The sequence below is a fragment of the Mercenaria mercenaria genome, chromosome 11, assembly GCF_021730395.1.
Source record: "Mercenaria mercenaria strain notata chromosome 11, MADL_Memer_1, whole genome shotgun sequence".
In the NCBI taxonomy this organism is placed as follows: Eukaryota; Metazoa; Mollusca; class Bivalvia; order Venerida; family Veneridae; genus Mercenaria; species Mercenaria mercenaria.
This window is the reverse complement of record NC_069371.1, coordinates 41,310,406-41,440,643: the sequence shown is the minus strand read 5'-3', so window position 1 is coordinate 41,440,643 and position 130,238 is coordinate 41,310,406. Positions and strand designations below refer to the sequence as shown.

At 34.1% G+C, this 130,238-nt stretch overlaps 2 protein-coding genes across 8 annotated transcripts; one reads left to right on the top strand and one right to left on the bottom strand.

Moving 5' to 3' along the window:
* Positions 1-48,177: 48,177 nt before the first annotated feature.
* LOC123532554 (succinate dehydrogenase cytochrome b560 subunit, mitochondrial-like) lies at positions 48,178-57,092 on the top strand. Its single transcript, XM_045314010.2, has 6 exons — positions 48,178-48,282; positions 50,522-50,572; positions 51,221-51,328; positions 52,620-52,681; positions 54,426-54,592; positions 56,535-57,092. The coding sequence occupies exons 1-6, from the start codon at positions 48,266-48,268 to the stop codon at positions 56,637-56,639; spliced, it is 510 nt and encodes a 169-aa protein (XP_045169945.2). The 5' UTR covers positions 48,178-48,265; the 3' UTR covers positions 56,640-57,092.
* A 3,854-nt stretch (positions 57,093-60,946) lies between these two features.
* Positions 60,947-122,551, bottom strand: LOC123531374 (transmembrane protein 198-like). 7 transcript variants are annotated; one of them, XM_053517245.1, is made up of 7 exons: positions 122,496-122,543; positions 117,450-117,521; positions 107,480-107,569; positions 74,483-74,773; positions 68,158-68,721; positions 65,989-66,125; positions 60,947-64,820 (listed from the first exon to the last, which is right to left on the bottom strand). In XM_053517245.1, the coding sequence occupies exons 4-7, from the start codon at positions 74,709-74,711 to the stop codon at positions 64,683-64,685; spliced, it is 1,068 nt and encodes a 355-aa protein (XP_053373220.1). In that variant the 5' UTR covers positions 74,712-74,773; positions 107,480-107,569; positions 117,450-117,521; positions 122,496-122,543; the 3' UTR covers positions 60,947-64,682. The 7 variants fall into 7 exon arrangements, with proteins under 7 accessions (XP_053373220.1, XP_045168182.2, XP_053373222.1 ...); XM_045312247.2 differs by lacking the exon at positions 107,480-107,569 and having other exon boundaries at positions 122,496-122,551; XM_053517247.1 differs by lacking the exons at positions 107,480-107,569; positions 117,450-117,521 and having other exon boundaries at positions 122,496-122,516.
* Positions 122,552-130,238: the final 7,687 nt, after the last annotated feature.

Here is a 130,238-nt window from a genome sequence, read left to right as displayed (position 1 = left end):
ATTATAGGACATTATATTTATCATAACTTTCTTTTAATCTTAACAATGGAAGATCAATCATATGTTAATCAAAGCGATATATTTCATTTTCTTATTTTTGCTAAATTCATATGGCAGGTCCGTGCTTGAGTCCTTATCATCATGAAATATCTCAACTCGATGAAGCATGACTTTATTTTTTTTCTTTAGATTGTACAGAATATCATTTAAATAAACTGACATGTGATAATGTGATATGAACTGAAAAATAACTACTAATATTATACGTTGTGTAATATGTATAATCATGGCAATATTTCATTATTGACATTTATAAAATATACCATATGTATTAAAAATAGACTACATCAGGCCAATGCAGATGCAATGAGTCTTCTTTTTTTCAAAGAAAACGCCGTTAATTATTGAAAACCGAACTACATGTGCACCTGCTCTTTCAAAAATGTTTTTTCCCCCCATCCTTGCTTTAATCAAAGAAAAAAGAAGTATTTACCTAAGAATTTTTTATTGAAAAATATTGTTCTTTTTCTAAACTCATAAACAGAATATCATACTGTAAAACCATTCTCACTTTTTAAATAGTGTAAAAGGATAGAACCACCCCTATAAACGACTGTACTCCACCTCTTCCTGTTGCGACCTATCAAAGCAAACAACTCATAGGCCGAAGGTTAGAAATCGTCTTCAAATCAATTATTTTGCTTTACACGGTGTGTATATTTAAGTTTTACGTTAAACCTTAGCCTGCTGGTGGCAAGTAATTCTGCCTTTGCAACCAGTGCAGATCAAGATCAGCCTGCACATCCGTGCAGTCTGATCATAGTCTGCACTGTTTGCCATTCAGTCAGTATCTTTTTGGTAAGCACCCATTTTAACAGTTAATGGTACTGTCCAAATTGAAAGATGGACAAGTTCATTATAGAAATTTAGCAGGGTAAGGGTTAAGTTTAACATAAATATGTGTATGTGGTGATATAACAGATGAAACAGATAAGTAATGTTAACAGAATGCTGACAAAATGTTGACTGATCGGCCATATTTTTATATGTTGAATGTATCCAGGCACCACGACGGTCAAAATACTTTTTCATTTGTATGTAATCAAAAGTATGATTATAATAGTATTCAAAGAGAAACGCTTCATGTCTCACTTCCTCTACCCTTTTTTCTATTTTCCTGTCTTTCTTTTTAAGTTTAAGAATTATTTCAGCTAAATCATCAACTCGTTTTGTTGTAGCAACTTCAGAAGCAGATAAATTGTCAACAACACCTTTTGTTCTAGCTAATTGTGTTTCTTGTTTTAAGAAAACATTTTTACTTTTGTAATTTCTTCAGCATTAGTGGTAATTTCTTCAACATTAGCGGTTATTGCTTTAGTATTAGCAGTAATTACTTGGGTATTAGCAGTGATTGATTCTCCTTGTTTATCTGATATTTTAACTACAGAGTCCGAATCATTTATTATTTTTTTAATTTGATCATTAATTATCTTAATTGCTTCTTCTTGTTTAGCTGATATTTCAACTACAGAGTCCAAATCATTTGTTATTTTTTTAATTTGATCATTAAATTCATTAATATCTTCTTGTAATTTTTTTGTAATATTACTTAATTCTGCATATTTTAAATTGTGACGGTTGTCAACAATACTAATCCAATTTCGAATTTGTTTTTTAAAGTCATCTATTTTAGAATTAATTTCTTTTTTAAAGTCATCTAATGCTGTGTCATGATCATCACCTCTTTGTGAAGCTGCCTTTTCCAATTCAGATTTATATTCTGCAAATTTATTTGAAAATAATTCTAATAAATCTTTATGCTTATTTTCAGTTTCAGTATTTAGTTTATTTATTTCTGTTCTGATTTCTAACTGATACATATTTTGTAACTTTTTCTCAGCTTCAATAATCTTGTCTTTTAGTTCTTCATGTTTAATCATACTATCTTTTAATTCTTGAACTTGAGTGAATAAAATGTTTAAATTAACTCGAAATACTTCTTTTATGTTGTCATCTGTCAAATCAGATTTCTCTTCAAGTTCTTTAATAGAATCAACCATAGCTTTCATTTCTTCTTCAATTTTACCTTGTAATTGATTAATTAATAATGAATTCTTTTTAAAATCTTTTGTTAATTCTTCAATATTCTTTACTTCTTCTTCTAGTGTTTGTTTTATACTTTTGATGTCTTCAAGTTTATAGTCATCTATTACACTTTGAATTTTTTTATACACAAACCGTCTTGGAACTGCATCGTTGGGTTTATCTGGATTTCCTAGGTTGATTATTTCATTACCTCCCATATCTAATGCTCTATTCATTGTGTTATCAAGTTCCTTATTTCTGTGAAGATACGATTCCGTTTCCTTTTTAAGCTTTTTGAATTGCTTTTTAGTAGCATAATCACTTAAATCAATATCAAATTTAACTTTACTTATACTGTCAGGTTGATTAATTTGTTTTACATCATTAAAAACTCCCATTATATAATTATTATATATTACCAGTAAAGTTTTTTCTTAAAAACTTCCTTGGTTTGTCAATATATAAGAAATCATATTTTTGATTTGTTGCATTAGCAAAAGTATCACGATCTATATTTTGTTCATTACAAATCCTATCATTTTCCATTTTACCTGGACTTTCAAATAAAATATAATGTGAACAGTTAATTCGAATATCCTTTGGTGTTTTATAGTAAGACTGACTTAAATAAATAACACAACAGTTTTTGTGGCGTCCTTGAATAAAGTATTTTGTTATTTCATTTTGAACTTTTTTATCTTCACATACAAAATCATCAAATATTACTACTTTTTGTTTTTCTGATTCAAGATTCTCACAAGGTTCAATTTGGTCGGGATCAGCTGAATATTCAAGCATTTCATTTGGATCTAATTTAATCTTTTTTGCAATTTGATTTAAGTTGTTAATTAAATCTTGGTATTTAGATTGTTCTAAGTTTTTAGCATACAAGTATAATTTATCATAATATATAAGAGGTTTTCGAAGTATATGTATTAATGTATTTGTTTTTCCAGATCCAGAAGATCCACATATTAACATTCTAAAACATGAATCTGGCATAAAAGGATAAAATTGTTTAAAGTTATTGAATTTATCATTTTTTGTATCATAATTTGGAATTTCCATTTATATAATATTACATTATTTTACAATATCTTACATTATCTTACATTATTTTACATTATTTTACATTATCTTACATTATTATATAAATGCAATCAAAACTTAATGAAATGATAATAAGAAAAAAAATAGTCTTAGAGAAGAAATAATGAGAGAAAAAATAAGAAAAGCTACAAATCGGGATATGTATACTGAAATTTATAAGCCAATTACTGAAAAAATAGAAAGTCAAAAAGAACAATTATCAAGTCAGTTAAAAGCATTACCTGGAATAAAACAACAATTAGCGTTATTAGGTGATGAAATGAAAGACATACAAACATACCAGGGTGTACCACAGCTATTCCAAGAACCACCATTACAACCATTACCACAACCATTCCGAGAACCAACACGATTATTACCGCCGGAAGATACTATGGGTTTGGAAGAACTATTCCGAGAACCAACACGATTACAACCATTAAAAGAAGGTGAGTATGATAAAACTGAAGAATCAGAAGAATTTCCTGAAATTGTTTGGACAAGGCCGAAAGCAAAGGAAATACCTATAGTAGATTTAGATGCTGATTTGGATAGTAATGTTTTAAAAGAATATAAATATTACAAACCGTCTAAAATATTTGACTTTTTTACTGCAGATGAATCTGATCCAGATAAAATAGATAAAGACTATATTGAAGATACAATAGATAGTGTTAATACGAATATCAAAAAATTAAATGGTTCAATATCTAGCAAATCAAAATCAAAAAATCCATATAAAAAAGAAAGAGCAAAAGAATTAAAACATGATCAAGATGAACTCATAAAGTACAAAAAACGGTTGATATATACTTCTAAGTTAACTCCTACATTTAGACAAGATGGACAAGGAATAAGATATCATAACCCATATAAAGTTTCACCAAATGGACAATATGGTAATTTAATTATTAACTTAAATAAACTTTATGGCCAAAATAAGTTAATTGCTAAGGATAGAATAACTGGAAAAGAAGTCATTAACACTAAAGTTGATGATGATTTAATTGATTTGATTAATAAAAGATATAACAATAAGAAAAAGCATTCAATTCATTCAATAAAAATATTTAAAGAATTAACAGAAAAGTCAGGATTACCTATCAATAAAAGATCTATGAAATTTAAAAAAGTAATTAGGGGACAAGGTTATGACGTTTGTCCATGTAATCCAAAAGAATTGGTTAATGACTTGGAGTTAATTTGTGGTTCAATTAATGCTGGAAATAATAATGAAGAACTAAAAAATGAAGGTATTAGAATAATTGATGAACTATTAAAAATGAATTCTCTTTTACCAGAACAACATGAAAAGTTATATAAAAATTATTTTTCTTGAATATATAAATGGAACAAAAAATAGTATTAAGTTCTGAAACAGTTAAAGATAATAAAAATACTCCGAGTGATTTTACAATTAGATTTAGTCGTTCTTTAATTTTAGATAAAAATAAAACTTATGTTGTCGGTTTGGATAGTATTAACACTATGACTTATTCTTGGCATAATATTAGTGATGAATATGACAATAAAAGAATTCGTTATCATAATGGTAAAGAATGGAAAGATATTATATTTACAAATGGTTCTTACAGTTACACAGATATTAATAATTATATTAGGGAAACATTAATAAGTAATGATGATTATGAATTTGATAAATCAGAAATTGCTCCAATAAGTTTGGAATTTGATTTAAGTAGTTTTAAGATTTTGATTTCAATTACAGATAATTTTAAGTTGGATTTGGAAATATCAAATTTTCATACATTGCTTGGATTTGAGAAAAAAAATTGGAAAATACTGAATGGGGAACTAAAACACCAAATATAACTAACTCTGTGGATACAATTTACATTCATTGCGATCTTATTGATAATTCACTTGTTGATGGTAATTTCAGTGATATTATCTATGCTTTAAGTACTGCAGATTTAACAAGAGCTTATCCATTTACAAAAGAACCACAAAGAGATGGATATTCTGAAATTAATAAATATATTATAAATTCAATTAGAATATATATTACAGATGTATTTGGTAGAATAATTAATTTTAATGAGGTTGAAACAAGTTTTACACTAATTTTAAAAGAAATTAATTAAAACTAAAGTTTTAAAACTTTAATTAAAACTTTTATTAAATTTTAGTTTTATATAATGTACAAGAAAGTTTATGATAAAAATAAAGGAATATTTATTTATGTTGATGCTCACACGGGAAAAGAAATCATACACGGGACAGGTATCTTTGACACTTTAACGAAATTAATTCAATCCTCAATTAGCACAGCTGGAAAAAAAGCTTTGGAAACAGCAGGAAAAGCAGCACTTGAAAGTGGAACAAAAAAGGTTGGAACAGAAGTTGGAAATTTAGCTGCAGCAAAGCTTGTTGAAAAACATAAAAAGAAACCTGCTCCGGCAGTTGGTAATTTAATTGCTAAGGAATTACAAGAAAAGAATAACAGTAAAAATAATAAGGAGGAAAATATTAATATAAGATTAAACAGATTATTGTCAGGATCTGGGACTTTAGCTCGTGCTGGAACTTCAGCTCAACAAAAACGTATTAACAGATTAATTTATAAAAACTAAAGTTTTAACTTTAATAAAAAATAAAATAAAAACTAAAATAAAAACTAGAATAAAAAAATAAAATAATATATAATATATACATGTTTAGAACAAAAGAATATTGTGAAAGATATGAATTAACTCCTATTCAATTAGATACAGCTTTAATATCTGTTTTGGGAAATAATGTTAAGCAACAAAAAAACGGATATCACTTTACAATTAATGATAGAAGTTCATATTTTGATTGGTTTAATGGTTATTTGAAGTAAGTTTTAAAGTAAATAAGCTTGCTAATGGTAATAATTATGCTGATGGAGATCAAATTGCTCTAATTAATAATGCAGCTTCTTTAAAATTGATCAATTAGTGGTTAAACAAAATGGAAAAATTGTTTATGATTGTAATAATTTATACAAAGTAATAAATGTAAAGAATCTGGTTGAATTGTCTGAGGATTATGCAAAATCAACTGGAACAAATGAGTTTATTTATTTAGATACTACTGATACTGCTGCTGTTGCTGATAATTCAGGTTTTAAATTTAGAAAGGAATTAATCGAAGGTGGTAATGAGGTAAATGCTAAGATTCCATTAAATAATTATTCATTTTTTCAGGGTTTAGAAACTAATATTTTACCTCCAAGTCAAATTCAAATAACACTGCAGCTGACAGATGATGATGAATTAATTTTTAGAGCTAATGCTGCTGATCCTGGTAGAGTAATTGTAACAAAATTAATTCTATGGGTTCCACGTTTGGTTTTTAATGAATTTGGGTTTGATCTAATTGCTACTGAAAGATTTAAAAAAGCAAGATGGTCATACCTTCGGGAAATGATAACACAATCAACTGATACACGACAGACGAACATAACTTTTAGAATAACAGCTGGTGTAACAAAACCACAACATGTATTTGTTTATTTACAACGACCTGACAAAAGTAATGCACAAAGACAGAATCCACATTTATTAGATACATTTAAAGTTGATGCAGCAGATGATAATGTTTGTACTTTGAGCTCTTGTCGTCTTGAAGTTGGTAATGGTGTTTTTTATCCAGAAACAGAATACACAAGTATATCAAGAATATATGATGATGTAATTAATTATTATTATAAACAAAATAATAAGACTACTGGAAGTCTCTTAAATAGATTTAATTTTCAAAGTTTGTTTGGATTTGTTCATTTTAACTTGGAATATAAAAAGGAAGTAACTACAGAAGATCCTAAGCATATTACATTAACAGCTAAATTAAATGTTCGGCCGGCAGCACATGTCCGTGTTTATGCAATTGTATTGTATGAGGAAACAGTTGAAATAAATACTATTGGAAATGAACTTGTTATTGTTTAAATAAAATAAATATAAATTATATATAATGTCATCAAATTATATTGAATATAAAGTTAACCTTACAGATGGACAAAAGAAAAATTTAGCACAAGCTTATAATAATAAAATTCCACATACTTTTAGATTAAAACATGAACAATTACGTGGAAACTTCCCTTTACTTTTAACAAAAACACAAATTAATCAAATTAAAAAAGCTGTTGCAAATAAGAAGGGATTAGAAATTACAATTTCAAAGAAACAAATGTCCAGTCAAGGTCAAAATGGTGGATTTTTAGGAGCTTTGGCTGGTTTGTTAGGAAAAACAATTCTTCCAATGGCAGCAAAAATAGCTCCAAAAATATTAGCCCCTCTAGGCATTGGCGCTTTGTCTGGACTGGCCAGTACTGGTGTTAGTAAAATACTTGGAAATGGTATGATTTCAGTAGCTAATGATAAGAGAAATATGATATCACCATATCTTACACCTAATCAAAGAAAGCAATTAGTAGGATCTGGAGTGATTAAATTAACACAAAAACAAAAACAAGACGGTGGCTTTTTAGGTATGTTGGCTGCTAATCTAGGAATACCTTTGATTACATCTTTGTTGAGTGGAAAAGGATTACAGATTGATTCTCAGAGAAGACCTTACAGACGAATTCCTATAGTAAAAAAAAAATAAAATTTATAAACAAACCAATATCTAACTTTGAAATTGAACAATGGGTAAAACAATTAAAAATTAAAAACTTTAGGGGTGTATTTAGTAGAAATAATTTACTAAAATTAAAAGAAATGGTTGAATGTGGAATTATAAATTTGGACGACTCTGTTGGTCCTGGAACACATTGGGTCTGTTACTTAAATAATATGTATTTCGATCCATTTGGACTTCCTCCGCCGAAAGAAGTAATTAAGTATATACCAAATGTAAAATACAACAATGTTCAATATCAAGACAAAACAAGTATGCTTTGTGGATATTATTGTTTATTTTTCATTAAAATGTTACAAGATAAAGTACCGTTGTATGATTTATTGTATAAAATACTAAAAATTCATAATCAAAGAGTAAATGAACAAACTATTATAAATTATTTTAATAAAAAAGGACATTTATTTAACTGGAATAATTAATATAATGGGAATATTCAATAATATAAATGAAAAAGTAAATAAAATAGAAAAACAAATAATAAGAAAACCTCCATTGTTTTTAACATGTTATACTCAAGATACTGATGGTGGATTATTTCAATGGAAAACTGTAAATGCTAGTCCTGGTTTAGTTCAAAAAGGTAATAATGTAACAATTAATTTTAATTGCATTTTAATTATTCTTGTTGATGCAATTAAATTAGATAAAGGAGAAGCTAAATTACAATTAAAAAATAAAGAAAATGTAATTCTTCAAAGTTACGATGTAAAAAATAACAGAAAAAATGAATCTATTTCTATTAATTATGCTAATAAATTTAAAATAAATGATGTTATTTATATTAATTCTTTAAACGTTAAAAATATTCAGTTAACAATTTATGGTTCTATAATTTAATAAAAACTTTAATAAAAACTTTAATAAAAACTTTAATAAAAACTTTAATTAATTTAAGAATAAGCTAATGTATCAATACCATTATCAAGAATATATCTTTTATCATCATAACATGATAAAGATGTTTTATTTATAACATAACTGGAAAGATTGTGTTTATTAGAACGAATAACTTTAAAGGTGTGATTAATCTGGGTTGAATTAAACAAAGTATCTTTGTAATTTTTATGAACTATTGTTTTCTTAACAACAAGTTTTTTAATTCCTTTACATTTTTTAACATTAACTTCGTTTTCTAATAAATATGAATACATTTTACTTCTTAATCCGACAAATTCAACAATTACTACACCGGCAGCTTCATCTTTAAATTTTCCAATTACTTTTTTATTATTATCAAAATAAAATTTTGAGTTGTTATCGTAATCACTATTATCAAATAAATCTTTGTCCTTATAAAAGTCTTTATATGCATCTTTGGTTTTTATTTCATAACATAATGAATCAGTGTCAGTAAACAATAATTTACAATTACCCTCGTACTTTTCTTTAATGTAATTATAATGAAAATCATACATTAAATATTTTGATAAATCTAGAATGCACATTCCAACATAACAAGGTCTGTTTAATAACAAACTTTCTTTTATTCTATGAATACCAAAAAGGTTAGAGTTAAACATCGTTGAACTAACAAATGAAGGTTTGGCTATGTATTTTAATAAAATATTTTCATCATGTGTTAATTTAATATTAACCCTCTTACGTAAATTCTCCATCGTCTTACCGAATACAGAATTGTTCATTAACTTAAAAAAGTCCTTTTCAAATGAATTTTTTGCTTTAGATCTTTTTTGAGTATTAAAATCAATATACTTTTTTAACCAAGGACTTTCGTCAAAAGTTAATACTTTATGTATTTTTGTTACTTTTAACCCTAATTGTGTATATAGTTCAAGATTTTTATAATGAACTACATAATTTTGTTTTTTCATTAAAGTTGGAACCAACTTCTTTACATTACTTTTTCCTATTTCAAATTCTGTTTTATAATTTTTACTATAATCAGAAAGCCATTGATCTGGTATTTTAATTTTTTCAGGAGCTAAAGGATAATCATTATGGGTTTTATGTAATTCTTTTGGATATTCAAGATCACATTCAACTATAAAGTTAGTTTTACCTTTTGCAATTAATTTCTTAAATTGTTTTTCGGATATAAATTTAAAGTTTCCAGAGGGCAAAGGTTGACACATAGCCCAACCGTAAAGATTATTGGCGTCAAGGTACATAATGTATTTGCTTTCTTCTTTTGAATTATAATCTTTCATATATTTATTGTTTGCTTTACTGTATCTGTTTGAAATATAACTTATTCCTCCTCTCAGTCCTTTTTCAATAAAAAGATACATATCAATATCAGTTATTAAATCTAACTTAATTCCAGTCATTTTTAACATTGCATCCCAAGCTAACCCAGGACTACTAAAATAATGACAAGGATCTAATTTGTAGTACTCTAAACATAGTTTTCTAAAATTTTCAAATACATCAGCTAAAAGTAATACGTCAGTTTTTAAATATAGATCATGATATTCTCCCAGTGTTTTTATTTTAAATTTTTTCCAAATATTTTTAGCATGTTCGTATTCATTATCAGAAATATTAGTTTCATTTAAAATTGAATAAAACTCTTCTTTAGAAGGTAATTCTGTTTCTTTAAATTTTTTAAATGAATCCATGTAATCATATGGATAAACACCTTTTGTCTTTAATAAATTAATGTTTTCACAATCAAATTCTTGAGATAAGTATTTAAATTCTGGAATATTTTTTACTAAGTTATCCAATGATTGAGACATAAATTGAAATGAATCAATAAAGACCAAGTCAGAAATCATAAATGCCATATATCTTTCCATATTGTTAGGAATAACATTAATTTCTTTTTTGAATTTCCCTATTTGTTGCATAATAAAATGACCGTCATAACCTCTTAAATTATGAAAAATAACAGGAATTTTATGTGTTAGTTTAAAATTAATATTACATTCTGAGTGAGCACTTCCTCTGAATTTTCCTGTTATATGACAATGGTCACGGACAGGATTTTCATTTTCCTCATATTCTTTTTCACAAATATGACAAAACTTTTGTTTTTTAAATTCGGTTGAATCATTTTTAGACATTCTTAGTTCTTTGTTAAAATGTTCTTTAAATATTTCTTTACAATATTCCTCTTCCTCAAGCATTTTTTCAATAAACTTATAAACTGCATTAGGACCTCTATAAATCTGGGTTGGTTTTAGTATATTTATCGTCCTAACAACAAACAACTTTATAGCCGTAACCACAATCTATATGATTTTGATATGGTTCAGTAAATGAAGATTCAGTTGATGGTAAAGCAGTTAAAACTTTTTTAGTTATTGATTCAAAATCAGCATAAATTACAAAAGGTACTGCTAAACCTTTATGATAATTTTTAAATTGTACTTTACTTCCCTCTTTTGGCATTTTTACGCCTTGGATACCATTAATAGCTAAACAATTTGGAATATGTTCATTTAATATTCTTTCTTGTGAAAAATTCTGTAGACATGATTTACAAAAATGTTTTTTTTTCTTTATGTTTGGTTTTTTGAAACATTAATCTATTAAAGTCTTTTATCCAAACATAATGTTGGACTACAGTTCTTGAGGGCTTACAGTCATCGTCAGTTATTTTATCATTTATTTTATCATTTATTTTATCATTTATTTTATCATTAGTAATTAGCAACATGTCACAGTGTTCTTCGTATTGATATTTTGATATGTACAATGGATAAATACTATTTTCTTCATATCCAAATATATTAAATGATATTTCATTTAAAACTTCTATTTTAGGTATTTGATTTAATGTAACAGGAAATTTAATTCCAGTATAATCAAGATCGTTTATATGTTTTTTATATTTTGAAATATTTTGAGGATTTTTTCAACAGGAAATTTGTAAGCTAAATGACACCATCTAAAACATTCGTTATCATCATTCTTTATATTTATTAATCCTTTCATTGAATTTTGTAATGGTTTTGGTAATTCTAAATAACTTGAAGCAGCCAATGGATTATACTTATATCTATTTATATAATGAGCATCAACTGACTCTATTCTCCAGCCACTTCCTTCAGAAATCCAATTACCAATTCTATTTATTATTTCATCAAAAGCTTGATGTAAAGTTTTTTTTATTTCATTTGTGTTAATAATTTCTAAAGCCTTTGATTGAAAATAAGCTGATTTATATATTGTATCAGTTTTATCCATTTTTGCAAAAGTTATTTTTAAAACAACGTTTATTTTTATACCTTTTAAAGTTTTAAGTTCAGATTTAAGTATTTCATAAGAGTCGTTTATAGTTAAATATAATTGATTCTTTGGATCTTGTCTATATGTAATTTTAATTTCAAATTTCTTATAATATTGTTTTGTAGATCTCTCGATTTCCATCTATATATTATATTTAGAAAAAAAAATCACTAAGGAAAAAAGGATTAAAAAAATAATTAAAAAAATAATTAAAAAAATAATAAAATAAATAAAGTTTTAAATTATCTTTAAGAAGAATTAAAATATTTAAATTTATATCTTTTTCCGCTGGTTTTTGATATTCCACTTTTAACTTGGTTTTTTCCTTTGCAGCACATTGTTATTAACCCTGAATTAATATTAAGGTCTTTGGATGCTGCATAAGTGCTTTTATATGTTTTTTCTTCATTAGTGTCACAATCGGTTGCAATAACTTTTTTAGGATTGTTTCGAATATTATTTGGTCTGGGACAATCACATAATCTTTCAGCATTTTCTTCTTCAGTTAATAGACAACCGCAGTTCCATTCAAATAAATTTTTTTTTAAAAGATAAGGATCTATAACATTTTGTAATTTATCAATGACATGATTTTTATATTCATCGCTAACTATTTGATTTAACCGATATTTAATAACATTTCTTCTTTTAAGAACTTTTTTATATGAATTTTTGTCTGGATTCATTATTTCTCCTAAAGTGCTAGATAATTTTGGTATAATCATTCTATCTACCTTTCTATTAACCATCTATATAATATACTTATAGAAAAAAAATCTCTAAAAACGCATGTAAAATTTAATACAGCTCTTCTTCTTTTTTACTTTTATATCCGTTAAGTTTAAATTCCTTCATGTGCATTTCAAGAGGTGTTGAATAATTTTTTTCTTTCTGCATTTCTAATAGTATTGTAAAAATATCCTGAATAACTTTATTTGGATCTTCTTTATTTACTTTTCCAATCCGTGCTTTTGTTATAAGTTGTTTTATTTTGTGATGATGTGATTTTAAAATAAATTTCTTGTCGTCAAGTTTTAGTCTGTTAGTAAATATGGTAATTACTGATGGAACAGCGCCAGCAACTGCTACAAATATAGGAATAGCTGGAACAAGTACTAATGCAGCTGAACAACCAAAAATACCTGCTGTATTATATAATCCAGTATTTACTCTCCCACAAAATTTTTAACTTTTTCTGTAAGCAGCAGCTAGTTTAGTTAAGTGAATAATTAATTGATCTATTGTTTCTATTCCATTATTATTAGAAATTAGATTTTTATTGCTCATTTATATAATTAAACTTTTTATTTCTAAATTAAATTTGTTCAAGATCGCTAAATGGTACCCAACTATTAAATTTTCACTATAACCTTTCCATTTTACTAAAGCTTGTTTTTTCTTATAGTCTCGTCTAATAACTTTTTCAATTCTAAAAACTTCTTGTGTATAGGTAAAAGTTCTTGTTCATAAAATGAACCTTGAATTATTTCATCATTTAAATCTTTAATATGTATGTTCTGGGATTTGTATTATTAATTTTATAAATTATAAATATTTCCTCTGTCCAGTTTGGTGTATATCCTTTTTCAAAATGTCTTTTAAGTTTGCTTAAACGAACTCGATCACCAATTTTAAATTTGCTTTGCTCTTTGATATCTTTAAATCACCATATAAATTAAAGTAAACAGTACCTTTATTTAAGTTTTTACTGGCTTCGGTTGGTGTCATTTTTATACTAGAATGTTTTGTTTTGTTATATTTATCAACCATATCCTGCAAATTATTTAAATAAGTATAAGTATTATTTGCTGTAAAATATTTCCACATTATTCTTTTTAAACTTCTATTAAATCTTTCTATTACTACAGCCTTTCCTTCATTAAATGTATGGTACATATTAATCTTATTTTTATTCAAAAATGATTCAAACTTTTTATTATAAAATTCTTTTCCTTCGTCTATCCATAAATTTACTGGTAATCGTCCTTCAGAAATTATTTTTTCAAATGCTTCAGTAACAAATTCTCCGGTTTTATTCTTTAATGGAATAACCCAAGCATATTTACTAAATATATCAATAACAGTTAACAAGTACTTTACTCCTTTATTATATTTTGAAAAAGCTTGCATGTCAACTAAATCAGCTGACCAAGTATCATCAATATCATTAACTATCACTCTTCGTTTCCTAAATTTTCTTTTAATTGGTTTGTGTAATTCTTCTGCTAATTCATCGCTCCAGCGGTAGCTCAGAGTTACCGGCTCTGCAGTGATTTCGGGGGTATACTCTACCCCCTTTTCCCGTTTTTTTGACTTTTGTTTTTGTCCCAACCCAAGTGTGTATTTCGTTTTAATTATAGGTTTCACAACTAAATGTTTTTGCAATCTTTTCTCCAAATGTTTTTGATTTAGTTTTATTTAAATTGGAAAGCATTTGTTTATCACATGTACCCTTTTTTACATCACTGTTATAGCAAAAATCATGGTCCATACATACTGCATCCAGTTCATTGACAGGGGGTCCATTATCTAGGGGATTTCCTGGCCCACAATAATTATATCCTGGAAGTGTTAAACCTTTCTTAGGTAATAAAGGTAACATTGCTTTGTGAATATCTAAATTACCCCCTGTACTTTTAACAAACTTTGATTTCATTTTTCCACAAGATGAACAAGTAGCCCTTATCATTTTTCTCCCATTTTTTGTTGTAATATAATGAGGATTTATATTATCAGTAAATCTTCTTTCTTTCAAACAATATATTTTATTCTGTAAACTCATCTTTATCAAATGTATTTAAAATTATCTAAAAATTATTTAAAGACTAATAATGTAGTTATTAATTGAAAATAAGATCAAATAAGTTACATTTTATCAATAAAAATAATCTGCCAAAGTTTTGCCAAGTTGGCAGACATTGTCACATTGCTGCCACTTGGCAGAAAAATGGCAGGCTTTTGATTGGTTGAATTTGTGTTTGTCAACGTTCTGCCAAAAGTTTGTCAAGTTGGCAGACATTGTCACATTGCTGCCACTTGGCAGGATTTTGGCAAATATTTGGCGGAAGTGTTTAATCATATTTTACTATAGGTTTTAACAATAATTTGTTAAAATTTGTTTTAAATTTGTTTTAAATTGTCCGGCATTGGATTTTTTAGAATAGGGTCAAGGGGTCAGGGGGGTCAAAATCGGGCTCGCACCCCCATATATATAACTACTTTTAATAAAATAAAACATATCAAACAGGTTGCATAAAAACAAATAACAAAACTTCAATATGAAATATTAACAATCAACACCTTACTTTATAAATATTTCAATTAAAAATTACGCTATTAATAATACACGTCTGATCGTAAAACTCTATATGTAATAAAGCAAATGTGAAACTAAAAGAAACAAATACAAACGTACCTTAAATGTAAAATGAACTCTGTGCGACCTTACATGAAGTTATCCAAATAAGCAGATGGAAAGCAGTAATGTAACCATGAGCTGGAATACCTTACCATTGATAGATTAATATACATGTAATTCAAATGGGCAGTGTGAATGGAGGCAGGCTAAATTAGAACTGCTTGATCATTGATAATTCATCCGCGATGTCCATGAATCAAACGTCATTGTGTAGCGCATGAACATTTTTAATGTGATACGGGATACAATAAAGATTCTATAATTTTTAGAATTACAGTTCTAAGCCCCTCACCCCAAAGTTGTTCGTGCAACGTCCATTATTTCAATGGTACACACTTTTTTAGGAGTTATTTGTTCAAAAGTCGATGTTAATATTGTTGACTGGTGGATCTATTTTGAGCAGCAACGCAGCTTTTCTCGCATACCAGAGGTCTACCAAAGTTCGAAGTTTTGGTAATACTTCGAACCTATGAAGGATGAGAACGGTCAGAATCAAACGATAAATTACGAGAGGTGCCGTTGGGATAATTAATGAAAAGGTAAGTCGGTTTTATCGGACATTTGGAAATAGGGATTTAGAGTAACAAACTCCGGTAGTATTTCGAATAATCTAGTGTTATTTTGTCCTATAGCGACAATTACACTTTTTTGGTTTGGGCCAGAGTTTGATGCTAAGTATTAGAAACCTCATATTAGAAGCTTAACAATATTGAAAATGTGCCGAAACCGATGTTATGGTGGGAAGACTTTAAAGCTTAAAACACCTTACCATCAGGATCCGTCAGCTCTACAACTGCAGAACTATCTGTCAGCATATCCACATTTTGAACGTCTATACCCAAGTTTTCATCGTCTTCTAAATATAACGTTAAACTATCTTCCCCAATGTCTGGTGGCAAATTTTGTAAAAGTATTTTGGCAGTTCCAATGACTTCATCTAGAGAATAGAGGAGACTGAGACATCATATACGGAAAACTTTATCAGATCTTGAAGGTTTACAATTGTCTGTAGAATACATACATGTATTTTATTTCGTAATGGTTCAGGTATAGATCCACGGTGTGCCGTATTGTCAAACAATACAGGAAATCGAAGACCAAAGATCTATTTTCATCAATAGAAATAATTTAGCTTTTCTGAAGAAAAATACCTATCATTAGCATTCTTACTGACTGGTCAAAGGCGTCATAAAAGTTATACATCACGGTAAAAAATAAAAGGCTGCAATGAAAATATACACGTATTTCCCAGTCATTATAAATAATTTACATGCTGGTAATAATAATCGACTGGCTGGAATGATCTTGATATGATATGTCCTATTGCTTTATTGATTTTAAACATGTAATGAAATTATTCAAAAGCTGTATAAGTCATTACTGACATTATGTGAGTTCGTTTTCTTTGTTCATCTTCATGTAAGACAAAGCAAATTACAAAGCATGGGTACATGTAAGGACAACGAACATTTTCACTCTATTTGTGATTGTGTAACTTAAAACTATACCAATCTTGTTTTGACATGTTTGTATATCGGTCAAAGGGATTCTTCTTCATACATTATTTTCATCACTCTATTAGCTCAAAGGTTTCTCTGTGTAAGTCACTACCCATTCACAACTTTATTCAATAATCAGTATGGAACGATACAGAAATTTTTCAGTGATTTTAATATCACAAAATTTAAGACAAATTAATATTTAACACAATTAAATTTTCATATACGTCATTTGAGTCATCTGTTTTGATATATTGTCAAAGTATTTTGCTGACCAAAAGAAAAGTTATGACAAGTAGGTATTGTTTAATAAAGCTAACATCACTCCCCTTCCTTTAACAATATTCTTTTATCGTTGTGTTTGTTTTAAATCGAATTCAACGTTTTCATTTTCAAAGTCAATGTTTCAGTATCTGCTTTCAAGTCAAATAATAGCTGTACCTAGCTGTACCCAGACAAATTTAGGCCTCATTTTATATCGCTTTATAAATGAGGCTCTGAATTTATATTGAGATGTTACTATCCTTCAATAAACTACGGTACTGTTAAAAGTTTCAACAAGAAGACAATCACAAAGAAAAAACTAAACAAGATCTGTTAGTACTGTTTTCAATGTCAAGCTTATCTTGATGTTTAACTTTATAAGTGCTCCTTATATTGATTGTAAACTATTTTAGTAATATGGTCACTGTGACCTTAAGCTTTGACATTCTGATTTCCAAAACAATAGGAACAGACAAAACAGACAGTCCTCATATGATGTTTGGCAGGCTGAGCAATTAGTCAAAGTACTCTTTTACTGTTGAGTTTGGAAACAATTATTATTTTGCCTCAATACAAATGTGACTAAATGGGTCCGTTGAATATGGAAAATTATTCTATTAAGACAGTATGCTGATAAAGTGTTCTTTAATTATTGATAAGAAACCGTTTTTAGTCTCGAGCTCAATGTGACATTGGCCTTTGACGTAATGACCCCTAACATAATACGGATATTTTACTGACCACGATCAATCACCCGTTGAATGTTTAGGACAGCAGGTCAATGAGTTATATAGTCACTGAGCAAAACTATTTTCATTCTCAATAAATTCTATGAGAAGAAACTCAGGAAGCAAAGATTGCAACCAAGCAAAATAATACATGCAGCCGACTTGGTTTGATTAAGTCTACTTATGAGAGTTAATGCAATATGTAATACCCTTCACGTCCCCTAAGCGGAATTCTATTACCTAAATATTGAAAAGACTCCACGATCCCAAAGGACCAGAAAATGTACAGCCTGTATATAATATATTGTCAAAAATGTTCAAGGAGGACCGCCCTCGATCTCAATTGTCTCCAATACTGCAGACGAGTTGTGTGTACATTTCAAAACTGTTATGTTCAGATTCTATTTATGAAATAACTTAAATTACACGATTTGTTCTTTCAGAATTTCAAACATTTTCTCAAGATTGGCCCTTGTAACCCTATCTTAACATATGCCACAAATCCATTTGCATTTTATAGTTGAAGACAAAATGTTCAAATTAATTGTTGACTTGTAAAATCGTAGTTTGTACCTAGGCAGATATATGCAACACTCATAACGTAATCGTACAGATTCTGAACAAGCAAGTGCAGTTTTACTACAACTTTTATTCTGATTTCATGTTTACTTAGTTAAATACAAAACGGAACAAGAGTTCACAGTGATCTTGGCGGCCACCATTGAGCCATTTTTGAATGTTCCAAATTTCAAGACTAGTCCAAGGTCAAAATCAAGGTCAAATTTCATTTCGGTACACAACACTGTACATGTGGTCCAAATTTGAAAGCTGTAGCTTGAGAAATGTGAAAGTAGGTCACTAGATCAATTTCAAGGTCAAAGTTCATTTCGGTACACAGAACTATGCATGTGCTTCAAATTTGGAGGCTGTAGCTTGAGAAATGTGAAAGTAGGTACTAGGTAAAAATCAATGTCAAATTTCAATTCAGAACACAAAAATATGCATGTGGTCCATGTTTGAAGCCTGTGAAAGTAGGCCACTAGGTCAATTTCAAGATTATCATTTCGGTACACAAAACTATGCATGTGGTCCAAATTTGAAGGTTGTAGCTTGAGGAAAATGTGAAAGTAGGTCACTAGGTCAATGTCAAGATCAAAGTTTGTTTCGGTACACAAACCTATGCATGTGGTCCAAATTTGAAGGTTGTAGCTACAGAAATGTGAAAGTAGATCACTAGGTCAAGACCAAGGTCAACTCATGTCAAGGTTCATCTTGCCACTCAAAACTATACATGTGGTCCAAATTTGAAAGTTGTAGGTCATGGACATGAAGATGCTAAAGGTTTTACCCTATATAAGTCTATATGAACCATGTGAGGGGGATAATTTTAGCAAACTTGGTAGAGAACCACTAGATGATGTCACATACAAAATATCAAAGCCTTGTGGTTTTGGACAAGAGTTTTTTTAACGGTTTCCCTATATAAGTCTATATAAATCATGTGACCCCCGGGGCGGGGCCATATTTGACCCCAGAGAAATAATTTGGACAATCTCGGCAGATGACCACTAGATGATGCTACATACCAAATATCAAAGCCCTAGGCCCTGTGGTTTTGGACAAGATTTTCAAAGCTTTTCCCTATATTAATATATGTGAATTATGAAAATAAACAAAGGGCCATAACTCACTCAAAAATTGTTGAACCAGTCTGATTTTCAGGGTGACACAACTAGGGTATCAATACATCATTCTGACAAAGTTTGGTCATCCCCCAGTAGTTTCTGATGCGATAACGAGAATTTTTTAACGGACGGACGGACGGACGGACGGACCACGGACACAGAGTGATTTGAATACCCAACCATCTGATGATGGTGGGCTAAAAATGATTACAAATCTAAGGCCACAAACTTTTATAGCACATATATCTTAGGAGCCTCACAATTAGATCTCGTCCAACGAACTTACAGTAAACATCTTTAATTGACATTTAAGTTATAATTTCCTTCTACTTTGGTGGCATTTCGGATATTACACATCACGTATTAGTTAGAATATTGATTAGATAGACATCATATATATCACGTCTGAATTAACATATTACTAAAGTTATAAATTATTAATTTAAACGTACGTGATAAAGCTTGGGAAATATAAGACACATGTTAATAGGGACCGTGATTTAGCACTCATTTAACATCTGTTGTTTACAACTTTGCAAATAGAATTCGTGACCTGGCAAATTGGTTACATGTATAACTTTAAGACAAAATTGAAATGGAATATATATATATGTAATGCATGTATACGATTTGAATGGACATCATAAATAAGTAAAATAAATTACAAAACAAAAATTCATAAGTATGCAGATGCGTAACAGATCCCGGTACTTATGCACAATACTGCATATATTAGCCAATGATGGGTTGTAACTTACAGTAAACGGTACAAAAACACTGTCACTGTTTTCACTCTGGATTAGCGCATCAGTCTGTGACATTGATGAAAACTTACTCAAAGCATTGTCAACAATAACAGCGAGATAGTTTCTGTCAATAAAATATTGCCGTAATTCAGGCAAACTATTTTCGAATTGTTTATCGTTAGAAATAATACTTCTATATCTTTTAGCCTGGCTAAATGGTTTTCCACGCTTACATGAGTAAGTGACGAAGAAATTCTAAGTATTGATGAACACTCGTGTCCTTCACAAAAATGTCTGTGACAATATTTGATGAATTACCTTTTGAAACTTTTACATCTAGGAAGGTATATTTTGAAATTTTCTAGGAGAGACCCCCCCCCCCCCCCCCCCCCTGAACCGATTAAATGATGGGAATGCCCATCAGTAATTCAAGGTTTAGACAAAGATGCAACAGAGGCCACCATTTTATGCCTTTATAATTTAAAATATTTTCTTTCCAGGGGAGACCCCCGAACCTCCTAAAATGATGGGAGTACCGCCGATGACAAAAAGAATGCAACTGAGGCAACCATTTCTCCCCCAGCCACCCACCCCGCCCCTGAAATAATGCGAGTACCCCCTCCCCTAATTCAAAATTCAAATAGAAAAATGCACCAGAGCCCACCATTCCATATCTTTTTCACACAATTTTCCAGGGAGAGGACCACTCTCGACCCATCACTAAAATGATCGGAGTACACCTCACGTACCTCAAATAGGCTATCATTTCATATCTATATTTCAAACACTTCCGTGGGAGAGACCCCCTGACTCTCCTAACACGAGCGAAAGACCCCTCCGGTACCTACCCTTACTCCGCACTGGTGAGGCCTTCGTTCTTAAATGGTGCCCATTGCTCCGTCCCCCTAATCAAATATTTCTGAATCTGGACATGTAAAGTATTATTTAAAAATAGGGGTATAAGTCTTGCACACGGCACACTGTCTAATTATGGCAAATGTTTACAGTGCAAAGTGACTAGAATATCCATCTATGTATAAAACATTATGCCCCCAACCCAATTTAAATGTTTGGCAAATCACCAGTACAAAAAAAAAATTGAGCGCATCAAACAGAACCGAAAATGGAACCACCTACGAATTGACTCTGTAAAGAAAATTGCAGCATAAGAAGTACTTTAAATATCTGTCAACATGAAACGCTTTTACACAACAAAACACGTGATAACTGATAGTACAAAATCCCAGGTTCCTATCGCAAAGGTCAAGATCACAATTAGGGGTCAAAGGTCATTTTAGAGATTGTCCGGGCCATAACTTTGATAAGTAAAGTATGGAATAGTTTTGTCAGATAATTTTCTGCCAGTCAGAACTTTTTCAACTGAGAATGTAAAGATTTTGCCAAATATGTGAATATTTTTTATAATATGAACGAATATATAAAGTTCTACTGGTCAGAACATCTTTAAGCTGTATAGTGATTTTGATAATACACTCAAGTAAGTTCATATAAAGTTCTTCCGGGCAGAACTTAATACAGCATATACTTTATCACCTTGCAAAACTTACTGTGAACCTAGAAAAGGTCTGCCAGGCAGAGCATTTTTAGACTCCCGGATATTATTTTATATTATTCTAAATGGCCTGTGTTGAGTCAGATAATGTTCTACCAGGCAGAACTTGTTAAACCTTATTCATATATTTGTTATAGGGGGAACATTTCAATAGTTATAGCCTTGACATTATCATAATCTATTGACCTGTAGTGCGTATTGGCCTTTAAGGTATTGAACCCCTAACAGTAATGTTTAAAAAAATGCCATGTTTCGAGCTGTGTTGCAAATTTTAAATAACTTTTACCGTGCCGGGTTTTTTTTTGCAAATTTTATATAATTTATGGTGTTTCTTCAGGTAGAGACAAATTTCAATGTGATGGCCACTATCTAAATTGTTTTCAGAGAATTCATTACAGCATTCATTTTGACAAAAGAAACATCAAACTATTGTCAAACAACTATAAAACACAAAATAAAACTGTAAATACCATTTTTCTAGGGTGCCTCAAGTTAACAGATTTAATGAGACAGAATTCTAACTCCAACATTGAAAAAATAGGGTCGAATCCTGTGGGTCTGTCTTGTATTTTGCTCACTTCATTCAAAAACAATCTTGGGGCAGAAGTAAAACCTACCTGCATTTCTTTCACAATATGTAATCTAAAGAAAGAAGGCAAAATAGAGAACTTTTACCGCATGTAACTCAGTATTTTTAAAGATGTCTAACTCTACCCCTCCTGATTCAGACGTAAATTCACTTTGAACAGCAAGAAATCGTTTATAAAATGAAATTTTCCACTTATGTACAAAACATTCATAATAAGTCTTGAAAGACGTAAAAACTTACTAGAAAAAAAGGAAAATATGGGGAAAAAGATTTGTCCCCATGGGGCTTGATCCTACGCCCCCTGAAAAAATTGCAGTCAAAGTAGTTTTATGGAAGGAGTTGAATACTCTTCAAAAAGGAGATTCTCTATTACGGTTCCAATACCTTAGAATGTTCTGCCAGACAGAACGTTTTAGATACAACGGTATTCTTCATTTAATTCATAATTATGACTAGTTGAGTCAGATAAAGTTCTGCCAGGCAGACCTAAAAACACTTTGGGCTTTATATAGTTTTGATGGTAGACTTGTAGATTTTTTTCACTGTTTATATACAACATATCATCATCTGCTACCCTTCAAAATGTATTTCAAAATTATAATCTTTTCACCTGAAGTGCATAAGGAACCTTTATAACATTTATTGTATTTTAGTCTTTACATTATCACAAACTATTGGCATGTAGTGCATAATGTATTTTAAAAAGTTCTGCCAGGCAGAACGTTTTAGATAGATTGACATTCATCTTATAATTTATAATGACTAGTCTCTAGTCAAATAAAGTTCTGCCCAGCAGAACTTTTTAAACCTCAACAGGCTTTATATCATTTTGATAACTGACTAGTTAAGGCAGAACTTTTGATACAAATAAGGGTCTGTTACCTTGCAAAATGTATTGTAAAACGAAAATCTTTTAGCCTGTGGTGTACAGTGAATCTGAACTTTTCACAACTCATTGATATATCCATTGTATCTTATTTCAAAACACTCTAGTTGAGTCAGATAAAGTTCTGCCAGGCAGAACTTTTTGAACCTTATTCATATTTCAGTTATAGGCTTTAAATGATATTGATAATAGACCTAAAAAAGTTCTGCCGGACAGAACGTTTTACAATTCATTGACAGATCCATTAAATCTTATTTTAAAACACTCTCATTGTTTGTTTGTTTGTGTTGGGTTTAACGCCGTTTTCAAACAGTATTTCAGTCATGAAACGGCGGGCAGTTAACCTAAGCAGCGTTCCTGGATTCTGTACCAGTACAAACCTGTTCTCCGCAAGTAACTGCCAACTTCCCCACATAAATCAGAGGTGGAGGACGAATGGTTTCAGACACAATGTCGTTTTCAAATCGTCACGGAGAACATACGCCCCGCCCGAGGATCGAACCGTGATCCGTAGACCAACGCTCTACCTACAGAGCTAAGCGGGCGGGTGACCACTCTCGTTGAGTCAGATAAAGTTCTGCCAGGCAGAACTTTTTGAACCTTATTCATATTTCAGTTATAAGCTGTTTATGATTTTGATAATAAAACTGAAAAAGTACTGCCATGCAGAACGTTTTAAAACTCATTGATAGATCCATTATATCCAATTTAAAACACGCCAGTTCTGCCAGGTAGAACTTTTTGAACCTTATTCATATGTCAGTTATAGGCTATTTTATGATTTTGATAATAAACCTGAAAAAGTTCTGCCGGACAGAACTTTTTACAACTCATTGATAGATTCATTATATCTTATTTTAAAACACTCTAGAACTTTATGAACCTTATACCTATTTCAGTTAAAGGCTTTTTATAATTTTAACATTAGACCTGAAAATGTAAATAAAGTACATGTATTTGAATGAGTATTTTGTGTTTCGTCTTATTTTGTTCTGACCAGTTTGAAAAATAGCCCTCTTTTTATCAATGTAAATTCCCCAAAATGGCTGCTTTAAATGGGATTGATGGGACAATCCCTTTTTATATTGGACTTGGTTATACAATAAAATCACCGTAAATATACAAATCATCGGATGGTACAATACACAACTGACAGTTTAACGGTAATTTTGTATACCGGTTCGAGTTGTAAATTCGGTCAGGTCGTAAATATTCGGCCACCCACTTTAAAGCTTTTTTTCGAGCCAGATGCTCGAGAACGCATCTGTGTCATCCCAAGCACTTGCCTAAGCAATAAAATCGGCAAAAAACAACAAGTTGAGGTGAGTAGAAAAAAAGTTTTCCTTCCCTAAAGTTGTTTAATCTAAATAGCAAATATTTTGTCTCGCGGGTCGCGTGACGTCATTGCACGCGCTCGTTTATGCTGAGGCCCGGCAAGGGTTAATTCAATCTAAACTTAATAACACAAAAAGAACATTTAAAACAAAGAAAATGAATATATTGTCCCTCAACGTCATTGAATTTCAATGTCTACGTTGTTTTTTCACGTTGACGTAATTTCCTTTTGAATTCACCGTTTTGGGGCCGTATCACATTTATACTTTGCCTCGTAACGCGCATATATAAAAAGGTGTTATAATAGCACGTGAGCGAGAGATTCTCTTTACTCTCCTGTTGAAACACCCCCGAAAAGTGACAAGAACAGCAGTTTTATGCTATAATGTGTGATGAACAGTGACGTAAAAACTAAACTACGCCATGCTGGTGTGAGAATGATGACAGGCGCTTTTTAAATCTCTGTTGGCAAATATTTCCCACGAGGTATTGTAGAAAGCAAGTCTACAAGATAGATTAAGCTCCGCCTATGATATCATATTTCTTTATTGTTTCTGTATGTAAGATATATACATATTTCTATAGGGAGACTGTGAGTTTATACTTTGGATGCAACACACATATTAAATATATAAACCATCCTTCGGGTCTTGTTCTGTTTGTGTGTCAATAAGCCATCTCAATAGATCAATACATATATATTACAATGACGATATATATTACAATGGCGACGAGGATGGGATTATTTTAAAACTGAGGATTAAATGAGTTTGTGACAATGGAAAATTTACCTGCGTTTCCCAAATTTGATGTTTACGCTGACGAAAATTCCCTAGGTGTTCGGTGGGACAAATATGTAGATAAATTGGAGAATTTATTTGTTGGGCTAGGTATAAATACAAGAAAAAGGAAAAAGGCACTGTAACTGCACTATGCTGGAGATGATGTATATGACATTTATGATACGTTAAAGACTTACGAACTACTGCAAACCTAGAAAAAACACTCAGTTTGAAATTTTCGAAATCAGGAATATTAAACAGTTGCACGGTGAAACGATTGACCAATATGTGACTAGATTGCGACAAAAAGCTAGAAACTGTGAATTTTCGGACAATGAGTCAGAAATTAAAAGCCAAATCATACAGGGTGTTATTTCGCAAAAAAAATGAGAAAGCGATGTTTGCAAGATTCAGAAAAATCTCTTAATGACTTACTTACAATGATGAGAACAATGGAAATTTCGAAGACTCAAGCAAGAAGTATGTCAAAGGATACTAGTAGTCAGCAGGTAGTGTGTGTAAAAAGCAATCCACATTTTAGTCGGAAATCAAAGGGATTCGTACCACAACTTTCGCAACAACGTTCTAGTTCATACCAAGGTTTACCGCAAGCAGGCTCGTCGTCGGGAAGGCGAATCAGTCCTCAACAAACCAGCAAGAAATGTCGTAACTGTGGAGGAAAATACCCACATATATCACGTTGCCCCGCGCTTGGAGCAGAATGTAATTATTGCCATAAGAAGAACTATTATATATCGGTTTGTAGAAAACGTAAGAAGCAGGTGACATTGATCGAGGATGAACAACCGGATTTAGAAGTTTTAACAGATGAATACGCGACGGATTGCAATTCGGATGAATGTGATGTGCTATTTGGATTTATGTCAGATGGGAAAAAGTGCCAAAAGAAAAGGATAAAATTAAATGGCGTAGATGTGAATGTTTTGATTGGTAGCGGGTCATCAATCAATATTGTTAGTGAAATTGTCCTTGAGAAAATGAAAAAAAAATACCGGAAATCAAGAAAACGACCACGAAAGCGTTCGCATTTGGACAGAAGTCTCCACTGCCATTCCAAGGTAAATGTTCTTTGCTTGTTGAGTCGGGCTCAAAATTCGTGACCAGGGATTTCCATATCGTTACGAGTAATAAAGAATCATTGATTAGTTATGAGCTGTCAGTAGATCTTGGGATTTTACCGCAGAAACAATCTGTTCAAACCAAAGAGGAGTATGAAGGACTTACTGCGGAATACTCGCAAGTTTGGTTTCACTGGGTTAGGATGTCTGAAAGACATAAAAGTTAAGTTTCACATTGATGAAAGTGTTGTGCCTGTAGCTCAGCCTCCTAGGAGAGTGCCATTTCATGTGCGTGAACAAGTTGAGCAGGAACTTAAAAGTTTGGAGGATATGGATGTTATTGAAAAAGTGGAAGGTGTACCAACACCATGGGTGTCGAACCTGGTAGCTGCTCCAAAACCAAATTCACCGGGAGAAGTAAGAGTGTGCATAGATCATCACGTGTAATGACAACGTTTCAGACACATGTTGGAATTTTTCGATATAAACGTTTAAATTTTGGAGTGTCAGCAGCACCGATTCTGTTCCAAAATGAGCTTCGTCAAGCACTTCAGGGTCTGACAGGCGTGTTAAACATTGCTAACGATATCGTATGCTACAGCAAAACGCGTGAAGAACATGATATCAATCTGCGAGCATTACTTCAACGTCTTCAAGAACGGAACCTGACATTGAACAAGAAAAAATGTTCGTTTGGACAATCAAAAATCAAGTTTTATGGGCACATGTTTTCGGAATCGGGAATTTCACCTGATCCTGACAAGGTAGATGCAGTAAAAAACATGGACAGACCAAAATCCGAAATCCGTTCATTTCTTGGTCTCACAAACTATTTGTCTAAGTTCATAGATAATATGGCTATTCAGTCCTAACGGAACCATTACGACGACTTACACATCAGGATGTAAAATTCGAATGGAATGACGATCAGGAAAAATCGTTCACTAAACTAAAAGAGGCATTGACTAGTGACAAAGTCATGACGTATTTTGACCCGAGGAAAGAAACTGAACTCTGGGTAGACGGCAGCCCAGTAGGCTGTTCAGGAATACTTATTCAGAAAGGAAAAATAGTGTCGTATGGAAGCAAAGCTTACAATTCAGTACAAGCGCGCTATTCGCAAACATAGAGAGAAGCTTTAAGTGCTGTTATCATGATTCAGCATTTTCATTTGTACTTATTCGGCAAGCAATTCAAATTGATAACGGATCACGCTGCACTTCAATCAATCTTCAACAATTCTTCAATAAAGAATATACAGTCACCAAGATTAGAACGTTGGCGTTTGAAGTTGTTAACGTATGATTTCCAGACGATTTATAGACCAGGGCTGGTTGTTCGAAACTTTAACCGGCTGTTAAACTAACCGCCTGTTAAATTTTGATTTGAAATACTAGACTTGGTGAGAAACACTAGTATGATGTTTTGATTTTATTGTAAAGAGTTTTTATTGTTCATAATTCTTACCTCATACATTTGTTTTTCAAAACTGACTGAAATGCTGCCGAAAAATAACTCTAAAAGTTCATCAACCGTTAGCTTAATCGCCTGTTAAAGTTTCGAACAACTGGGCCCAGGCAGTCTAATGATCTCAGATTATCTTTCCAGACATCCGCACGCGAGACGCGCGACCAACACAGTAACCGAACAATATATCAGTTTTATTACTGATAACACTTTGCCAGATGCATTGAAGCTATCAGATGTAGCAAAAGCTACTAAATCAGACTGTGTATTAAGTTGTGTCAAGAATGCAATAGAAACAAATGACTGGAAAAAATCAGAAATGCCAATCCGATGAAAGTTTTCGTTTTTATATGAAAATTTTAACAAGAATCAAGAACTTGCAGTTGCATATACCGATGAAGGATATGTGTTGTTACGGGGTACACAGCTTTGTATACCGGAAACTTTGCAAAAACAAACAGTGTTACTTTCGCACGAGGGTCACCAAGGCCAATCAAAGTGCAAAGGATTATCGTTGGTTCCCGCATATGGATAAAATGGTTGAAGAAGCATGCAAATCATGCATTGTCTGCCAAGCTGCATCACCAGGATGTACTCCAGATCCGATCAAACCAACACCTCTGCCACGAGATGTGTTTTCTGAAGTCAGTTGTGACTTCTGTGGACCATTCCCGGACGGGTACCTGTTATTAGTAGTAATATGCGATTATAGTCGTTTTCCAATAGTTGAGAGAGTCAGGTCAACATCCGCAGAAACTGTCATACCGCGTTTGGAATCAATATTTTCGATATTTGGATATCCAGACGTATTGAGAACGGACAATGGACCTCCATTTCAAAGTCGTGCTTTCAGAGAATATGCTGATAAGTCGGGATTCAAGCATAAACGAATTACTCCATTGCACCCACAAGGTAATGCAATAGTCGAGCGATTCATGACACCATTGCAAAAATCAGTCAAAACCGCAATAGCATCAGGTCAAGATTATAAGAGAGCGTTGAATAGATATCTAATGAATTTTCGCAATTCGCCACAATCCTCAACACAAAAAGCTCCTAGTGAATTAATGTACAATCGGAAAGTAAAAACGAAATTACCATCAATGACATTTGAAAAGCAAGACACAGATGTTCGCGACAGGGACAGTCTGTCAAAATCGAAAAACAAAATTTATGCGGACAAAAACAGAAGAGCACAGCCAAGTGCATTGAAAATTAGAGACCATGTGTTACTAAAACGGGAACAACGTAACAAATTTGAGACAGTGTTTGACCCTACACCTGGCATTGTCATTGCTAGGAAAGGTTCGATGCTAACAATCAGGCACAGAGGAAAGGAAATTACACGAGACGTGTCAAAGTTCAGGGTAGTTCAAGGTGGTCATGAGCCGTCGCAGACGAAACCTGCAGATACTGCATTTGCACCACGTCAAAGGTCGCAAAGGAAACGACGACCGCCTAGACGTTTTGTCAATGAATAATTGGATTAATCAGTGACATAATTTTACATGTTTCAGTGCACAGGATTAGTCACTTAAGTGTTGTGTGGGCCATAATAATGCCCTATTTGCTACCATAGCAGTGTAGTCATTTTATATTCGCTTGCTGGAATTATTATTCTTTGGACAAATGATCAGCGTGTGAAAATAGTATGTTACTCTTGGGAATTATTACTTGTTTGTTTCACAATTACATTATAATCAGTTGTTGGGCGGTAGAACTCAAAACCTAATTTATAATTTTGATAAAAATAACAGTTGATTGTACACATTTTAGGGTTTTGAGATAAAACACGAAATTGTTAGATAACAACGGAACATTCCGAGGACTTTCCCAGGATATTTCAATTTACAGTGACATTGTAAAAGTACTTAGCTAAAGCAGATGCTCTATAAACTGATTATGTTGATAACAAGGGTTAATGAACATTGCTGAAAAAAGAGGAGATATTATGATAATAGACTTGCTAACTAGCTTATTTCATTAGAACAGAATTTTCATGTTTTGAGTATATATTTGAACTTTGATTATTTAAAACAATTTATGTATGCTGATTATTGATGAGTTCTAATCTAAAGGTAAAGGAGGATGTAGTAAGCAAGTCTACAAGATAGATTAAGCTCCACCTATGATATCATATTTCTTTATTGTTTCTGTATGTAAGATATATACATATTTCTATAGGGAGAGTGTGAGTTTATACTTTGGATGCAACACACATATTAAATTATATTATTATATTTGTGTGTCAATAAGCCATCTCAATAGATCAATACATATATATTACAATGACGATATAAATTACAGGTATGGTATTGAAAATTGATTGCAGTTTGTTGAAATAGAATAATTTTGGCTGTAGCATCGATTTATTTACAAGAAAATGTTGAAAATGCATCCAACTTTACTGCAGTATATTTAAAAAGTGGCCGAATATTTACAACCTCTAGAAGGTAAAATGTGGAGGCTAAACCTGTCTATTATTTTACGCGCGGTTGTATTGTTTACCATACTGTAAACAGTTGTTAATGATAATAATCAATGTTGTTTGTATCAAAGCACATATTGTAGAAATTTTGTGCAACTCAATTGTAAAACGAAAGAAATATTTATGAAAAGCCGCAAAAAGTGGCCCAATTTACGACTCGAACCAGTATCTGATATTTGCTAATCAAGCTTAATCTGAAACTAAAATAAAAATCACTCTACAGACAACCTCATATGAATATGTTATATGTATTCCCGTAATTCAATGGTTTAAAAGTCCATTTGCTTAATGTAGATCTGCTCACTTGATAAACCGAAAGTAATGGCATAACGTCATTTATCTGGATAAAGTAAAATGAAGCTTAATGTCAAATAACTTAATTTATGAAAACGGGAACGTTACTATCTTACTTTTATAATATCCAAAAACGATTGACTCGTTCAATAATTCCAAACAATTTCTATATCAGCGTGTAATGTGCGGATTTCTTTAATCAAACATCTCAAAAACAAGCACACGGACCTATATTTTTTCTCCATATAACTAGTATAGGTCATGTGCTTATTTATGATAGTGAGAAGTTTTATTAAAAGGTAAAAGGTAAAAGTATATTTCCCGAAAGGAAAGAGCACCCACAAACACAGCCATAGAGTTATACATAGCAAAGTAGGCCCTAAAAAAAGAAGCTGTAACGGAAATATACTGTGGTCGAGTTGCTTCAAAAATCCAACAACAAGTACATTTTAATTATATGCAAAATACATAAATGGGGGAGGGGGATAAGGGGTAGATAAAAGAGTTGGGTGTTGGGGCAAAGTGAAAGAAAAGCAAGAATGAAGCTTTAACAAAGAAATCCACTTTTTCTAAAACGCAATCTCCCTACACCATTAACCACAACAGTGCACACACGCACGTACAAAAGAGATCGCACACACGCACACATGCACGCAAGCACACCCACACAACTAACATACACAGATAAACAAACAGACAAGTAACAAAAAAACAAAGCAATGGGGCACCGCCAAGGACGCACGCACGCACATACACACAAGTAGGAAAGAACGCCACAAAGACGGCCGGTGGCCATAATTATTAACGATACCTCACTCATACCAAAAATAGAGGGGACGCAAATGCAAGGGAGCACAAATGTAAGAGGGAGTGATAATGGGCAATAGGTTGTAGTGGGGAAACAGAGAAAAGAGACGCCAACAAAACAAGACAACACGCGCAACACAAAATAAGTCAGACAGAAAACAAGTTGAAAATAGGGGAACCGCCTTGGAACGGTTAGTAACCTATAAAATGGAAACTGGGGTTTAAACGCGTTCAGGGCATGCCAACCTCGCACTTACCCTATTTTCAACAAGTTAGGTAAGACATTGTAAATAAAATCACTCCGAGAAAGGCTCTAAAATTGAAGAAAAGTTTCTATTCCCGAAAATGTTACAAAAATTGTGATTTTTCTATAGACACCCATTGAAGTCCAAATGTTTTCAAATTGGTCTAGCAAAGAAACGAACACATTACCCTATCATTTTTATTTGCCGAACTTTCTAAGTCTATTCTGAAGATTTGGAAAGTAAGGTTTAATCAAATTCTACGTTGTAGAAACAGTTCTAATCCAAAGGTGCAGAACTACCTTAAGGGAATGCATATCAATGGGTTCAATAAAATTAATTTTCACGAATGGTTATCCTAGCATAATTCAATGTTTAAAAAAATAAAACACAAAATATTTTGAAAACAAATCTTTGACTCACATCAATACATCATTGTAATGATAAAAGTTGCTGTAATCTAATCTACAGTCTGAGACTCGTCGCCTACAATCCCTCCACATTTAGTTATACCTATATACATATATATTGCTTACACTGGTAGTATACAAAGAGATGCAAAGTATTGCATGCATAATCATGGTTCTTGGATGGTTTACAACAAAAATAAAGATATATAACATAGCATACCATGACAGGAGAAGGTAGGTTTAAAAAGTATTTAATTAAGATTGACAAGAATCTTTCTTAATTAAGTATTCATTTCCGTCATGTTGTTAAGCATTTTTCGGGCACATTACCTATGAGTTACATATATTGAAATTACTTTCATCATGTCAGTTATACCTTTTTCGTTTCCATCTGTCTGGCTTTCCGCCATGGCAATATACCTCACTGGGTTATCTTATCTGCAAATATACATTTGTCTGTGAGAGGTTTGTGCGCCATGCTAATTGCCAAATGTTAAATGACAAATAGTTAATGCAAAATGCTACTTGCCAAATGCTGAATGTCAGATATTGACTATCAAACGGTAATTGTCAAACTATAAATGCTTATTGTTAATAGAAAATGCGAAACAGTAATGCATAAAGCTTATTGCTAAGTGCTTATTAAAAAGTCTGAATATATCATTGTATGAATGCACTCTTTAGTCATTGGTCTTTGTTACCTAAATTTGTCTCCTTCAAACATTTTTTTCTAAAAAAATTAATAGTAAAACGTTTTCGGTCCAATGTTCTTACGGTCAGTATAACATGTTATTGTGTTATTGTTTCAGATCAAACTGACACGAGTATCATATGTTTTAAATAATTTAACGTTATATTCTTTGATCGCATTTATTCATAAACTTAAAGAATTTGACGATTACCATTTTATCATTTATCTTTAAACGTTAGCTATTTAGCATATAGGATTAAGCATATAGCATAAAACAGTTGATATGTAGCATTAAATTTAAACATTTCAATTTTTCCAAATCCTAGCAGATTCAGAAACTGTGCGCCATGCTAAGTGCCAAATGCTATATGCCACATAGCTAATACAAAATGCTATTTGCTAAATGCTTAATGTCAAATAGTGACTGCTAAACTGTATTGTAAAATGATAAATGCGCATTGTTAATTTCGAAATGCGAAGTAATAGTTGCCAAATACTTGTTGCCAAATGCTTTTTAGATAAGGATGAAAGCATCTTATAAATAGCCATTGGCCTTTGTTACGTAACCTTGTCTTTGTTAATTTGTCTAAACGTTTTTGGAATAAACAATTTCTTTGATATGTTCCCGTGACCATTAGAACACGTTATTGCTTCAAAACTGTTAATACTCAACGTGTTCAAATAATTAAAAGCTAATAATTAAAAGATACAGACACGGCAGTGTTTACACGAAAATGATTCAATCCGATATAATTATGTGTATAGAATTCATTATGTGTACATTCAAAATGAGAGAACAATAGGAAAACATTGAAAAATAACAATGGGTTAACAATGCATCTCTGTTTGATCAATTAAAACCAGCATTGTATAATTATCATACCCCACGTACATTTCCCGAGCAGATGAAAGCTTTTAATTTTAGCCATGTAACATCACGATGATAACACGTCTAAAACTAAATAAATGACTGTTTATTTTATTTTTTGGTCTTATGTGTTATTTTTAGTTTCTGGACTTAATCTAGATCAAATATGTATATACCTTATTTTATTTGCCGATGATTGTATATTGTTAAGTGATACGCCTGAAGGTTTACAATCTCATCTGGATTTATTGTATGATTATTGTAGACTTTGGAAGCTAACGGTGATATCAATAAAACCAAAATTGTTGTTTTTAAAAAGAGAGGACGATTAACTGTAAATGAAAAATGGAAGTATGCAGGAGAAGATATTGAAATTGTTGGTCAGTTCAATTATCTAGGCTTTGTTGTTTCAAGTAATGGCTCATTCAAGCACGGTATCGAAACTTTGGCTGGCAAGGCTTTGAAAGCTATGAACTCTCTACAGATGTTAACTAGAGGTATGGAAATACCTGTTAATATTAGACTGAATCTATTTGATTCCTATGTTTCATCCATATTGTGTTACTCATGTGAGATATGGGGTTTTACTAATGGAGATAAACTTGAAAGGCTACATAGAAAGTTTCTTAAGAGAATGTTAAATGTGAAAATGTCAACATGTAATGCTGCTGTATATGTTGAAACAGGCAGGTTTCCATTATGTGTAAACTGGAAGATTCGTACGGTGAAATATTGGTTGAAGATAGTAATGAGTGAGAATTGTATTATAAAAAATGTGTATAAGTCATTGTTAACTGACTGTGAAAATGGTAAAAAGAACTGGTTGTATAATGTTAAAATGTTGTTACATGAGATAGGTTTTGCATATGTATGGTTATTTCCTGCATCTGTTAACGTCGGTGTATTTCTGCATGTATTTAAAACAAGATGTGTTGACAATTTCATCACTGAATGTAGAATAAAGATGGACAGCAGTCCTAGTTTGACACTGTTTAGGGAGCTTGAAAATGGATTTGAGCTTGCGCTGTATCTCATGAAAATTAATAATTTTAAACATAGACAAATACTGTCAAAGATAAGAATGTCTTCGCACTGTTTGAACATTGAATATGGAAGGCATAGGAACATTGAGAGGCATAATAGACTGTGTGAACTGTGTGATAAACTAACCATTGAAGACGAGTTTCATTTTGTGTTGGAGTGTGATGCCTTTAAAGACTTGCGTATTAGCTACATACCTCGCTATTATAGACAGAGGCCAAGTATGTTCAAATTCGTGGATTTAATAAAAACGGACAATAAACGTTTACTCCATAACATTGCTCTATACTTATTAAAAGCTTTTCAAAAGAGAAATGACTTACTGAATCGTGAATGAAATAGACACTCTCGTTAAATATTGCTATTATTGTGTTTATTTGTAAAGGTTATTTCATACTTGTACTATTTGTTACCATGCATTGCTAGTATTTACCATTGTTTATGTCTATATGCTGTATTATGCATTCGACTAATAAATTCTCTGTTCTGTTCTGTTCTGTTATTTTTAAAGGTGTAGCACTATCATTTAAATATCAAAAGTTAAGAATCTTTAATAAACTTTATATAAAAATTCTGACTGTTCGAGCTACAGTGTGGGCATGTTAGTGACAGCAAATTATGTATAGTATGTTTGTTGACAAGTGCATTATTGGGCCAAGTCGCACAAGGAATACAGTTGCAAGCTCGTAGCTTGCAGTGCAATTGAAGCTACCAGACACGTGTTTTCATGCTCGTATTCGAATTGGCATACTTTCAACTTGTTTAAGTCCCCTTAAGGATTAATCGTGTAATTCGGTTAAGGTGGGGGCGGGCTTTATGCTTTTTTGTCCGTCTGTCTGACAGTCTGACTTTCCGCAAAAATTGTATCTACCAGTTCATATGAAAAGAGTACTGAAGATATGCGTAGGTAAGTTCTGAGCTTGGACTAAGGGTGAGAATTAGGGTCCAGGAGGGCTACAATTGAGTATTTGAGAATATGGTCATGTCCCGTACCCAGTCTAGTGGTATACTGAGTGGAAAATTAACATATAACATACTTCTGGTATGACTTTTTTATGAGATTAAAAGAGCTGTGTATAAGTGTTTAAAACACATGGCCCTTAAGCGGGAATAAGAGTGACTTTGGGTCTTGACATGGGCTGAATCTCTATATTTTAGAACAATGTCATGCTACATATTGATGAGTAGAATATTTTGAAAATAGTAGGTACTTAAAGTACACTTTTGCTGGTAAGACAAAAAGTTTGGTAACGGTCGAAAGTATCGAGAATTTGCATAATATGACACCGACGGTAAAGGACGCGTCTTGCAGACAAAAAATTAACTCGATCATATAGACATCACCACTTCCTAAAGTCATCAACTTTGTAATATGTACGGTGTTCCGTCAGGGCCAGTGCATGCTCTCTGTAAACGCGAAACGCGCGTCAGTGACAACGGTGACAACACGACAGTACGATTGCGAAGTGCGACAATACGATGGAAGAGCGTGACAGTTAGATGGTGACGGTCCGTCGTACTGTCGCGCTTCACCATCGTACTGTCGCGCTTCGCCATCGCACTGTTGCGCTTCATCATCTTAGTGTCACCATCGTACTGTCGCGCTTCGCCATCTTACTGTCGTGCTTCGCCATCTTACTGTCGCGCTTCACTATCGTAGTCTCACCGTCTTATTGTCGCGCTTCGCCATCTTACTGTCGCGCTTCACCATCGTACTGTCGCGCTTCGCTATCACACTTAAGCGCTTCATCATCGTAGTGTCTCCAAAGTACTGTCGTGCTTCGCCATCATACTGTCCGTTTCACTATCTTTTCTCTGTTTACTTAAGGGCCGATTTTAATTTTAAACTCTGTGTTGCATAGTCTTGACAAGTCTGTCCTATGATCAAATAATTAGAACGCTCTTCGGGACGGGTATTATTTAAATGAATATCACCCGGCAGCTGTTATTTAAACGAATATCACCCTAGTGTTATTCAAATGAACATTTCCCGGCAGAGTTGGTCTAAGGCTATTTACATTGTTTACTTGAGGAATAATAAAATCGAATATCACTCAACCGAGTTGTTATTTATGAACAAAAAAAAACATTGTATTCAAAATTAACCTCTCTGCGGATAAATGATAATGTATTTACATGTAACTAATTGTTTTGTGAGAAAATGTTGTTTAATCAGCTCATATATTTCAAGCCATGAAATGTTAAAAGTATATATTGTCAGCTAAAACTAATAAAAATACACTATTGTATGAATTTTGCTTTTGGGTAAATTTTATGATAAAGTGTTGATTAGGTTTACAATAGAGTTGTTTCTTTCCGCTTACCCAACCGACCTTGTTTCAGATGAAGAAAAGTATCGGATGAAAATGAAGATTTATGTTAAGCACGATTATTAGTAAGTTTATCCAAAGCACGTCCTTCCGTCTGTTTGTTTGTTTTGAGTTTAACGCCGTTTTTCAACAGTATTTCAGTCATGTAACGGCGGGCAGTTAACCTAACCAGTGTTCCTGGATTCTGTACCAGTACAAACCTGTTCTCCGCAAGTAACTGCCAACTTTCCCACATGAATCAGAGGTGGAGGACTAATGATTTCAGACACAGTGTCGTTTATCAAATAGTCACGGAGAACATACGCCCCGCCCGAGGATCGAACTCACCACCCCGCGATCCGTAGACTTACTGCGGCGCTTCGCCATCGCACTGTCCTGTTGTCACCATCGTACTGCCGTGCTTCGCCATCTTACTGTCGCGCTTCGCCATCGTACAGTCGTACATGTACCATCGCGCTTCGCGTTCACAAGGAGCAGGCGCTGGCCCTAACGGAAAACCGTAAATATGTACCTGAGTTTATTCAGCGATTATTCAATGAATGAAATGAAACGTTTACAAACTGTTAGTAAGATACGAAAGAGACTTTTATATTGACAATGTCTAAGATGTTGTTTTGTTTTTTATTCATTTACTTTTTTCTTTTTTTTTTACTTTATTTTCACTTTTTATAGAAATATATGCAGATGCCTGGCTGATCCATTATAAAAGTAAGTGCACAGTGCGTATGACTACAAACAACTATAGGTCACTGTCTTACCCACTATTATTCCCTAACCCCTTCCCTACAAGAAATAAAAGAAATGTTTTGTTTTGAGTTCGTGCAAATAGCAAGAAAGAAACTTACCCAAAGGCGTCAACTTCCGAATAAAAGCAAATTTTCATTTGCATTCCTTTATGTAATTTTAATTTCGTCCACTTCTCTTTCTGGTATACAGAGAAACGTGTATTTTTGAAGCGGACAGATTCTATAAATAAATACAATTCACAGATAAAGCACATTAGCTTCGTTCTGAATTATGATGTTACATATTTCAAAACGACGTAGTTGCATATATTAATAATTTGTCACTTAACATTTATGTATGTCCTGTAATAAATTTATATCAGGTAAAATTAGTCAAACTGATCGCTTTTTTTACAGTAGTGTTTCCATGATCACAAACTTATTACTATCAACTTTCAAATAAGTAAGAACTACCTGGACATGTCTGGCCTAGTTTTTACTCCAGAAGTTCATACTCGTCGGAAAGCGGTAAAACAGAGACAGTATGGATTCGGGACACGAAGACGAAGAGTATATGTCATGTAAGACATTTTTATGTCTGACCATGTTAAATGTTCTTCATTTGTATAAGTCTGTATGATTATAAAGAATACAACGTTTTTCAGTGATCTTCACAGGTGCTTTGACAATATTTCAAATAATATAAAGTGGTTCAATTCTGGTATTTACAGATCATCTTTTAGCAAAGAATGATCTCCGTAGTACCATTGATAAAATATTTTTTGAAATGTGACAATTTCATATAAAAAATTTATGATATGTCTAACCATGTAAATAAGCCAACCTGTTTTACACATAACACAGATCCTGGAATCAATGCATATGTCAGCCGGCAAAACAGAGACAGTATGGAGTCGGGACACGAAGATGAAGAGTTTATGCCATGTAAAACATTTTTATGTCTGACCATGTTTACGTTCTTCAATTGTGACTATAAAGAATACAAAGCTTTTCAATGGTCTTCAAATGTGCTTTGACAATATTTCTGATTTTTTCTTACATATATCACAGTTCACTAGATCTCATACGTGTTCCGTTTTGACAACTTGTGACGGAAAATATTCTCTTCTATTAAGCATGGTCCCTACTTTTCAAATATTTCTAGATAACATTTACGCTGTTCTTCGAGAAAATATAGGTTAAAGCCATTTAAAAGGATCCATTCATTACACTGTCACTATCATACTGTCGCTTTGCCATTGTGCTGTCGCGCTTTGCCATCGCACTGTCGTGTTCCACCATGGTAGTGTCACTATCGTACTGTCGCTTTGCCATTGTACTTTCGTGTTCCACCATGGTAGTGTCACTATCGTACTGTCGCTTTGCCATTGTACTGTCGTGTTCCACCATGATAGTGTCACTATCGTACTGTCGCTTTGCCATCGCACTGTCGTGTTCCACCATGGTAGTGTCACTATCGTAGTGTCGCTTTGCCATTGCACTGTCGTGTTCCACCATGGTAGTGTCACTATCATACTGTCGCTTTGCCATTGTGCTGTCGCGCTTTGCCATCGCACTGTCGTGTTCCACCACAGTAGTGTCATTATTGTACTGTCGCTTTGCCATTGTAATGTCGCGCTTCGCCATCGCACTGTCGCATTTCACCATTGTAGTGTCACCATCGTCGTGCTTCACCTACCTTTCTCTGTTTACTTAAGGGCCGACTTTAATGTATAGAATTGTACGGTCAGACGGAAGGACGTGCTTTGGATAAACTTACTAATGAATATATCTAATGACTCTTCATACTTGGATTCTTCAAGTACAACTTAGTTCTGATATAATTTGGAAATTTTTGGGGAAACTACATCAACCAGACGAAAGCAACGTAACAGCCAAAGGTACAAACTTTAACATGAAAGTACATTTAAAACAATGCAACAGTTCAACCAGAATCTAAACTTGATGGGATTTTTGCAGATGCGCATTTCCTGGTTGACAACTTCCACTTCTCGAGATCAGAGAGGACATAAGAGATGAGGAATAACAGCCTACCTGAAGTCAGGTGCTGCTGGAGACTGGAAAAAAGTCTTTGAGTTCAAGGTTATAGAATCCGTATGGATAGAATTTATTTTAAACAGTAACAAGAGCCATGTCAGACATGGCTAATCCCCCCACCGGGCATATCATAATTGAAGGATGTGGTCCGCATCAGGGGTTTTAAGATGTGGAAGAAAGAATAAGTCAGTAGTGAGGTGGTTTACTGCTAAATTTTATTAATTTTCATGAAGAGTATAGCTATGATGTTTTTCTATATGGCTACTGTAAAAAGAAGGAATGGAAAGCTAATAGGGAACAAGAGTGCCAGAATGTCACAATATATGCCCGTCAAAGCAAATTTCTTTACTCTAGCAGCTGTATTTGCAAATGGAATGTTAATTTTGTGGTTGTTTAGTAATCATTGTAAGTCTTTTGTTTTTTAAAGTCCACAAAAAAAACTCCTTACTAGGTAGAGATACCTTATATATAATAAAATTAATAAAATACACCTAAAACTGGAGAGTAACATCTATGCTGTACCACAGAAAAGTGGTCTTGTTTTTTCCCTAGGGTCAATTATAAAAATGTTACAATATAAGTTATTTATAGTAACAACTAAGGGAAGTTAATCTTCAAAAAAAAAAAAAAAAAAAAAAAAAAAAAAAATTGCATGTCCACACAAAAATCTTTATCAGGAAGAGACTGGTCAAAATACACCTCAAAATTGGATTTAGCATGTTTGTTGTACTACAGAAAAGTGGTCTCGATTTTTCCCTACGACTAGTAATGAAAAAGTTACAATAAAAGCTATTTAAAGTAACAACAAAGGGAAGTAATTCTAAAAAGGGAACTGCGCATGACACTTCGTCTCATGATGGTGTATAATTGTGCCAAGTTACATCAAAATCCCTCTATGCATGAAGAAGAAATGCTTCGGACAAAGTCATTCTTGTATCTGACCTTTGGCCTCTAAGTGTGACCTTGACCTTAGGCCTAGTGACCTGGATCTTGCGCATGACACTCCATCTCGTGGTGGTGAACATTTGTGCCAAGTTATATCAAAATCCCTCAATGCATGAAGAAGAAATGCTCCGGACAAGGTTTTTATTCTTGTATCCTTTGACCTCTAAGTGTGACCTTGACCTTAGACCTAGGGACCTGGTTCTTGCGTATGACACTCCGCCTCGTGGTGGTAAACAATTGTGCCAAGATATATCAAAATCCCTCCATGCATGAAGATATGCTCCGGACAATTTTTTTTAAGAAAATATGATAAAGGGGAATAACTCAAAAAATAGGCAAGGTAGAGTTATTGTTCTTGCACACTGCACTTCCTCCCAATGTGTTCTATCAGTGTATGAAGTTTGAAGAAAATCCCTCAAGTATTTTTGGGGTTATGCTCCGGACAAAATGTTTTAAGAAAATATGATAAAGGGGAATAACTCAAAAAATAGGCAAGGTAGAGTTATTGTTCTTGCACACTGCACTTCCTCCCAATGTGTTCTACCAGTGTATGAAGTTTGAAGAAAATCCCTCCAGTACTTTTGGAGTTATGCTCCGGACAAATTTTTTTAAGAAAATAAGATAAAGGGGAATAACTCAAAAAATAGGCAAGGTAGAGTTATTGTTCTTGCACACTGCACTTCCTCCCAATGTGTTCTATCAGTGTATGAAGTTTGAAGAAAATCCCTCAAGTACTTTTGGAGTTATGCTCCGGACAAAGATCGTTGCGGACGCACGGACGGACGGACGGACGGACAGACGGACGCACGGACGGAGAGCATTTCTAATATCCCCTTCACCTTTGGTGGGGGGATAAACAATGAATGGTCTCCTTGCACAGTTCCATTGATAAAATAACTTTGAAATATGACAATTTCATATAAAATATTTATGATATGTCTAACCACAATAAGGGGACAATATGAATAAAATCTTAAACTAGAATACTTTTGATGGCTGAGAAGTATTGCCAAGATGTAATCAAGCTTACTGTGGTTTGCATGTTTTCATCAAAACTCGTATTTAATTTTTGGTTTAATTTCTCATTAATATATTGCGCAAACTAACAAAAATAAGTAAGCAATCATCTGTTTCTTTTCAATTACTAAGTACACGCCCGGTAACCTCCAGAATCACAACCAGTCGGTCATGTGCTGTGATGTCCGGTTATGATGGTTCTAGTATGAAAATATAGACACGGGTTAGCAAATCTTACGTTATTTTCTTATATGTATTATATTGTATTATATTACTGCAAATGAAAAATAAGCGAACCGATTGAACAACGATTACAGGCATACACAATTTCCCGTGCAGCGACCGACTATTTGCTTCCTGTTAACTTTAGAAGTTGTACACCTGGTGACATTTCAGCTTATAAGAACTACAGATATCACGTTCTGCTAGTCTTTTCGAACATATACCGGTATAAGTTTTTTGGGGGCAAATAGTCGGCGTCAATCGATTAATGATTCACAAACGTTTCAATTTGTTCTCACAAAATGTTTTGAGAGCATAATTTACGAATGAAATGCTGGAGTATATTTAGTGTTATGATTCGGTTGGTGATGTTATGATTCTTCGGATGCGGTTATGATTCTTCGTAGCATATAACTGACATAAGAAATTTAAATTATTCTTTGAGAAAGAACGAAAATAAAACATGGATTTTCAAATTTCAATCTTATAACCATGTCTATACTCATGTACACACACGTACGCACTTTATTTTGCAGTAGGCTTGGGTATTTTTATTTCCCGCTTTTAATCGAAGAGCTTAGTAAACATGAATACATGTGCTTACAAATGGAAGAATACCAAAGGCTTACACATCAAAAACTACAATGCTTACATAGTCATACACATGCAAAATCTAAAATGCTTACACTGCAAAAACTACACAAGCTTGCACTGCAAAATCTACAATGTTTACACAGCAAAATCTTCACATGCTTACACTGCAAAATCTACAATGTTTACACAGCAAAATCTACAATTCTTACACTGCAAAATCTACAATGTTTACACAGCAAAATCTACAATTCTTACACTGCAAAATCTGCAATGTTTACACAGCAAAATCTACATTTTTACACAGCAAAATATTCACATGCTTAACTGCAAAATCTACAATGCTTACACTGCAAAATCTACAATGTTTACACACCAAAAACTACAATGTTTACACACCAAAAACTTTAACATGCTTACAAAGCAAAATCTACAATGCTTACACAGCAAAATCTAAACATGCTTACACAGCAAAATCTAGAATGTTTACACAGCAAAAACTACAATGTTTACACGGCAAAATCTCCACATGCTTACACAGAAAAATCTACAATGCTTACACAGAAAAATCTACAATGTTTACACAGCAAATCTTCACATGCTTACACTGCAAATTTACAATGCTTAAACAGTAAAATCTACAATGTTTACCACACCAAAAACTACAATGTTTACACAGCAAAATCCTCACATACTTACACTGCAAAATCTACAATGTTTATACACCAAAAACTACAATGTTTACACAGCAAATTCCTCACATGCTTACTCTGCAAAATCTACAATGTTTACACAGCAAAATCTACAATTCTTACACTGCAAAATCTACAATGTTTACACAGCAAAATCTACAATTCTTACACTGCAAAATCTGCAATGTTTACACAGCAAAATCTACATTTTTACACAGCAAAATATTCACATGCTTAACTGCAAAATCTACAATGCTTACACTGCAAAATCTACAATGTTTACACACCAAAAACTACAATGTTTACACACCAAAAACTTTAACATGCTTACAAAGCAAAATCTACAATGCTTACACAGCAAAATCTAAACATGCTTACACAGCAAAATCTAGAATGTTTACACAGCAAAAACTACAATGTTTACACGGCAAAATCTCCACATGCTTACACAGAAAAATCTACAATGCTTACACAGAAAAATCTACAATGTTTACACAGCAAAATCTTCACATGCTTACACTGCAAAATTTACAATGCTTAAACAGTAAAATCTACAATGTTTACACACCAAAAACTACAATGTTTACACAGCAAAATCCTCACATACTTACACTGCAAAATCTACAATGTTTATACACCAAAAACTACAATGTTTACACAGCAAATTCCTCACATGCTTACTCTGCAAAATCTACAATGGTTACACTGCAAAATCTACAATGCTTACACAGCAAATCTATAATGTTTACACACCAAAAACTACAATGTTTACACAGCAAATTCCTCACATGCTTACTCTGCAAAATCTACAATGGTTACACTGCAACATCTACAATGCTTACACAGCAAATCTATAATGTTTACACACCAAAAACTACAATGTTTACACAGCAAAATCCTCACATACTTACACTGCAAAATCTACAATGTTTATACACCAAAAACTACAATGTTTACACAGCAAATTCCTCACATGCTTACTCTGCAAAATCTACAATGGTTACACTGCAAAATCTACAATGCTTACACAGCAAATCTATAATGTTTACACACCAAAAACTACAATGTTTACACAGCAAATTCCTCACATGCTTACTCTGCAAAATCTACAATGGTTACACTGCAAAATCTACAATGCTTACACAGCAAATCTATAATGTTTACACACCAAAAACTACAATGTTTACACAGCAAAATCCTCACATACTTACACTGCAAAATCTACAATGGTTACACTGCAAAATCTACAATTCTTACACAGCAAATCTATAATGTTCACACACCAAAAACTACAATGTTTACACAGCAAAATCCTCACATACTTACACTGCAAAATCTACAATGTTTATACACCAAAAACTACAATGTTTACACAGCAAATTCCTCACATGCTTACACTGCAAAATCTACAATGGTTACACTGCAAAATCTACAATGCTTACACAGCAAAATCTATAATGTTTACACACCAAAAACTACAATGTTTACACAGCAAAATCCTCACATACTTACACTGCAAAATCTACAATGTTTATACACCAAAAACTACAATGTTTACACAGCAAATTCCTCACATGCTTACACTGCAAAATCTACAATGGTTACACTGCAAAATCTACAATGCTTACACAGCAAAATCTATAATGTTTACACACCAAAAACTACAATGTTTACACAGCAAAATCCTCACATACTTACACTGCAAAATCTACAATGTTTATACACCAAAAACTACAATGTTTACACAGCAAATTCCTCACATGCTTACTCTGCAAAATCTACAATGCTTACACTGCAAAATCTACAATGCTTACACAGCAAAATCTACAATGTTTACACAGCAAAATCTTCACATGCTTACTCTGCAAAATCTACAATAGTTTTTTTTTTTTTAGTTTTTTTTTTTAGAATCTTTGCCTTAAGAACTTAAAGGAAAAGGCAATGATGTTATGTTAACATCTGCTGGGATTTATTTAATCTTTTAAAGAAGTGAAAGAATTTTCAAAATCGGCTTAAAAATGAAAATGTTATGAGCATTTAAATATTTTAACAAAATTGGTGGCCATTTTGTTTCCAGGGCAACAAAAATATGGCGGATTTATTACTTTTCTAGACACATATTTGAACTGTATTTACTTATTTCTGTAAAACTTCTCTATTTTATCCAGCTGTAATGTAAGAAATGACCATGTTTAACATCTTACGCTAAAGAAACATATAAAATAAATCTATTTAAAAGATTAAAATTTGCTAAAAAAAAATCCATCAGTGTCGTCATAAACACACTAAAATGGTTACCTCCATGATCAGCCATTATCTTAAATTTCATACTGCCATATCGTTTTCAATAGTGGTCAGATTTTAAAAATTCTTTCAGCGTTATGAAAGGTTTGAGGATAGCTTTCATATGGAATTTACTTATTTTCAGGCATTCCTTGCCCTTTAACAGGTTATCTTTGCAACCACAGATCATATTTACGATATGTCACACAATGTTGCTGACTACTAAATATCAGAGCGTCCTGCAACAGATCTAAATTCCAGACATAAATATTACTGAATATAGGCACTAGTGCTGCTTTTCATATGTTCCCTCTAGCGCGTGTTTATCAATTTCAAGTCATCATGAAATAGATCTAATAACATATCTTACATCAGAACATTTAGATGTTTTGTTACTGATATTTATTGAAATAATAACACATCTTACACTACAACATTTAGAGGTTTTGTTAGAGCTACCGGCGGCGCGAAGCGGCGCCGACTGCGTCGCATTACGGTTAGACGTATGAACAAGAAAACGAATAGTGAGATCTAACTGTGTATACTGTCGAGTTGAAAATTCGTGGTACTTTTTTGGAATCGGTGTTGTTCGGATTTTTTCATGTGCTCTATGCACATAGTAATTAATCAGTAAAGACGTCAGTAGACGCTTACTGTTTACGGTTGACAAAAGCGTCTCGCTTACTGCTTTGAATATTGAATAAAAATGTAAATGCGCGTTTGATAATAAAAATTTAGAGCTAAATACATTTTGTACGAAAAAAAAAGAAATAAAATACAATATTTTCATTTTGAAACGACTTTCCTCACGCTGCCATTACCAAACGTTATTAAATATAGTTATATTTGTCATGATGACGTCATAACTCCACAGTGGTGTAGTGGTTAGCGAGTTCGCGTTGAAAACCAGAGGCCGTGAGTTACCTCACCTGGACCAGATTTTTTTTTTCAATTCCTTTTTTTATTTCAGTTTTTTTTCTATTATTATGAGTTTTGAAAATATTGTATAACTAAAGTCATTCATGTGAAATTTAACAAGTGTTTAGTTTTGATGTGAGGCTCCAATGTAGTGCCTGTGCAGTAGTCAGTAGACATAACTTTAAAAACAAAAGCAGCTTTAGGATCAAAATATACAGGCATTGAACTGTGAAAAGCAAATAATGCCCTTCTCCCCGTTCGCATATATTTCATCCGTTAGTTTTAAAAACACTGACCAGAGTTGATGTAAAAAACTAAAACAGTTACTGTTGGCGATGAACTATCAATAAACATCAGAAAGGTTCTTACTACCATCCCTATTTTATAGTGCCAAAAGATTAACCATAAAAGCCATAGAAATGTTAACTTAGAAGTTTAGTAAATAAACAGGGTTTTTCGAGAATTTCGGCATACACTGTTGTTTTTTGTTTTTTTCAGGTAAAATTCTGATCATTTACTTTTAAAAATTGCTAGTCTTTTGGGTTTTAAAACAAGCTTTGTACAGTCATGTAAATGATTGTAATTTTCCCATACCAGGCGTCTATTATAGCAGTATTTTTTACTGAAAGTTGGACACAATCATTCTTCCTTTCAGAAAGAACCAAAATTTGACAATAATGACATTTAAAAGAATTACAATAGTCATTTCCAGGAGTACATACATTCTAATTTCTATTAACTTTGGAATTGAAACATTAACTTTTTACATTAAGTCCTTATTGCCAAACATTCACACGCAAAGAGACAGAATTCCTTCGGCTATTGGCCTAATGAGATTCTGTTAGGTTTGAAGCTTTTCAATTTGAAGGGGTTATCATTTGTGACTGGTTTCCAGTACAATGTATAATAATAATTTAATATGTAAAATTGTTGACGCAGTACGTTTTAATAAGAATAACAGAAATTATTCAAATACGTTTTCTTCTTTATCTTGGTGTAGATTTTAATCTATATCGAACTTTCTTTTAATTATATACAGAATATCTTACGAGTATTTCACATGTCAAGAATTAAATTTGGTGCAGTCTAAAACATGCATTCAGAAATCACGAATTATCATTAATACTTATAATTTTAATAGATCTAATAGAACATAAACTTCCTAAATGAATCCATAAATTCCAGACAATTCCAACACCACTCCTTTAATTTTAAAGGGGCACTGTGATTTTTCAGGGAGCTCTGCCTTTTAGGTAGCACCTAATTTCATATTATGCATCTTACACCAGAACATTTAGATGTTTTGTTACTGAAAATATAGAAATCATTACCCATCTTACACCAGAACATTTCTAAGATGTTTTGGTAATGATAATATTTCACTAGCATCTTTCATGAACTCCAATTTTCTTGTTATTTTGAGACAGTCTATATCCCACTGTTAGAACTTCAATATACGGTACGTTACGGCTGGGGGACGGGGTAAGTCCAAATTACACGTGGTTACATGCTGCTTCCTAGCCTTTAAAACAAAAGACAAATAACCCGCGGTCGATTGCTGGTACCAGTAGAAATAATGTAAACAAGCCATGGCGGGTAGTATGAGGTAAAGGTGTTTAGGACACATTTATTTATTGGTTTTCACATTTGATTTGCTGTGAACGTTATCTCAAGTAGGTTCTTAAACCATATTGTATTAAATTTACATGTTGTTGCGACTCGGTAATACCTGAAATAGATCTACTGTTTCTATTGCGGAAACACCATTATGTAACGGAAGACAAGTAAGAGGTCAAGATGACCGCTGTGTGGATCTAGTGGTTAGGCCAGGGTTCGGTGATCATGTCACAAAAAGTCACAATTTTAGATAATTGCAAAATAAAAACCTGAGCCATAAGCAGTTTAAAATTCAGTACATGTTGTACAGGCATGTAGGAACTTAGGAAGCATAATAAATTTTTCAGATTATCGGGAGTGGGGTGGGGGGGGGGGTGGTATGGCACACATTTTTGAAAATCAGCCGACCTATAACGGACCCAGATCAAAGAAAAGTTAAACGTTTTTGTTTTTTGTTTTTTTGTTTTAGTTGTGCATGCTTAGCCCACCTAAAACAATTAAAAAACTGCAGGGCACAGCTAAAATTCACTTGCTACCCCCTCCCCCCTGTTGCTACGGCCCTGTTGTAAATCAAAACATTCAATATTGATACATTATGCGTTGATCAGGTTTGGTCATCATATGGAATGGGGGTTAGAGTATTAGAGAAAGCAAAAAACTGTCCGGTTTCTAAGGCTACTCACCTAGTGCTGTTCATAAGTCTTAGAAAAGCCAGGTTAAAATTTTGCATGCAAGTACATATAGCTATTATCTAAAGTCATATAGCTTTGAAACTTACTTTTTCTCTTTCTAGATCAAGTCCCATTGGTCTAACATTTATTTTTGCCAAATTATATCCCTTATTTGACTTACAAAATCCTGTATAAGTTATTATTTCAAAACTAATGCAAATATTGAATTGAAACTTACATAATTATGCTTCTTCGGATTTATAGAACTACATCATTGCATTAAGTCCCATAACTCTGACATGTATTTTGCAAAAATATGGCCCCATTTGAACTTGAAAACTTCTGGTTAAAGTTTTTCATGCAAGTAATTATTTGCAGATGTTGCTTTTTGTCGAGCTCGCTTGTGGAAGCGAAGACATAGTTGTCCAAATGGCTGTTCAGTGTAATGTCCGTGTGTGCGTCCGTCCGGATTTGTTTGTCCGGACCATAACTTTGACATGCATGGAGCAATCTTGTTAATATTTGGTATGAATGTTAACCTCAGTGAGACGGAGTGTCATGAGCAGGAACCCCAGGTTCCTATCTCAAAGGTCAAGGTCACACAGGTCAAAGGTCAATTCAAAAATGACTTTGTCCGGAGCATTTCTTCTTCATGCATGGAGGGATTTTGATGTAACTTGGCACAATTGTTCATCATCATGAGACGGAGTGTCATGCGCAAGAACCAGGTCCCTAGGTCTAAGGTCAAGGTCACACTTAGAGGTCAAAGGGTGCAAGAATGACAACTTTGTCTGGAGCATTTCTTCTTCATGCATGAAGGGATTTTGATGTAACTTGGCACAAATGTTCACCACCATGAGACGGAGTGTCATGCGCAAGAACCAGGTCCCTAGGTCTAAGGTCAAGGTCACACTTAGAGGTCAAATGTCAGATACAAGAATGCCTTTGTCTGGAGCATTTCTTTTTGATGCATAGAGGGATTTTGATGTAACTTGGCACAATTGTTCATCATCATGAGTCGGAGGAATTACTTCCCTTTGTTGTTACTATAAATAGCTTATATTTGTAACTTTTTTATTACTGCTCATCCAATTTTCAGGTGTATTTTGACCTATCTCTACTGGTGCGGATTTTTGTGTGGACTTAGATTTTTTTACGATTTACATTCCTTTGTTGTTACTTTAAATAACTTATACTGTAACTTTTTGTAATCTCTTTTTTATTTGGCATAAATGTTTGCCTCAATGAGACAAGGAGTGTCATGTACAACTCCCAGTCCTTTTGACAGCTGGCGGGCTCGACATGTTGCCCGTGGGCATCTAGTTTAATGAAGAATTTGTTGTTGCTTATGGTGTTGGAACAAAGGACCTTTAGAACTTTAGTGAAATACATCAAATTTCTGTGTAATGTTCTTGGTCACTTTCCAGGATTCAGCACCATATAAGAGGCCTCCAATGATGTTGCTCTTGAAGATCCTGATGTTGTCTTTGGCGCCGATTTCATACATTCCGAGTATATTATATATTTTGTAAAAAAAGTGATTTTTCTTAATTTCAGGTTGAATACAGTTCCAAGACTTCTGCAGTCATCAAAATGTTTCCAGTCATGGTAAATAGACTTTATCACATATTTGATGTTGCGGGAGTGAAATAAAGGCATAATTTGATAAAACACTAGCGTAATAAAGCTTTGACGTCAACATTGTTTAAAGTATCGGAGAGGTTAGTCAAATTGACTTGTTTGTAATAGTTAATTAAAGTAGGATTTTTTATGTTTCGGCTAGAAAAGCTAACGTGATAAAAGAATATTACATTTGTGACTTTCCACATTGAATTTATCAAACTTGTTGAATAAAATTGATAAAATGCTCGGCAGAGCCTCGCATTTTATTATTGTATTCAACTTGTTTAATAAATTCAATATGAAAAGACACTCATATAATATCCTCTATCATTTATTGTTTTGATATTAAGATCATAACAGATCATTTTTCATTCATTTTTCACAAACTGACTTGATCAAATCAAGTCTGCTGTGATTTTTCTTCCATGGGAACTTCTTTATAGACTTATTTTTATAACTGTAATATAAAAGTGTAGAGATAATTTCTTTCAGAAAATCCCTCAGTGTATCGAAGCTATCTTGACATAATTTTAATTCAAGTGCTTGCTGTTTTGTGAAGGTTGTAAAAAGCATTTGAACAGATTAATCAAATTACTATATGTATACAGTTAAAACATTTTTGTCTTAATGCAGTATGTTACCAGCATCATCACAGGCAAAGGCTGCTGTGCAGATGGAGAAGTACTGGAAGAAAAACAGGGACCGGAATCGTCCACTTTCACCTCATCTTACAGTGTATAGGTAAGTTCAGGGAACATGATCAACTGTCACCAAGTATAGTTGTTTAAAGGTAAGTTCAGGGATTCTTGCCTACCTACCAGGGAATGTGTACTTTTGTCAGAGCACACACAAGGAAAAGATACTCCTGTCTTTCTGTAGGGAAAAACACCGTCTTAAATAGCATGCACTTAGGTGAAGTCACATAGTACTATCACAGTGTTTTGATGTCATAAACTATGTAAATGTTAGGATACACCCAATTCTGTCATGAGCTTTTGTGATTGCCCACCATTGCCACAATTTTAATCAAATTTCCACACAATTTGTATTGGCATGTCTTGGTTCCTTTTAGTAAACTGGCCTTATCCTATCATGGGTCTTAAAAGGCCAATATTTTGCTGTGTTTATCTTGATGATCGATAGGCCAAGTTCAAAATGGGTCATGTGGGGTCAGAAACTAGGTCACCAGGTCAAATCAAAGGAAAAGCTTGTTCACACCTTAGAGGCAGAATGTTTGTCTTGATGATTCCTATGCCAAAATCAAATCTGGGTCATATTGGGTCAAAAACTATGTTACCCAGTCAAATCAAAGGAAAAGCTTATTGACACTGTAGAGGTCACATTTATTACCCTATCTTCATGAAACTGTCATTGAAGGCCAAGTTTAACAGGTGAACGATACAGGGTCATCATGATAATATTGTCGTAATATTGAAAATTTATCAGATTACACCAATATGTTTTAGCTATTCCCCCCCAAAATATATGTAAACTTATATAGAGTGAAACAAAAATGTTTTAAGTTTAATTATGTCTCCCTCCACACAGTGGTGTGGGAGACATATTGATTTACTCCAGTCTGTGTGTGTGTGTCTGTCACAAAGCTTGTCCGCACGCTAAGTCAAACATTTCTCACCCGATCTTCACCAAACTTGAACAAAATGTGTCTGATCATAAGACCTTGGCCAAGTTCGATAACTAGTCAATTCGGCCCAGGCACTTCAGAATTATGGCCCTTGAATTACCGAAAAATCCTCGGAGCGCATGCGCTTTCATGCACCCAAACTGTACCCTATACTACTTTTATTAGTAGTATAGGGTATGTTTTGGGTGCAAGAAAGCGCATGCACAAGTAATATAGGGTACATTTTGGGTCCAAGAAAGCGCAGACTGACTTACTATTTAGATGATTAGGCAGTTGTGGGAGACATGTGCTTTTCTCAAAAGCATCTCTAGTTTTTTCTGGCTTCATGTACTTTTGTATTATTTTACACTGGACGTCAAATTATAGATGTCATTTCGTTTGTTTCAGGATGCCAGTAACAGCAGTGATGTCAATATCTAACAGAATAACTGGATCAGTTCTTACTGCATGTATGTGTATAGATTAATGTAAACTTCGTTTATTTTTAACAGAAATATGATACATCAGTTCAAGCAAATTGCCTCCCTTTGTATCAGTTATTTCGGAAAGTTTAAGACCTTATAGGTCTTTATTAGACAGGTTTTTGCTTAGTTATACACATTCATGACTTTCTTCATCTCGTGATTATGAGAGGAAATTTCTTCATTACTTGGTATAGTTGATATCTATGCTATTGAGAGAAAGCATTGAAGTAACAGTGAAAATACTGGTAGTCATTTAAGGTAGTTCTGCACGTTTGAAAAACCGGAAGTGATGGCGTAACGTCACTTATCCGGAAAACGTAGAATAATGCCTGGATTCGGCTTAGGGAAACGAAAATCAGTTTATGAATTAAGGGCAACCTGTGAATAAATGTATTTAAATGGCACTGTTACTTTCTTTCTAAAGTTAAAATATGATATTAAAACATATTACACGTTAAATAATTCAAAATAATGTCTTGAAATTAGCTTGAAATAGGCGGTTCACTTTAATCGTAGCCAAATATCTCAAAAATAAGCACACGGACCTATACATTTTATTTCACCATATTATAGGCCATATATTTAATTATGACTGTGAGAAGTTTCATTAAAATCTACATTGTGGAAATATTTCTATTCGCGAAAATGTTTTGAAAATTGCGTTTTTCCCATAGACTCCCATTATGAAAACTTGCGTGAGGTCGAAATTTTTCAAATCAGTCTAGCAAAAAATCAAGCACACGACCCTATCTTTTTTATTTGCTCAACTTTCTTAGTATATTCCGAAGTTTTGAAAAATCAGAGTTTAATCAAATTCTACATTGTAGAAAAAATTTCGATCCTAACGTGCAGAACTACCTTAAATACATAAAATGATGGTCCGTGTCTGTTGTGAAAACTCTCGATAATTTATAATTTTAGATAAAGCATAGTACTCTGAATTTATTGATGTTCATGGAGAACTAATTTTCATGGATTTAGTGTTTGTTTTGGGTTAAATGCTGTTTTTCAACAGTATTTCAGTTATACAATGGCAGGCAGTTAATCTAATCAATGTTTATGGATTCTGTACAAGTAAAAACCTGTTCTCCACGAGTAACTTCAACTTCTCTACATGAATCAGAGGTGGTGGAGGACGAATGGTTTCAGACACAATGTCTTTTCTCAAATTGTCACGGAGAATATACACCCCACCCAAGGATCAAACTCACGACCCTATGATCTGTAGATCTGCGCTCTCCCTATTGAGCTAAACGGGCAGGCTCAAACACTAGATATAATCCCAACAAATTAGTAAATTTCAAATCACTTTACTTCCAGAAGTTGAGGTCCATCAATTCAATTCATATCTTTAAGAGACAAAACCACAAAATTACAGGATTATATGGTTTTACAGTATTCTTTTTAACAGACAAGATTACATTGATAAGAAAATTGTAGTAAAATCTATGTGAAGGTGTGATCATGTTAAACCCTCTTTACAGAAAGAGATACTTTTTGTACTTCAGCTGAAAAGAGTCCTTTCCAGTATCTTATAAAGATGAGGAAATTCTAGTTAGAATGTGTAGTAATCGAAAATTGAAAATCACCATATGTTAACAGATATAGCATGTGTGCTGTTGACAGTTGGACATTACACTGTAACAGGAAAACTTTCCTATATTACCATTTCGACAACAAAAAATCAGGTTGTTGGAAGATCGGTGTGTATATTTTGTTTGCATTTCAGTTATTGTTGGCGGACCAATCATCTATATGTTAGGGAGTAATGACTATGCAGGATGTTTACAGGCAGTACAGAACTGGGGGTCGCTGGGAACGGGACTGATAAATCTAGTCAAATTTAGTCTTGCCTTTACTTTTAGCTACCATACAATAGCAAGTATCAGGCATTTGGTAAGTGACACTTTATCTTGCGGTGTTTAATCATATACTAGTTACTAAGTAATGAAAAACTATTTGTTTAGTGAGTAAATTTTGAATTGAGACTGGATATAATAAGCATGTGAAAAACTACATAAATTGTCAGAAACTGTATGTATTAAAACTATTTTGTTAATAAAAATAGTCTATCCCTCATGGCTTAGAGCACAGTGTTAAGGTTGCGAGCCTACTTTCATGTTTGGCATTCAGTATTAGGAGGATAGTACCATGTTTAAACTAAGATGTTGTGAATTTTCTATTTGCATGTCTGTACATGTTACTTTCTGAAAATAAAGAATTTATTATTATTATGTGAAAACCTTGATAGTCTAGTTGTAGAGCATCTATTTCCAATGCGGGAGGTCATGGGTTCACGCCCTAGCCACATGATACCAAAGAAATGAAAATGGCACTAGTAGCTCCCTCACTTGACATTCAGTATTAAGAGGGTAGGTCTAAGACACTGGTCAGCCGGGTGTAACAATAATGGAACTGGGTGGGGTATCATTCATGGCATTATGTTCCAGCAAGTTAGGACTACAAAATTGGGCATTGTGCTTGCTGCTACAAGTAGAGACTATCATTTATATATTTTTGAAAAATTGTTTAAAAAAAGACAACAACCCGACACGCACACACTACCTTGGGCGGTTATTTTCTCTCCTTGATGATACGGCAGTCTATATGATATCATTTATGCACTGGAGTGGTTTCATATGGGGAAGTTTGTCAGCTAATTCTTGAATAAATGTTGTTAAGAGTCATGAAACACTTCAGAGTTAAACCATGTGCTGTATATTGCAGTAGTAACAAGTTGCTTTATTACCCGGTAAAGGAAATTTATAGGAGGTGGTATACTGTAGTCACCATTATCAGCTACTTCTTAAATAAATATGGTTAAGAATCATAAAAAACTTAGAAGTTTTACCATGTGCTGAAATGGTAATGCAACAGTTATGAGTTAACTGTTAGTTATACCCTGGTAAAGGAAGTTTTGGAGGGGGTATATTTGAGTCACCATGCTGGGGTATGATCCTAAATACAGGCCAAGCCCGCCCGCTTAGCTCAGTAGGTAAGAGCGTTGGTCTACAGATCGCGGGGTCGTGAGTTCGATCCTCGGGCGGGGTGTATGTTCTCCGTGACTATTTGATAAACGACATTGTGTCTGAAATCATTAGTCCTCCACCTCTGATTCATGTGGGGAAGTTGGCAGTTATTGCAGAGAACAGGTTTGTATTGGTACAGAATCCAGGAACACTGGTTAGGTTAACTGTCGGCTGTTACATGATTGAAATACTGTTGAAAAACAGCGTTAAACCCAAAACAAACAAACAAATAAATACAGGCCAAGTTCAGTTTAAGTTGCAGTCCACCAATATTTGGCTAAATAATGACCCTTTTCTGACTTAAAATTTACAATTTGATAACTTTTTGAAACAAGGAATGGATTGAATTCTTTTTTGGTACCCAGGTATACATTTCTGTAGTAGAGCACTACAGGGAAAGTTCAGTTTTAGTTACAAACCACAAAATTTTTGAGTTATGGCTTCTTTATGACTTAAAATTTGTAATAAAGCAGAAATAGCTCTTTGTTATGTACAGGAAAGTGGTGTTAAGAGGTTTTGTCTTGTCTGCCACAAGGCTGACAGTATGGTCAGTCAACCATAAGTCTACAGGAATCTTGTTGAAAATGACATTGGACTTGTAAGAAGCAAACTAACAAAACTTCTGATGCATATAACATCAAAAATGCTTAACGTATGAGAAGCAGCTTGTGTATAGTACGCACTCATGATTCGGGGGTTGTCCTGGGGTTAGATTACTGTGCATTATACATGGGTATCTATGGTATTATATGTTTATATATCTCCTTATTTGTACAATTTAGTTATCCAGTCTTCTGTTTATGTTGCAGGCATGGGATATGGTTTACGGCTTCCAGTTGCCGCAGATAGCCAAGACAGGTTGGGCTGTATTATTCTTCACGCTGCTGATGACCGCTGCCTTGATGTGTATGTAACAGACATTTATTAACATGGTGCAGTGTTTCTATAGATCGGCCAGTATTCGCATTGATTTTATAGAGCAATTTGATAGGCACTTATTTTTGTTATCAAGAAATATGAATATTGTCCAATCTACAGCAATACATGTATAGTTGGAAAAAAAATAGAAAAACTTAGTTAGGATATTTTAGCTTGTATGAATTGTAGCTATGATAATCAAGAACGGTATTTAAACGTGATACAGAACCGAGTGCCTTTGATGTTTCTGTGATGTGTCTCCAGATGGGAACCTTAATATGGACCAGTGTTGTGTTCAATGTTACATCATGTACTAGCTTAATTTTCTTCATAGGAAACTGTAATCAAGATGTTATCTTTGAAATTTAAGGATGAAAGTCTTATTTTTAGATTTCCTGTTAAAGGAATTATTCTTATATTGCCGTATTTAATTTTATCCACTTTGTGACTGGGAAAAATTTCACTGACGAACTTCAGCGACATATATTTAAAAATATTTGGTAATAGGAAAAAAGAGGCCTCTCTCTGTCCTTTATACTCGGCCTTAAGGTAGTTTAGCACGTGTCGTTTAATAAACCGGTAGTGATGGCATAACGTCATTTATCTGGAAACCATCGAATAAAGCCTGGATTTGGCTTAAGGAAATGAAAATCATTTTATGAAGTAATGGCAACCTGTGAGTAAATTTATTACAATGGCACTGTTACTATCTTTCTAAAGTTAAAAGTAGGATATTAAAACATCTGACATGTTAAATGATTTAAAATAATGTATTAAAATGTGCAGTTCACTTTAATCATAGTCAAATATCTCGAAAATAAGCACACTGACCTATAGATATTATTTCACCACATTATATATATCATACCTTTATTTACGACTGTGAGAAGTTTCATTAAAATCAACATTGTAGAAAACAAAGGGAGATAATCTGAACAAGCACAGAGAATTATATAGTGTTGCAGATAGAAAAATTAGAAATGGACATAAAGGTAAAATGTAAAGGATCCTGTCAAGCATACTAGTACAATTTCTACAGAAATGTAATGTGAGCCATGCTATGGGGAAACCAACATAGTGGCTTTGCGACCAGCATGAATCCAGACCAGCCTGCGCATCCGCGCAGTCTGGTCAGGATCCATGCTGTTCGCTAACAGTTTCTCTAATAGCAATAGGCTTTGAAAGCGAACAGCATGGATCCTGACCAGCCTGCGCAGATGCGCAGGCTGGTCTGGATCCATGCTGGTCGCAAAGCCACTATGTTGGTTTTCTCATGGCGCGGCTCATGTTTGTATTTTGTTTTTAAATTATTATAGGTTTTTATCCTCAGGACTTCGAAAATGTGACATATCTGTACTATATGCTCAGATTATAGGTTTTGATATTATTTTGAATTGTACTTTGTTGTCATGCAAATTTTTGTATGAAGGTGTTTTGTTTTGTTTATGTACTGTAAACACTTACTATTTGTAAAACTAAGGTATTTCGATAGCACATGAGTGCAAGAATCTCTCTGTAAATGTACGGTTTCTTTCATGTTAAAAAACTCTCCCGAAAAGTGATAAGAAGAACAGTTTTATGCTAGAATTCACGATTTAACCCAGTAAAATATAAAACAAAAGACAGCTAGCACAAGTTGTAAGTGTTTTACAAGTTTATCAAACAGTTTTTGAACAATCATATTCAAGGAACTAATCAAATCTTGACCAGTTATTTATTTGTATTTAATTTTCATATTATTTGTGTATTTACTATTCAGTATACTATGCATGCTCACCAGTATTAAAAATTATGATATTAAATCTGATATACAGTCCAGGTTGTACATATTCATGTATGTTGGCTCTTTATTTTTACATTACTTGTTATTTTGGATTTTCAAGAACTTTGGAATAAAGTGGTTTTTACAAAAAAGTTCAATTTTGATTGTTGTTCTTTTTTTAGGATCATTTTACTTCCCTTATTATAGTGTACGGAAAGATATCAACTTGCTGGAGTTACAAGTGTACAAAATCTACCCAGTAAGGATAGTTAAAAGCTATGTTAAGAGTGCAATAATTATTGTCAAACAAGGTTACTGTGGCCAGTGACAGTTTGAAAGATGTTCCACCCTTCATGATGGCCTATCCCAGATCACCATGCCCTGGCCCTTCATCCTGCTGACCCCTTAAGACAGTAAGGGTCCTCTACTGACCACAAGCAATCATCCTAAATATGAAGTTAGGGGACTGAAGGCTGAAGTACTCTAGTTATTGACATTTTTTCAGTGTCAACGTCATTGTGACCTTGATCTTTGACCTACTGACCTCCAAAACAATAGAGGTCATCCCGATATGAAGTTTGAAGGCAGTAGTCCAAAGGGTTTTCAGTAACTGAGCAGAAACCACTTTCAGTCTTGAGGTCACTGACAAGCTTTTAAGACTGCAGGCCAAGGCCTCGAGTTATTAAATGAAAACTGTTTTCAACCTCAAGATTACAGAGCACAAGCAAACAACCTATGAAGTTTGACAACTGTAGGCCTTGGCATTCTTTAGTTACTTGTTGGAATCAGTTATGTCTCGAGGTCATTGTGACTATAACCTTTGACCTGAAAACAGAGATCATGTATGTACTGAACACAAACAATCGTCCTTAAAGTTTGACGACTAGGCTGAAATAGTGTTCAGCAATTGAACGTAAACCCATTTTCTCGAAGTCATCGTTCCCTTAACCTTTGCCCCCCTCAAAAAGAGGGGTCATCTGCTGACTACAGGCAATCATCAAATGAACTTTGACAAGTACATGTACAAGATAAAGTGTTCTTTTCTTATCCATAAGAAACCGGTTTTCAGCTCCAGATCACCACGATTGTGACCTATGAGCAACCAACCTTAAAATCAACATGTCATAACCAACCAGCTTCAGTTATGGATTGGGAATGGAGGGATGGTCTCATTACTTTATTCCACCCATTCAGGGGGCGTAAAAAAGGAATTTAGCCTGTACTAAAAAGGATATTTATCTTTGTGTAAGTCTTGTTCCTTGCAAGAAAGTCATTTATTGCTTTCAAGGTATCATTTTAGTGTGACTTCCTATTCTTGTCTTTTTATTGGTTTGCTTTGTTATACCCCCATCAAACGTGTTTGTGGGGGGTTATATAGGAGTCGGTTCTGTTGCGTCACGTCCTGAAATCTATATCTGTTATTACTGAATGGATTTGATTCAAACTTAAAACAGATGTTCCACCTTATCACCCACATCATGTGACACAAGGTGCATAACTCTGACAACAATTTCTCATGAATTATGCCCCTTTTACTTAGACTTTAAACTTGATTTTGATGCATTTTCTCTGTATCTCAGTTGTTACGAAATGCATTTGTTTCAAACTTGAAGTAGTTGTTCCACATCATCACTCACATCATATGACACAAGGTGCATAACTCTTGCACCAGTATTTCCTTAATTATGCCCACTTTTTGCTTAGAATTATACTTGTATAGTGTTTTGCTACACTTTGTCTGTACTTCTCTTATTATTTGATATCTTTTAACACAGACTCAAGCTATTGTGCAATATTCATCCACCATTGGAGTCATTAAACACTCCAGTGACAGTTCTTGACGGATTTAAATTGGTACACATGTGTAACATCATAAAATACAGGTAAAATTCGACTTTGGCAACAAACCACCAATTTTGTATGTAGTTATGGCCCCTTTCCAACTTGAAATTTGTCAAACTATTGGTTGCTGGACAATAACTCACAAAAAGCTTGACAGATTTAGATAAATTTTGGTTCACATGTGTAGCATTATAAAGTACAGGTCAAGTTCGATTTAAGTTACACCTTCTTGTGGTCATGTCTTATGGTTGCTATTCTTCTGTGACAAGACCGTATTGTGGTGATATTCATCACTCCTGTGACAGTTCTAGTTATATCTGGTCACATTCATCGTGACTAGCACACACCCACACTAAATAGAGCTAATAGGCAAGTTGGAAGTGTTAATGCAGGAAGAATCTATGCACTACTTGCACAACATTTCCAGCATAGGCAGGCAGCTGCTAGCCAAGAACCAACCAGCTGTAAGCCAGCTTGATGGCTTCCTTGAATGCAAAATTCTTTATTTGTCCCACAACAGAGATGTACAAACAAGTCACTTTCAAACAATACCATTGGTTACTCACTGATTTCAGTTAGGAATGTAGTTTACAAAATAAGTAAAAAATTATGCTCTGACAGAATTATTGGGTCATGATGAATACTTGAAACTGATATTCCTCAATTTCCTTAAATCTTCCAAATACAATGGACACAACAAACAATTTGTATTTTTTATTTTCACTACTTAAACCTTTCTTGACAAGGTCAATATTACAGTTCATAACAAACATGACTTAAATACAAAACGTAACAAGAAAGAACTACTCTACAATGACAGTGGCTTACCTCCCTTGTTTACAAATGGAACAATTAAAACTGAATATAATTAATGTGTAGTTTCTTTGGTAGAGTATAGCTTAATTTTTGTGGAAAGAAAAAGGATTTTTAACATTTTTGTGGAGTTATAGAAACTTTCAATTATTTTGTATCCTTTTGTCACGTTATGCTGCGATGGCAAAACTGGTGTCGTTAATATACAATGAAACAATGTCAATTAAAATATAACATGCATTCTCTCCAGCAAGATTTTACCATGAGAAACAAATCAGTTGAAACAAATTGACAGACTTTCTTTCAGGGAACGCTACAGTCACCTGACTAAAACAACTGCAGATAGCTTCTAGCTGATCACGTATGTTATAGGCATGCATTTTATAAACTAACTACATGTACCCTTTTGTGCTATTACTTTTAAAATGTGGATAAACTCATAATTATTTCTTTAAATACAAGTTTTGGTTTAATTAATTCAGTCATGTTTCTTGCATACATGTACATGATACTTGCTTAGTTTAAATAACTGCCTTATCTGTTTTTAACATAAAATTAAAAATCCTTGAACTTCAAATTTCGTTGAAACAATTTTTTTTTAAGAATTAAAACATCTGATCAATAAGATGACACTGATAAAGTGAAAAAAAATTTACGTGTCAAATCTGACCACATTATTCAATATATCTGTAGGCAAGACATGCTTTTAATAAACTTCATTGGGAACAGAGATAACAAATTCATATGAGCCGTGCCATGAGAAAATCAACATAATGTGTTTGCGACCAGCATGGATCCAGACCAGCCTGCGCATCCGCGCAGTCTGGTCAGGATCCATGCTGTTCGCTAATAGTTTCTCCAATTCCAATAGGCTTTAAAAGCGAACAGCATGGAGCCTGACCAGACTGCGCAGATGCGCAGGCTGGTCTGGATCAATGCTGGTCGCATACCCACTATGTTGGTTTTCTCATGGCATGGCTCAATTATAATCAATTCATTAAAACAGGAATATTTAAACTGTGTTGTTTTTTTTTTCAACGTAGAAAAACATCTACAGTACATATAGGTATTAAATACTAGAAACAAAATTTTCATAAAGCAATTCACAATATATTGCTCGCAAGTTAATTTAAATTATAAAACTTGAGAAATAAAAAAAAGATATATAAAGGTTATCATAAAATTGTGTACTAAACTTGTTTCATGAAAAACTTAGCAAGTTGGGAATTTTACAGAAAACTGATAAAAATCACATGACTAAAATACCATTTTCCATTAAAGACCTTGAAAATGATTTAAAATGAAGCCTGATGAATTAATATTGCTGAAAAAAATTTAATTCATTCTTGCATTGCAAACCTAAAAATTTCAGATACACTGCAGAAATGAAGCCTTGTTTCAGGTAAATTCACATACAGAAAAAAAATTGCATTGATATATACATGCTGTATCATACATACTGTATCATTCCCTCTGGAATGCTTCATGGAAATACATGTACAAGAGGTTTTAAATTAGATTTCATGCTGATCACATGCAACACATACTTGAATATCCTTGCATTCAGAAAGAGATATCACCTTGAGATTGTCCAATAAATCAATGGAGTGTCTTCTTTCATGTAAATTTACAAGGTTTTAAACTTTAAAAGTACATTTCCTAAGAGCTTTGTTGATACGTAGATGTGCTTCTAAATTCTGCTTAAACAGCAGTCCTCCATTTTGAACGAATGAATGAATGAAGAGTTGACAAAAAAAATCAAAATGTCAAGAAGCTTAATTGAAAATATCCTCGATTCTGAATCTTAATGGTAATATCAAACTCGGCTATATCTGTCTTTAAGGAAATGTCAAAACTTATGTTCCTAAGGCATTCAGGATATATCTTCTGAACTATAGTCAGAGATTGGTAGGCTAAGGGCAACAGTTTTAAATGTCATCCCTAAACAGAATAATGTTAGTTTTGAATGTTCCGAGAATGACCACAAATAGCTATTCTTAATTTCTGAAAAAATGCCTAGAACTCTGCATTTAATTCTAAGAAACTAATTTCTGTAAAAACTGCTGGATAAGATAAATAAAGCCTCAAAATGCTTTAACATGTTCACATTTGAATTTTCTAGGTCCAGTTTAACATTACACACATGAAAGGTAATAGATAAGGGTAGATTTCTCGAAAGTAAGAGCAGAAGCACAGGTCATGTGGCAACATACAAGCTTTTGATGGTGAAGACCTAAGGTACCACTCACTGGGCATTTTTCTGGCACATGTGGGCACATAAGTAGATCCACTAAACCTATGGAAGCCAGCTTGATCAATTAATTGCTTAATAAGAAGCATCCATGGGTAAAACGTTTGGGTATGAAAAGTTCATAGCACAGGGAAACAGTCTGAACTGTATTCACACATTATGGAAAAATTGATAATAGTAAACAAGAAAAAATATACAAGTATCCGTACATGTTTAAAATATGCAATCTAAACCTCTGCAATTTAAACTTTCGTATCAAAGAATCTCTCCAAAACCCTTTTAGGGGAAAGTCTTACATTCCGCTATATTCCCTAACAAATATAACATTATGTATACTGTTTTTCAACAAAGGAAAGTATGTACTTTAATGGCAGACAAGTAGTATTAATCATCCAGTAAGAAAAAATATGCCACACATGAAATTAAAATGTCTTTAAAACCAGGGCTTAGCAATGCTAAATTCTGCTTACATAACTTTTTTAAATAAAATTTCCATCTGGCTAAAAATAGCATAAAAATCTATTTTTCAGATTTTTTTACCATAATTGTACAACACTGTTAACAAGGTCATTTTTACATATCCATCTACGACCCACAGTTTATTTACTACTTCATAAGTGGAATCTAAATATTTCTTATTTCATACAAACGTTTTTAACTCTCATTCACTGGAAAAAAACACATGTGAGCACAACACTGACATAATTTACACCATCAGTCCAAAACTATGAACACAAAAAGTCAATACACCATCCTTAATAAATCATTTGTCTCACATTTCATCAACTGCAACAGCCCAAGCCTAGAATTTTACATCAATATTACACGTCTCCATTTCTTACCTACCTCATACCTTTCGTAAATCCCTTATACATAATGTAACTCCCTTATTCTAATAATTTACAAAAAATAACAATAAAGTTATAACAAGTAAAGATGTTTTTTATGTTAAAAATGTCTCCTTCCATCATTGCGGAAGTTGTGAGATTGACCGCTTTGTAATCACTTGGGTCAACCTAGGTCACAATACCAGGTCAAAAGTATCACACCGGAAAGGTCAAAGGTGACTCATCACACTGTGTTTGACTTCAACGTCTCATTGCACTATCCAAAATTACTCCAAGCGTCCAAACAGTCAATCACAATGAATGTAGGTCAAGGTCATTGAATGCACACTTTTTTACATTTTGAACCACAGTTTTTTCAATTTGTTCTCTATTGTTTCTTGAGGTCAAACCAGTGCATACTGCAAAAGCGATCCCCGAAGAATCAAACATTGAAACTTAAAAAGTCCTTCAATGAACTAGCACTGACACATCACCATGCCAACCATGGCTAAATATAACACAGTCCAAAGGTGAAAGGTCATGGTCAAACTTCTGGAATCTGGGTCAAAGTTGTGTTGGTACTCTCTGGCTCTGTAGGGGGGTCTCCTTGGGGCTCTGTAGGGACTGGGGTCAAGTTTCGAAGTGAAGGTGATAATTTGCTTTGTATGGACTGAATGTAGTTCTGGAAAGGAAAATAGATTTCATGAATCATTTTAACATAGCCAAAAGTAAGTAACAATACTAGCTAATAAATAGAGGATATTACATGAGTGTCTTTTCATATTGGATTTATTAAACGAGTTGAATAAAATAATAAAATGCGAGGCTCTGCCGAGCATTTTATCAATTTTATTCAACTATTTAATAAATTCAATGTGGAAAGTCACAAATGTAATATTCTTTTTATCACATGTTAGTTTTTCCTGTCGAAACATCAAAAATTCTACTTTCTTTTACTATATTAACAAGCCAATTTGACCAATGTCTCCTATACTATAAATGACGTTGACGTCAAAGCTTTATTACACTAGTGTATTATCATTTTTATTTAATGGCTTTATTACACTCCCGCAACGTCAAACATGTGATAAATAGAGGATATTTATTTGTTTAAGATCGAAATATCTTTCACCCAGTGAATAAAAGATGCAATATTTTTACACAGGCATTGCCGCAACTGAAAATATAAGATCTCATGTTCAAAAGCCAAAGCATTTTGATCTTACATGTGAAACAAACATATTTTCTTTTTATTTCAAGTCTTTAATAGTTTTAAGCAATTTTTGTATATTTGATACTTTTTCCACAAATATTTTTCATTCTGAAGTTATCAGAAAAATTTCAGTAATTTACTCGAAAACAAATAATGAAAGCCTCTCTTTAATATTATTTCATATCCTGTTACATATATGAAATTACATGAAAGGACACAAAAGCTGGAAGAAGTGAAACTTCTTTCTAAATTGCATGTAAATATAAATTACAAAATCTTGTGAGAACCATGAAAGCATAAATGAAACAATTCTGCCATCAGGATAATATAATTGACTATCTGCTTTTACCCAACGTTTCGTTTTTTGTTTTGGTCACATCAACACAATTTAGGTCATATGGTGACTTTTCCCGCAGGTTGCACCACCAACCTTCAGTTAATCAGCTGGATAGCTTCCTAACATAAACAGTTCTACACCCCAAGCTAGGTTCGAACCAACATTGCTGAAGAGCGGGTGAATTGAACTCAGCGACCTTAACCACTAAGCCTTATATTGAGGCCTCCACTCAAATGTTTCAATCAAGTTTCATTATGATAAACCTAGAATGTTTTTGAACAAGCTAAATTTTATGTCTACCTGTGAAATAACATCTCCGTTGACACGTCTGACCTGGTAAAGGTGTCTATATCGGGACTGGTGAGGGTTCTCCTTCGGCTTCTCTTTGCTTCGACTTCGCTTTACAGTTACAGTCTCGGCTCTCCGGTTCTGTAGCACTGTAACGTGAATAATGACAATATATATTCAAAGGCAAAAACAGAGTTGAACAGCTATGTCTTGCTATCTTTTAAGTGCTTGTCAATTTGTAAATGTCATATTATTTACTGAAACATGATGCAGTCATAAATTACCAGGTACATTATTTGTTTGCATGAAATTTAGCTGAGGAAACATCAAAAACTGTATGTGTCAGGAGATCATTGTCTGGTTATTAAATTATGTTTTATATGAGCCATGCCATGAGAAAACCAACATAGTGGGTGTGCGACCAGCATGGATCCAGACCAGCCTGCGCATCCCCGCAGTCTGGTCAGGATCCATGCTGTTCGCTTTTAAAGCCTACTGCAATTAGCGAAACCATTAGCGAACCGCATGGATCCTGACCAGACTGCGCGGCGCAGGCTGGTCTGGATCCATGCTGGTCGCAAACCCACTATGTTGGTTTTCTCATGGCACGGCTCAATTATGTTTATTTTACATTTGTTTTGAGATATACAGGAATCATTCTTCAAAAGTATATTAGCTTGCAGGCTGTAGCTTCCAAAATGTTTCAGTGCTGTAAAGTGTAACCTTAAGCAACTTAGTGACAACTTCTCTGCATTAACTGGTGGTGGAGAACAAAAACTGACTCGGTCAAATCAACTTTTTCAATGCCTTTTTATGCAACAAACTCTTGAGTCCTAGATTGATACCATCTTTAAACGCATCTGAGGATATTATACTTGCTGTTTCCAGGAAAATAAATCATTTTTACACACCAATATTTAGATCAGTACTACTCCCACACAATGATTTAAACGAAAGCATGTTTATATTATTGTTTGATTGTTATGGTTCTCATGCATCGTTTAACTCAAAAAGGTTGTCAATGATATACATGTAAGTTAATTGCATACTGTAATGTTATACAAAAATATTTTCTATACTGAAACGTTTTAATGATGACAAAATCATAATTATCGAACATGTTATCGTTTGAGTTATCGTGCGGGATTTATATTTATTTCCCTGTGTAGGTTCAAATCACACCTCCAGTTCGCACTGCCTAGATCTATATTCACAAATCATACACATGTATTTATAAACCTATATCAGATCTTCTATATTGTCTGCCTATCAACCAATCATACTGGCTGTCATGTAATACATTGTGTACATAATGATAAACAGTTTACAAGCCAGACAGATATAAAACAGTATGTATATACTACAATTATCAGAGACAATCAAAACATAGGTAATTACAACAAATCATTCATTAATGATCACTTAGATAAACTACTAATCAATTTAGGTGCATACACATGCAAACAAAGGGAACTAACTCCTGCAGTCTTGTTTAAACAAATGTGGTTAACCTATATATTGGTTACATTGATATTTTCAGTCTTTTCAAGTCGTGTTGAAAGAGATTAACAGATAGACTGTAACCTGTTTGTTGAACAGAAGGTTCTGTTCTGCAGGGGTTTATTTACTAAGAATTTTGTCTTTGCGAAGAAAGTATCTGTGTTTGTATATTGTTCATTTATATAACACTGGTCTATCCCAGTGTGTATAAAAATATGTCAACAAATGGTGAAAAAATCAATGCTGAGCATGATTTTATTTGACAATTTCTTTGTTAAGTTTACTATTTTCTGATTTATTAAAGAACACCCCTTATACCAGTAATTTGAGTAAAGTTCTTTGAAAACCAGTACTGGTGTCTCTTGTCCCTATGACCCCAGCTAGGTTTGAAACTGTGTCCTGCATCATACAATGATAACACTGTGCTAACTTTTTATCTACTTCTCATCGATAGAGCCTTTGAATGGTATTCTAAAGAAAACATCTGAGTCCCAGTCTGCCTTAAGGCCAAATGTTTTAGAAATTGTTTAAAACAGTAATCATTTAAATAGCTCTGTCAGTATAACATCTGGATACATCATTCTGTTCTTCAATAAAATGTTCCTGATCTCTTACTTGCCACAATTAAAGAAGAAACAAACCTACATCAGAAGAAACTGACTTATTACCGAATATACGTACCCTGTTTATGACTGAATCCCTGTCCCGTTATCTTCCACTGTGTGACCGATCCAACAACGAAACAAAATGGCCAACAACCAAGAATGATCCACGAGTACCAACAAAGTGACGGGGAGAAGTCTGCCTTTATTCTCTCCCAAATGTACATCATCAACAAAAACTGTTCGATGAAATAGTCTATACATGAGATCATTAGAAGTCCACCGAATAAGCTTGTTCCGAGAATTGTTCCCGATTTCTGGAATTTTAGAGTCAATAGAGCAAATATTACACCTATTCCCGCCAATATCCCGATTGGAATCCATTTTGTTTCTGGATGATAAAACTGTTCTAGAACTATTAGAATCCCTGTTGCTATGGAAATGCCGAAATTGAACCCTGTCATGAATAGTCCGATATATTGCACTAACATTGTCAGAAGTCCGCATAGAAATCCTGCAGCTAATGAAATCCCGGCATTTATTAAAGGTGTAAACGTCTTTTCTTCGAGACAGATCATGTAGACTAGCACAGAACCAAACAGGAATCCCGTTAAAAACATCACCGCCTTGAAAAAACGGTACCCTGAAAAAAAAGGAAAATAGAAGTTTTTAAACACATATTCACAACTATCATAATTATATGATAACTGTCCTTGCAACTACATTAACCTTGAGCCTGCTGGTGGCAATGGATTCTGCCTTTGCAAACAGTGCAGGCCAAGATCAGCCTGCACATCTATGCAGTCTGATTATGGTCTACACTGTTCGCTATTCAGTCAGTAAATTTTCAGCGAACAACCCTTGGAATAATTAGTTTTACTACCCAAACTGAATGATGGAATAGTCCATTAGAAATTTAGCAGGGTAAAGGTTAAGGTATAATCTAACTACTTAAGAAAGGTTTTCCTTTATGTCTAAAACTCCAGTGGTTCCTTGAATAATCAGACTTTATGTTTGAAACTATGTAACTACATGAATAATTTCATTATAACATGTCTGAAACAAGAATGTGATATCCTTATTAATTTTTATTTCTTGTTTGATGCTTCAATACCATTGCATGAAAAATTTACTTTTTTTATCTGAAACTATGTGACTGCATGAACAGCTTTAACTAATGTTCGTAAAATTCCTGACAAGTTTGTCTGTTTGTTTTGGGTTTTTCAACAGTATTTCAGTTACGTTACAACGAAGAGTTAACCTAAACAGTGTTCCTGGATTCTGTACCAGTACAAACCTGTTCTCTGCTTGTAACTGCCAACTTCCCCACATGTATGAATCAGAGGTGGAGGACTAATGATTTCAGACACAATGTCTTTATCAAATTGTCACAGAAAACACACACACTGCCTGGGGATCGAACTCAAGACCCTGCAATTCATAGATCTGTGCACACTCTACTGAGCTAAGAGGGTGGGCTAGTACTGGTATAAGTCAGGACAGACTACATACCAGAATTATTGTTTTTTGTTTTAAACACCTTCCAACAACTAATTAAAGGGTATGGCACCAGGTGTTGTTACCTACATTTAATGCTTAGAATAAATATACCACACAATTTGAAGAGTTCTGTGTACAATATAAGGCTTGAACCTACACTGGTGATGGGCAAGTGATTTAATGTCAGCAGCCTGAACCACTTGGCCACTTAATAACAAGTCCATTATATCAAGGTTACCACAAGAAACCAGGTTAATTATGGTAAAACATGAATTCAAGTTTATTATCATCATCCCCATTTACAATTTACGCCTAATCATTTCATCAATTATGCCATAAGGTCTTCTTTACTACTGACCGTATTCTAAAAAAAAATGCAAATTACCCATAAAAATGTCACATAAAACTGTATTTACATATCATAATGTCTTAAAGAGTACTACAAACAACTCAATACAGACTTTTCTTAAGTAGCAAAATTTAAAATTTATACTGTGCCCAAGGTTAAGAAAATGGATTTAAAATTAATCTAAAAATGCTGCCCTGGGATTGGTCAATTTCAAATAAGTGCTCAGAATCAACCAATCAGATGCTGAAAATTTATGACTGGTTTCAAAAAACCTACCTTCAATGCCTCGGACCATATTTACCAGGCAAATTGAGAAAATATATTATTTACATTTGGCCTCAATCACTGTATTAAAACAAAACTGTAATATGGTCTGAACTCAAGATTATTTTAACATAAATTTTTATCTGTCAGAAATAAAACTACTATCAGTCCAGTATGAAGATAACTTATACATTTTATATACAATAATGGCAATTTAATGACTACCTTTTTTGCTTGCTGAGAATTGATGGGAAAAATATTTGAATGCAAAGGTATCTATATTGCAAATCTGAATATTTCTAAGTCTGGTAAGAATTTTTGAAGGTGAAAGCAGAAACTTTGTGTGTATACAGTTGCAACCACGTGCCCCACTTAAATTGCACCACCACCTGCCTGCTCTACAAGGTAGAAGCTGATTGTATACTTCAGTTTTACATATGGCCTGTTATTAAGCCACAGAAGTGTGATAAATTATGATTGCACTACATTATGAAACTAGAGCTATCACTGAAGGTGATAAATGTACACCCATCCCCCCTCCCCCCCAAAGCAGTGACACAGTACATTGCGTAATTATGTGGACTGTATATACATAGACTAGTATAGTAACAAAAAACAAAGTCACCTAACTCTGCAGAATATTTTTCTGAAAGAACCTCATATGCACCATGCACAAGTAAGATTGGTAGATTGGTACTGATTAATTGTGCAATTGTGTGAAGTTTCATTAAATTGTGTACTATGGTTTGGGAGATTAGGCACGCACAAGATTGCATAAGCAGACTACTATGTATATAACATAGTAACAAAAAAACAAAGTCCCATAACTCTGCAAATTTTTTTCTTGAAAGAACATTACATGTACCATGCACTACTACTGTTGTTACTGATCATTTGTGTGAAGTTTAATTAAATTCTGTCAAGGGGATGAGGAGAGTTTGTGTCTATGGACAGATGGACGGATGGACAGACAATCTGAAACCAGTATACACCCCCTTACAACTTTGTTGTTGGGTGGTACAATAAAAGTTTAATCCTGTCTTTGATTCATGACAACTAACAGCTCAACAACTATCAGGTAAGTATTGACTGAAAAGGTAGAAATTTTGGACCATGTTCCATACGATGTTCTTTTACACCTTATCTCTGTATCATATAACTTTCTCAAAAGTTATTGCCCTTGGCACCTTTAAATTAAGAAAACTATTTTATGCAGATATAAGCCAAGACAAAAAGAAGAACCAATCCTTGATATATTTAAGAGAGAAAAATGAAAATAAAATACATATTTCTGGGACTTCTGATCATTCTTCAGAGCTCCAGATAAGATGCGTATTTGCGTAAATACGTTTTGAAATTTACAAAAAACGCATTTAAAATCAAACCTACGCGTACTGATACGCATTGAAAAAACGGGATACGTATTTTACTCGATTTAAGTGCGTAATCCAATTTTATCGTAAATCAAGCACATCCTTTTTGTAATCGAGTACAACAAACAAAATGGTGTCTCATAAAAAAGCAAACGCAAACGATATCGTAAAATAATGCCATTTTCTTCTTCAAGTATATTAGTGTGTGACAGGAGATGACTCGGACAATGCCTATCGCTAAGCATGTGATCTATGATATATAATGGGTAACTGTTGAAAAAGCCGAAGCACATACATGTTGGTGTTTCTGAAAAAAACATTGACAGTCAAAGTATCACTGGCTGTTGATATATCGCAGTGGTCAGTAACTGAAATTAAGATGTAATGTATGCAGTAAACTAAATGTTAAAACTATTTGAATGAAGGCTCAAAAATATTCAGGAAAACAGCATTGGTCAACAAAGGCACTTCAGCGGAGCACATGAATATCAGAAAATTATAAATACAAACAGTTATTATTATTACCCTTTTAAATGATTTCGAATTCAGAAAAACCATTTAGAATTCTAAAATACCCTTTTGAAAAAACATCTAGGAGTAAAATACCATTTGAAAAAAAAACTAGGGGGTAAAATACCCTTTAACCTAAAATCTTATCTGGAGCTCTGTTCTTTATAATGTACTCTTTAAAAAATATATTTCTATTTTCATTCTTTATATGTACATAATATTCAGTCTGAAAGTTGCATTTCTATTTTCCTAGTTCATAAAATCCATCTAAAAAATTTAACATGTTTCTTATTCAGTATAGCACCTCTATTAATAAATAGAGGAATTTCTAACCAAGCAGGTGGCCTACACCCCAAGTTTCATGAAAAAAGTGCAAGCTTGCATAAAGAAAATCCCATTCATCTACTGCACAGCTGTCTTCCTCTGTATTTTAATTACATTCTGCAGAAGATAACACTAACATAATTTCTAGCACTGTATCATCTCTGGGAATCATCTGAACATCATCTCAGAATATCGGAAAGATCCCAAATCATTTCCGTACATCAGCCATGTTTTCTTTGAAACAAACCGATGTATCATAATCAAGCATTGGGTTTACAAGCAAAATCAATTAGTGTCTGATCATTGGGGATACATAAAGCATTGATAACACAATAATTCTCTAAATATACATGTAACATCTGCTCTTTGCTGGGATGTACTTGACAGTCACAGCCTAAAAACTCAAGCTCATAGAAGATATGGTCAAAATGCCCCCCTCCTAAAGATTCAAGAATGCACAAAACATTTAATTTGTGATTCCCTTCTTACCAAACATTGTGATACAAAAAAAATGTCTGCAATTATATAACTATTTCATGGTTATACTTTACCCGTATTATAATGCTGAACACGATTGATTCTGCCTTTGCAACCAGTGCAGATCATGATCAGCCTGCACATCCATGCAGTCTGATCAAAATCTGCACTGTTTGCAATTCCATCAGTGTCTTTTTGGTAAGCATCCCTTTGAACAGTTAATAGTACTGTCCAAATTGAAAGATGGACAAGTTCATTATAGGAATTTAGTAGGGAAAGGGTTCAGTGACTTACTTCCAACAAGGACGTAAATATCTACATTCTTGCTCCCTACAACTTGGAAGTTTCCAACAAAAAGAAAGTTCATAAGAACTATTAGCTATCACCCCCCAAGACACAGCAATATTTCTAATTTTCTCTCACAGCTAATCCCTTAATATGACAGAAGCACCATGCTTAAGCTGTTCTAGAGAAAGTAATCCATTTCAATTAAGTTTTCACAGGGAATATATTGCTATAGACTACAGAATGTAAAAGAAGTAATTCTTTTAACAGTTTCTAAAAACAAGCGCTGAGAAAGAAATTTTGAAAGCAGCATTCTGAACGTTAATAATACCCAGTAAATATCCCCCTAAGCAAGACCTTTTTAGTTTTCTCTTAACCCTTATCATGCTAAACACGACTGATTCTGCCTTTGCGACCAGTGTAGATCATGATCAGCCTGCAGTCTGATCATGATCTGCATTGTTCGCCATTCACTCAGTATATTTCTTTGATAAGCACCCCTTTTAACAGTAAATGGTATTGTCCAAACTGAAAGATGGACGAGTTCATTATAGAAATTAAAACATATAATTTTCTTCTCTCTCCATTTAAGCGCTGTTATTGCCTCTCAAAACCAGACATGGAGCTTTTCAAATGCACGAAATTTTAGGAGCTTAAGTTTCACAATCCTCTCCTGGTAATTCTGGCTCCAAGAATCACAATTACGATCCTTAAAACCCCGACAGCTTAAACTAACTGCATCTTAATTGCTTTTTTACTAGTTTCATACTTTCAAAAATACATTAAAATGATAATGTAAGTAAAATTTAATGTACGTATCATAGAAGAGATACAATTAAATGAGTTTCTAATGTGAAATGCTTGCATTATTACGAGATGTAACGTAACTTACGTGATTTATTGAAGGGACTTAACTCTCAAAAACAGCAGAAGCCTATGTCTCCATATTGTCAAACCTTGTTTTCAGAGGCTCATTTGCATATTATGATGTACAGCATTATTAAATTATTGATACAACTTAGTTTTATGACAAGCTTTCACGTGTTGCATATAGTTACGAACTGGTAAGCATAACGCACTGAACTTGTCTACCTTTTTAAAGTGAACCAGACTAAAATGCTTTAATATTGCATATTGTAATGTTAAATGTGGATTAGCAGCTGCAACATAATGCTCTAGATCAATGCAGCATTGAATCATTTCGAAACATAAAAATCTGAATAGTATATTCAAACAATACAATTTGACAATGCTCATATTCTTGCTGACATAACCTACATAAAATGTATAGATAATCCCCAACACAAAATATATTAACCTACCGAAAAATGTGTAGATAATTCCAAACACAAAACACATAGCACATATCACTGACGTGGGTATATCGTAGTTAGCATCGATTGTATCACAACTATTCACAGATCTATTTGTCAACACCGGAGACCTAGTTGTCGTGTAATTCCCCATTAGTATTGTATACAATGGTGTTGTGACATCATTTTCTGGCGGACTCTCTGCAATGTTGACGCTAGAAGGTCCAGCCCCAGCCATCTTGGTTTCTTGACCACACTAGCAGCTAGACAAGCGAAATACTGAGTAAGTTAGCTGCATGCCTGAAAATACAGAGGAATACGCAATAAGTATACTTCTACTGATCTACTTAACTTTAACCCTTACTCTGCTAAATTACTATGACTTTTTATTATTATTATACTTTCACTTTGGAGAGTACCATTACCTGTTAAAAGGGGTGCTTACAAAAAAAGATACTGACTGAATGGCAAACAGTGCAGAACATGATCAGACCGCATGGTTGTTGCAAGCTGATCATGATCTACACTGGTTGCAAAGGCAGAATCAATGGTGTCCAGCATGATAAGGATTAAATATGAACCTTTTGTTTTCTTTTGAATGTATTCATTCAATACAATCCATGATCTATGACATCTTTTTTTTATTTTTATTTTTACTTCACATTATATAGTTGGGTGTTGCAAAATTGAAATTGACCAGTCTGAAAACTCTGCATCTGGCACCTGATTGGCTGTTTCAAAGCACAAATTTGAAATCGACCAATCAAAAGGCTGCAATCTGAGACTGGTCTCCAGATTCTGTTTTATTTTCCCACAAAATGCCAAGTCAGGAGAGCATGCTATGACTCTTAAATTATAGCTTACAAAAGTAAATTTTACTTTTAAATTTTAAACAAGATAATTAGGCAGATGTAGCTGAAACTTCCTTGATTCTAATCAAAACACATCCTCTTTAGTTTGTCCATATAATTCTATCTTAATGAGAATTTCGATACAGAAGGGAGATAATTTCTAAACATGCAAGATAAAATCTGCTCTCTCTGCCTCAACAACAGAAGTAGCAGGAAACAAATAAAATCCACATAAGATTGCTTTAATTGGAAGATGTAAGACCTAAATTAACTCATAAAATGCAAAACACAGCATGAAAATCTTACAGAACATACAAATACTGCAATAAAACTACTGTTTTCATTTTACAGGACATGAAAATAATCTCTTTTATTCTTGCAATTGTCTAAACTTCCTGTGTATTCCAGGTGGGAACATTATTCATTCCATTTTTTTTTTTTTAAATTTTCTTCCTTCAGGAAATACTGACTGGAGAAATCCATTAGGTTTGAATATCATAAAATGTTTTCAAATGTTAATCAATTAACTAAGGTCTGTCTGACTCATTTTTAGGGGACCATGAACATAGGCAGTGGGAGTCAGAAAATTTCCCAACGTAACACCCTAGTGTTCACGGCAATGTATACAAGTAGGCAGATAACTAACAAGAAGTTTGATGCAACATTCCTGATAAATACACTGACAGTAACTAACAGTCCTTCCTCACATGACAGCTTCCTCGCATGTCTAACAAGTAGTGAAGATTTGAGATTAACTTGACAACTTTCTCACATGACAACTTCCTCATCGAATTATAACAACTTTCTCACATGTCTTACAAGTAGTGAAGACCTGAGATGAACTTGACAACTTTCTCACATGTCTAACAAGTAGTGAAGATTTGAGATTAACTTGACAACTTTCTCACATGTCTAACAAGTAGTGAAGATTTGAGATTAACTTGACAACTTTCTCACATGTCTAACAAGTGGTGAAGACTTGAGATGAACTTGATACCTTTCTCATCAGACAATTTCCCCATATGACAACCTTCTTGCATGACAACTTGCTCACAAGATAACCTCCACACATGACAACTTCCTCACATATCTATTAAGTGGTGGAGATTTCAGATGAACTTTCCCATTCACTCCAGTCTGGACTGGGCAGTCTCTGCTTACACATAAATTGAACAGTATATTGTCAACAACAGCAAGAACAACAACTGCAATAACAACAACAACAACAACAACAACAACAGTTGTTATATCAACAGCTGACTGACAACAATATGGCTTGTCAGGTGACTTGTTCAAGAACAATAACAACCCATAAAATCTGTCACGTCAAGATCAGATAATGTAACAAGCAAATCCCACCACCCATTACTGTAATGAACAAACTATCGTTGATTACACTTTTATGTAAATTTATGTAAATATTTGCAACAAGAAGTGTGTCAACAGAGGCTGAATAGAAACAATTAAGGAACAAATTAACAGACTTGGTAAAATTTGGCATTTTTTTTTAAAGTATTATGTGTCTGTAAAACTGTGCATGATATGCACCTTCCTTTTCCTGAACATTATTAAACATAACACAGAGGGTGAACTTGCATTAGAATCAAAGAAAAGACATTTGAACAATTATGTTATACTAAAATATAACTTTTGAAGCCTTTTTAACATACAACAAAACATCATTTTTTCATAATTTCTTGTTCATTCATCTATGAAAATACATTACAGTATTTCTTAAGGGCATATGATTTACAGCATGCAGTTTACGACAAATTACAGCATGCACATTATGACAAACACCTGAAACCAACAAAAAATATTTGGCATAACAAGAATGTGTCTACCTAACAAACTTGTACATGAAACAAAGAAAAGTATTTGGCCTAACAAATACATGTTTATCTTACAAGATACATAAACTGTCATATCTCATAGATAATCATGCTTTGATCTTCACACCAACACTATTTCATATTGTTCACATGCCTTATTGACCTAGAAACAAAAACATACAGCGGCCATTGACACAAAAATATGTATGTTCATGAAAAAACTTGCACAAAAAAGCTTTAATAGAACTTTAATGAATTATTCATATCGCATAGAAATGAAACTATTTACTGAAATTAATTCAAAGGTATCCTCTCATATTTTACAGAATTAATCTAACACACAATGTAATTTATAGATAAAACTAAAAAATCCTCATAAAAGATACCAAACTTTATCATAATTATAATCTTACACAAACAAACATTAATTGAACACAGAGCTGCAATCGCAAAATAAATGTCATATCTAGCAAAGTTGTTTCATTTGTTTAAAAAAGTGGCCTCACAAACACATTCTACATATTAGTGTGAAGTGCTTTAAACCTAACTCACAACACTCATGCAGTTATGATTTAATTGAACATTCTGCCATTCTTCCAGTTTTTTTAGTGGCATCCTGTACTCATTCTGCTTATTAAATGCGAAGTGTTTTAGACTTACCATATAAAACTGCTTATTCAAGATTTTCAAGATTTTCAAGACCTCAAATATATGTATGTTTTACACTATGGTATATTTTTTCACAGTTTCAAATACAGAATTCGAACATAATGCATCTTTAAGTTTCTTCTTATTCTGGCTAAACAAAAAATTAATTAAGATTTTCACTGTTCCCAAAACAAATCTCCATACAGAAATAATGCGTTTCCCAGGAACATAAATGGAACCAAACGCCTACCTTGTTTCTGTTTATAGAAATAATTCCAAAGTTGTTTTTTCTCTGAACTTTAAAAGAGAAGCAAATAACAAGCCTCAATTGCAAGTTAAAATAGAATACAGCTCTGAAAATGGTACTAAATTAAGCATTACAAAAATACAAAAATATTTACTGCATTCATAATTTCTTTAATTATCACATAAATTGATATATGGAATTGAATTGATTGGAAATCCCAGTACTATACTTAAAATTACAAAATTTCTCACAAATGAAAATAAACTATACTTGCATCCATTAACTAACTGTTTGATACTACATGTTAAATTCCCATTAAAAAAAAAAATCATACAACTTAAACGCAACAGAAGCCAAAACAAAACAATGTTTAAAGATTCTACTCACACACTAACCTATTTTAAGTACCCGACACTATTTCCTCAAAGTCTGTTCAATCAATCAACCACAAATTCTAATCAAAGGTAATGGGAGAAACAGTGAGCCAGGAAGAAATCAACAATGAAACTTTATCTATAACATAAAGATCTTAGTTTATCACCTAAAAATCTACACCTTTAACTAATCTCATCTACAAAACAAACAACTTTTTTTCACTGGCAAGACTGATACTGTCCGTATTTTGCATAATGACAAACTTTTACCATAGAAATACAGGCTGACTCTAGAGTCACTGTTTATTATGTTTATATAATAAAGCATGTCCAGTCCATACAATAAACAAACATGTTTGTAAACATGGACGGATCCAAACGGAAGGGGAAGAAGCATTTTAAAGAAATATTTCAGTAGCAAAATACAATACATATCATAGCCCTGACAACCTAAACCTATAAACCGGGCCAGTCTATTTTACAAGTACAACAATACGGTTGACCCATTTAAACAAGTTGTAAACTGCTGCATTACTATTACAAGTATTATCATTAATTATATATGCATCATGAACAATCAATTGTTTATTTGTTTCATATGGGTTTATCACATTTTTCTTCTCTTATATTTTGTTGGGTTTTATCAGTTTTGTAACAGTATTTCAGTTCTGTAATGACTGCCAGTTAGCCTAAACAATGCCTGCAGATTGTGACTTGTTCTCTCAGCGATGTATGACCATTTTGTGTCGATTGGCTGTAAAACCCAACACACTCACTGTTCTCTGCAATTAAGTAACAACTTTAATCATATGAATCAAACCTGAAGGATGAATCACTTACTGACATGTTGTCAATTCCACAGAGGTGTTCTCAATCTACATTTGAGCCATGCCATGAGAAAACCAACATAGTGGCTTTGCGACCAGCATGGATCCAGACCAGCCTGGGCATCCGCGCAGTCTGGTCAGGATCCATGCTGTTCGCTAACAGTTTTTCTAATTCCAATAGGCTTTGAAAGCGAACAGCATGGATCCTGATGCGCAGGCTGGTCTGGATCCATGCTGGTCGCAAAGCCACTATGTTGTTTTTCTCATGGCACGGCTCATTTAGACCTTGTGCTCTACTAATATCACTTTTGAAACTGCAAGTCAAGTGTTATGGTGTTATTTAATGATTTTAACAGCTGCTCTTTTTATAAAGAACAATATATTTTTTTACTGGATTCCAATTACAAGTTGCTAAGAATAATGACAGGACCTTAACAACTTTACAAATAGAAAAATAATGTATTTACTTAAGCAGTGTGTTCTTTATTTTCAGTTGTTTATATATATATGGATGAACTCCATGTAAGACTCCCACAAAATTAAAGCTTCTCTGTATATATATATCATGATACCCCATCCCCAAGCCAGGTACTAGCAGAGCTTCTATATGCATTTATTTGATTTTCTTTTTACCTGAATGTCATCATACACCAATTCAACCCCTAAAAAAGTTTAAATTATAATTCACAGAAGTGTAAATGTTTCTTACTTACAAAGAGCAATCAGATCCACTTTACCAAAGCCTATCAGTAGAACAAGCAATATTGTTTGTTTACAAATAAATGAACAGCTGATCTGGCTTATGTTAAAATCTGTATGTTGTTCTCTTTGATCATTATTGAGCAAGTGTTAGTCATAACAAAAAGATAAAATAAACAAAGAGCTACAACAATGAAGTATTAGTTGAGCCTGATGATATAAAGGAAATAAATCTTGACAGAGTAATGAAACAAGATAAGCTAAAATCTCATAAAACAATCTCCACTTAGGTTTAGGCAAACATTTCAATCATCTGTATATATACAAACCATTGAGAAATCCTTGAAAATAATTTCCTTCAATTTTTTTTAAATCACATCAAAAGTTTTTAACAAAGATATAGATTTTACATAATTCATTTATTTGTCACAGTTTTTACTATGATTTTCACAAATTCAAAACTCCATTTCAAAATTATCAATATTATGTCCATTCCTGTAAGTTATAATGTTGTTTAAACTGATTATTTATTATTAAGTTGTTTTAAAATCCTTTTCAGTCATTAATCAAAATACAAAGTCTGAAATTAAAATACCTGCAGACAGAATGTTTCACCTGGACCAGTCACAACTACACCAGTCATTTAATGAACTTGTCCATCTTTCAATTTGGACAACACCATTAACTGTTTAAAGGGGTGCTGACCAAAAAGATACTTGACTGAATGGCGAACAGTGCAGATCTTGATCAGACTGCATGGATGAGCAGGCTGATCAAGATCTACACTGGTCGCAAAGGCAGAATCAAGGGATAAGATAGAATTAAATTACCTTTCATACATATTTGTATAGACCAATCACCAGCTGTACATCCTAAGTGTAGTCAAGATAGACTAATTTTCTCCCCACAATTTTCCATTATCTTGCTAATTGAACTTAATTGCAGCAATTTTCATCCAGGACTGGCAGTAAGTAATAATCCAATTTCCCTACTATCCAAAATAATAGCTCCCGAGATGCTGGAACTGTTCACCGATATAACAAAGAAAATTGAAACTCATCACCAATATCCATATTACATAAGGTGAAAATAGCTTTACCCTTTATCATACTGCTGGGAAATGCAATCTGCAGCTGCTTATATATACCCTTCATAAAGAGAGAACAAGAAGGCCATGATGTCCGTAGATTGCTCACCTGAGTAAAACAGCTAATTGCGAGAACAGTCTGCTCAAGATCTGCATTGTTCACCATTCAGTAAGTATATTTTCGGTAAGCACTCCTTATAATTAACGGCCAATGGTACTGTCCAAATTGAAAGATGGACAAGTTCATTATAGAAGTTTTATAGCAGGGTTATGTCAACTAACTTTTTTTCATAGAAATTTTCATAAACTATAGTTCATCAGACTTTATTTTTTCTAATAAAATTATTTATACCACAAATCTGACTTAATGTACATTTACTTGCCCACATTAACATTAACTAATGTCCAGGTAAGAATTTTACAAATTACTTATTACACATATCTCTATTTTATTTTCCAACATAAATTATATAATTTTTCTCCATTTATTAAATAACTGTTTGTTGTTTAAGCTATCATATTTGTATTACCTTCAAACAAACAAAGCAAATATTGCTTAAAGGAAAAAAGGAATTATTACTGCTTTGAAAAACATCTGTGTTCAATATGGACATCAAAATGGCTAACAGATTGTTTTACGACCCTTTGTTGATGATGTAAACCTCTGAAGCTAAGTCAATGCTAAAAGTATTCAACACAGACAAAGTATAGCAGACATAAAGAAAGTACCAAATACTTTAAATGTATTTAAGAATGTTTGTTTGCTTGATATGTTTAATGAATTAATTTTAGGTGTGACATTTATTGTTTTATAATAAACTATTATCTTTGTAATAAGTGTTTATGTAATTTTTAGTAATTTAAGACAATTCCGTTAATCTCAAACCCAAGTCCCCCCATCCCGCAGAACCAATCACATGAAACACAGAAAATTTGGAAACAACTTCAGACATAGGTCCAACCTGTCTTCTTCTTCTTTCACCCTACACTGTCAGACCAGTTACAGCCTCAATGAAACTTGTGGTTTACCGCTGATCCTCAATGCCTCCATACAGTTTCTGGTGGATCGAGGTGGACAAGGTGGCCAAGTTTCATGTGTGCAGGCTATCACATGAAATAGCCTAAAAAATCTACTAAGCTTATCCAAGGTAGATGACAACCTACAGGTTTGATAACATTTTCTTTCATCAAAATTGGGACACAGACAACCAAAATGTCCTTTGTCACATCGCCCACAGACAGCATCCACATGTATAGCCTATTCCAAAGCTCCATCTTTAGATCTATCTCTTGTGGTACACTCTAGTCATTTTGAGTGGTCAGAGCGAGTGTTCTTGGTAAATATAGATAAAGAAGCATTTAGAACAGTTTTGCTCTCATCCTCCAAATTGCATTTAACGGTTTTTATTTTGAATTAACAAAATATTATTACAAAAAAAAGATTACCTGTTATTCCAAAACAAAATCAGATTCTGCACAGTGAAAAGTACACCCATAGTTTTCAATAAGTTAATCCATTTGCAAGAAACATCAACAATTTATACTAAAATACTGTAAAAACTGGTATTAATATGAATATTTTAAGGTACTTTAATATAATTATCATCCACACCTTGCAGCCCAAATGGCACCAAATCTGTTCTGAAATCTTCTATGTTACCTTTGAGAATCTGTTTTTTATCAGATACTTCTATTTGCACACCTGTATTGGCTAATATTTGACCACTTGAACCAATAAAACACTCTATCTATCTAGGTATACCCATTTCTTTAATGCCCAGATCTTTATTACTTCAACCTCTGACTCAAACAGAATTTATAAGAACAAACAAGCAATTATCTATAAAAGACGAATTTCCCATACATAGTCCACACAAAAAACATTTCTATTTCTCAAACATAATCCTTTTAACACAAAGAAGCTTTTGCCCACCTGTGAAAATGAAATTTAATGCCATTCTTTCTTTCTTTGATTGGAATGTGATCTTGTTTAAAATGTCATATAGGTCACAATTTTCGATACAAGTGACTATACCTACATACAATAGAACAAAAAAGTAAATCAAACACTGTGAGCTACGAACTCTCTGAAATAAATCCATGACCTACCAAACACATCAGCAGATCTGTGAAATCTGTGAAGCACCATGCTTAAAATAAACCTAGAAAATCTATAAACAGCTGAAAGTGCTTTTAAGACTTCATTAAATGAAAGGCAATTTAAAGATGTTTTACTTCAAGGTGTAATAATTCATTTCCCCAGATCTGCCCACTGACAATCATATCTGTAAATAAAATCATATAAAATGTCACCTACAAGGTGTTCTATTAGTTTCGCCTCTTTTGTTCACCTGACCCGCTGACATCCTACTGACATATTCAAATTGTCACTTTAAACTATGGACATTGTGTACTTTGATTTTTCAGCTAGACTGAATTTCTAACTTGACAACACTATGCTAATGCCAGAAGCAATAGTACAAGAAGTTTGTTGACCTTTTGTTTTCATAAGCAACAAATTTGAGACTTAGGGGACCATTAAGCTCACAAAATGTAATGATGTTTGGACAAAAATTTAACATTTTGACATTTTAATGAAAACAAAGGTCACACCTAAAACTATGGTTTATGGCAATAGCAAAAAGGAAGATCCCTGGCACACACCGGTGACCACCACAAGCTTTATTTTATTTTAGCATGTCGGGGTGGGGGGAGGGGACGGGAACTAATCAACTTCCTAAAGCCTAGCTCTAACTGATCAAAACAATTTGAACAGAACAACTTAAACCTCAGACAGTGGTGACTTAAACCTCAGACAGTGGTGAGTGGCAACAGATTTAAAATCAACTAGCTTAAAGAGCTGTCAAGAGTCCCTCCTACCACACCTTTATTAAACATATACAATGCGCTTTCTCTCTATATCAGATAACACAAACACTAGCTGTAAACAAAATAGACAAAAGATAGCTATTTTTTATTGTATAAATGTCTTGGTTCATTATTTTGCATAGTGACCAATCACTTACCTTCACTTTTATTTCGTCTAATATCCTTCATTAAATATCATGCATATTTTCTAATCCTTTCAAAACTGTTTTATATATTCAATGCTAGAAGTTTACAGAACTATCAAAGAAAATGTCTGGTTTAGCTATTTACTCAGAAAACAGAAGCCCCCCTAGCTGTCAAAATAGTTGGTCAACATCATACATTTGGATAAACCAAATCTATTATCACTTTATTGACTGAAGTAATCCAGCAGCAGATCTGTTTGGCTTTCACAATAGTGAGGATACACAATTTTAACAATAGATTTTTCTTTCTGTAAGAATGTTCAAAAACAAGAAATTTCAAAGGCACTAATTTAAAATGGTGATTTATCATTAATTTCTTTATTGGCTTTTTTATATATAGCGATTACTATATTTCAATAACAGAAAAAAAAATCAGTAAAGGGAGATAATTCAAAACTGTATTTTTTTATCATCAATGGTGATTTATGCAGTTTAAGACCTCCAGAACCCAACAAATTTTCATCATAAATGTGCCCCTAAAAACCTGCCAAAAAACCTATAACTATAACTTCATACTATAAATATACATATGAAAAATTATATAAATATACATAATTATATACATAATGGGTAAACATATGGCAAATAAACACTCCTCTAACTCCCTGCCTGAATCTTTTCTCACCAGCATTGATTACCGTACAAACATGCTAGAATTTCGTGCAAGAAGTGACAGCGCCAAGGAAAACAAAACAATATCTAAACTATCTGACAGTGTGCAATCTTTGTCTGTATAAATGTACAATCAATGTCAGATCCACCAGAGAAATATAAACAACACAATGTTTAGTGTTTGGTACAATCTTATGCAACATCTTGATTAACTCAGTACGATATACTAATCAAGGGACAACATCCAGAAACAAAAGATTAAATTTTTCCAGGTTGACTTGACTGCTGGCACTTATTACACCATGCACAAAGCCATGTAAAGCTGTGCCAGAAAATGCAAGAAAGAGGTCTTGTTTTCACAGATTTTTCTTTCAAGACCAGCAAGGCCAAGAGCAAAGTGCAAGAATATTAAAATGTTTAGTGTATGCCCAGAACAGACCAAGGACTTAAAAAAAGTCTTTAAATTCTAGCACATCAGCCAAAGTCTGTTTTAGCTCTGATTATCTGTTTTGAGGAGAAATGGGAACTTATTATTATAAAGGTAGAACAAAAACATGGGGTCAGAAAAGAGTTGAAGGTAACAGTGATTCCACATACCATTAAGATTGATTATGAAGCAGAGGACTTGTGTCCTCCAGATCACAGTATTGAGATCTCTATTGAACTGGCCTGAGGCCCCGTGTTCACAAAACAGTTTCAGTCTCAGCTGAGTTTGATAATGAAACTTTATCTGTCATTTGATTCTAAATAGCATGATTAAAACTAAATTAAGTAAATAACTATTTTTAAGTGACTATTCAATAATGATGGTCAGTCTCAGTTGAAATTTAACCTTGAAGTTTTCATTAAATTGATACTAAAATTTCAAACTCAAACTCAGCTGAGACCGAAAAATGTTTTGTGAGCACGGGGCCTGGTAACAAACTTCAAGAAAGAAATCTTACTGCATAATCATAGAAAAAGAACTACTGTGAAATCAATCATGTTTGTGGGGACTAATTTTCGTGGATTTGGCGATCAGTGTAAATTCGCAAAAAACTTAAATCCCAATGGCCACAATTACCACTCATTTCATCTTCAATTACTGAAATCCACAAATTCATATCCCCATAAAATAGCTGTTTTGAGAAAAGCCACAAAATTTCATGTCCACAAAATAAAATGATTTCATGGTATGTCTACTGTACATGTGGAGTCAAATCTCACCTACCCATTAAATACCAACATTTCAAAAAGTTAAATTCTCACCACATATCACATCTCTACATGACATTCCCAGTACTTGAAAAATGTGAGAAAAGACCTTAAATAACTGTGAAAATACCAGCTACACGTTAATGATTGGTAATCAAAATTAGCTACAGGATAAGGTGAAAGACAAACACGAAAATAATGGCAAAAACTGCAATAATGTGAAAATTGAAACTTCTCATTTTTGATGTTTTTTTTCAACAAAACAAATGTTTAAGGATCAAGTATTTCCTCTAAGTCAATCTTATTTTCTTTCATCTCATAGCCCATAATGAGAATATGAAAGTCACTGTTTTTTTTTCAGATTCTAATATCAAGACTGCAGACTAATGATTTTTTTTTTTTAAATAAAGCATTTTTTTGTAATTTTGACAGTTCTACTTTCACTTTCAGAAAAAATGAGAGAAAATGTTCATGTTACACCAGGACTACCCAAAGAAATAATCTAGACATACAATACTTATGAACATAATGCTAAACTATTTTATCTCAGTGGTCAGGTAGAACGAGGATATATGTAACAGGGGGAAGGCAAACGTAATAAACATCTTTACATTTACTACCGTAATAAAACTACCACTTTTGATAAGATTTAATAGAATATGAATAATAAATGAATAGACAAGCTGCAAGTATGAAATAATTGTCATAATGAGAATAAGCTAGGTGTTCCAGCATTATTGCCTATGAAGTAAATAACTTATATAAGGGGAGGTAACCAACCACAGTACATAATAAACTGTAAATTCATTGAACTTTACCCAAAACACAAAGTAACAAAGCTGGATCTACAGCTCGAAGGGTCGTGAGTTTGATCCTTATAGGCAGGGTGTATGTTCTCCATGACGCATTGATAAAAGACACTGTGTCTGAAATCATTCGTCCTACACCTCTGACATGTGGGGAAGTTGGCAGAACAAGTTTGTACTGGTACAGAATCCAGGAACACTAGTTAGGAACACTAGTACTGTTGAAAAATGGTATTAACACCGAACAAACAAACAAACTGATATTAGATACAGCTGCCATTTTCCAAGCTTTTTTCATAGGCAGGCTTGAATAGTGTACAAGTAAATCACTCATAAAAACCAGTATCCGAAATACAAATATTAACCCTTAGCCTGCTGGCGGCAAGTGATTCTGCCTTTGCGACCAGTGCAGACCAAGATCAGCCTGCACATCCGTGCAGTCTGATCATGGTCTGCAATGTTCGCTATTCAGTCAGTAAATTTTTAGTAAACACCCCTTCAAATGATAAATGGTACTGCCCAAACTGAATGATGAAACAGTCCATTTTAGAAATTTAGCAGGCTAAGGGTTAATAATGATTAAGTAAGGTTTCCAATACCTGTTACAACCTACAATTTTATATTAGCACGACCTAGCTTCAAAAATATTAATTGCTATCATTTTTATATATATAAAATTAGGAAAGCAAGACTTACATTCTAATGTATGTACACAGATTATGATTTTGTTAAAATGAATAAAATTTACTTAATCCGCAATATTTCAACATAAATTCTATTCATATATTAACTGTTATGTCTTGGTTGAAGGCTGACTGAGCACTCCTAATTGGCCATAGATAAGAGCGTTAATCAGGCGTTTAAGTCCGTAAGTACGCAATAAATATATTTTAAAGTAATCAAAGGAGTGATCTAAATTTTAATCATCAGACGTAAGCAAAACTGTGTAATAATCCAGCACCATTATCTCGGTACACAAAAATTAATGAACTGTTTATTTTGTATAGTTTACTACTATATCAACACAATCTTTTCCGTATAAATTAATTTACATTAATTTCATTATCTCAAATGAAAATAGTTTTATCTACGGATGAAATATTCCATTCACAAAACTTTGTAACACTTCAATGAATATTTTATATAATCGTAAAAACCACACAATCCTTATAGGACAGTTTGTATTTCACATGGGTGTGATATGCATTTCTTTATTGATCTGCGCAACTTATTTCCACACACTTAAATATAATCCTCTGGACGTGCAATGTTTGTCTAGACCGAGATATTTGTTAAACCGTTCAAACAAGGAAACTTTTATGGTGCAGAACAATAAAAAGCAGACGTATTGTTGTTGGTAGCTTGAAAAGTTCGGAGATAATGTACAATTGTATGCTGATTATTTAATCTTAAAAGTTTGTCAAACATTAGCTAAATGGGATACACTCATCTTTTGATGGCCTGTGTTGATGCAGTCATTCTTATTTTTCATTATCTGAAGAAAACTGAAAATTTCTAAAGAACTTAAATTGCTATTTTTTCTCAGTATTTTCCATTCTGGCATTTACTTTTGAAGACATATTAGTAGAAGTTCATTTTTAAGACAGTTCTCTCAATGAAGATATAAGTAAAGTGAAGGATTTGAACAGGACCAAAAGTAATGCCTTTAAGCCCTCATGCAAATTACTGAAAACAATTTCCTGCTGTCAGTTTTGCTGCTAAATTACAAAAAATACTGCTGAAAGTTTTAATTTACTGCAAAATTACCAAAAATTTTGCTGAAAGTTATGTAGTCAACTGCAAAATTACCAAAAATATTGCTGGAAGTTATAGTTAACTGCAAAATTACCAATAATACTGCTGAAAGTTACAGTTATAACTGCAAAATTACCAAAAATACTGCTGAAAGTTACAATTTACTGCAAAATAACCAAAAATACCGCTGAATTTTTTTGTTTACTACAAAATTACCAAAAATATTATAGTTTACTGCAAAATTACCAAGTAAATTACTGCAGAAAGTTATAATTTACTGCAAAACACTGAAAAGTTACACAATGCAGTTAACTGCTAAAGTACCAGGAATACTATTGTAATTTAAAAGTTATATAGTTTAATGCAAAATCAATAAAAACATTTACTGAAGGGCAAATGGATGAAAGGCAATGAGTCTACTTCATAATAACACGGACAGAACAGCCTTGCCAAATTCCCTCAGTCAGATATAGTAAAAATTGATCACTAGATTCCAAGTCCCACTGAGCATCGTAATTCACTGATTACTTTACAACAGACTGTAATTTTGATAACAATTATACTGTCAAATATGGACTTCTAAACATCTCTTGGCTGTAATTAAACTGAATAGTAAGTTACGAAACTTTCTCAATAATTCATGAACATTTAAACAAAGATTCAGGCTGGCCTCATTTCAGACTATTGATTATCTATCACAACTTTCTGCAAGCGGTGCAAAAAGTAGGCCACTGCGACGCAGTTTCCAAAGTTTACCAAATATGGTGTTCCAATTGAAGACAACACCAGACAACAAAGAACACAATAAATCAAATCAATTTCTGAGAAAAATAAAGTGGCTTCTTTCACTTAATTAAAATACTTCAGACTGGTTTACTCTCGCAGACAGATATGCTGACTGTTCAGTGACAAATGCTTGGCACCAGTCTAGTTATACTCAACACATACCCAAATAATTAGATAATTGTAATTTATTCTAAAATAACTGTCTAATGCAAATTATTCTGTAAATACTTTGGCAGGCTATTCCTATATTTATATTAATACTCAGACTTCTACAAATTGAAAGCAGTTTCTGCTGAATTTAACATTACCGAACAAAATCCAAGAATCCAGCACTGTGAGTGACACAATCTTAGATGTTGAGTGCTGAATGGTAGAGCATCAGACTACTGAACATCTTTAAAGACCTGCTCCAGTCCTACCTTTTAACCTTAAATTGTCACTTAAAAAGCATGAAAATCCTGACTATGAACAGTGACGCCTGTCAAAATAGAGTCTATTTTATATAAAATCCTATATAAAATACCTGTGGTTTTGCGTGCTAAGTGTGGCGCATGGCCGTTAACTGTTACCTATTGTAATCGTGGATTGCATAAACACAATAGAATTTGAATAGCTGCGGAGCAGAGCTTTAAAGTTATCTGTTTGAATCCTTTCATGTCATTTTCAGTCAGATTTTAATTTACACAATAACTGCTGACTAATTAGCCAAAGCATGCAGCTTATTGTGATTGACTGAATGTTAAGCTTAATTCCATATTTATATCATTTAGTCTTGTTCATATTAATTTTAGAAAAAACTTTCCTAAAATTGTGAAAACTCATCCAACCTATATATCAGAAACATCTTACCAAACACCATAAACAACAGGCATATTGAAACACCATAAACAACAGGCATGCACCATAAACAACAGGCATATTGAAACGCCATAAACAACAGGCATATTGAAACGCCATAAACAACAGGCATATTGAAACACCATAAACAACAGGCATATTGAAACACCATAAACAACAGGGATATTGAAACACCATAAACAACAGGGATACTGAAACACCATAAACAACAGGGATATTGAAACACCATAAACAACAGGGATACTGAAACACCATAAACAACTGGGATACTGAAACACTATAAACAACAGAGATATAAAAACACCATAAACAACAGGCATATTGAAACACCATAAACAACAGGCATATTGAAACACCATACACAACTGGGATACTGAAACACCATAAACAACAGGGATATTGAAACACCATAAACAACAGAGATATTGAAACACCATTTACAACAGGCATATTGAAACACCATACACAACTGGGATACTGAAACACCATAAACAACAGAGTTATTGAAACACCATAAACAAGAGGCATATTTAAACACCATAAACAACAGAGGTATTGAAACATCATGAACACTTAGGGTATTGCAACACCATTAACAATGTAGATACTGACACTGGCATAAATAAAATGAATACTGAAACACCATAAACAACAGAGATACTGTTATAATTATATTCTTTCAATTTAGTAATAAAATGTAAACACTCACAATATCTTTGCTGTCTACATAAATCCTTTGAAAAATATATATCCCTTTATATATCACATAAAAAAATTATTTGAATTTAAAATTTAAATATCCACACAGGCGGTTATTATTTATAATACACCCACATCCGTAAATGAATTTAAATCGTTCTGTAACCAGTCTGGTGAATGAAAGCGTATGACTGGAAAATGACAGTAAATAACATTACACCCAAGATGGGATTGTAAAATGATGAATAAATAAAAAGTAAATCATACATGCGTGACTTTCAAACTTGAAAAATTTAATAACTGTCACATATAAACCGGCCAGACTATTTCAAAATCTAAATAGACTGTATTTATCTATACATATATCTACCATTCATGCAAATTATCATTTTAAATTGAAATAAACCACACATAGAAAGTGCCTTTTACTAGTTTAATTTGAGGTTATGACGTTCTAAATAAGGACAGTTAAAGGAAAATCGATTGTATTACCTCTACTTTCTTATCAAACAGCTTACAGAATTCCATGGCAACAGAAAATAAATGTAGATTTTAATTTCCATGTTATTATCCATGATATTTTGTTTGTTGGCTTTAACGTCGCACCAAAGCAATTATAGGTCATATGGCGACTTTCTAGCTTTGATGGTGGAGGAAGACACCAGGTGCACCTCCATGCATTATATCATCGCGCGTGGGCACCTGGGTAGAACCACAGGCCTTCGCAAGCCAGCTGGATGGCTTCCTCACATGAAAAATTCAACGCCCCGAGTGAGGCTCGAACCCACATCGATAAGGGGCAAGTGATTTGAAGTAAGCTACCTTAACCACTCAGCCATGGAGGCCCCCATGATATTACAAAATATAATTTTTTATCTGACAGATTATATTATATGTAAGTATATATATTTAACCTATATTATTAAGCAATGCAAAAAAAATTCATCCGTGGCAAGTTTATTTGAAAAGTTACTAAATTTCTGACTGATCATTTTACTATCATATAAATTTAAGTAACACTTGTAAAACGTCACTTACTGATTCAACAAAAAGTCCAATGTTTATTCCTTGAACACAAAACTTTCAATGAAGTATTAATCATTTTCCCCTTAACTTCATTAAAATGTTACAATTTCAGCCATTCATAATTCTTTAATGCACAAACTAATTTGATCCTTCTTAAAGCCCAGGTGTAAAAGAAAACAAAATCTCGAATATGCCTTTTTCTAATCCCGACTTTAGATTTAACTTATATCAAATCAAATACAACATAAGTACACCATTATGACCATAATATGTACTTGAAAAACAAAATCAAATTTTTTGATCAAACATTAAAAGAAATATTAACCTAGCTGTTGGTCAAGAGGCATTTGAAATCGAGTTCAAAAGGTGACTGACTCTTTTAAATCAATAATATTAAATTATGCTTCCTTTTTGCTCCTCAGAGGGTAAATATTATTACCACTGTTGTTTTCAAAAATATACCAGATGAATCATTCAAAATGACAATGTAATGACAGACTGCATTTTTTTATATTACTGTTATATTTCTTACAACTTCATCAGAAGCATTTTCATACACACTTCGCCTTGCTCATCCATCTATCGCAAGACACAGACATTCAGCAAGCATGTGTCGTGAAGCTCCTGAAAAATCCTAATATCCCAAAGACATCAGGTCCCTGACAGTTACAGTAATCTACATCCATTCTCCTGCAAGCAGCAAGTGATTCTGAAACAGAGGAGAAGTACCACCCACATGTACCTCCAACTTCCACATACACCTTCATACACCTTCAACTTCCAAATGTACCTTCAACTTCCACATGTACCTTCAACTTTCACATACACCTTCAACTTCCACATGTACCTTCAACTTCCACATGTACCTTCAACTTCAACATGTACCTTTAACTTCCACATGCACCTTCAACTTTCACATGTACCTTCAACTTCCACATGTACCTTCAACTTCCACATACACCTTCAACTTCCACATGTACCTTCAACTTCCACATGCACCTTCAACTTCCACATGTACCTTCAACTTCCACATCCACCTTCAACTTCCAAATCCACCTTCAACTTTCACATGCACCCAAGTCTTGTGAAGCCCAGTCAGTGATGCCAGTATTCAAGGAATAAAAAGGATAAAGTGAATGTGTCATTATTAAATGGGATTTGGCAAAAACACTTGACAAACACCACACCAAACTCCTCATCCTCTAGCTCCACCAGGAACTGTAATGATCTCCAAGCAAAGACAGCTATAAACCTGTTATACCGTCACACCAAGAACTGCAATGAGCACAGTTTACCTACAAAATGCAGAAATTTGCTTGCTGCAGACCAGTCATGAAATTAGGACCACCTTTCAAACTAGCAGCAAAGACCATTCCGTACAAGTAAGAACAAAGATTGGAAGACTGCAAGCCACTTTTCTAGAGTTTGGGCCCCCTACAAGGCTTTTCACTGCCATCTGATAATTGTAATTACGTTGCCTACACTAACTTGCTGGACATGACGGGGGTTGGTCAACACATCTAGTACATAATTTTACATTCATACAGGCTTAATTGTTCATTCCAACTTTCTGATGTCAACCCTGCAGTCTGATATAATTTCTGAACCCCCTCTATTCAAAACAAAAAAGCTGTTACCTTGTTTTTGCTAGTTAATCACAGAAATATGTATTTCATCCTGTGTGTTCCTACATGTCTGAGCCATAACTGACAAGAAATCCTATATTTAACACACTTTTTAACACTTTAAAACAAAAGATTTGTTTTTGACTGATTGTAATCAAGCTTTTAATGGTAATCAATGATCCATTGTATAACAAATATTTATAGTTTTGTTAAGTAACTTTCTGTGGTTTTTACATTAAAACAATAGAATGACAACACAATAAGTAACCGTAAGCAAGACATGATGACCTTTTTTAACCCTTAGCCTGCTAAATATCTAAAATGGACTGGTCCATCATTCAATTTGGGCAATACAACCTATTATTCAAAGGGGTGTTCACTGAAAATTTACTGACTGAATAGCGACCAGTGCAGACCATGATCAGCTTGCACGGATGTGCAGGCAGATCTTGGTCTGCACTGGTCGCAAAGGCAGAATCACTTGCCACCAGCTTAAAGGATATATTGGGGCATAAATTTTACAAAAATAATATTGAAGCTAGGGGCCTCCATGGTCAAGTGGTTAAGGTCACTTGCCACACGAAGCGGGTTCAAGCCTCACTCGGGGCATTGAATTCTTTGTGTGAGAAAGCCATCCAGCTGGCTTGCGAAAGGTCAGTGGTTCTACCCAGGTGCCCACCCATGATGAAATAATGCACAGAGAGGCACATGGGGTCTTCCTCCACCATCAAAGCTGGAAAGTCTCCGTGACCTATAATTGTGCCGATGTGATGTTAAAACCGACAAAAAACAAAAGTTACCTATGCTCACTATATGCAGTACATTTAATTAAGAAAACAAAATAAAATTTCAAATTATTACCTCTTTCTTCTCCAATAAAAATTCCTTCCTGAATGATACAAATGCTCCCATTCATAAACATATATCACACACTTTAATATTTGTAACATGTTCAACTATTGATTCATTCAAAACCTGTACAAAGTATAAAGGGCCAAGTGATACACTATAATGTAGATCAATACACTAGATTTGAAACATTAGCTGATAAATTAACTGATTGGAAAATGTCATCAAGATCAACTGATCATTCATTCATCAATACACTTAATGATCTTTCAGGGACTGGGGAGATCAACTATAGTTTTTGGTTGAGTTTGATTACATTTACAGGAAGCCTCATCATCCTTACTGAAAGCTGAATGGTATTTGCAAGACTGAGGATTAAGTCAATGTTTAACAACTTTTTCAGCAGCAAAAGCAATAGCAGTCAGTCAAAATGTGAAAGTCAATTTGTATATACTGTTTGCTTAAGGTTTAATTCCATTTTCAACACCAACGGCAGTCAGTGAAAATGTGAAAGTCAATTTGTATATACTGTTTGCTTAAGGTTTAATTCCATTTTCAACACCAACGGCAGTCAGTGAAAATGTGAAAGTCAATTTGTATATACTGTTTGCTTAAGGTTTAATTCCATTTCCAACACCAATGGCAGTCAGTCAAAATGTGAAAGTAAATGTGCACATATAGTTTGCTCAAGGTTAAGTGTCTTTTTTCAGCAGCAATGGCAGTCAGTAAAAATGTGAAAGTAAATGTGCATATACTGTTTTCTTAATGTTTAATGCCATTTTCAGCAGCAATGGCAGTCAGTAAAAATGTGAAAGTCTGACAATGAGCATAATACTGCAAGCTTAAGGTTTAATGCCATTCTCAGCAGTATGAGTTTAAAACCATTTTCAGCAGTCAGTGAAAATGTGAAAGTTGATGTGCATAATACTGCTTGCTTAAGGTTTAATGCCATTTTCAGCAGAAATGACAGTCAGTGAAAATGTGAAAGTCAATGTGCATATATTGTTTGCTCAAGGTTTAGTGCCATTTTCAGCAGTAATGACAGTCAGTTAAAATGTGAAAGTCAATGTGCATATACTGATTGCTAAAGGTTTAATGCCATTTTCAGCAGTATGAGTTTAATGCCATTTACAGCAGTAATGGCATTCAGTGAAAATGTGAAAGTCAATGTGCATATACTGATTGCTAAAGGTTTAATGCCATTTTCAGCAGTATGAGTTTAATGCCGGTTACAGCAGTAATGGCAGTCAGTGAAAATGTGAAAGTCAATGTGCATATACTGATTGCTTAAGGTTTAATGCCATTTTCTGCAGTATGAGTTTAATGCCAGTTACAGCAGTAATGGCAGTCAGTGAAAATGTGAAAGTCAATGTGCATATACTGATTGCTAAAGGTTTAATGCCATTTTCAGCAGTATGAGTTTAATGCCAGTTACAACAGTAATGGCAGTCAGTGAAAATGTGAAAGTCATTGTGCATATATACTGATTGCTCAAGGTTTAATATCATTTTCAGTAGTAAAAGGGGAATTCACTGAAAATTTACTTACTGAAAAGCGAACAGTGCAGACCAAGATCAGCCTGCACATCCGGCTATTTAAGATTAATTTCATATTGTGTTAAATCCCCATGAAATATCTATTTCTGCACAAACCACAATTTTTTTTGCCCACAAAATTTAAAATTATTTCATAGTATATGACAAAATCCTATCCTTTTTTAAATCAACATCTAAATAAAAAAATCTCTTTTATTTTTTGTGTTTTGCTTGCAGTGCAAATTACTTGGCAAGATAAAAGATAACAAATATCAATAAAATATTAGAAATAGACGTATACAGATGTGGCCCATGGGATCCTTAACATGTCAAATACACATAAGATATATAAAGCAGACAGTTTGGATAGATTTCAATTCTGCCTTCATGCAGAAATTCTACATCTTTAAAAGGTTAAAACTGGATCAAGTCATGTAATGTGTAATGATTTTTTTTTGAAAACTTTGTCACTGACTATTAAACTTTCTTTTATATTCTATGTCATTACAATATATACTAAAGAGGTCCCTACTCAGGTTCTTCCCAAGAAAGATGGTTTCGCATGTATCGGTGCTATACACCGGACACGTTAAACAACTAGACTATCTATTCACAAAGAGCTGGGCTAAGTTAGCCAGACAGGCCTGTATCTAAAAGGATTTGTCTCACTTTGTCCCTCTAGTCAGATCGCTCTGTGTCTGTACTATTAGAGGATGAATTTGGTGCCCTGCGTTACGTAAAGCCCTTCTGAACGTGTTTATCATGAAGAAGCACTATATAAATCTGGTAGTGTTTATTCATTAAGTATTTACTACACAGACAAAAAGTATGTCAAAACTATTTGATTTTCTAAACCAGCAACAAGACAGAGTTTTTTAACATCATTAAATTTACTTTGCTCAAGCAATGACAAGAACATAAGAACAAAGTTATTACTTTTGTGTAAGAATTGCAAAACCACTTTGGTAGCCTAGTGGTAGAGCGCCAGCTTTGAGTGCCCGAGATTGTGGGTTCGATCCCTGGCCACATCATACCAAAGACATGAAAAATGGTACTAGTAGCTTCCTCAATTAGCGCCCAGTATTAAGAGAATAGTGCTAGGACTGGTCAGCTCGGCGTCAGTATAATGTGACTGGGTGGGGTATCAGTCACGTGTCTACGGCATGATATTCCAGTGAGGCAGCTCACTGCTACATTTTAGTAGACACCGTCATTTGTAGGACTGTTGAAAAAGATTGTAAACCCGAACACACACACACACACACACACACACACACAAACACACAAGATTTGCAAACAAGAGGGCCAAGATGGCCCTAGGTCGCTCACCTGAGAAACACACCATAATACACCATAACAGTGTAAACACAGACCTAGTGATTGCATGGAAAAAAATATTCTGACCAAGTATCATTAAAATTGGAGCAAACACAAGTATTTCTTTTATTTGACCTAGTGACCTAGTTTTTGACCCCAGATGACCCATATTCAACCCTGACCTAGATTTCATCAAGAAAATCATTCTGACCAAATTTCATAAAGATCAACTGAAAAATACAGTCTCTTTTGCATACACAAGGTTTTTCTTTGATTTGACCTAGTGACCTAGTTTTTGACCACAGATGACCAATAACCAAATTCTACCTAGATTTTATCAAGGCAATAATTCTGACCAAATTTCATGAAGATCAGTTGAAAAAAAAACAGCCTCTATCGCATACACAAGCTAAATGTTGACGGACAGACAGACAGACGACAGACAGACAGACGACAGACATCGAGTGATCAGAAAACTCAGGTGAGCTAAAAAGAAAATGACAAAACAGGAAATTTTATTGAAAATCAAAAGAAATTCACAATAAAACATAGTTACATTGATTTTCTTATTATAATCTTTCTTTATGACTCAAGATTATTGTACTCAAGACTTTTGTTCCGAGTACATAATTTTTAAAAAAAAGTGTTAATATGCATTAAATAAGACCATCTTTAAAGCATCTTTCAATCTGTTTAAAAGTAATTAAATGTTAATGCTAATTGAAAACATTCATGCATGAAACAAACACAGTGCAAGAATTTATAATGATAATCCTTGAAACATTAAATTACCAAAATCTGAAAGGCTGAGTAAAAACTGTCCATCTTGTATTCAAAAATGTAAAATATCCATTTATATTACCAATCTGATTAAATCCAACAAAAATCCTCTGGAAGATTTTATAGAATTATGCTTTTCAAATCTGTCCTTTTGAAACACTCTGAATGTCATCCGTAAATGTTAAAACAAAAACCATGTAGTTTGATCTTGCTGCATAAAATTCCCATAAGAATCACAATAAAATGAATCATTTAAAATGTCCACGATACTATGAAATCATTAATTTTCATGGGCGACTAATTTTCGTGGATTTCGTGGTTGTGTCACTCTACAAAATTAAATTTCAAAGAGCAAGTAGATCTAATATTCCCATTCATTTTGTGTTCAAAACTTGAAAACCACGAATTCATTTCCCCATGGTCAAAACCACGTCTTTCCATGCCCATGAAATTTAACGAATTCACAGTATACAATAAATTCCAACTCAAGCATTATGAAATTAGTCTAAAATAGCATCAAATGCTTTTATAAACCTAATGATAATAGCATATAATTTACAACTGCAAAAGTATATATAAAGTATCTTATATCCCCACAGTTAAAACCCCACTTCAAAGTTCAACAACTGTATTATATCGCTATTATATCTTAACAGATCCATCACAAGCAGTGATTCTCCCATATTTATCTATAATAAGGCCAAGTTAAAAACTTTGAAGGGCTAGACTATCTTCGGCATCATTTGTGACAATTACTACTAAGTGGATTTGCTAGTAATTTTATACTATTCTAATGCTCTATTTTATACTATTCTAATGCTCTGCATGCTGACAGCGTTTTGAATTATCACAACACTTTTTCTGGATGTTATAAATTGAAGCTCAAGTTGTGCATCCAAAGAAAAATGTGAAAGTTTTGCTGGTCTGTTACATTGCCTTCTTTGCATTATTTCAGGCAAATCCTCCAATATATGTACAGGCCATACCTCTGATATAATATTATGATAAAAAAAATCATCGGTGGCAAGTTTTGAAAAGTTACTAAATTTCTGACTGATCATTTTACTATCATATAAATTTAAGTAACACAAAACGTCACTTACTGATTCAACAAAAAGTCCAATGTTTATTCCTTGAACACAAAACCTTCAATGAAGTATTATTGTCCCCTTAACTTCATTAAAAAGTTACAATTTCAGCCATTCATAATTCTTTAATGCACAAACTAATTCGATCCTTCTTAAAGCCCAGGTGTAATAGAAAACAAAATCTTGAATATGCCTTTTTCTAATCCTGACTTTAGATTTAACTTATATCAAATCAAATACAACATAAGTACACCATTATGACCATAATATGTACTTGAAAAACAAAATCAATTTTTTTGATCAAACATTAAAAGAAATATTAACCTAGCTGTTGGTCAAGAGGCATTTGAAATTGAGTTCAAAAGGTGACTGACTCTTTAAAATCAATAATATTAAATTATGCTTCCTTTTTGCTCCTCAAAGGGTAAATATTATTACCACTGTTGTTTTCAAAAATATACCAGATGAATCATTCAAAATGACAATGTAATGATATAAGACAGACTGCTTTTTTTTGGATTACTGTTATATTTCTTACAACTTCATCAGAAGCATTTTTATACACACTTCACCTTGCTCATCCATCTATCGCAAGACACAGACATTCAGCAAGCATGTGTCGTAAAGCTCCTGAAAAATCCCAATATCCCAAAGACATCAGGTTCCTGACAGTTACAGTAACCTACATTCATCCTTCAGAAGGCAGCAAGTGAAACAGAGGAAAGAGAAGTATCATCTACATGCACCTTCAACTTACACATGTACCTTCAACTTCCATGTACACCTTCAACTTCAACAATGTACCTTCAACTTCCACATGCACCTTCAACTTCCACATGCACCTTGCCTCAGGTTACATCCAGTACATCAGTAACTAAATGCAAGCTTATATTTAGAACATTAATACATGTAACATCAATAAACACCTCTTTCCCTACTAGACTCTGTCAGACAGCCAGTGTCTTGTGAAGCCCAGTCAGTGATGCCACCATTCAAGGAATAAATAGGATCAAGCGAATGTGTCCTTATTAAATGCAATTTGGCAAAAACACTTGACAAACATCACACCAAATACTCATCCTCTAGCTCCACCAGGAACTGTAATGGTCTCCAAGCAAAGGCAGCTATAAACCTGTTATACCGTCACATCAAGAACTGCAATGAGCACAGTTTTACCTACAAAATGCAGAATGGCTTGCTGCAGACCAGTCATGAAATTAGTACCACCTTTCAAACAAGCAGCAAAGACCATTCCGTACAAGTAAGAACAAAGATTGGAAGACTGCAGCCACTTTTCTAGAGTTAGGACCCCTACAAGGCTTTTCACTGCCATCTGATAATTGTAATTACGTTGCCTACACTAACTTGCTGGACATGACGGGGGTTGGTCAACACACCTAGTATATAATTTTACATTCATACAGGCTTAATTGTTCATTCCAACTTTCTGATGTCAACCAAGCAGTCTGATATAATTTCTGAACCCTCTCTATTCAAAACAAAAAGCTATTACCTAGTTTTTGCTAGTTAATCACAGAAATATGTATTTCGTCCTGTGTGTTCCTACATGTCTGAGCCATAACTGACAAGAAATCCTATATTTAACACACTTTTTAACACTTTAAAACAAAAGATTTGTTTTTGACTGATTGCAATCTGAAGCTTTTAATGGAAATCAATGATCCATTGTATAACAAATATTTATAGTTTTGTACCTTACTTTCTGTGGTTTTTACATTAAAACAATACAATGACAACACAATGAGTAACCTTAAGCAAGACATGATGTCTTTTATAAAGGATAATACTGGGGCATAAAATTTTGATAAACAATATTGAAGCTAGGGGCCTCCATGGTCAAGTGGTTAAGGTCGCTAACTTCAAATCACTTGCCCCACCAAGTGGGTTCGAGCCTCACTCGGGGCAATGGATTCTTCGCGTGGGGAAGCCATCCTACTGGCTTACAGAAGGTCAGGGCGGTGGTTCTATCCAGGTGCTCGCCCATGATGAAATAATGCATGAAGGGGCACCTGGGGTCTTCCTCCACCATCAAAAGCTGGGAAGTCTCCAACTGTGCCGATGTGATGTTAAAACCGACAAAAAAACAAAAGTGACCTTTGCTCACTATATGCAGTACATTTAATTAAGAAAACAAAATAAAATTTCAGATTATTACCTCTTTCTTCTCCAATAAAAATTCCTTCCTGAATGATATAAATGCTCCCATTCATAAACATATATCACACACTTTAATATTTGTAACATGTTCAACAGTTACCAATATTGATTCATTCAAAACCTGTACAAAGTATAAAGGGCCCAAGTGATATACACTATAATGTAGATCAATACACTAGATTTGAAACATTAGCTGATGAATTAACTGATTGGAAATTGTCATCAAGATCAACTGATCATTCATTCATCAATACACTTAATGATCTTTCTGGGACTGGGGGGGATCAACTATATACAATGTTTTTGTTGGAGTTTGATTACATTTACAGGAAGTCTCATCATCCTTACTGAAGACTAAATTCAATGGTATTTGCAACACTGAGGATTAAGTCAATTCAGAGTGAAAATGTGAACATCAATGTGCATGTACGGTGGTCAATCACATACAGTCGACATCGTACTTGCGACCACCTCTATTAAGCGATTTTTGTATTAAACGACCGGTCAAAATCCCTCCCGAACGTTTTCAGTACATAAATTCATTCCATTAAGCGACTTTTTCATTAAACGACTAGCGACCACATTAATGTAGTCCCGACAGGTAAATTATTAGACAAAAGTATCTATTAAGCGATCGGGCACCAAAATTCTACCGGGCATTCTTCATCTGTGTAATTAGCAAGTACGTTTTGTATATGACTGAATGCAATTAACCTTTGTATCAGCCGAACTGACAAACAATATAGCCATAATTTTCACGACGGATTGTGGACTTGGAAAAGTGTTCACAATGTTTTAATACCATACGTGGATGTTCAAAAATAGATACAGTTACATTAACAGATAAAAATAAATTTTCTTTTCATCTGACCGAAATTCATTAAGAGACCACTCCATTAAGAGACCACTTCTTAGCAGTCCCTTGGGTGGTCTCTTAATACAATGTCGACTGTATGATAATTTTCAGCTTTTTATATATTCTGTTGGAGATTTATTTAAGGAACAAAAAGAACCATTACTTAGAGTTAGATTCCCAATGGAAATGCATATTTAATTACTTTTTGTGAAATTTTGTAATTACCTCCCTTTGATACAAGAGTCTTCAAAAAGTTGACTATCTCTGTTATTTCAATATAATTTTTAGTTTACATTTGCATTAGAAAAATATTGGGATATTTAACACAGCATGTAGCTTTGAAATTCATCTATTTTTAATCTTAAGGTTTAATACCATATCAAGCAATAACAAGAGCTGTCTCCATAGGATGACACATGCCCCCGATGGCACTTTGAATGAATAGTTATGGCCGATGTTAAGAGTTTAGGACCTTTGACCTACGGACATGGGTCTTGCGCGTGACATGTCGTCTTACTGTGGTACACATTCATGCCCAATAATTTTAAAATCCATGCATGAATGACAAAGATATGGACCGGACACGCCCATCAATGCACTATCATGAAATATGATCTTAAACGTCTAAGTGTGACCTTGACCTATAAGCTATGGACCTGGGTCTTGTGCGCAACACGTCGTCTTACTGTGGTACACATTCATGCCAAGTTATTTGAAAATCCATCCATGGATGACAAAGATATGGACCGGACATGAATGCACTATCATGAAAAATGACCTTTAATGTCTAAGTGTGACCTTGACCTTTGAGCTACGGACCTGGGTCTTGCGCGCGACACGTCGTCTTACTGTGGTACACATTCATGCCAAGTTATTTGAAAATCCATCCATCGATGACAAAGATATGGACCGGACATGAAAATTGCGGACAGACTGACAGACCGACAGACGGTTCAAAAACTATATGCCTCCCTTCGGGGGCATAAAAATGTGACAATGTGCATGTATTCACGGGTGGTAAACGCGCAATCCAGTTCCCACTGGTAATACGCTTAAAATGGGTTGCGCCACGTCCAGTGCTGGTGTTGCGCATCAACATATACAAAATCGAGGTAGGTGGGTTTTTGTTTTTGTAAATAATGACACATTTACGAATGTTTTCGAAAAAAGCAAAATTCGACACAAAAATGAATAAAGATCACATTGTGTGAAATACCAACTTATTAATTTAAGAATCAGCTCTGTTATCACGAAAACTCTGCTGGCTCGAACTGTCAAAAAAGTATGGAATTATGATAAAGGCAAATTTTTAAACTATTGTGCCTTCTTTCTGGAAATGTGACGCTTCTAATGATCAAATACGTGTAAAACAGTCATGAATATCACATTCACTTGAATGAAATGTTGCTTTTGGGGGAAAGATTGGCAAAAAATAATCGGGAAATAAACTGGGTTGTGCCCCGGGAATGGAGTTGCGCGTATATATTATATACATTATGATGTATATGAGCAACTCCATTCCCGGTGCACAACCCCATTCCCGATGATTTTTTGTCAATTATGTCCACGTAAGCAGGATTTGAAGCAAATAATTTTGATATTCGTTACTTTATAACAGTTGAGTTATCATAAACAAGAGGGTCATGATGACCCTGGATCGCTCACCAGAGTAATATGAGCTACATGTTTCAAATGTCAAACTGATGATTTTTAGAATTTTTTTGGAAGATTTTCTGATGTACAATCAAGTAACCCCTGGGGCGGGGCCAAGTTTACCCCGGGGTTCATGAATGGAACAAAGTTTGTAGAAGTCTACTAGGCAATGTAACATGTCAAATATCTAAGATCTAGGCCTTCTGGTTTATTTTTAGCAAATTTATGAAGATTTCCCTATATACAATCAAGTAACCCCTGGGGCTGGGTAAATTTGACCCTGGGGGGTCCAGATCTGAATTTTTTTTGTAGAAGTACTAGGCAATGCTACACGTCAAATATCTAAGATCTAGGCCTTCTGGTTTATTTTTAGAAAATTTTTGAAGATTTTCCTTTGTAAAATCAAGTGACCCAATGGGACGGGGTCAATTTAACCCCGGGGGTCATGATTAGAATTTTTTTTGTAGAAGTCTACTAGGCAATGCTACACGTCAAATATCTAAGACCTAGGCCTTTTGGTTTATTTTTTAGAAATTTTTTGAAGATTTTCCTATGTAAAATCAAGTGACCCCTGGGACGGGGATCAATTTTGACCCTGGGGGTCATGATTTAAACAGATTTTGGAGAGGTTCACTAGGCAATGCTACATGTGAAATATCTAAGCTGTAGGCCTTCTGGTTTATTTTTAGAAAATTTTTGAAGATTTTCCTATGGAAAATCAAGTGACCCCTGGGCCGGATTTGAACAAATTTTGTAGAGGTCCATTAGGCAATGCTACATGTCAAATATCTAAGCTGTAGGCCTTCTGGTTTATTTTTAGAAAAATTTGAAATTTTTCCATGTACAATCAAGTAACCCCATTGGGCGGGGTCAATTTGACCCCGGATGTCACGATTTGAACAAATTTTGTAGAAGTCTACTAGGCAATGCTACACATTAAATATCTAAGATCTAGGCCCTCTGGTTTATTTCTAGAAAATTTTTGAAGATTTTCCTTTGTAAAATCAAGTGACCTCTGGGGCGGGGTCAATTTTGACCCTGGGGGTCATGATTTGAACAAATTTTGTAGAGGTCCACTAGGCAATGCTACACGTGAAATATCTAAGCTCTAGGCCTTCAGTTTACTTTTAGAAAATTTTTGAAGATTTTCCAATGTAAAATCAAGTGACCCCTAGGGCGGGGTCAATTTTGACCCTGGGTTCATGATTTGAACAACTTTAGTAGAGGTCCTCTAGGCAATGCTACATGTCAAATATCTAAGCTCTAGGGCTTCTGGTTTTTGAGAAGAAGATTTTTTAAGATTTTCCTATGTAAAATCAAGTGACCCCTAGGGCGGGGTCAATTTTGACCCCCGGGTCATGATTTGAACAAATTTGGCAGAGGTCCACTAGGCAATGCTTCAAACCAAATATCTTAGCTCTAGGGCTTCTGGTTTTTGAGAAGAAGATTTTTAAAGTTTTTCCTTTCTGTTTCCATGGCAACCAGAGTTCTGCATGGAATTCAATTCTTTGAACAATTTTTAAAGAAGACCATCCAAGGAACATCCCTGTGAAGTTTCATCAAATTGGCCTGTTGGTTTAGGAGGAGATGTTGTTTAAAGGAAAGTGTGGACGGACGGACGGAAGGAAGGAAGGACGGACAGACGGAAGGACGGACGCCGGACGGTGAGTGATCACAATAGCTCACCCTGAGCACTTTGTGCTCTGGTGAGCTAAAAACATCAGATGTCCTCAGATTAGGCATATGAGGTCAGAAACTGCCATTTTTGTTGATTTCATGTTTTTTCACGCTTCGTGTCGCCTGACTTTTTGTGACAGAGGAGCCAAATCATAAATTACAAACCAAATATTTTACATATATGATGTATGATCATATTTGTCTCAAATAGCATTTTGCTTTTTTCGAGAAATATTATTCTTGTCTCATGACAAAGCGAAATCGTCAGGTCACATGTATACCTCAATTTCGTCTTTTTTACGCGCAACACCAGCACCGGACGCCGTGCGACCTATTTTAAGCGTATTCCCAGCAGGAATTGGATTGCGCATTTATCACCCGTGGTATTGTTTGCTTTAAGGTTTAATACCATTTTTAGTAGTAATAGGCGAATTCACTGAAAATTTACTGACTGAAAAGCAAACAGTGCAGATCAAGATCAGCCTGCACATCCAAAGGCAGAGTCACTTGCTGTCAAAAGGCTATTCATTGTTTTAAATCCCCATGAAAAATTTATTTCTGCACAAACCACAATTTTTTTTTGCCCACAAAATTTAAAATTGTTTCACATGCAGTGTATGACAAAATCCTATCCTTTTTCAATTCAACATCTAAAGAAAAAATCTCTTTTATTTTTTGTGTTTTGCTTGCAGAGCAAATTACTTGGCCAGATAAAAGATAACAAATATCAATAAAATATTAGAAATAGATGTATACAGATGTGACCCATGGGATCCTTAACATGCCAAATACACATAAGATATATAAAGCAGACAGTTTTGGATAGATTTCAATTCTGCCTTCAAGCAGAAATTCTACATCTTTAAATGGTTAAAACTGGATCAAGTCATGTAATGATTTTTTTTTTGAAAAAGTTGTCACTGACTATTACACTTTCTTTTTTATTCTATGTCATTACATTATATACTAAAGACTATATTCACAAAGAGCTAGGCTAAGTTAGCCAGACAGGCCTGTATCTAAGAAGGATTTCTCCCTCTCTGTTTTGGGGGCTTCGTCTCACTTTGTCCCTCTAGTCAGATCTCTCTGTGTCTGTACTATTAGAGGATGAATTTGGCGCCCTGCGTTATGTACAGCCCCTTTGAACGTGTTTATCATGAAGAAGCACTATATAAATCTGGTAGTGTCTATTCATTAAGTATTTACTACAGTGACTAAAAGTAAGTCAAAACTATTTGATTTTCTAAACCAGCAACAAGACAGTTTTATAACATGATTTAAAATTAACTTTGCTCAAGCAATGACAAGAATATAAGAACAATCTCATAACTTTTGTGTATGATTTCAGAAACTGCCTAGTGGTAGAGCGCCCCCTTTGAGTGCCGGAGGTCGTGGGTTCGATCCCTGGCCACGTCATACCAAAGATGTAAAAAATGGTACTAGTAGCTTCCTCACTTGGCGCACAGTATTATGAGGATAGTGCTAGGACTGGTCAGCCCAGTGTTAGTATAATGAGACTTGGTTGGGTTTTGTCACGTGTCTACGGTGTGATATTACAGTGAGGTAGCACTATAAAGTTGGGCATTGTGCCCACTGCTACAAGTATATACCGTCTTATATGACTGAAAAAAAAAATGCTGAAAAAGATTTAAACCAAACACACACATACACACACACAAGACTTGCGAAAAAGAAAATGACAAAACAGGAAATTTTATAGACAATCAAAAGAAATAACACAATATATAAAACATACATTTCTTATTTTAATCTTTCTTTATGACTCAAGACTTTATTACTCAAAACTTTTGTTCCTAGTACATAATTAAAAAAAAGGGTTATAAACTTATGCATTAAATTAAATAAGACCATCTTTAAAGCATCTTTTGATCTATTCAAAAGTAATTAAATGTTAATGCTAATTGAAAACATTCATGCATGAAACAAACAGAGTGCAAGAATTTATAATGATAATCCTGAAAACATTTAATTACCAAAATCTGAAAGGCTGAGTAAAAACTGTCTATCTTGTATTCAAAAATGAATAAAATGTAAAATATCCATTTATATTACCAATTTGATTAAATCCAACAAAAATCCACTGGAAGATTTTATAGAATTATGCTTTTCAAATCTGTCCTTTTGAAACACACTGAATGTCATCTGTAAATGTTAAAACAAAAACCATGTAGTTTGATCTTGCTGCATAAAATTCCCATAAGAATTATCACAATAAAATGAATCATTTAAAATGTCCACAATACTACGAAATCATTAATTTTCATGGGCGACTAATTTTCGTGGATTTCGTGGTTGTGTCACTCTACAAAATTAAATTTCAAAGTGCAAGTAGATCTAATATTCCCATTTATTTTGTGTTCAAAACTTGAAAACCACGAATTCATTTCCCCATGGTCAAAACCACATCTTTCCATGCCCATGAAATTTAACGAATTCACAGTATACAATAAATTCCAACTCAAGCATTATGAAATTAGTCTAAAATAGCATCAAATGCTTTTATAAACCTAATGATAATAGCATATAATTTACAACTGCAAAAGTATATAAGTATCTTATATCCCTGGAGTTAAAACCCCACTTCAAAGTTCAACAACTGTATTATATCGCTATTATATCTTAACAGATCCATCACAAGCAGTGATTCTCCCATATTTATCTATCATAAGGCCAAGTTAAAAGCTTTGAAGGGCTAGGATATCTTCGGAATCATTTGTGACAATTACTACTGGATTTGCTAGTAATTTCATACTATTCTAATGCTCTATTATATACTATTCTAATGCTCTGCATGCCCACGGCGTTTTGAATTATCACAACACTTTTTCTGGATGTTATAAATTTAAGCTCAAGTTGTGCATCCAAAAAAAAATGTGAAAGTTTTGCTGGTCTGTTACATTGCCTTCTTTGCATTATTTCAGGCAAATCCTCCAATATATGTACAGGCCATACCCCTGATATAATAATGTTAAGTGCAACCCTTCTGATGCGTGTAATGGGCAAAACGTCTGATATATGTGCATAGCAAACTTCTGATATATGTGCATAGCAAAACCTCCGATATTATGTGAAGAGCAAAAACCTCTGATATATATGCAGCCTGCAAAACCTCTGGTATATGTGAAGAGCAAAACCTCTGATATATATGAAGTGCTAAACTTCTGATATATGTGCAAAGCGAAACCTCTGATATATGTGAAGAGCAAAAACTTCTAATAAATGTTCAGAGCAAAACCTCTGATATATGTGAAGAGCAAAAACCTATGATATAAGTGCATCCTGCAAACCACTGATATATGTACAGAGCAAAACCTCTGATATATGTGAAGTGCAAAATTTCTGATACATGTGCAGAGCAAAACCTCTGATATATGTGAAGAGTAAAAACTTCTGATATATGTGCAGAGCAAAACCTCTGTTATATGTGAAGAGTAAAATTTTCTGATTATGTGCAGAGCAAAACCTCTGATATATGTGCAAAACAAAACCTCTGTTATATGTGCTGAGCAAACCCTATGACTTATGTGCATAGCAGAAACTTATGACATATGTTCATAGCAAAACCTCTGATATATGTGAAGAGCAAAAACCTCTGATATACGTGAAGATAAAAATCTTCTGATATATGTGCAGAGCAAAAGCTCTGTTATATGTGAAAAGCAAACCTTTTGATATGTGTGCAGGACAAAACCTCTGATATAAGAGCAAAGCAAAGCCTCTGATATATGTGCAGAGCAAAACCTCTGATATATGTGCAAACAAAACATCTGATATATGTGCAGAGCAAAACCTCTGATATATGCGCAAAGCAAACCCTCTAATATATGTGCAGTGCAAACCCTCCAATATGTACAGAGCAAACCCTCTGATATATGTACAGTGCAAACCCTCAAATATGTACAAAGCAAAACATCTGATATATGTGCAGAGCAAAACCTCTGATATATGTGAAGTGCAAACCTTCTGATATGCATGCAGTGCAAACCTTCTGATATGTGTGCACGCCAGAACCTCTGACATGTGTGCAAGGAAAAACCTCTGATATATGTGCAGTGCAAACATCTGATATATGTGCAGTGCAAACGTCTGATATATGTGCGGTGCAAACGTCTGATATATGTGCAGTGCAAACGTCTGATATATGTGCAGTGCAAACGTCTGATATATGTGCAGGGCAAACTTCTGACATATGTGCAGTGCAAACGTCTGATATATGTGCAGGGCAAACTTCTGATATATGTGCAAAGAAAAACCTCTCGTATATGTGCAGTGCAGTGCAAACTTCTGATATATGTGCTGGGCAAACTTCTGATATATGTGCAGGGCAAACTTCTGATATATATGCAAAGAAAAATCTCTGATATATGTGCAGGGCAAAAACACTTGAATCAGCAGTAATCAAAGGGGCAAATGAATCCTAGAAGTCAGATATTTGGCTTCACCTTTAATCTTTAGAACATTGTTTCCATTCTACTGCAAGAGAAAATGCATACTTAAGACTAAAAACTTTATAAATATTTGCAAACATGCCAAAGCATTTAGGACCTACCAAGTCAAACAGTCTAAGAAATTCATTTTCACAAACAATTTATACAACCTCTTTATTAAATACAAACAAATGTCAAGTGAAAATACTCCCTGGTATACCATCAGAGCAGGGTTCAGACCTAGAATATTCAGTATAAAAATAAACATGCATGCATTTATGTTTGTTGTTTTGTTGTTGTCTGTTCCTTTTATTACGGTACTTCAGTTTAGCCTCACCATGTGTTCCACAAGTAAATGACAACGCCTCCAAGTAAATCAAAGGTGAAGGAGTGGGTGTGACATATAACATACTGTCTTGAATAAAATCATTATGGAGAATCTTCACGCCTTGTCCAGGGTTTGAAACCTATCATGGCCTCCTGGTCATAAGTCTGGTGCTCTAAACCCACTAAGCAAAATTCACTTAGGCTCATGCATACAGGAAGAAAATCTTTTTACTGAGAAATTATTTAACCCTTATCCTGGTGAATTTCTAAAATGGACTGGTCCATTATTCAATTTGGGCAATACCATTTATTATTCAATATTCAAAGGGTGTTAACTGAACATTTACTGACTGAACAGCGAAAAGTCTTGGTCTGCTCTGGTCGCAAAGACAGAATCATTTGCCACCAGCACTGGTCGCAATGATAGAATTATTTGCCGCCAGCACTGGTCGCAAAGACAGAATCATTTGCCGCCAGCAAGCTAAAGGTTAACACAAAATTTCTTGGTTTTAGCCATTGCAGCAGCTACAATAAATTAAATTTGCTGAGACACAAATCCAAGGATTTAAAACTTTAAATATAAAACAAAACTGAGTTTTACTTATTCCCTAGGACTTAATTTTGTGGGTTAAAAAAAAATTGTCCACCCCACCAATATTAATTACTTCACTGTGCACAGACACAAGTGCAGCTATAAAGATGCAACAAATATCAATTATTATAGTTAAAATATAAAAGATATTAAACTTCAGAAATATGCTTTATAAGAGCTTTATTAATGGGTACCTTTATTTAATACTACAGAGACCGTTACATTAATTTTGACATTCTGAATATCCTGAAAGGTACCCATTAATCCAAAAGATATTAACCTTTAGCCTGCTGGCGGCAACTGTATCTGCCTTTGCGACCAGTGCAGACCAAGATCAGCCTGCACATCCGTGCAGTCTGATCATGGTCTGCACTGTTCGCTATTCAGTCAGTAAATTTTCAGTGAACACCCCTTTGAATAATAAATGGTATTGCCCAAACTGAATGATGGACCAGTCCATTTTAGAAATTTAGCAGACTAAGGGTTAACTAGAAAATGCTTTTGTAAAAAAGCGCATGTCTCCCCCAATGCAAAGTCCTATAAGCAAGAAGTCAATAGGGGTCAGGAGTGAAAGTCAAAGAAACACTGATGGTTGGCTGCAATAGGGATCATCTACTTGGCATGTCCAGTCATCCCGCTAAATTTCGACACTCTTGGCCTAGTGGTTCTCAAGTCACTGTTCAGGCTCCTGTGACCTTGACCTTTGATCAAGTGACCTCAAAATAAATAGGGGTCATCTACTCTGCATGTCCAATCATCCTATTAAGTTCCAACATTGTAGGTCAAGTGGTTCTCAAGTTATTTCCACAAAATGATTTTACATGAACAGGCCACTGTGACCTTGACCTTTAATAGACTGACCCCAAAATCAATAGGGGTCATCTACTCTGCATGTTCAATCATCCTATGAAGTTTCAACATTCTGGGTCAAGTGGTTCTCAAGTTATTGATCAGAACTGGTTATCAATGTTCAGGCCCCTGTGACCTTGACCTTTAACGGAGTGACCCCAAAAATAATAGGGGTCATTTACTCTGCATGAACAATCATCCTATGAAGTTTCAACATTCTGGGTCGAGAGGTTCTCAAGTTATTGATTGGAAATGGTTTTCCATGTTCAGGTCCCTGTGACCTTGACCTTTAACAGAATGACCCTAAAATCGTTAGGGGTCATCTACCCTGCATGACCAATCATCCTATGAAGTTTCATCATTCTGGGTCAAGTGGTTCTCAAGTTACTGACCCGAAATGGTTTTCAATGTTCAGGCCTCTGTGACCTTGACCTTTCACAGAGTGACTCCAAAATTGTTAGGGGTCATCTACTCTGCATGACCAATCATCCTATTAAGTTTCAACATTCTGGGTCAAGTGGTTCTCAAGTTACTGACCGGAAATGGTTTTCAATGTTCAGGCCCCTGTGACCTTGACCTTTAATGGAGTGACCCCAAAATCGATAGGGGTCATCTACTTTGCATGTGCAATCATCCTATGAAGTTTCATCATTCTGGGTCAAGTGGTTCTCTAGTTATTGATCGAAATGGTTTTCCATGTTCAGACCCCTGTGACCTTGACCTTTGATGGAGTGACCCAAAAATCAATATGGGTCATCTACTCTTTATGACCAATCATCCTATGAAGTTTCAACATTCTGGGTCAAGTGGTTCTCTAGTTATTGATCGGAAATGATTTTCAATGTTCAGGCTCCTGTGACCTTGACCTTTGATGGAGTGACCCCAAAATCAATAGGGGTCATCTACTCTTCATGACCAATCATCGTATGAAGTTTCAACATTTCTGGGTCAAGTGGTTCTCTAGTTATTGATCGGAAATGGTTTCAATGTTCAGGCCCTGTGCCCTTTGACCTTTGACGGAGTGACCCCAAAATCAATAGGGGTCATCTACTCTTCATGACCAATCATCCTATGAAGTTTCAACATTCTGGGTCAAGTGGTTCTCTAGTTATTGATCGGAAATGGTTTTCAATGTTCAGGCCCCTGTGACCTTGACCTTTGACGGAGTGACATCAAAAACAATAGGGGTCGTCTACTCCAGAAGCCCTACAACCCTATGAAGTTTGAAGGTTCTAGGTCAAATGGTTCTCCAGTTATTGCTCGGAAATGAAGTGTGACGTACGGACGGACGGAAGGACGGACGGACGGACAGGGCAAAAACAATATGTCTCCTGGGGGAGACATAATAAATGATTGTACTTAACTTCAATGCTGTTTCCATTCTTGTACACAAAAAAACACAGTAAATGACAAATAGCGAGTTACTTTTTAATTTTCTATTCTGTAAACTATGAACAAGAAGTTTCAGAATCAATTTGATAATTTACCTCACCCAGTAAATAAATCTGTAAATAATTAACAGCAGGATGTATTTCTGACTAAACTCAAAGTTTTCTTAAAATATTAAACTATTTTTACAGTATCTTTCCATTAGTTGCACTTTAATCTTGTTACTAAGGAAATTGAAATGTTTTATGGAGGGGAAAATTGCAAACCACAGCAGAAATTACCCCTTGGTTAAATGACCATTATTTGCCATCTTAAGGCAATTTTCTATTGACTTATCAAAGCAGTCGAGAACATAATTGAAAATGGCTTACCAAATACTACCTTATTTCCGCCATAAAGCTGGCGGAAAAGATACACAATTATAGTTTCATTCATTTTATTACGAATGGAAGAAGTAGTTTAGTTTTATGACCACTTTTGTAGAATTTTAAAACACAGTCATTTGAGCTAATGCATTTTACCCTCAAATTATCATTCTTTCTTTTTTTTGCATTTATCTGGCAATTTTATGCACTTTAATGCACGTTGATTGAAAGTTAGAAATACAGAATCATTCTTTTCCCTAATTTTACATGTGATCAGTTCTACTTTTTTGTTTGTTTTGGGTTTAATGCCATTTTTCAACATTATTTCTGTTATGTATTGTTAAACCCATTTTTCAACAGTATTTCAGTTATGTAACGACAGCCAGTTAACCTCACCAGTGTTCCTGGATTCTGTACCAGTACAAACCTGTTCTCTGCAAGAAACTGCCAACTTGAAGACCCCACATGAATGAGAAGTGGAGGATGAATGATATCAGACACAATGTCATTTATCAAACCATCATGGAGAACATATTTACACCCCGGCCGCCGGGACCGAACTCACTACCCCGAGATTCGTAGATCTGTGCTCTCTGCTAATCTGTGTGTATCAGACTACAACACACTGTGTTAAAGCTTTTTGAATAAATGCCACCAGTAACCAAAATGAACAACACCTCCAGAAGTTTGCTAGTATTTAGTGGGAGGATAGTGCAAGATACAGAATATGCTCGTATTCCAGAACCTTCCCTGGTTTTTTAGTATGCCAGGCGAAAAGCACCTTTACACAAGTCTGTGATACAAATGTTATTTATTTTTAGCTGAAGTAAGTAAGGGACTGAACTCAAATCCACTGGTTTCATAGTCGGACAGTATGACCTCTGATCCACTGCATCCACTTGATTGAAAAATCTGAACCTGGCATCAAGGCAAGTTTTTAAACTAATTATCAATACACTTATATTCTAATGGTTGTGCACCTAAGATAAGACAAAAGGGAGGTAAATATGTTTTTCTACTGAAATACTAATGTAATAATATATAAAAGTAAATGCAAATCTTTGAGATTACTTGAAAAGTTTTCTTGTAATCCTATCTTTCGTTATAAGCAAGATAATTCAACATAATCCTATGCTAAAAAGTTTATCTTTGTGAGCAAACTGGCCAAAAAAAGTAAATTTCAAAAATCACAACTGCAAGGAAAATTCCCGCTGAACACCTTCTAGGACAAATACAGAGACGCTATAAGCTGAATATACAGACAATGCATTTAATGACTTCTAAATGGTTTCGAATTCTTCCTGTGATTCCCCTGTGGTCTTCCCACAAACAAGCAAATTATAAAAGGAAAACTCTTTCCTAATTCGGACAGACAACAATTAACTTAACAAGTGCAAAAAGCCCTAAACTATTAAAAGATTTTATCATTTTTTGTCAGGAATGAAATCATTTCTTAAATCTTAAGTTTAATTTAATGATTACACGAAATTACCCAGCTGTGTGTCAATTTGTTGTAATTATTCTGTCAAGATAAATGATAAAATCTATTTATATATAGAAAGTATAAAATACATAAAATATTCATTCATCAGCACCCAAGCATGGCCTATTCATTAGGTAATTGTGTATTTTCATTTATTTCATAAAAAAATTCTCACAAGATTTTTGATATAATTTCAGCCACACCATGAGAAAACCAACATAGTGCATTTGCGACCAGCATGGATCCAGACCAGCCTGCACATCTGTGCAGTCTGATCAGGATCCATACTGTTTGCTTTCAATTAAACCCTACTGCAATTAGAGAAACCGTTAGCGAACAGTTTGGTCTGGATCCATGCTGGCCGCAAATGCACTATGTTGGTTTTCTCATGGTGCGGCTCATTTTGGTTATGATCAGGTAAGTGTTCCAGTTTTTTTTTTTAAAGATTTTTTTTTTTATGTGTAATTTTTATCTTTTAAATTTACCATTAATCACCATCATTATTGCCAAGTATAAAAAATTGTTTGTTCTTAAAGAAGCATGTCTCAGCACCCTAAAATATGTAAAAGAGACAGAAATGCCTATAAAATATGATGATAACAAAATATGAATCACTTATAATCATTTCAGTTGATATTTTATGAGTTGGATATAAATCATAACATGTCTGACTAACTCAGAAGATTTCTTCATATTGACAAAAGTACCGAGTATTTTACTGCTAAATGCTCAATCTATAGCACACCGAGTTCCTTTGTTTTTACTTTTACTTATCAATTTCTAACAAATGAAATTATCTGTACTTCCCAAACTGAAAAAATCTGGAAACAAAATCCAATGGTCAATACATAGCCTGGCTCCCTGGCTGCATGGTTATTTTTATATAAATACTGGAAACATTTTGTAAGAAAATATTATGCCTATAAAACAGCACAATTTTATCTGATGGCTGAACCATACCTATGTTCGGAGCCAGGGGCAATAAAAAATCTCAATGTAGAAACAACCTTCTGGAGTAACTTCCCTCTTAATGAAGAAAACTGATATATGTAAATAAGAACAAACATAGGGACGGGAGCCAGTCTAGTCAATACATTTCGTGATTTTTTTCATTTTTCATACATAATTCTGATTGGATTTCATCTGATGAATTTTGTAAGTTAAATTACTGAGTGAGGATATAATTATGCTCTGTTGTCTTTTATCAAATCTTGTAATTACCTCCCTCTAAGATGAAACAAGTCTTATCAAATTTTATAATTACCTCTCTTTAAGATGAAACAAGTCTTTTATCAAATTTTATAATTACCTCCCTTTAAGATGAAACAAGTATGCCAACAAATCTTGTAATTAAGGTGAAACAAGTCTTATTAAATTTTATAATTACCTCCCTTTAAGATGAAACAAGTATGCCAACAAATCTTGTAATTAAGATGAAACAAGTCTTTTATCAAATTTTATAATTACCTCCCTTTAAGATGAAACAAGTCTTTTATCAAATTTTATAATTACCTCCCTTTAAGATGAAACAAGTATGCCAACAAATCTTGTAATTAAGGTGAAACAAGTCTTATTAAATTTTATAATTACCTCCCTTTAAGATGAAACAAGTCTTTTATCAAATTTTATAATTACCTCCCTTTAAGATGAAACAAGTCTTTTATCAAATTTTATAATTACCTCCCTTTAAGATGAAACAAGTATGCCAACAAATCTTGTAATTAAGGTGAAACAAGTCTTATTAAATTTTATAATTACCTCCCTTTAAGATGAAACAAGTCTTTTATCAAATTTTATAATTACCTCCCTTTAAGATGAAACAAGTATGCCAACAAATCTTGTAATTAAGGTGAAACAAGTCTTATTAAATTTTATAATCACCTCCCTTTAAGATGAAACAAGTATTCTATCAAATCTTGTAATTACCTCCCTTTGACGTGAAACAAGTAGTTGACATCTCTACCCTTTTTCTAACTTAGATATGTGAATGACCTAAATTTTTTGCCATACTGAATCAGGAACTTAATTTTTTTTTAAAATCGATGGAACAAAATGCAAACCACTATTTCATCAAATGAAATATTGTTGGTCGACCAACATAAAGGGGTATGCACATTTTTTCCCCCCTACATGTTCATAAAAAGCAAAATAACAGTACTTTGTTGTGACAGATTGACATTTTTATTCAAATAACAACTCCTATAGTTTGCAAAATAATTAGGAAAGCTTTTCTTTGTCATGCAGTACAGACATAATATAGGTGTTAATTGTTTATATGGAGACGTGCTAAATACCGAGAATGGACACAGTGGTCCAGTGGAAACACTGTATGACTACGAAATAAGGGATTGTGAGTTCGAGCCTTGCTCCTCCCAACTAAGAATTACTGACATTGGGATAAGAGTCCCATGTATGGGTTCTTTACACCTGGCATGCTAAAGAACCAGGGAAGCTTCTGGAATTGGAGCATCTTTTGTATCTTGCACTATCCTCCCACTAACATTACTAACAGTCTTCTGGAGGAGCTGCCCTGGTGGCTGAAAATAAGCTTACATACAAACAAACATGGATAAATGAAACATATTTCTACCTGTTAATATCTGTCTATGTCACCAAAATGACCAATGTGCTTTTTTTTTCAAAATCCACTCTTGAATAGCAGCTACAAACACAAAATCCAAGGCTTTAGCATAATTTTCATACAACAGTTACAAAGTACACATTGCACCTTAAACCAGAAATTTAATCACATGTATGTCAAGCTGTTTCAAAGTAAAAATTAAGTTTTGCTTTAGGGCAGACAACAGAAGAAAAAAGTTTTCGTAATTTATCAGTATATCTGCCCCTACTACACACAAATATTTCATCTAGTCATCTCCGATCTAACATCGTGATTGACAGGTAGTACAGTCATCATTAATTAGTTTTACTTCATCAGTTATCTAATGTAGTGTAATTAAAATGGCAAAATGGATAATTATTATAGGATAATGTAGAGGAAATAAAATCTCCCTTTTTGCCAATGAAGATAAAAATCTTGATTAGTTAGTAATTGTATAATGTTATTTTGATTTTCAGATAATTATTTTTTGTCAAGGTCTTGTTAAATGAGCAAAAAAAAACAGATTTAACCTTTAGCCTGCTGGCGCAAGTTATTTTGCCTTCGCAACCAGTGCAGACCAAAATCAGCCTGCATGGTCTGCACTGTTTGCTGTTCTGTGAGTCAGTAAATTTTCAGTGAACACCCTTTCCAACAAGAGCATTGCCTTGCGGGTGCACGCGAATATTGTCCTACCCATGATTTTCTAAGTCCAAAAGGGGCAATAATTCTTGCAAAGAGCAGGATGGAGTTATGGTACTTGCTGTGCAGAGTCAGCTTTTAATGGCAAATAACTGCTCCAAGTTTTAAAGCAATAGCTTTCACCATTAAGGAGAAAAGTTGACCTAAACGCAAAACTTAACCAAGAAATCTGATATTTTCTAAGTTCAAAAGGGCCCGTAATTCTTGCAAAAAGCAGAATGGAATTATGTTTCTTGCTGTACAGAGTCAGCTTTTGATGGTGAACAAGTGTTGCAAGTTTTAATGCAATAGCTTTGATAGTTTAGGAGAAAAGCTGACCTAAAAACAAAACTTATCCAAGAAATCTGATTTTCTAAGTCCATTAAGGGGCCATACTAAAAATCTTGCAAAAAGCAGGATGGAGTTATGTTTCTTCCTTTTGATGATAAAAAAGTGATGCAAGTTTCAAAGCAATAGCTTGATAGTTTAGGAGAAAAGTTGACCATAACATAAAACTTAACTGTATGGTCTGCACTGTAAGCTGTTCAGTCAGTAAATTTTCAGTGAACACCACTTCCAACAAGAGCACCGCCTTGCGGTTGCAGACGCTCATCTTATTTTTTTTTTGTGTCTGTATAATAGAAATATTGTCCTACCCATGATATTCTAAGTCCAAAAGGGGTCATAATTCTTGCAAAAAGCAGGATGGAGTTATGTTTCTTGCTATACAAAGTCAGCTTTTGATGCTGAACAAGTGTTGCAAGTTTCAAAGCAACAGCTTTGATAGTTTAGGAGAAAAGCTAATCTAAACACAAAACTTACCCAGGCAGCGCCGACCACTGGTGCAATCAAGTAATGACAATAACTCATCAATTTTTTTCAAAACATCAGATGAGCTAATAATAGATGGTACTGCCCAAATTGAATGATGGACCGGACTCCATTTTAAAAATTTAGCATTTTACATGGTTTAACATTTAAATAGCCTTATTCATATGCATACAGATTAAAAGAGCGGAAACAAATTTTTACTTGACCTTCAATAGTGACCTTGATCTTTGACCGACAACCATGGATCATGTGTGTGACAAACAGTCTAATCATGCACACTGTCTATTGCACATTGTCTTAATGTTTTATGAAAGTCTTCCCAGGAGTTAAGAAGATATGGAGCAGACACAAAATTGAGGTATTCGACCTTTAACCTCTGTGACCTTGACCTTTGACCTTGTGACCTGAGTTGTGCACTTTGCACAACTAATGTTAGTTTTATGCAAATCTTGTAAGTGGTTAACTACAGACATGACAGACGTACAGACAGACGGATGGACGTGCCAGCAAGCGTGTCTCCAATACAGTCCCCATATAACTTGCATCTTGAGGTAGCAAAATTATGAATTTCTTTTTTTGTGAGGTTTTGAACAAGAAAAATCCCATATGTTTTTGAATGATCATCAGTTGAAATGCATAATAAAAATTTCACGTCAAAATGTAAACGGTTTTCATAGAACAGTGGCAACATGCTAATTATCTATATATTCTAAATATAGTGAAGAAATTGACCAAAACATAATTTTACAACCAAAAAACTTAACAAGAGCACCGCCTTGCGGGTGCTGACGCTCATCTGATTTTTTTTGTATAATAGAAATATTGTTCTACCCATGATTTTCTAAGTCTAAAAAGGGCCATCATTCTTGCAAAAAGCAGGATAGAGTTATGTTTCTTGATGTACAGTGTCCACTTATGATTGTGAAAAACTGTTGCAAGTTTTAAAGCAATAGCTTTGATAGTTTATGAGAAAAGTTGCCTTAAACATAATAAATCAACCAAGAAAATGATTTTTCTAAGTCCAAAAGGGGCAATAATTATTGCAAAAAGGAGGATGGAGTTATGTTGCTTGCTGTACAGGGTCAGCTTATGATGGTGAACAAGTGTTGCAAGTTTCAAAGCAATAGCTTTGATAGTTTAAGAGAAAAAGTTGACCTAAACATAAAACTTAACCAAAAAATCTGATATTTTCTAAGTCCAAAAGGGGCCATAAATCTTGCAAAAAGCAGGATGGAGTTATGTTTCTTGCTGTACAGGGTCAGCTTATGATGGTGGACAAGTGTTGCAAGTTTTAAAGCAATAGCTTTGATAGTTTAGGATAAAAGCTGACCTAAACATAAAACTTAACCAAGAAAACTGATTTTCTAAGTCCAAAAGGGGCAATAATTCTTGCAAAAAGCAGATGGAGTTATGTTTCTTGATGTACAGGGTCTGCTTATGATGGTGAACAAGTATTCCAAGTTTCAAAGCAATAGCTTTGATAGTTTAGGAGAAAAGTTGACCTAAACATAAAACTTAACCAAGAAATCTGATATTTTCTAAGTACAAAAGGGGCCATAAATCTTGCAAAAAGCAAGATGGAGTTATGTTTCTTGCTATACAGGGTCAGCTTATGATGGTGAACAAGTCTTCCAAGTTTCAAAGCAATAGCTTTGATAGTTCAGGAGAAAAGCTGACCTAAACATAAAACTTAACCAGGCAACGCCGACGCAGACGCCGACGCCGACACCGACGCCGACGCCGACGCCGACAACCGCTCAAGTGATGACAATAACTCATCATTTTTTTTCAAAAAATCAGATGAGCTAAAAAGTTAAAGGAATTTAATGAATTTCGCTGTAATTAAATAAATATACATACTCCTGTTCCTAAGTCCAAAAAACATCTGCACAGGGACATTTTATATGACATGAAATTATAAAGATATAAAGACATTATTTGACAACTGTTTTACTACATACTGTCATCAAACCAAATATTTACAACAATTTAACCTGATCATATTTCCCTCAGTGATGCAACATAACAATCTGCTTTCAGCTTAATCCTTTTCATTTTTGTTGTGTTCAATATGTTTTCATGTAGCTGTATATAGACGAATAAAGCAATTTCAAACTTCCTGAAATATTTCGGGAAAAAAAAACACGAAAAATTCTGCAGGCAATTGAGGTTGCAATAAATACCGGCTTGCTTTCAAAATTTATGTAATAAACTGCTTCCAAGTCGAAGAATGGAGAAAATTAATCTAGGTTTTACCTGCAGGAAAAAAATAAAAAGCAAAAAGCTTTTTTTTTTTACATCAGGCCAAACAAATTTGTCTTAAGTTTGAGTTCAGTAACCTGAAGCAGGTAGGTATTCACATATTTCATCATAAAGAAATTACTTAACAACCTTGTAGGTCTTGGGTATGTTGCCAACATAAGATAACATACCGGTAAGACTAATTGTCAAAAATAATACATATTAAAAACATTGTTACAAAAAATGTTCGAGAAGAATGGTGACACTAAATGTGTAATAAATAATTGAGCCGTGCCATGGGAAAACCAACATAGTGGGTGTGCGACCAGCATGGATCCAGACCAGCCTGCGCATCCGCGCAGTCTAGTCAGGCTCCATGCTGTTCGCTTTTAAAGCCTATTGGAATTGGAGAAACTGTTAGCGAACAGCATGGATCCTGACCAGACTGCGCGGATGCGCAGGCTGGTCTGGATCCATGCTGGTCGCACACCCACTATGTTGGTTTTCCCATGGCACGGCTCAATTATGTAATGGCCTTAAATGTGTGCATTTACCTGTAATAATTAAAATATCAGACCTATTATGATGATGCCAGGCAAAAATACTCACGGTAAAAAGTTGTGGCAAAAAAAAAATATCTTGCTAATTTGTAATTTACTGAAGGTTGGTATATCTAAGTTTCGGGACATGAATTCTCAGATTTTAAGTTTCAAAGATAAATAGAGCATTTTCTTATTTGTCGCAATTCTAATTTTGTGGCTTGACCAAACAACAAATTCCATGCAAATTAGTCCCCCAGGAAATTAATAGTTTCACAGTAAAGATTTTGAACTAGTTTTTCACAAGAAACAGACAACTCACCACCATCATTCAGAGAGGATAAATGACTCGAGCACATTTTGATCTTCCAATGTACAATCCCTGGACTTTACTAAGTTAGCTCAAATATTTCAAACCTACAATTTCTATTCCCAGTACTTCAAACCCAGAACCTAATTTCTGCCGAAATTATGCGTTCTGTTTTTCACCAAAAAATTCCATGAAATAATCGAAAGTATTAGTATAAAGACATACAGGATGCTTTAAACTGTACTGCCCCTATATGGAACAACATTCTGTTCCCCATAGTATTTGTGTGTGTGCGTGTGTGTGTGTGTGTGTGGAGTGGGGAGTGCTGGGATACTCATTTGTTAAATAAGTTGCTAGATTCAAAAATTCTTACATTCATGATAAAAAAACGCATGAATATAAAAAAATGCTTTCTATTCAACCCCATACACTCACCTAATGCTGATCTGACAGAAAGCCGTTTCTCCACAGAATCAATATTTTCCTCAAGTCAGACAATCTGGAAACATATTAAAAAACAGAAATGAAATAAACACATCATCTCACCTGAAATATATCCATCAAAAGAAGTATATCTGTCACTTGTAATGATCAAACACCATAAGATATAATCAGTATGTATTTAATATCATCTGAGAATCCAATTCACAACAATTTCCTAGATAATGTTACACCATATTAAACAATATGCAAATGAAAATTCCACAGAACTATTGAAAGTGCATCAATATAACAGATCTATACACCAGCAGCCACATGCAGCTGTTTGAGCTTTTTTCAGATACCATAGTTACACAATTACAGTAGATGTTGTACATGCGACCTCCTAATAAAAAATATATCAAGCCCTTTGCTGCTGAACGATTATAATATATTTTTATAATATTATTTTTTGGCACCAGTTTAATCTGAGAAATAGTTTTGCACAGGCACATTATAAACATTTCTTTAAAGTCTAGCAGACAATTTCCACAGTCCCTTTCTGTGAGAAGGGTTCACCATCTTAAAATAAATTCTGAAAAACAAAGATACAAGTAGTTTTGTCTACATATGGTCTGTCAGCAGTAAATTCTAAACACCAAAATCTATTAAAAGACCATTATACTATGAGACCACTATGAGACTGTGTGGTCTATGACCACTGAAAAAAAACTTCAAAATATCGCTTTTGGTCAATTTTGTCCATCCATCCAAATTCAATCCCATGTCCAATCTATATCAACCCAATCCCATCAGAATCCCATCCTATCTAGTCAAATCTGATCTGATCCATCGCATTCTATTCCATCCATCCATCCAAATCCAATCCCATGCCATCCCAGTCCAATCTATATCAATCTAATCCTATCAGAATCCAATCCCATCCTATCTAGTCAAATCTGATCTGATCCATCGCATTCTATTCCATCCATCCAAATCCAATCCCATGCCATCCCAGTCCAATCTATATCAATCTAATCCTATCAGAATCCAATCCCATCCTATCTAGTCAAATCTGATCTGATCCATCGCATTCTATTCCATCCATCCAAATCCAATCCCATGCCATCCCAGTCCAGTCTATATCAATCTAATCCTATCAGAATCCAATCCCATCTTATCTAATCAAATCCATCCCATTCTATTCCATCCAGTGCAGATCCATCCCATCCCATCTCATCTAATTCCGTCTCTTTCTCCATTCCATTCCATCCATCCATCCTAACCAGTCCATTTCCCTGTATCTCTTATTTCACCAGACAAAATCTGTCTTGACAGATCAATGTAAATACTTACTTGAGAAAACATTGGTCAGACACTTTTACTAACCATAGCAATTTGGAACCTCAAAAATTATTATTGATATGTAGGAAATTGCACATTTTGTTTTTGTCTTCAAGTTTTTTCACAGAACCTGAGCCGCTGGTCCATAATAAATCTTGCATTTGTCTGGTAAGCAGACACATATCTCATGTCAAAATTTTCGAAGGGAGCCAGGATTACAGTACAAACTATTCTACTGTCAGAGATATGCTTCTACTGTCAAAACATACCAGACTAATCAAATTACTCAGGAGTATAGTGTTTTAAGGAACATGCATACTGACTTGGCTGTATATCATGTCGGCTTTGCTACATCATGATATTTTTGTCTACTCAGATTGCTTGTGGCATGCATCTGTTCATGAAAAATGCAATGTAAATGAGTCTGGATTTCATTCATTCGGACTGAAACTGTTACATTTCCCTCACCTTACATATAATAACATTTCAGCTGTAGTCGAGGAGTTTTCATCAAGGTATTGAGTCTGGAGAGGCTAGGGGCAAGTGATTCATAGTCTGTAATGGAGGCCCCATCCTCTGTTTTCAGCTCTGGTGGTCCTTGAACAAAGGTAACCAAAATTATATCAACAAATCTGTGGTAAGACAATGCAAGGAGGCTTTTGACAAAGTTCTGTGATAATCCATCAAACAATGAATGAGAAAAATTTGTTGACAATCGACGCCATGCAATGTATGCAGGATCATCCGCCAATACTAATTCTTGGTTCTGGTAAGCAAACATATCAACACATATCTGAAACCAAATGAAATATGGAAACAATGTTAACCTCCCTATCAACTTTCATGATCCTGGGCCCTGGTGTTCTTGAGTTATCATTTCATAAACTGTTTAACTGTTCTGGGTCATTGTGACCTTGACCTTTGACTACTGACCACAAAATCAATAGGGGTCATCTGCTGGTCATGATCAACATCCCTATTAAGTTCATGATCCTAGGCCCAAGCATTCTCAAGTTATAGTCCGGAAACCGTTTAACTGTTCCAGGTCACTGTGATCTTGATGTTTGACCTACTGACCTCAAAATCAATACAGGTCATCTGCTGGTTATGACCATCCTCCCTATCAACTTTCATGATCCTAGGTCCAAGCGTTCTTGAATTATCATCTGGAAACAGTTTAACTGTTCTGGGTCACTGCAAGGGTTTTTCTTGCTGTTTTGGGAACATAGCCTATACCCTCAAAATTGGGATTTTTGACATGTAAATGTTCTGAATTGGGAAATATTTAGTCCCATAGGATATAGTAAGGATGTGTTTAAGCACTTTCTCATACACATGTTTCACATTGTACAACCTCTTTAACATACTGCCATCACAAAATTGTCCATAATTTGGTCAATGTTTGTGCAATTTTGATGAAATCATTTTCAGAATGTAGATTCGGAATTTTTGTACTCATTTTGGGGAAAATACAAACTTTTTGACATTGGGAATATAGCCGAATAACAGCTATAAAAACGGCTGAAAAGAAACACTGCACCATGACTTTGACCTATGACCTACTGACCTCAAAATCAAAAGGGGTCATCTGCTGGTCATGGCTAACCTCACTATCAACTTTCATGATCCTAGGCCCAAGTGTTCTCCAGTTACCATCCGGAAACCATTTAACTGTTCTGAGTCACTGTGACCTAGAAGTTTGACCTACTGACCTCAAAATCAATAGGGGTCATCTGCTGGTCATGATCACCTCTCTATCAACTTTCATGATCCTAGGTCCAAGCGTTCTTGAGTTATCATCCAGAAACCGTTTCACTGTTCCGGGTCACTGTGACCTTGACCTTTGAGCAACTGACCTCAAAATCAATAGGGGTCATCTGCTGGTCACGACCAACCTCCCTATCAGCTTCCATGATCCTAGGCCCTAACGTTCTTGAGTTATCATCCGGAAACCAATTGGTCTATGGACCGACTGACATCTGCAAATCAATATACTCCACCTTCTTCGATGGGGGGCATAAAAAAGTTATCTTTAACCTGTCCAAGCTACTGATTGAATGTTAAATAACAAAAGCATTAGAAATCTATCAAGTAAATGATGTATAATTGGTACAAACGAATAAAAGCATAATTTTGCAACATGTCTTCAATATCATTGTGTGTTCAAAATATAAGACAGCACTTTATGTGATTAGTCCCACTGTGAGTATGTGGCCCTATCACTGTGTTTGTCTGAGACAGGACTAAACTATGTACATGCAATTTCAATTTGTTGGGTTTAACGTCACACCGACATAATTATAGGTCATATGGCGACTTTCCAGCTTTGATGGTGGAGGAAGATCCCAGGTGCCGCTCCGTGCATTATCCGGTCGCGGGCGGGCATCTGGGTAGAACCACCAACCTTCCGTAAGCCAGCTGGATGGCTTCCTCACATGAACAATTCTACGCCCCGAGTGACGCTTGAACCCACATTGATGAGGGGCAAGTGGTTTGAAGTCAGCGACCTTAACCACTCGGCCATGGAGGCCCCATTATGTGCATGCAGTACCTGGAGTAAGGTCATCTACAAAAATAATATTACATGTATATCAATTACTGCCAGTCAAGGCTGTCAAAGCTCAGTCATCAATATAACCTTATTTTCCCTCTCAGTATGTTGTATATGTTTCTATTGTTTTGCAAACATATGTTACCCTTATCCATCACTGAGGCACATTCCTCAGACATAATCACAATTAACCGACAATATTTCTTATCTCCTGTTAAGACTGGTTTCACCTCATTAGTAGGTTTTGAGGTCAATGGATTATTAGTTCATTACTGGAGTACACTGCCAAACAATATTTGTCCCCTTTCCCTCTAGAACATTGTTTCAACTGAAGCAGCAAAGCGAAGATCATATTCATTAAGCCTTGCCAAATATATTTACATACTGTGAAACGACTTGTATGATTGTATTGTGCCTGATGAAGCTTTCCTCTCACAGGTCTTTTACATGGTTGGTATTAAGTTTAGCTGGGTGCAGGGACTCACAAGCCTTGCTTCCTTAGTCTAGGATCTCTGTAATTGTGTCACTGACCTTGAACTTAAGAGGGAAAATTACATTATCATCTTACAATTTGATCATCTGTGCAAAGGCCCAAAAGTCCTTGAAAATAGAAGTTACTGACAGGATCAATATAGGTTTGGCTTCTATACAGAACTTTTAATGAAAGTTGTTCTGTTTTTATATTTTTTATTTGCTAACAGCGCAGTTTTATATTCAAATGGCAGCTTTCTTTTGATGGTGGAGGAACACCCCAGGTGCTGTGTGCATTATTTCTGGGATCAGCAAGTACCTGGGCAGAACCACAAAGCTGGATATCTTCCTTACATGAAGTAACTCTACACCCCAAGTGAGTTTCCAAACCCACAGTGGTGAGGGGCAAGGCTTGCCAAGCCATTTGAAGTCAGTGACCTCAGCCACTGGGCTAAGAAGGCATCTTTTTATTGAAGTAGTGACTTGACTATGAATATTCAAAATCGTGGTTTGAACAAAACTTGAAAGGAAAAAAAAAATCCAAACCACATTAAATATTAACTTACGAATGTCTGGTCAGCTGTTCATTTACTGTTAACAACTCAGAAAAAGGTTTTTGCCTAGTATTACTCCATCATCAGCCAACGTTCCCCGAGCTGACATAAATCTAGTACATTGTACAAGGAAAACATATGTTTCCAGCATTAGTAATGGTTCCTAGGCATTCTTCTGTGAACAATAATTAGTGCTCTCTTCATAATCCACATTCTTCATGTAACAGGTTGAGATTATATAAATGGATTTTCCTGCCTACAAATAAATACAACAGTATGAACTTAAGTGCATGTCAATACAGTTGTTTTAGTATGTCTGCATGAAGATTAGCATTTTTATAAAACCTCAGAAATATTTGGTTAATTTATGGCTTCTTTTCATATTATCTGTCTAGAAAAACCTTGATTCGTGAAATTTGCTATAAAAAAATACCTGGGGAAAGATAGCCTCTCGGCAACTCAACCTGAAGGTTGTGGATTTGGACCTAAGTGGTGACAACCACACTTTCCCATATGACACCAGGAAGCATTCTCAAGGTGATTCTAACTAGAGCTATCACTAAAGGTGATGAATGTACCCCTCTCATGCACTGACACTGTACATTGCAATTTGACACACACAAGATTGCATAATTATGTGGACTGTATGTATACAGACTGTATGTATACAGTATAGTAACAAAAAACAAAGTCCCATAACTATGCAGAATATTTATCTAAAAGAATGTAACATGCACCATGCACAACTTGGGTTGGTACTGATCACTTGTGTGAAGTTTCATTAAATTATGTGCAAGGGTTCGGAAGATTAGGCGCGCACAAGATTGCATATGCAGACTGTATGTACATAGTATGTTAACAAGAAACAAAGTCCCATAACTCTGCAATTTTTGTCGTTGAAAGAACCTAACATGCCCCATGCACAACTACTGTTGTTACTGATCACTTGTGTGAAGTTTCATTAAATTATGTCAAGGGAATGAGGAGAGATGGTGCGCACAAGATTGTGTCTATGTATATAGTATAGTAACAAAAAACGAAGTCCCGTAACTCTGCAATTTTTTTTTCTGAAAGAACCTAACAAGCACCATGCACAACTACTGTTGTTACTGATCACTTGTGTGAAGTTTCATTAAACTGTGTAAAGGGAATGAGGAGAGATGGAGCGCACAAGATTGTGTCTATGTATATAGTATAGTAACAAAAAACAAAGTCCCATAACTCTGCAATTTTTTTTCTGAAAGAACCTAACATGCCCCATGCACAACTACTGTTGTTACTGATCACTTGTGTGAAGTTTCATTAAATTGTGTCAAGGGGATGAGGAGAGATGGAGCGCACAAGATTGTGTCTATGTATATAGTATAGTAACAAAAAACAAAGTCCCGTAACTCTGCATTTTTTTTTTCTGAAAGAAACTAACATGCCCCATGCACAACTACTGTTGTTACTGATCACTTGTTTAAATTGTGTCAAGGGGATGAGGAGAGATGGAGCGCACAAGATTGTGTCTACGGACAGACAGACAGACGGACAGACAGACAACCTGAAACCAGTATACCCCCCCTTACAACTTTGTTGTCGGGGGGTACAATAAGCTATCAGCTTTCAACACAATCAAGCTACAGGGAAATTAACCCTTACTCTGCTAAATTCCTTAAATGAACTTGTCCAAAAATTATTTCAATTTGGACAGTACCATTAACTGTTAAAAGGGGTGAATTCCAAAAAGATACTGACTGAATGGCATACGTTGCAGACCATGATCAGGCTGCACAGATGTGCAGGCTGATCTTGGATCTGCACTGGTCACAAACGCAGAATAAGTCATGCCCAGCATGACATAGGTTAAATGTAATACCTGCAATTACTAAAAATTCCTTCCTACAGGCACTACGTTCTGGAAATATAATGCCCATAATAATTTTAACAAGGTTGCCGAAACATATTTCAACGAATACTGCAACAGGAGCAAGCCCCATGTATCCTGTTCTCAAAATGAGAAAGTGGTGCAGGGAGGAATGAGAACACTGCACTGACACAATTTTTGAAGTAGAGATCTATTTATAACAATGAGAGAAGGATGAAATTTCAAGTCGATCTGCATGTAGAGAAGTCTAACCTAGTACTAAGTACACAATGAAATGGTTCCGAAAAATTAAATCAAGTTGACCATCTCAAATCAATGTTCATGTTTAAAACTTCAAATTTAGCCTCGACACGTTAATTTTGGACATAAAGGAATTTTGACATTTCGGTACTTATAACAAATAAATGTAACTTTTCAGCTTTATTTTCTCAAAAAACTACTATGCATAAAATTGCATCACACAAATTCAGTCTATTTTAAAGTATCATTCAGTATAAACTGGAGCCAATGTTCATTAATCCGAGCCTCAGATTAAATCAACTACCAGACAGGCAAACATCAAAATTACCTGCTGAGATGTAAAAAATAATGATTGCCCTGGATTAACCTGAAACATGGGAGATCTACACATGAATCTGATAAAATATCATGAAAATCAAGATAAAATTCTTCAAAGGTGCATCATCATGAAGAAAAGAAACCTGAAACCACCTCTTTCTTTGCCAAGTCTGTTACAAAATGCATTATATTTGTATTTGCATTTATATCTCATATCTCACAGGACTTACTAAGGAGATCTGTAATTTTGATTTTGACATACAATGTAGAGATAAAAACCCACCAAAAAGGATAAAACTTAGATAGAACTTTTCTGTTTATAGCAAAACTTTAATTCCACAGAGCTACCACTGCCACAGCTCCATATACAGAATGTAGGTCCAACCCTGCATATAATCTTGTGTTTCAAT

Bases quoted from the DNA above. Each gene is read 5' to 3' on its own strand.
- LOC123532554 (XM_045314010.2), top strand. The intron at 50,573-51,220 runs GTAAATAGACTT...GTCTTAATGCAG, and splicing joins TCAAAATGTTTCCAGTCATG to TATGTTACCAGCATCATCAC. The intron at 52,682-54,425 runs GTATGTGTATAG...TTTGCATTTCAG, and splicing joins TGGATCAGTTCTTACTGCAT to TTATTGTTGGCGGACCAATC.
- LOC123531374 (XM_045312247.2), bottom strand. From the start codon at position 74,711: ATGGCTGGGGCTGGACCTTCTAGCGTCAACATTGCAGAGAGTCCGCCA. The intron at 66,126-68,157 runs GTACGTATATTC...TTCACGTTACAG, and splicing joins GGGATTCAGTCATAAACAGG to TGCTACAGAACCGGAGAGCC. The intron at 64,821-65,988 runs GTAGACATAAAA...TTTCCTTTCCAG, and splicing joins ACGGAGATGTTATTTCACAG to AACTACATTCAGTCCATACA.